The following is a 111,744-nucleotide window of genomic DNA, read 5'->3' on the forward strand; positions in this document are numbered from 1 at the left end:
ATAGAAGATTTTGGCCGTATCGCCCAGCCCTAACAGTGGTAAATCAAATATGTATTAATGCACAAGGAAACTGATCCATGGCTTCATTTATTGAGCTAAGCCTGAAGGGCAGCCTGCACTGCATGTTGCTCACAGTGAGCCCAGCAGCTACAACTGATGAAGTCCTTGAGTTTTCATCGTCTTTTATTATTTTTCTGTAACTCCCCACTTTCGCCCACTTCCTCCGCCAGCCGAGAGCACACAGCGGCCGTGAAAGCCAATAAGGCCCGACCAGCCACCTCCACACTACAGATTTCTCCTGACACCTAATGCCAGTTATGAAATTGGGGGATAAGTTAATGTGTCACAGTGGCATTGATTTTTCATTTGCTTCTCACTGCCCCCAGTCCCAGAGCCAGCCGGGGCCTTTCCCTCATGCTTCAGGATGGATTACCGTGGCCCCCGTTGAAACAGAGCGTCGTGGGGGTGACAAGGGAGCCGATGCGGGTGTTCATGAGAGGTGCCACACCTGATTACAGGTGACACCGTACCAGCGTCATCCACTGTGCCAGGGGAGCTCAAATATCAAGATCAAATCCTTGTTCAGTTTCAGTCTTAATCTATTGTGTCTCCAGGCAATATTAGGATTTTAATATGACTTCTGTTAAATATGCATTTATGTTTTAAACTAAAACTGAATATATTTTTAATTTCTTTATCTGATCTATAAATCGTCAGAAATTTGAATTCAGTTCTGATGATGTATAGAACAATAAGGAGGCCTCTACAGCGGGGATAAAATGAGCGGTACAAGAAATCTGTGGCTGGTCCCTATGAAAGGAAAAATACGCTCGCGTAACAACAACACGCTGCTCAATGAGCTATGTCCTCAGTTCCATATGAGATTGGTTAATACAAAAGCTTGCTGGTGAAAAACATTGTCCTGCTCCCAGTGACAAAGACAAAGTGCCTGTGTTTGGCGTACGCGAGTCAAAGGGACAGGTGACGACAGGGAGGGAGACCAGGGAGGGAATTTGAATTTCACATCTAGGAGGAGGCAGCATGTCATTAAAAACCCTAATTTCAGTGTCAGGTAGACTTACAGGTGATCCATCATCTTGTCAGAAGAATTTTATTTTATTTTCAAAGGAGTTCAAAGCAGGCTTTCCACACTTTTTTTTTTTTTTACTTCAGTTCCAATTAGATTTAAACACAATTAACAGAAAAGTCTAGTCCCACGTGTATGGTCGAGAGATACCTGCCCGCTCAAGCAGATCTGAGGGAGAACGATTTATAATACAACTGAATAACAAACATTCTGCGTAAATGATAAAGGAACTCCTTCTACAGTATGCATTATCCTCCAGCACAATGCAACTATATCATAATTAATAGATACTTTGAAGTTAATATTCCAGTGTTGCACACATAGCAGCTGCACTGCCCTTCATATATACCTCCAGCAAACTGCACATCAGCACCCATGAATGCCATTTATTGGTACATTTCTAAATGTTAACGCCTGTCAACTCCAATCTCTCCAAAGGAGGCGCTCGGGAAATAAAACGCATCGGAGGGGACCTGAGAGGAGGACACACGTTAACCCAGATAGGCTGTGACAAAACACCATTACCTTTTCCTGTTCACACAGCGACGTACAGGACAGCTAGTAGTCCCCTGTCCCTGGGAGGAATCACTCTAAATGAGAGACACACACACACATATGTTCTCACACTGTGGGAACAAGGACTGTGAACTTATAGTTTCCTGTTTCTATAATGAAAAAGTGTGACTTTAAATCTGTAAAGAAAACGTATACTGGTCTATTTAACTACGATTCATTGTTCATTTAGTTGAGCTGCTATTCTTTAGTTTTTACTTGGAACTCCTTCTCCTCTCAGATTAAGTATCAGTAGCAATACCACAATGTAAGAATACTCCATTACAAGTAAGTCCTGCATTTAAAATGTTACCCAAGTAAAAGAACAAGTATTAAAGTATTAATAGTAATTAATGGTATTGATAAAAATACATATTATGCAATAATAAAATGGTTTCTATGAGCTTTATATAATTTCTATTGGATCATTATACTGGTGGATTAATGTATATGTTGTTGAGGGTTATGGTGGAGCTAATATACTGTTGGGTAGTTAAGACGTATTTTAGATAATTTACTTATTATAAGTAAAGTAGGAATACTACACCATAGAAATCCTCCATTACAGGCAAAAGTCCTGCATTCAAAAGTTTACTTAAGTAAAAGTACAGACATATTAACAACAAAATGTACTTAAAGGAGCAGTGTGTAGGATCTGGCGACATCTAGGAAAGATAGATTGACTTTATTTATCCCTTTATAGATAGATTGACTTTATTTAAGGGGAAATTGCGGTGTTACAGAAGCAATTAACAAAGATCACAAAAAATATGCATCACTCACAAAAAGACACGAGGTAGGTACGAAAAACACTGTATTTACAAATCTCTATATAAATGTACATACCAACTACTTTACACTAGATGGAAGACAAAAAATAGAATAAAATAGAAGTAAATATAAGATTTAAGATATCTCTGCTGTGCAAATTGAAAGAAAACTTCTTCCGTGTGCTGAGATTGTAGGAGAACCAACGCGAAAACGTGAATGGTCCTATTGAGAGGGAGTGTTTGGTTTGTCTGTTCTGGGTTACTGTAGAAACATGACAGCGAGCTCCGTGAAGAGAAGACCCGCTCCCTATGTAGATATAAATGGCTCGTTCTAAACTAACGGAAATACAACAATTCTTATTTTCAGGTGATTATAGACTAAAGAAAACATAACTATTAATATTATATTCCATCTCTGCCAGTAGATCCCCCTGAATGCTACACACTGTTCCATAGTGTTTAAAATAAAAGTTTAAGCAGAACGTGCCCTGTGAGTGTTATATTATTATATCATTGGATCATTATCATTGATGCATTAACATTTAAGAGGAACTTTAATGTTTTAGTTGAGTTCATTTTAACTTCATATACTACCGGATCTATAAAAAATGTATCATATTTTATAAATTGATCATGGTTTTTATATGTGAAATTTGAACGTAAAGATTAACTACTCAAATAATGTAGAGGATTAAAAAGTACAATATTTTCCTGTAGTGGAGTTGAAGTATAAAGTACCATAAAATGGAAATGCTCAAGCAAAATAAAAAGTACCTCACAATTGTTCTTTAGTACTTCAGTTATGTACTTAGTTACTTTCCACCGTTGAGATTAGTCTAGCATCATCTTTTATAAATGATATGTTCTCAATAAAAAGTGACTATAGTTGTAAAAAGAACAATATTTCCCTCTGAAATGTGTTGGAGTATGAAAGAAAGAAAAAGTAGAGTAGATGAAGTCTATGAAAATATTTAAAGTAGTATCTCAAAACTACATAATTTCAGTATTTTGTTACTGTCCACCACTGTATGTAGAATATAAATAAAGATCTAACTCTGACCACTTTCTCTGACAAAGGAAAAGGCATACAGTAGAACTCTCGGATCATTTACAGTGTGTAGACACTAAATAGTGGCAGACCTCAGATGGATGTGACACCAGCAGTCCAACCACAGTGAGCTCCTGCCGGTGTCGTAACGTGGATATATAACCACTGTCGTCCCTACATCAGGCTGCCTAAATGGACAAAAATGCCAGGGCAGCAAAAAAAATGGCGAACAAACCCAGGGCTTCATTAGCGGAGCCTTCCCGGCATGCTTTGCGATGACAAATGATTGACTTGGAACAATATCTAAGGCGATCAGGATAAAGTACCAGCCATTTCAAGGCTCAGCAAAATTCAAATTCTAATTAGACCTTGCACCACATTCCAAATAAAAATGGGTCCCTCGGTGGTTTACCCTATCAGGTGTCTCTCCCAGACCACTGAAACAAAACGAATAAAGAAAATGATTAAAGCGATAACAAAGGCATAAAATTCAAATTATAGCAGCATCACATCTGGGATCTGTATGTCACTACACTACCATTCCTGCTCTCCCTCTCTTTTTCTCTGACTCTCACCAACCCGTTCACACAGCATTCCTTTTCTTTCTGCATGAGGGCAATCAAAGAGCAGAAAAAAGACAGAGAGCAGGAGAGAGAAAGAGAGAGAGAGGGTGAAAAAGCAGGGAAATTAAAAGGTAGAGAGCGAGAACGCAAATAGGCTCTCAGCTTTAAGGTTATTAATGACTCCTCAAAAATGTGCGACTTTTCCAATCTCTCCGAGAAGCGCTTGAAGGAGCCTGCAGATGAAGCTGACCTTCACAATGTTCTTTGGTCTTTAGTTAAGAAATTCACTCACCATTATGGCATCATTAGGGAAACAAGGATAAAATTACTCCATGGTTAATGACCTATAAGATCCCCACCAAAATTTGTTTCAGATCTAATAAAACTGAGCTTAACACACTTGAATGAATTATGAGGACTGCTACGCGGGGTATTAAAATGTGGGGGAAATAGATTTTCTGAAGCTAGGAGGACTGGACTTTTCAAATCAGATAGTAGAATGGAATTTTCTGGGCAATAAATTCTACCATGTCTCAATTTCATTTTTTTTTTTTTTTTTTTTAACTCGCAGAATTTTCCAGGCCATGATGGAATCTGTGAGTGGGATGGCCTCTAAAAATTCATTGCCAATTGCCGTCTCCTCCTCTATCCCCTTAAGGTAGATAGATTGATGGATGAATGGCTAAATGGGCAAATAAGTGGAGAAAAGTAGATCCGAACGAAAACTCAATGTATGATGAAAATAAATGATTAGATACACATAGAGAGACTTTAAAAAAAAATCCCAGAAGGCACAGCAAAGAAGACATGATAAGTTAAGAGAGAAAAAAGTGTATCAAAATGTGCATTGATGCTGCTTATTTTATGTGTGCTAGCTGCTAAATTTAGCACATGCCAAGCTGGTCATTAGCATAATGCAGGGGCAGATGAGAGGACAATATAAAGCGGCAGCACATTCATACATCTACGCAACTTTGCATGTTACATGACGAAAATCATGGGGGAGAAAAAAAAGGCTATTTTAAAAGCAGCATTGGTTTAGCATGGTTTGGTTGCAGCCCCAGAGAAGGGGTTTGTGAGCTAATGGCATTTGCTCTCTTTAAACTTTAATCTTTCCTATTAATTCCCTGCAACTGGAGAATGTGCGAGAGTTAATGTTCCATGAACGTGTTTCTCACTCTGCAATCTCTTCAAGCTAATTACCTTCAGGTGCTAAATGGGGGGAAATTGCAATCCATTTGGAAGGGAGAAATTTCGCCTCCCCTTTGCCTATATGTAACACTGTGGGTGCCGTTAAAAGAGAAAGAAAATCAAACATAAGAAGCCAGGTCTGGAGTACGTTTAATCAAAAAAATGGACACTCTGCGCAGAGCGCCGATTGGCTCTCCCATTCCAAGGTAGCTTTGGGAGAGTAAATTGCTTCCTGCGGTTTCCCGCCTCGCTGCTTATTCTGCAGGTCACTTGGAGGTCAGCAGGTGCGGCGGTGGACAAAAACGCCGAACAGATGTTTGATTGACACGGATCGCGCAGATTGGCAATCAAAGTTTTTCTGATGAGAAAGGAGAGGCTCACCGAATGGCCATTTCGGAGGGTGAACACCAAGGAGATACAGAAGAAGTCGAAATGCAAATTAAAAGCAGATTAAGTCAACGTGACAGATTCACGGCCGCTTGTACGGAACATTAAATCCCGGGGAGTGACGCGGTATCCGTCAATGACAGAATCAAGTTGCGAGTGTACAAATGGTTCCCGAGTCAATCACTAATCAGTAACGCAGGGTGAACAGGCTCGTTGCGGACAAATAGCTATGATAAGTTTTACCTTTTAAGGGCTGGCCTGGTGGAGGAGGGTTGTGTGGAGAGGAAGTGGAGAGAGATAGGGTCAGGGCGAGGAAGCGGTGGGGGTTCTTCACTCTCTCCTCAGAGGAGTCTGGAGCGTGGAGGGTCACTTTGTCCCCCGTTTGATCTTTTTCTTCAGATGACACGGCAGGAAATTAAAGTTGAAAGGAGGTTCTGACTACTGTCTAATAAACACGGAGACAGAATGCCCTCATTTGTCGCCACATATCCGGTCTAAACATGTAGGATGTGTGGGTGATCCGTCCGCACACAGACCTGGATTAGCAAAGCCCTTTTGTACACAGTGTCCTCAAAGGAGCATCGCACTGTGTCAACTTTAAGAATGTGCGCTCATCAATACAACTTTGCTTGTTTTCAAATCCATTAAAAGTTACAAATTAAAAGCGGCGCATGTGAACATTTATTGTTTTTCTAACTCATTGCCGATGTCTTTTCATAATAATGCACAGTAAATGGTCTTTTTCATAGTCATTAGGTACAGTGGCTGTGTCTAATTCATCACTATGAGCATACTTAGGAGATAAAATGATTTGAATTAATAAAATATATCTAACTAATTCCAATACTTGAAACTAGGGCTGTCAAAGTTAACGCGATCATAACGCGATAACGGAAATTTGTTTTAACGTCACTAATTTCTTTAACGCATTAACACATCTTGTGATTTTTAGGTTGTAGCGGGCTCAGTTTTAAAGCTAGAGTGAAGATACTGGCATCATATGAAATTAAGAAACCTAAAGAATTCATTGGTACCAACCAATAACACTCTAAACTTATGCTAAATTTTGGCGCAGACAAACTGTCATGGCCATCTTCAAAGGGGTCTTTTGACCTTTGACCTCAAGATATGTGAATGTAAATGGGTTCTATGGGTACCCACGAGTCTCCCCTTTACAGACATGCCCACTTTATGATAATCACATGTAATTTGGGGCAAGTCATAGTCAAGTCAGCACACTGACACACTGACAGCTGTTGTTGCCTGTTGGGCTGCAGTTTGCCATGTTATGATTTGAGCATATTTTTTATGCTAGATGCAGTACCTGTGAGGGTTTCTGGACAATATCTGTCATTTTTTAGTGTTGTTAATTGATTTCCATTAATAAATATATACATAGATTTGCATAAAGCAATGATATTTGCCCACTCCATGTTGATAAGAGTATTGAATACTTGACAAATCTTCCTTTAAGGTACATTTTGAACAGATAAAAACATGTGTGATTAATTTGCGATTAATCAAGAACAATTATTTTAATCGAGCCCTACTTGAAACAAAAGGGAGGCGGTGTCATGATGTACAATGAAATGAAAAAAAAACACATTTTTTTCCCGGCCATATTTCTTGTGTGTAATAATAAATGAATTAGTAGTGGGGAGTACTACAAACAGTCCATATCTTAGACAAACACTCGTAGTGACGGCCCTGAGCTCCCACTGTGTTGAGGAATCTCCTACCAGCAGCACTCCCACCCATTTATCTCAGTGGCTGAGAGCAGGGAAAAGGCTGGGAGGCTGAGGGAACATCAAACGAAGAGCATCCCAGATAGCTCTGTTTTTTTAGCCCTTATGAGAAAACACCTCCACGCTGGTAACTAAAACCCAAGATAGCTTACTCGATTGCACTCTGTGTGGCCTTTTGCTCCATCATTTCATGCAGATTGCCTGGAGGCATAAATAAACCTCGAACGGCCGCTGATGTTTTCTCGTGTTTTTATTTTTTCTGTCTTCATTTTTTCTTTTGCTATCTTCCTAAAATGCCAAAGCTATTTGGTTAAATCATTAGAGGTGTTATGGTCGTAGAATGGCTCAGACGAGCAGCATCCCTGTGTAGTACTGAAAGGTTATTTTCTTCATGAACACTTGAGGGTCCACTGATCCCTTGTAAGTGTCTGTTGGAAAATGCATTGACATTTTGCGTGAATGGAAAAACCCTCCTCAATAGACTCCCTTTCATTGCTCTTCAGGTTTCAGGTCATTATACCCGCAATAGGGGACCACTCAACCTAGTTTGGTATTACCTCTGAGAAAACCCTTCCGCTACTTCACTTACTCCATTCACAAATTTGGTTTTGGAAGTGAGAGATATAAACCTTTCACCTGAGGAAATATTATGGTGTTTGTCCGGTGTAAGCATCATTGATTATTTTTTTTATAGCTTGAGTTTATGAAAGATAATGTCTGATCAATGTCTGACTCACATAAATGCATCAATTACAATACATTCTGCAATACATTCGTCAGTAGCTACAATGATGAAGTTTCCCAAACATTCATATTGAATATTATAAAGCAATCGGTGGTGCAAGAAGTACTCAGATCCTTTACTTATGTAGCAATAACACGATATGAAAATACTAATTTAAATTCATTTTTAAATCGTTTTATATTTTAAAGCTTATTTTATCCACTCTAGGGCTGGAAAACATATTGATATTATTAAATTTTGCATATCGTAATATGGCATAAGTGTTGTCTTTTCCTGGTTTTAAAGGCTGCATTACAGTAAAGTGATGTAATTTTCTGAACTTACCAGACTGTTCTAGCTCTTCTATTATTTGCTGTTACCCACATTGTCATTATGTCCACATTACTCATAATTATTAATCAAAAATTGCATTGTGTAAATATTTAGTAAAAGCATCAATAGTCAACCCTACAATATGGATGTAATATCGGTATTTGATCAAAAATATTGTGATATTTATTTTTTTCCATATCAACCAGTCCTACAGATCCAGTATGTGGTACAGTACAGTAGATACAGTAATGTTTTATTATTTAATCTATGACAATGTATCATATTGTATAATCCAGTTATATGTTTTGTATGTAAAGATAAATGTAGAGTAGTAAAAATCTACAATATTTCTGTCTAAAGGGAATATAAATTGGAAATACTCAAGTAATGTACCTCAAAATCGTACTCAACCTCATAACTGCTTTCTCCTGAGAAAAATAATGCATCTAACACAATGCCATGCAACAAAAGCTACCTTTCTGAATTTTATTAAGTACATTTTTTAAAGACTGTTTTGAAAATTTGTTATTTCCTTGGATATAAATTGTGTTGTTGTGTTGGATTGCATTATATTCCTGATAGTTTTGGAGGAAAATGGTGCAATATCAGCTCCATAATGGTGTTTTGTTTTATACAGCAAGGTTAGTCACATTGCAGTACGTTTTACAGATGTTGTTGTGTCCACATACATTCACCAGAGGCTTAAAAAAAAAAAAAAAAAGTGAAGGCAAGGTTTCTCTAATCACGCAGGATTCAGATGTAGTCGTGGGCACCAATCTCTCCATAGACAAGTCCATTCAATGCAAATGCAGCACCTGCCACGAGTTGTAAAAGCTTTTGCAATTTCAGTGAAAACAGGGTTCACATCATTTGGAAAGGTAGACTTGCCATTTCACGCACCAGTATCCCAGCAATCCGTAAAGACCAGGAGACATTCCTCGACAGGATTAGAATTTTACGATCGCCAGGAAAACGACTTCACCCCCCAAAAGTCATCCTCTCCTTATCTGCTTTTCTTACTTTGTTCCCCAAATTTTGATGTTAACTGCCTATATATCCACCCTTATATATATATATATATATATATATATATGTTTTTTCTATGGATCTTGTACCATACATTTTGAGCATTAAATTCATTTTTTTTCAATGTCTTAGTGGAATCAATAAACATACAATATATCTTACAGCAAATCCTGAATAAATAGCTGCCAATTAAATAAAGTAAAGTGTAATTCAGCCCACCAGCACTGAAGAGAGCTACAATACTGAGATGGCCAGAGACTGTATGGATAGTAGTTGGCCAGGCTTCCTGGTCCAGTCAGGCTGAGTCGGTTCACACTGATAACGTAGGTAATGGTGTTTCTGGAAGAGTGAGGCCAGATGAAATACACCACACGGACAGATACCACAGGCACACTGGCCCCTTCTGTTGGAAAATTTCATTTTTTCCGGAAGGAAGCCATGAATGCTGAGGCTGAATCCAAATCCGGTTTTCCGCACTTTATCAGCGTGCGGCCCACCAAGTGGTGAGATGGCGGGGAAAGTGGAGGGCTGAAGGGGGGGTTGGAGGGGGGTGATCCACTCAGCCGAGACCCTCCACTTTAATCCAATTTACAGCCTCCCCCAGCAAAAGATAATTACAACCCTTAAACCAGCTAGGAGAGGGGTAGAAAGAAAAGGCCTCACTCACCCAAACTGTGCCTCTGGCCCCTGAAGTCTCCACCTAGAGAAAGAGAAGAGGGGGGGCTCTGTTAGCAGGACTCAAGCAAAGGCATTGTGACAAACTAAGAGTGTGTGTAGCTAATGAGGCAAAGTGATTTTTTTTCCGGCAAATGGATGCCCGCTGGGCAGCGGTAGAATGCACCCCAGGACTTCTTTGCCTCGCTGATGTTCGCCACAGATGTAGGGGAGGTGTATTTTAGGTTGGTATTTCAATAAGTGCGTCCATGAATCACTGTACTTCAATAACGTATATTTGTGAAGCTCTCCAACATTTGTGGTCATCACTTTGTGAATATTATAAAGGCATAAAAAGCATTGTCTACGGCCTAAATTATCTGTAAATGTCCCCACTGCGGGACTAATAAAGGAATATCTTCTCTTATCTTATCACAGGTGAGTTGCTGGATATATTTAGGGATCAAAGCCACTAGAGCTGCAACGATTAATTGAATAGTTGTCAACTATTTAATTATCCGGCAACTATTTTGATTATCAATCAACCGGTTTGAATCATTCTGTAAGAAAAAAAGTCAAAATTCTCTGATTCCAGCTTCTTAAATGTGAATATTTTCTGGTTTCTTTTCTTCTCTATGACAGTAAACTGAATATCTTTGAGTTGTGGACAAAACAAGACATTTGAGGATGTCATCTTGGGCTTTAGGAAACACTGATCGACATTTTTCACCATTTTCTGACATTTTATAGACCAAACAACTAATCGATTAATCGAGAAAATAATCCACAGATTAACCCACAATGAAAATAATCATTAGTTGCACCCTTAAAAGCAACAATCGATGGTGCAAGAAGTACTCAGATCCTTTACTTACGTAGCAATAACACAATATGAAAATACTAATTTAATAGTAATTTAAAGTAAAAATAAAGAATTGGTAATACAGTGTATTTAAAGTACCAAAAGGAAAAGTACTCATTATGCAGAAAAGGCCCCAGAAGGTGTGTGGCATTGCAGTATTATTCTATTGTATTATTAATAATGATGCGTCATTTTGTGTTTTAACCCTGTGTCAATAATCCTAGTTGTTAGTTTGTCAGGAATTCAACACCTTATTTGAGAAATGTTTTTACGGGGGATATCCTTGTTGTATTTTGACATACAAGTGGATTATTTTGTTCACAATACTTATATTTGCTTTTAAAGGAAATAGCTTTCGGATGCTCTTGAAATTAAAGCTTACATTTCCACCATTTTTTTTTTTTTTTTTTTTTACAGAGACTGCATCTTTGTCACAGGTCTTTGAAGTGTGAGCGAAGGAATGGGGTTAACTTTTTGCAAAAGAATGTGAAGAAATAATAATGAAGGGCCTCACAGGGGAGCGGAAACGCTGGCCAGTCCTAATTAATAGAAGGAGAGACACTCCCAAAGTCTCCCATTCACAAGCTCACAATGGAGTTCTCCACCAAGCAGAACCTGGAATGGAATATGGGAGGAGTGAATGGAGACGGGGTGAAAAAAAAAAGAGAGACTCGAGCCCTCATTCTCTTTGCAGCCGTCTCTCTTATTGTATTTCTATTTTCTAGCATTAGCCCCAGGCCTACGGTCCTATAGTCCACGTTCCATTCAGTGAAACTGTGTTCAGAGAATCCCACTGGTCAGTTTTGTAAATATGGGTCTGGCAGCGCGTATGAAAGGATGGCACATTTCCAGAACTTATCCAATGCAGGCCTCTCCTCCTGCTCTTTCAAATATTCTTCCATCCCCTCTTCACCCCGATTACTCTCTCCCTCGCACCACCTCTCTCTCTTTCTCCCTCCTTCAGGTGCTCTAACAGTGGCCGGAGTCAAGAGCATTTGGTAGCCTATACGGGGGTGGGGGCTTATTTTGCCACAAGTCAAGTCAAGAGGGGAGGGGTTTGTGAGGGGCAACAGGAGAAGTGTGGACCCACCTGCCACTGATTATCCTCCCAGTTAGAGGGTTTAGTCTTGACCTGTGAACTTCAGAGCTGCCCCACACCACTAATCTGTTAATTAACCGAGAAATACCCTGGAAAAACTTTGCACAGCCATTGTGTGCGCGTGTGCATGTGTGCACGTAAGTGTGTAAAGGGAAGAGACAACAAGAGAAACAGAGAGAGAGGGAGAGAGAGTGTATAGAGGGAGCACACTGTGGCATGTGGTTGCTCCGTATATAGCGGGCACATTCTCCCGCTGCTGTGTTGCTGGATAAGTAGGGCACATGGGCCGTAGTTTTACATGGTCAGCTCTCGTCTTTGTTGCTAGCGTATCCCTCTGATAGAGGAGGCCACCGTCTCTACAGCTTCATGACAAACTTTTGACCCCAAATGCGCTGAGGACCCCAAAGGATGACTGTTGTTTTGTTCTTTATTTTTTTAAATAAACTGTTTTCAACACAACAAAATACATAGTTGGTCCGTGCTCCCCAGGACATCACATTTTGTGATCTGACGCCGCTATCAACAGGACAACATTGTTTTCTGATTTTACAGTGCTATAGTTTAGGTAAGGTTAGGTTTAGGCACTTCGTTACAACTAGGTTAGGTGATGGGACCTTCGTTGTCATGGTTACGACAATAACCACAAGGTCAGGGAACGACCACGGTCACGGTTAAAAGAAACCATTGTTGACTGTCGGTTGGAAACAGGAAACGAGCAGCGGTCTCCTGTGTTAAAGTCCGTCATTTTGTTGACCCATCCATGCATCCCGACCTCCTCTCTACACGTACTTTGTGGCTGTTTTATGATGTCACTCTACTAACCGTCTTTGCTCCCGATGTCATTGCTATAGCCGTTGGGAGGGATTCGTCACTTGAACGTAAACAAATGTCATTTTGGAGCTCTTCTTGAAACTTTTCTTGAAAGTCTCACTAGTGTATGTTGTAGGGATGCACCGATCTGACTTTTTCAGTCCCGATATCGATAACAATACCTGGGCTTTGGGTATCGGCCGATACCGAATACTGATCCGATACCAGTGTTTAATCAGTAAGCTGTATGCCTCACTGTGTGGAAGTGACTGGGATCATTCTTTTATGTGTAAGGCGACATCAGGCTTGACTTAAATATTGCTGTCCTAACTTTGTAAAACAAAATGTAACAAATAAAAATAAAGATATACATTTACTGAATTGTTATTTATTATTAAAATAATAAATCGTACACCAGCAACTTGGTAAAAAAAAAAGGAAAGGAGTTACAAAAAAAGGAATTACAATTGAGTTGTAAACCTTTTTAATGCAGCAACAAATTGGTCAAAACTTAAACAGGAATTAAAATTTCAGTATATAATGTGTATAGTATATATATGATAGAAATTAATTTAAAAGATAGGCCCCATTGTCACCGATATCCAACCCAGCTATTTGAGTCAGTACCGGCACAGGTCTGTTATGCATATCAGCGGCCTGCTGTAAAGAAATAACAGACCGTAGAATGCAGAAATTGACCAATCAGAATTGAGTATTCAACAAAGCTGTGTAATAATATAATACATAATAGTGTAGTAATGTACAAACCATTTATTGACTTTTTTGAATGAATTATTATTCAAACACTGTAAACAAAAAATGCTTTGATGATACTTACTTATTGTCATGCCAGTGAAGCCAATTTGAATCCCATTTGATAAAACAGCAACAAGCAGTGACTTCAGACCAATGGTACCCAACCTGTGGGTCAGGATGCCAATAGGGGTCACAAGATAAATCTGAGGGGTCTGCCATGCAAATTATGTTTGATTCTCTGATTTTTGCTTTTATTTATTTTTTTACATCTTCAGGCATTTCAAATAATTGAAATTATTAAATTATTCATTGTTGATGAGATGCATTAGACGTTTTGTCCTTGTCTGAAAAAGATTTCACAACAGTAAGTCCATGTGGGCTGGGCACTTGTGAATGAGATAATAACTAATAATAACTAATAACTACTTATAAATTGTAAAAAAAAAAAAAAGTATATTAACCATTTACATATTGACATATTTTAGGAATCAATATCCGAACCGTCTTATAATTTCCAGTCAGTTGTCTGCAGTCCTTGTCCTGACGTCGTTGTACTGTATTATTTAAGCTAATTTCTGATACATTGTTCTCCACTATAATGACCCCATAACACTAATATAATAAACTATATTTTTCTTGCTTGATGAGACACACCTGGTAGTCTCGCTGTAAACAAACAAAAAATCTCAGAGGTTGCTTTGACTGGCGAGGCAGCTGATAAGTGGGGCAACAAAGTCAATTAGTTCTGTGTTTATTAGTATGTGACAGGTGCTGGGTCATGCAGATTAACTCACAACCCTTGGAGGGATGGGACAACAATAATGGTGAAACATGTCCGTCCGACCAGAAAGTAAAGGTAGCAAAAGGAACATAGCAAAGCCTGCTCAATTAATTATGTGGATTAATGAAGTTCTGCTTGATTAAATGGTGATGCCATTAAAAACGCCTATTTTTTCTCCCCAATGTGACATAATGGACTCTCTTACATAAATAATGGAATCCTTCATGGTTACGGAAACCAACGCATTATATGTTATAAACCACTCCTCCTCCTGCTGAACCCCGAATCAATTAATTAAGGCTATTGCCCTTGATTATCCAATCAAATGTTTCATCCGGGTTCGCCCTCTAACCTTCAACCTTCTCTGACTGGAAGGATATTGATTGAGGGGAATAGTTTATTTTCAGCTGCTGGAAAGGTTGTTGTTACCTTTAAAAAAAAAAGAGTTGCTGACAAAGTGTCCTTTCATTGACCCCAGAGAGCTGTTGTTGTAGCTATTATTTTTGTGCACTTCAGGTTCAAACATCAAGTTGCACCCATTTAGACAACTATTACATTAAATAATTGTCAAGATGAAGTGAGGGATCAATAACGCTCACTGTTCTCTGAAAGCTACTGATGCACAAAGTTACCCATCCTGTAATTCAGACACAATAACACCCTGTTTTTACCTTCAATACAACAAATGGATCATTTCCACGGTTTTACTGTAAGCGAGTGATTTGATTAATTTGACAGGAATGTTTGTTGCTTTCAAAATAGTGTTTGTTTCACTTTTTGTTTTGTTATGATGGAGGATCTTTCTCCTTTTGTGACAAATTAAGCATGCAATGTTTGCAAATGCAATTACAGCATTTATATAAATACGCAATACATCAGCAAAACGCACCAATTGATGGTTCGCGTCATCCTGACCCGAAACTGCTCAACCAGTCAGCGGAGCGGAGCAACAATGCAGGCGTAATGAGCTGCTATAGTGTGGTCAAACTGTGGTCAGCCTCAGGATGTCCTCTTCGTGGCAACACGTTGATCCGATTAACAATGGTCTGCTCTTTACTGTTCATTCCGCTGAGTTTAACCTCTCGGGGTCGCGATAGCTCCGGATTTATTCACAAATCTGCTGCTCTTTGCTGCCTGTTAGTCGGTGATGTTAAGGTGAAATGGATCAAAATTTAAAAGTAGGGCTGCCAATTGATTTGAATATTTAATCGTGATTAATCGCATGATTGTCCATGATTGATCGTGATCAGTTGCACATTTTTTGATCTGTTCAAAATGCATCTTAAAGGGAGACTTTTCAAGTATTTAATACTCTTATCAACATGGGAGTGGGCAAATATGCTGCTTTATGCAAATGTATGTATATATTTATTATTTTAAATCAATTAACAACATGAAAAATATTGTCCAGAAACCCTCACAGGTACTACATTTCGCATAAAAAATATGCACAAATCATAACATGGCAAACTCAAGCCAAACAGGCAACAATAACTGTCAGTGTGTCAGTGTGCTGACTTGACTATGACTTGCCCCAAACTGCATGTGATTATCATAAAGTGGGCATGTCTGTAAAGGGGAGACTCGTGGGTACCCATAGAACCCATTTCCATTTCCATATCTTGAGGTAAGAGGTCAAGGAACCCCTTTGAAAATGGCCACAACAGTTTTTCCTCACCAATATTTAGCGCAATTTTGGAGCATTATTTAGCCAAGCTAGTACGACATGATTGGAACCAACGGATTCCTTCGATTTTTGTAGTTTCATATGATACCACTAACATCAATCTAGCTTTAAAATTGAGCCCACTACGTCTTAACAGTCGCAAGTTGCGTTAATGCATTAAAGAAAGTTTCGCATTAACGTGTTATTAACTTTGACAGCCCTATTTAAAACACAAAGATAAAACTAGTTCTGTAAGAGGGTGTAATCAAATTTAGGAGGGAATCATATGTGATATGATGAGATGAAACTTATGCAGACAGAATGTGCTTTTCCTTTGTAAAGTATTGCTTATTATTAGGATAAACAGCCACTGCCACGGTGATCCTTTTCCTTTCCACTATCGTTGCCATCACCATGGGGCCCAACTGTAAACAGCATTAAGACTTTGTTAATATTTAAGCAACCAAAGTCATGACACAAACTCAACAAGGTAACTAGCAAATATCAGTTGGGGTAGATGATTAACTAAAAGGTCACATTTGTCTTTGCTTTTTTTTTTTTTTTTTAAATCCAACAGGGTGACTACAAATTTGAGCTCACTCGCACCTTCCCCGAGTGGATTTCATGTGAACAGCTCTGCCCCCTGGCAGAATCGGAAACATCACCGAAGTGTCAACATATCATATAACAGTTGTGAAATGCCGTGGCCGCGTTCGCTCCTTGTTTTGGTGCTTGCTGAACAAGGCGGCGTGGGATTGCTCTCCCTCACCCTGTGGTCTGTCCTCTAGGGTGCGAGGAATCTGAGTCACTCACTGCACATCAGGCCCCCCCCATCCCCACCCCACCATCCCCACCACCACCCCGGGGGCCCTGGCACTGGCAGAGGCAGGTTAACAAACTGTAAAAGGCTTCAACTGAGCAGCACACAAACTGTTTGCTCTCCACAAAGGGATTGGCTCCAACAAATGTCATAAGCCTATAATGAGATAGCTGATCTCTGTAGTAAAGAAGAAAAGAAAAGGAAAATGCTTCCCCTCTCCAGTCAGCGGCTATTAGAGTCAGTGAGAGTAAAAAGGGGGAAGCTTCCCCGTTTTTCTTAGAAGCCCCTCGGAGGCCGGCCAACATGACAATGCTGGTCAATTAATTGGTGAAAAAGTGAAAATCCAATTAATGTGTATCAAGCTGGCAGTTTTGCATGATGATGGCTCATTAGGAGACCAAGCTGAGAGCAGAGGAGTAGATGGGTGGAGGGGCTTAAACCCCACTCATTAAAGCTCTGTCCCTCTCAGTGGGGTTTTAGGGACCGCCTTATTTATGCAACAGGTTCTAAACAAAACCTCAATGTAACGCTCATTTAGTGGATTTGAAACTGATGAATTCCTAAATGGCATGGGTGGGGATTCTTTGGTGCTCAGGCCAAACTTGCTTGTACACAGAACTACTGTATTTATTCAGCATATTGATTTGTTTTGTTGCTGTATTTAAAAGCCTAACCGGGGAAATTAGCTTCAATTACATCTGTTGCATTACCTCTTCTTATGTAGGCCAATAATTAGGGCAGTCAAAGTAATAAGTGTTAATGCAAATTTGTTTTAACGCCATTAATTTCTTTAACACATTAACACAACTTGCGTTTTAAAGCTAGAGTGAAGATACTGGCAACAGATGAAATAAGAAAACATAATGAATCCAATACTAACCATGTCATACTAGCTTGTCATGGAGGATAAATAACGCTCCAAACTTACGCTAAATTTTGGCGACAAACAAAATGGCATGGCCATTGACCTGAAAATGGGTTCTATGGGTACCCACGAGTCTCCCCTTTACAGACATGCCCACTTTTGATAATCACATGCAGTTTGGTGCAAGTCATAGTCAAGTCAGCACACTGACACTCAGATTTGAGCATATTTATTTATGCTAAATGCAGTACCTGTGAGGGTTTCTGGACAATATTTGTCATTGTTTTGTGTTGTTAATTGATTTCCAATAATAAATATATACATACATTTGCATAAAGCAGCATATTTGTCCACTCCCATGTTGATAAGAGAATTAAATACTTGACAAATCTCCCTTTAAGGTACATTTGAACAGATAAAAAAATGTGTGATTAATTTGATTAATCGTGATTAACTATGGACAATCATGCGATTAATCAGGATTAAATATTTTAATAGATTGACAGCCTTAGTAATAATGTTTGTCCGTATTGTCTATGGATGCAACGATACTGATAGCGGATCAGATATCGGGCTGACTATGACTCAAATAGCTGCAACGGGTATCGATGACAAGGGAGCCGATCTATTCAATTCAATTCTATCTTTATATACTATATACATTATAAACTGGAATTTTAATTAATAATTTTAACCAATTTGTTGCTGCATATAGAGGTTTACACTTGAGTTGTAATTCCTGTTAATTTTGAAGATTTTTTTACCAAGTTGCTGGTGTACGATATATTATTATAATAATAAATAACAATTTAGTAAATTTATATTTTTGTATTTATTTGTTACATTTTGTTTTTGCGATGTTTAAATCAGCATGATCATAAAAGAATGATCCCGGTCACTTCCACACAGTGAGGCATACAGCTTATTAATTAAACAAATTGGATCGGTACTCGGTATCGGCCGATACCCAAAACCCAGGTATCACTATCGGTATCTGGACTGAAAAACTTGAATCGGTGCATCTCTAGTATTGTCCCTGCTAAATAAACTACTAAATAAATAGTCCAGCATCAACAACATGCAGGACACACACATGGATTAGCAGTTCATACAACCGGGACCTGAAGCAGGTCAGGATATTTGTTAATGGAGAAAACCAACTCAAGCTAAAGGACTGAATGGAATATATAACATTAGTAAAATGCACATCACAAAATTGCTTCATTATGTAACATTAACACGCACAAGATGCTATCAAAATAGTTTTAAAAAAGGAAGGGACAAAATGAGACGACGTTGCTCTGTAGGCCACTTCTGAACCTCACCATATATATATACTGACAAAATAAAGAATGTGCTCCCGTACTCTTGCAGCCGGCCTGTGTTTGTCTAGCCTCCGCCTCTATGTGTAAGATTAATACTCTTGCCACACTCTCATAGAATAATGTCACTTTAATCTTGTTTGGGGCGAAATTCGAAGTGGAGTGTGTCTACTTGTTTCCTGAGATTACTTCATCTTTCTCTCGGCAGCGGTGTGTGACTCTGCCGCCTGCTGTCCCCTGGCATTGGATGTCCCATTACCCTTCACACGCCGCAACTTTCTGCTGTTTGCACAACACTGGCCACAGGACCCAACAGGAGGCCGGTATACTATTGATGTTTTTTAGTTTTTCTTTACCACTTGCCGAGCACATTCTAGTTGTGTGGCAAGGCTGTTCTACTATAGAGGACTATAGAGGACTATCACCAGTGGCTGAGCCGTTGTGGATATTTTAGATGCTTTGAAATGTTTTCGCCCGGCAAAGAATATCGCTGCATCACGTGTTGCTCCTGTATTCTAGCAGGAAACATGTCATTTCTGCTTTCTCTTTCTGTTGTTTACAGCTGCAAGCCTTAGTTAGACTTAGTATTTAACTGCTATTGTGCCGATAATATATAATAGGCTTCTTTTGCTTCTCAAATTGTACCACAAGTTACTCCACTGCTTTCTCTCTTAAAAAGCACATTTCTGGAAAATCTCTGAACTTCCAGATTAGTTTTTAGAGCTGCAACAATTAATTGATTAGTTGTCAACTATTCAATTAATCGGCAACTATTTTAATAATCGATTAATTGGTTTAAATATTTTTTTTTTTTTTTTTAAGGAAAAAAAAGTCTAAATTCTCTGATTCCAGCTTCTTAAATGTGAATATTTTCTGGTTTCTTTACTCCTCTTTGGCAGTAAACTGAATATCTTTGAGTTTTGGACAAAACAAGACATTTGAGGACGTCATTTTAGGCTTTGAGAAATACTGATCATCATTTTTCACCATTTTCTGACATTATATAGACCAAAAAACAAATCGATTAATCGAGAAAGTAATCGACAGATTAATCCACAATGAAAATAATCGTTAGTTGCAGCCCTAAATCAGGTAGCTGGTCATTGCATATTGTACCACAATATTTCCCTTATCAGATTACGAGCCCATTCGGTATTCAGTAATTTGTATTTTTGCACTCTCCTTCAATTATTTACAATAAGCGTTTCATGCCTTTCCACCGTGTTGACCCCGGCATGTCTGAATGAATGAGCTGCAGTGCGTCAGCTATAAATCCCTAATGAGGCTTGATGTAAACACCACAATACAAAGCACATAAATTCCTCGCACAACATTTGCACCTTTCGCACACACACACAGACACATGTGCATGTACACTCAGAAAACACACAAACACAACCTCTGGTCCAATAGCTTCTATTCAAGATGAGTTCCTTGTTTATTGTCTGTGATCACTGTGTGTTTTCTGTACGCTCTTTAAAAGCTGTAAATAATTAATTTGACTTGACTAATACGCTGCAGGTCTACGTTTATTACGATAACTGTATGTTTAATATTCTTGTTAGTGAAAGTGAACTACAATTAATGTCTGCAAATGGCCAGTGTTGCCATTTTATGTCTGAGGTAGAGAAACACACTTTGTATGGCGAGCTTTGTGCTGTTTGGAGAAGCAGTATGTGTGTGTGTGTGTGTGTGTGTGTGTGTGTTTTTCCCCTCACTTCCTAATAATCTATTCTGTTCAGCCAGCTGCATACATTGACAAATGTTTCCAGCATTAGGTATTTACCCGGTGAAAGGTAATAGATGCAAGGGTTTAAAAATGCCTGCTGCAAGAAACAGCAAGCACACTGGCAAAAAATATACATATATATATATATATATATATATATATATATATATATCACAATAGGAAACATTCGTCTCTTCTTCACAACAGGAAAACTGTCTATTTGCAATAGTTTCTGTATAAAGCAAGGACAAAATGTATGAGATACGCTTTTTTTTTTACATTTTTGTATTACTAATCTCTGAATTTAGAGTATTTTCCCAATTATTTTTCATTATTTATGAGATGATAACAGTGTAAAAATGTGCACTCTTTGACCTGAAAGTATAAATAGACACATTTGTTTTAATATAATTGTGTCTATGAGTGAAAGGTACTGCATAAGGGGAGTTGGAGAGGAGGCAGTTCAGTTTATCTGTGACAAATTCTTCAAAGATTCACTTCAACCTAATTCACTGCCACTCGTGAAGTAAAACACACCCGCATGAAATAATCCAGGGATTCAGTTTAGTCTAATCTGTTGATTGTCTTTTGCTTAGTTTGTTGTAATTTTTTTTTTACATCTCTTTCTGTCTGACTTGTATCGGTGCAGCTTGTTCTCGGAGGCTAATGAAAGCTGTGACGGTGCATTAATGAGGCTGCTTATTTCAACTCAACTCCACTTCCTCCGTTTACCTCCCTCACTTTGTTCTCCCGGTCCACATTTCCTCTCCCCCACTCTCTCTCTCGTGTGCTCTGTATCATGCTGTTAACGTTACTCCCACTCCTTTACTCTCTTATCTCGCACTTCTCTGAAATAGTTTTCTCATTTACTGGTTCTTACGAATGCACAAATTCTTTTAACAATGTTGCCGAGGAAAATCTGATGTGGAGCAAGGCGATGAAATTAGACTTTTGTTCGTCTGTGTGTTCAACAATTTATCTGATGTACAGTAGGTGCAGTAACAATGTATTCCTGACTGAGACTAAAAGGGAATTACCATTTATGCTTCTCTTTTAAAACAAATACATACAAAAAGTTCATATCTATCATATATATTTTTTATCTAGAGTATATAATGTACAACTTACTATAAAAACCTAACTAATCCTAATGGAAATACTGCACATAATGCTTGAATGAAAACTGTTTAAAGGCCCTTTTAATTCCAGAAATAAAACACAGAATAAAAGTCTTATTTGTATCATTTTCATGATAATCAGAAAATAAATAAAGAAAATAATAATTAGATAATCAAAGTAAATGTAAATGTCTGAATAGAAATAATGTCCTGTGCTGACAAAGGGGATTTAAATGAACCAAACAGATTTAAGAACCAGAGAACGTGTTGGTGCTGTACGTCCGTACCTTTGTAGCCTGCTGGGATTAATGGATAACTCCAGTGAGAGACGCCTCTGTTCTTAGGCAAGACAAAATGACCAAAGGCAGCCAAAGAATTTGGCGGTCAGTAACTGTGGCTGTTTCCCATACATATATTATTATAGCAATAGCAGCGGTGGTGATTGAATTTCTGACCTTTTGTTGAAATGGGAAAGGGGGGGAGGGGTGCATTTCAATTTTTGTTGTGTCATTCATGTCTTAAAATAACTACAGGGATGAAAGATCATGGCTTGATTCAATTACAGTGCTGTGTAAAGGCTAAAGATTACTGTATTCAACATGGACCCTCGCTTGTACATATCTGAGGTAAATATAGGCGCTGATTTCACACATTTGAAATGGATTGAAACAGGTTAAGAGAACTGAGGCTTGCTCTCTGTGGAGCCCTGGGAAGCCTATATTGCAGTAAACTCCCATTCCACGGCTACAAAAAATTAAAAATACATGGCTCAATCGACAAATAAATTAAAGAATAATGATGCAAAAGATTTTGGTAAGTAGAGATATAACTCCAGTTTCATTTTCTCAAGATGACAAACCTGATACTGGACTCTTCATACCACACAATCCATCCAACACTCGAGAAAAGTTTGGTGGTAGAACCTGGCCGGCTCTGCCAATCAATAGCAAAGTTTGCATTAAAAGCTGCTGACAGCTGTGGGAGAGAGTTCCCACTTTCATCTGGCGCTGTCTGGCCCTCCAGCTAACCTCAGCGTCACCCTCTCCCTTCTCAGACCTGCTCTCTTTATTAATCTCTGTCGCATCCCACAGCTCGACCCGGAGAACTGCCCCGGCCACGTTTTTCACTTATCACTAAAAAATTTTTTTAGCTCATTTCATTTTTTTTTTTTTTTTTGTTATCAAAGAACACTTCACTTGATAGCCTTGAACCAAGGGCCCTCAGCTCCCGCGGTGGAGCCCACCCAGCAGCTCGGTCTCACCGTATCAACCTGTTTGCTGAAAGAAGGAAAGCGAGCTCGTCGAATGAAGTGTGTGTGTGTGTGTGTGTGTGTGTGTGTGTGTGTGTGTGTGTGTGTGTGTGTGTGTGTGTGTGTGTGTGTGTGTGTGTGCGTGCGTGCGTGTGTGTGTGTGTGTGTGTGTGTGTCAGAGAGAAAGAGGATTTGTTTCTCCCTTAAAACTTACCTTTTTTGCTCATCCTGTAAAACTTAATTTGCTGTAGTGAAAACTATTCAGCTAATCAACAACAACAACAAAAAATATAAAGACAAAAATATGCCTCACCTAAAACAGGTAAAACAGGTAAAACAGGCGTACTTAGATTTTTAGTTGGCGTGTCTGTTGAACTTTGGTCCTTTGTTCCTTACTGCTGTTTTCTTGGTGGTGGAAACGAGAGGGTCCCACTTGACAGTCATTGCTCAAAGATGACCTGCCTCTGGTAAAAGCAGGCCTCTGCTGCCCCTTAGGGGTGGAAATTGAAAAGTCTCTCAACAATATATTATGAATGACATTTATTTTTATGACTATTTACAATTAAAATTGAAATATTTATTCATTTTTATTTTGCAAAATGATACATTTTGAAAAAGTTAAATTAGATTAAAATAAAAAAAAAAAAGGGTTTATTATTTTGCCTTTGAGTGAAAGTGTAGGTCTTGAGCTCCCAGCCTGCCTGGTGTTCGGTGTGTGCGTGGCAGATCTAATCCCATTAGTGCTGCTGATCCCGGGCCTCCGGATCAGTCGTGTCTTTATCAAACCTGCTTTTGTCTGTTGAACTCCAATCTGTTCGCTTTAGCAGTAGAAGTAAACAATCTTGTTTACAGGTTGTACATAAAAAGCAAAAATCTCCTCGGGCTTGTTACACGCCTCCTTTCACAGTTCAATTTGTGCTATAGTCGACACCAAGCTGAACAACTGTTTTTATATGACTCTTGAGGACATATTTAAGCATAATACTCATACAGCTACAAAGGTTAATATGCAATGTTGCAGTTTTAGTTGGATTATGTACAGCCAATACTGCCCCCTGGGCATCAGAAAGAGATTTCATATTTCCCCCTTTGTCACTTTTCTAAATATCGCATCATTGTCATTTGAATTGTGTTCATGCCTACCTGAAATTAAATGTCAATAGCATTGCAATTGTAAAAAAAAAAACTTCCATTAATAAAATAAATCAGGAATGTAATGAACAAAGTAATACAATTTGAGCTAATTGTGAAATAATCTCCTTTTAATATAATGCAATTATAATTAACATGAAATATATTTTAAATTCAACATCTTTCCTGTTAATGTCATCTTTGCATTTATGAGTTTCATTAGAAAGACTGAAAATGTGCTTTTAAAACTTGAATAAATTACCAGAGAAATTTTACAGAGGTACAAAATCTCAGTATGGTGCCACATTAAATAAAATGAGATGAAAGGGGAATTATTAAGGGCCCTTTGGAAGTAGAAGAGGAAATGTTGCAGCATAGATGTGGTGTGTAGAAGCTGCATGGGACCAAGTCAGTGTTGGATGCAAAACCTGTCACCAAAGGTCAGAGCTGGAGCAGACATACTATAGATGCTGTAAACTGGCTCTTGGTATGAGGAATGTAAATCTTTTGTGTGTTTAAGAGGCTGAGCGGATGATCATTTGTAATCAAATTCTCATAACCGTGGACAAACTCATTGATGGGGTGGTCTCTCAGAGTTGTGCTGCAACCGATTCGACTGTTATCAGCTCATTAAATGTGCGTTATCAGTTGTTATAAGCCTCATAGATGTGGGTCAGAAGGGTCACAACTACGTTGTGAAAGTGAAACTTAAAAGCAACATGTTCTAACATGTAAAACTGAATGAAACATTACGTTTGGACACAAACAAAACAGCTTGTTTAGATTTAGACAACAAAACTACAACTTCTTTAAATTTAGGCAACAAAACCACTTAGTTAAGTTAAGGGAAAAAGGTCATGTTTTGGCTTAAAATAAGTACGTTTGAAAAGTGAAATGTAACACTAGTGAACAGAAAGACAACTACACGTTGTTGGTTTGAGAAGGGATGTGAACCCAATACTTTTTTAGTGTCCCATCCAATTGCAGCCGACCTGCACCACATATGGAGTTTCACGTTCTCTATACTACATCGCCTGACTTCCGCTTCTGCTCCTGTCATAATTACTACGGTCGCTAGACGTCGCTGTCGTCTTCTTTTCCTTCTTTCGGTGATCTACCATGTAAATCGACGATAAAACCTACTAGTGGGTATAGCAGGCCCCTTCCGACCCACATCTATGACACTGATCAACACTGATAACCCCATTTAATAACCTGATAACAGTCTAACCGGCTGAGTTGTCTGACATGAGAAGTGCTGCGTTGAAGTGAAATATTCATTATTATCCATCTAGTTGCTGCTATAGCCGTTTGTCTCAGTGGACGACAAGTACAAAATGCCCCCCAAAATTTTGCATACACAAAAAAGACTTTCAGAGACATGGGTGTATACAATAGGTGCTGGAGTTGATTTACCCCATAGTCCTACATGTAGAATTGAGTGCTCATTTTTGGTAACAACTAACCTAGAGGACAATCGAGTTGCCTTCCAGATCTGAACTCAAGCTGTGCATTAACTACATTTTTGCACTGTAATTGTCCATATTAAAACAGAAAGCGTGGTAAACTGATATATATGCTGGTCTGGACCGGCTTACCTGAAGGCCTAACACCAAAGTGAAACAGGCATTTGTTGAATTTCAATTTGAGGAGAAACAATACAAATTCCGTGATGATAATTGTGATTATTAGCTTGTTGCCATCCTTTTAACCATCTCAGATAATCAGGAGAGCATGGTGTTTTTGCTATATTATGATGTGAATCAGGAAAAGGCCCACCACCATGTTGTACATAGTCTTTCAGTTAGGAAGTGTTGAAGGGATTGAGGTGCTGCACGCACATTAAAGCCTTTATTTGTATTCTTGACATTCATTTAAGCCTGTGAGATTATGAAAAGGATGCATCCTACTCCCTTACTGTTTCCAGCACTTGGAGGCTGTTAAAACAACATGTCATACCTTTTTACCCGATCTGATCTAGGATGATCTCTGACATCTATACTGATACAATATACAGCCAACTGAGACACTCCCAAAGGATGAGTCCTATAGAATAAACAAAGAAAAGGTCTGCACTAAACGTTTGCAGGCATACACTTATCTCCTGGGAAAAAGGTGCACTCACCAATTAAAATGAGGGGTGGGCAACTGGAGGAGTGGGAGTTCAGGTATCTGAAGGAATAATTGATGAGAGAGGTTAAAAGACATTAACCTCCACTTAGGTGCTGTGGTTACAGCAATTATGAGTGACATCATGGATACAAAAGAAGCCTCAAATAAGTTTCTCCTCAGGGTGGCTTGCCTTACTAGATAGTTGTTTTTAATTTGATTAATATGTATTACATTAACAAAAGAGATGTGCTACTTTGACATAAATTACACTAAAATGTATAATCTCCACTAGCACTGAAACTATTATTAATCGATTCAACTATTAAATTAATCGGCAACTATTTTGATCATCGATAAATTGGTTTGAATAATCTTTTAAGAAAGACAACTCTAAATTCTCTGATTACAGCTTCTTAAATGTGAATATTTTCTGGTTTCTTTACTCTCTTATGACAGTAAACTGAATATCTTTGAGTTGTGGACAAAACAAAACATTTGAGGACGTCATTTTTCACCATTTTCTGACATTTTATAGACCAAACAACTAATCGATTAATCAGGAAATTAATCAGCAAAGAAAATAATTGTTAGTTTACATTATTCAGTCAAGCAACTTATTTATATTTTCTTATTTCAGAATCTTATCCTCCAATATTGTGTAACAAGATAATGTTGCCGTTTCCCTCTCTTAAGGAAGAGAGGGTAACCAAATGGAAGGCCAAGAGGAAGTGTATGCAATGTCATTATATCCTAAGGTGTTAAGTTCCTTTTTGTGAGTATTAGTACATGCACTTAACCTTCAATCCCCAGCCACAGCCCCTTTGGGCTTGTTACCTAAGAAATATGTCTCCTCTTTTCTCTCCTCGGTGAGGTTCCCCCTGAAACTTGTCAACGAGACAATACGGAAGGAAGTGAGAGATAAAGTTGCCGGGCTCTCTTTCTGTGCAGTGTTTATTTGCTGTGTCAAGGATTGAGAGATTACACTGTTTCTACGTGGTAAGAGAGGAATCTGGTCAAGCATTGCCTCGGGCTAAAAACATCACTTGAAGAGGCAAAGGAGGATTACTGACACCTGCATTTAGAACGAAAATCCTGACTTGGGCCCATTTGCTGTGAGCGGGGAGTCATCATCAATCATTTCTTTTAAGTGTGGAGAGGCTTTATTTTGGGCTGGGGATACGAGAAACTTGGCCTGTACTGTATTAAATGGCTTTTGTCTTTTTCAAGAGAATAGTTGTGGTAGAATCCCACCTGTTATCTAAACACTGAAGTTTAATCCATCTCTGAAATATTTATCTAGCATTAAACATATTAGTTTTATATCAAAGAGCTTAAGACATAAACTTGTGTGTACATTTTAGGGCTGGTAATTGATTAAAATATTTAATCGCTATTAATTGCATGATTGTCCATAGTTGATTGTGATAAATCACACATTTTGTATTTGTTCACAATGTACCTTAAAGGGAGATTTGTCAAGTATTTAATACTTTTATCATCACGGGAGTGGGGAATATGCTGCTTTATGCAAATGTATGTATATATTTATTATTGAAAATCAATTAACAACACAAAAAAATTACAGATATTGTCCAGAAACCCTCACAGGTACTGCATTTAGCATTTAAAATATGCTCAAATCATAACATGGCAAACTGCAGCCGTGGGTACCCATAGAACCCATTTTCATTTACATATCTTGAGGTCAAAGGTCAAGGCACCCATTCGAAAATGGACATGCCAGTTTTTCCATCACCAAAATGTATTGTAAGTTTGGAGCCTTATTTAACCTCCTTCGCAACAAGCTAGTATGACATGGTTGGTATCTTTACTCTAGCTTTAAGACTGAGCTGGTTATAACCTAAAAATCAGAAGTTGTGTTAATGCATTAAAGAAATTAGTGGCGTTAAAACAAATTTGTGTTAACGTGTTATTATCGCGTCAACTTTGACAGCCGTAGTACATTTATATAGATTCATTCATAAAGGCAAACTAATGACAAACTAAAAGAAAAATACACACACATTCTGTCAAAATGTGAAAATAAAGCACATTTTTGTTTAAAGATATAAGCTTTTATAAGCAGAAGTTTTTTTTTCGCACATTCATACCCATACAGCACAATTAAAACCTGATGTACCACATACACGTTGGCATATATTTAATTAATGTATGCATCCTTATTAGTTATCACCTGTCCTTTGTGTTCAATCTACAGACGCCCACTCAGAGGCAGTGGGGATGGTAACACTAACCCGCGGGCTGTCAACGGTGTGATTGATCACCAGCAGATAAACATCAGATCGGCGAGAGAACAGGACAGACATTGATCCCCAGAGGAAGGGAGGACTTGTCACACGCCAGCATACACAAACCTCGGCAAAACATCTGTCAAAATAGCACAACGACAGAGAACTGTACCTCTGTGACTAACATGGGAACCCGCAGACAGCTGTCAGCTGTTTTGGATGCTGGTTGATGACCAGAGAGTACAATTCCTTTCCCATTACTTAACTAAGAGTGAAAAGTTTAAATAGCACACAAACTGACCCTGAAATTCTTACTGATCATGAGATGGTATGAAATTCCCTTTAAAAAGTAAAGAATAAGACAAATAAGTTATTGTTTATTTCCCGTAGGATAGCGGTGGTGAACTCCTGCTGCCCTTAGGCACACCAAACAACAGAAGAGGGTGAAGGATTCCCTGTTGCCATAAAGAATCCCCCGTGGCAGTCTACTGTCACAAACAGACCAGAAAACAAAGAAGAAAATGTGTTTTTTAACAAAACGTTAATCCCAACTGGTCACATGAAGCTCTCTCACCTGGCTGGGCCCTGAATATGTTTTTTCCTGTCATTAGCTTCAGACCTCATGCGACGCCGTACTTAAGAACAGAAGAAAAGAGAGGGAAAGAAAATGAATGAGAAGTGAATGGTCAGTTTGACAAAAGGAGGCCAGCCTTGCGTCGACAGGAAGAAAAGCATTAGCGCCCTTTATGTGCATGGCGGCGGATTTCCGTGTGCTACACTGTCAGTGTATTTTTCCCCTTAATTAAAACAGTCACAAGTTTCATTGAGCGGTGAATCAAAGGGTGGCTACGCCATAAAGCAGACTCAACTCTGTAACCCTGACTGTGTGTGTGTGTGTGTGTGTGTAGAGTTTAGGAATCAGACTCAAGCACACACAGGGACCGGGATGGAGGGGATTTAAGCTGTGCTCATTCCCATGGTCAGTCACTCAGAATTGGTCATTACTGTCCTGCCTGGAGATGAAAACACAGCGATTAGGAATTACTTGGAGGAAAACATGACCACTTCTAAACTGCCTCCCCGTAATAACCCTGTGCCCTCAAAGACGGGAAGTATCTTAGATTCCTTTGTTGGCTTTTATTTGCAGTTTGTTACTCAAATAATATTCATTAAAGGTACAGTGTGTAGGATTTGGCGGCATACAGTGGTGTGGTTGCAGATTGCAACCGAGTACCCTTCTGTTCACTCCTCCCTTTCCAAGACTGCGGTAACGTGAGCCACGGAGTGCAAAACCGTGGTAACGTCGTTCGCCTCACTCAGAGGCCATTCTACCTTAATAGAGTGCTGCAGGGATGACATATTTTTGCCAACCAGGAAGTTAGCATCGCCCTGGGTTCCCTCAACAAAAAGCCAATGGTATTTTTCCATTGGGTTTTGGATTATTGCAGAAAATAAGCTCTGAGGCAAACACACGTTTATGATACTTGCTCGTTTTGTTCAGCAAGATAATCTTCACAAATGAACACCACTTCCATGATTTTTGAAGTGTGAATTCAATCGCCAGAAGTAAAAAGTTAACTTTAGGCTATAAACAAACTACACCACGGTCACATGAGTACGAGTTTACACAGCAAGGCTGTAAAGGCACGTAACAAGTTTAGCCACTTGTTAGCAACCGCCTTTTTTAAGACACATAAAAGCTTCAAAATTCAACAGTGGGATATTTACTGATGTATTTATGTTGTTGAATAAAACGTTCAAATCTCTAAAGCTTGTGTTAACCATAGACCTATTTCAGGCATCTAACTAAAAACCCATTCAAAAAAACCATTAACTTCCAGACGAGGGAACCGGAAGTGCTAAAATGCTAACTCATTTCCAGGTTTTAGGATTCATTCCTGTAGCACTCTATAAAACTACTTTAAGAGCAACGGAAGTCAGACGGTGACTGGTGGTACCACAGTTTTGCACTCTGCGTGTCAGAGAACTACGGTGGCCCTCAGGTAACGTAAAAACGTGAAAGTCTCTCTCTAGAGCCAGTGTTTGGTTTGTCTGTTCTGTGCTATTGTAGAAAAATGGCGGCGCAACATAGCGGGCTATGTGAAGAGTATCTAATCCCTATGTAGATATGAAGGGCTCATTCTAAGATAACTAAAACACAACAATTCTTATTTTCAGGTGATTATACACTAATGAAAACATAATTATGAATATTATAATCCATTTATAATAGATCCCCTGAAATGTTACACTGTTCCTTTAAAGTGGTATGTAAATGCGGCTAATGAAAGTGATGTTTGATGAACAATATTCTAGTCATCCGAAGACCGTAGCTCTTCCAGGTTGGACATTTATTATTTTACCAAATAAGTTGTCATTTTAACCCGTCCATCAGTGAACCAGAGCAGGCTTCTCCTATGACAAACCTCGTCGTCTCTCAGCAGAATAACACAGCCGGACAATAGCAGACTCCACTGAGAGAAGGGAAAATGCTTGCTCCACTTTGGTCAGTGTATGGGATCTCCTCCCTGCCGCTTTGTCATACTCGGTCTCCGGATCAGGAGAGCACCCGATCCCTGACGGCCTAATGACCCAACACTTTCCGCACCATTTCATTTCCTTGACGGCGGAGGGGCAAACCTGCACCTACGATTATCCCCTCATCAATTATAAAGCATCCAATGTTTGGACGGTTAAAAATGCAACGTTATTTTTTTTCACTCCCACCCCAAGACAAGCCCTCTGGGATTTTGTCGGAGCAGGGTGGGATTCCCCTCTCGTGTTCTCTCCAGGGGACAGAGGAAAAGAACGAAAGGCATGAATTATGCAGGGAGGATACATAATGGTAGAAATTGCTAATCATAGCTCATGCAACTCGAGAAGGTTGGACCGGCAGACTGATTGACAGCGGGGTGCAGAGGAGACAACGTAGTATAAGGTAACACTGATAGTCTTCTGTGGGGGCTGACCTCGATGGGGTACACCCATCACTCAGGTACTGAAGAGCACTGGCATTATAAGAGGGAAAAAGTGACGTCATGCTGTTGCTATTTTCTTGTATTTGACCACAGTGCCGATTGATGTTTGGACAGATGAAAGATCAATACCAACTGGACTGCTAAACGTGAAACCTAATAAACATTTCCCAAATCATGTCACCATAAGGCTGCAATAGCTGGATAAAAGCCACAGTTTTGGAGGCAGCATGATAAAATCTTAATGAAGACGACGGCGGCAGCAGCAGCAGCAGCAGTGATGGGATTGTATTGTCTGACAAAGCTGACATTCCCAGAGTGAGCTTTAATCCCCAACTCTGGCACTTCAGATAAACCTTTTCCTGCGGGGCTCGGCGTCTGGAAGACATTCAGCTGTACACTGTTACCTTTTGTTTCATGTCAGCTGAACATAACCTGGCTGCCTGTGTGAAGTTCACTGGGAGATTAAGGGAGTGAATAGGAGGGCTTAGTATTACTTAGTGGATGGCACAATATCATATGATATCAATTTCTGTTAAAGGATGCTGCTGCTATCAGTTTTGCAATATCAGTTACGTGTTGTTTGCGGTCTTTTACATGTTGGAATACAATGGTATACGCTCCAACAAAAAGTACAACATTCAAATACTGTTTGAATTAATATAAATTAAAAAGACTTATAATGTAGGCTTATGCAGCAACTCATGCTAATCAAAATACATCGACACAGAAAACAAACCTGAATTTGGCTGGACTTCTTTATTACATTTGTGTCAGTTCAAGATACTGTATGTGTTCCTACTTAAAGAGGACCTATTATGTTTATTTTCAGGTTCATACTTGTATTTTGGGTTTCTACAAGAACATGTTTACGTGCTTAAATGTTAAAACAATACTTGATTTTTCTCATACCGGCTGTGCCGCAGCACCTCTTTTCACCCTCTGTTTGAAACGCTCTGTTTGAGCTCCCACCCACCCCCCTCCTCTCAAAAAGCCCAGTCTGCTCTGATCGGCCAGCACACCCGAACCAAACTCTTTGGACTCCGCTTTAACTAGCTTTGTTTGAGAGCGTGCCAAACTAGCTGCTAGACACATATTATGCAAATGTGTTACTTGGTGACATCACCACGATACGGAAGAAAAGGCGTGATTTCAAGCATGGTAGTTCAGGAGCAGTGTTTCTGTGGGGGCGAGTAACTCCCTTTGGCGTGGACTTTGGGTTTTGTAACTTTGCCGACCTTTTACATGCACAAAAAATTGTACAACACACTAAAGGAAAGGGAAAAAGCACAAAAGCATAATAGGTCCTCTTTAAAATAAACTATGTGTACCGCTATTATCTTATGATTTGTTTTATTTAATTTCAATTAAAGTCACCTCTACATATGTGTATAAATGTTTATATAGATATTATGTCTTGTTTTATCTTTCTAATCTGCTATATGCACTTTATTTGAACATACTTTTATTTCGCCCGGACATAGCTTTGATTGGTTTGTCTAGTTTGGTCAGGTTTTAAACCCTGGTCTTGTATGGACAATATTTAATTTCAGATGTACTGTATTTCTCATATTTGGACTGACAGCACTTAAACTTAATTGCTCTTTACATTTCAGGTTTGACAAAACAAAACTGTATCGGAGAATTAAGTTATTATATTTATCATTTAATGAGAGAGTGCAACTGCAAGTATAGACATTTGTTATAGTATATCTAAGACAAGGAAAAGGTAAGGAGGGGATGTTTTGTTATAATAATCTGCAATGCCATTAGTACACAGAGGCCGTGCCACATAGTCATGCCAAATAAAGACTAAAATAGCAAATGCAGCATATCAAGGACATCTACTCCGCGAATCGAGGTCCATACATAAATCGCTGTTTAATGGCACCAGCATAAAAGCGGTGAGTAAACACAAAACGGGGCTAGTTGGTAGTGAGCGTTTGTTGTCACTCCGCTCTCTGTCACAATGATGGAGTGTCTGTCTGACAGGTGCTGTGATTTCCCTGACCCCATTGTATTCAAACAACACAGGCTCCTCACACAGGAAGAGCACATGAAACAATGGTACAGGTGAGTCTGGAGGAATTTTCCCTCAAGGGCTGCCCACCTGTCAGTTAAACGGTGTGTGTGTGTGTGTGTGTGTGTGTGTGTGTGTTTGTGTGTGAGTGCGAGTGTCTTGAGTCTAGCTATCGTCTCAAAAATACTAGATTTTCACATTCATGTGCAGCTTTTAATATCGGTGTATAAACAGTTAGTGTTTCCCCACTAGAGGGCGTTCACTTCTCTGGTCAGAATCGGCTTATGGACTGAAGAAAACTCGTCTAGTAATGTTCTCTAATTGTGCTCTACACTCCTCCTTCAAACTCTTCTTCATCAAAATAAAACATAAGATGTTGAACATTAAGATGTCTTCAGTCCCTCTTTCGCTCATTTCATCCGAGCACGGGTGGATTACCGAACAGGGGCTCTTGGGCCCTCTGCGTGAAGTTGCTGTTTTGCATTGCACTTTGCATTTGCGAGTCGTGGTTCATGAATAATGCTGTTATTATCCACCCCTGGTCTGTCTGAATGGGGGCCTGCAGACCAAACTATAACTGCATTGCCATACAGTAGATTTTTTTGCAGGGCGGGGTGGGATATACATTTAATATTAAATAGTGATGCCTGGTGAAGAATGCTCTTTGAAATATTGTGCATGCCAGATAACCTTCATTGATTGATTTTTTGATTTTTAAGTGGTGTATCACTTGACTGTATCCTCCTTTATATGTTTTAGTGTTGGGTCTTAACTGGGCCAAGTGGTTCCTTACATGAACATAAAAATACTATTTTGAATAGTTTATAGGTGCCCACCTCTTGTAAAGATCAAGGGATGCCCTATTTATTGCAGATATAATATTGTTAAGCCTATTATCGTAATTTTTTCAAGAAGGAGAAGCTTGTGTGGTCTACAAATGTCCATTCCCATTAAATTGTCTGAGAAGCGTAATACTCAAACTGGCCGATAGAGGGCGCTGCTATTAAAGTGTGTGCATTTGAGACAGGTCACATGTGAGGTCACAATAAGGTCAATCTGTGTATGATTGACAACTGCACATCATGCAAAATGGAGATCCACTGGACACTAAGTGGAGAGTCTAAACAAAAGCTAAGAATAGAGCAGTAAGGGAAGCAGATATTTTACATCAAGTTTCTCGCATTTCCAGCTTTTTCTAAAACATTCAAATGAAAGATCAGAACAGCAACATTGCGAAGCCCGGCTCGGGAGCCCACCGCTGGGAGGTGGTGATGAGTCCAATGCCTCAGTAATTGAGAAGGCCAAAGTTCTAGCATCTGCATACCCATCTGACCTAGATGACAGTTTAGGCGATGAACTAATTCAGCTCAGATCATTTATTAAGCCTGAAGATAATAAAAGCCCAAAAGGCCTGCTCCAAAAAAATCTGGATCATAGCCTGTAGTCTAAATTTACAACTCTGCCCGTCAGTAATTGTCATTCTCTCTCCTGTCCAGGATTAAAAATGATTTGAGGACTAAGATGATGCAAAAACACCTAAAGGCCCATTCTCTCATGGCAATTGAGGGCGAACTGACCAATACTTTGGACTCTGATGATATCTTGGAGGATTTTGGTAAGCCTATTTTCTGATTAATTCAGGTTTATAAAGTCTTCCTGTGTTTGCTATATGTGACACCATAGCTTGCTTTAGGGCTGTACTAATTTTTTTTTACATTCGGAACTTCTATTGAGGCTTACGAATGAAGCTTTGAATGTCTGTCGTCATATTTTATGATGTCATCACCCTTAAAAAGATGTGAAAAATATGATTTTGTGTTATTGTGGTTATATATAGTAAATATAATTTATGTTGCTAGTAGGTTGCTGTTAGACCATCCAGGGGGACTCCCTTTGTGTATGGCAAAGTCGGAGAGCAAACTGTTTTGACCGCAGTGAAAATAGCGTTTTTTGAAAGGCTTAATGCCAACAAATATGGATTGAAGCAGAATATTTCGTTAGATAAATACATGTGAATTTTGGAAATGATTACATCTGTTTTTATTCAATGCATTTGTCTTTTGGACTGAAGACTGAGACAAGAAGAAGAAGAATGTTTCTGTAAGTTAATAATAATAATTTCAATGTCAACGTCATGAGTTAAGCTTCGAACTATTCGGTACACAGCCCTACTGTCAGTCGTTTTAGGCTTTGTTGGTGGCTTAAATGCATGTCTTATTTGTGGTTGAGAGCGTGTATTTCATTTCATCATAATGTGCTAGCTTTTGGCATGTGTACCTGTAAATCCTGTGTTGTTGAGAAACAGGTGAATTCATTTTTTAGTTTTTGTGCTGTTGGCTTTGAGTGTTCCTGTTCTGTAAATCCTGTTGAGATGCAGGTGAATGTATGCTAATATGCTTTTACGCGTCCGGGCTCAGTTGCCCATTGTCTCGTAATCCGCCTACGCATTCGAGAGTCCCATGACAATTCAAACTCGCCTTTATCTGCCGTGCAGGTGTTATGTTGTACGTTGATCCTCATGAGGGATTGCTCTATACCATCCAAGATTAGTAAGTGAGGGGACATGTGTGTTAAGTCCAGCCCTGCCTGCCTGCCTGCCTGCCTGCCTGCCTGTCATTATTTGCGGATTAGTGCTGGCCTGCACCCCTCTTTGATGTGGACATCTTTCACACTTCCGTCCCCATTGAGCTCTAGGGACACGGTGAGGGGAACAACAACGGATTGAAGAAATACCGGAATAAGCAGGAGTCATTTTCTGCTTTTGTCTTGAGCTGCGGGAAAACTTCCTGTAGGCCTTAATGAGGAAGATAAAACGTCACAACAATTACCGCTTCACATATGAGCGACCACCTGAGAGAGCCCACACACCTGCAAATGCACATATGCTCACATGCACATAAAACATACATATATGCATTTCTGCACGTCTGTGTGCACACATACTGTACACAGTCATATGTGTTCTCTGTACACACATGAAGCACAGACAAGAAACATGTGACTCTTGATGATCCTGTGGGTTCTACTGCCCTCTGCAGGACACACAGGAAATAAACGCAGCCGATCACAGTATGGCAATCGTATCTTAGCTTTTTCTTGAACATTATTCATCCAGAAAATGTCACTGGATGTATCTACAACAACTGTAAGTTTTAATGCATAAAGTTTATGGTTTTTAGTTTTAAACCATGCTTTTTAGAGCTGATTCCTTTTTGTGGGTGTTCAACAGAGCAGCCCGTCTGTGCATGGCCAGCTTGTGGCTGAGTGGAGCCCCTTACAGAGGCAAACACAAGGCCTCTTTCAGGCAGAGCGACTCCAGAGGCATATGAGGGCACTCAGTGTTCCACCCCGACCACAGGATTTATTTACCTTCCAGCGAGGGGCATGCCAGTAAGAGGAGATGGAGTGTGCTTAGCGAAAGGTAGGGGTGCAGAGTGTGTGTGTGTGTTTGCTTGAGGGGTGGAGAGCTGGACTGTAGCATAGTGATTGGGACACTGGATAACTTAAGATAGAAAGTGGATGTCATAGTCCGGAAAAAAGAAGTCAACCACCCAAAATATACACAAAAAACATTCCATTTGGGGTAGACGGCAATCAAGAAACCTTTCCAAAACAATCATTACCTGTCCAAACCACCTACTGTGTGAAGACTGAGGTGGGACAGGGGATGTTTAAGAGAGGACGAACATGGATGAGAGCCAGAAAAGCTCGATAAGGGGGGGTTTCCTGTTTCCTTAGCCCCCTCCCTCCTTTCCCTTCCCTTACACGGAACAAGTAGAGTCATTGAATCTATGTGTGCACACAAGGACACTGTGCATCTGTCGGTGCAGTAGTTGGTAGTTAAATGGCATGACAGTCTAAACCAGTGTCACCCTTGGAGCAAGCGGTGCCAAATTGTACCTTAGACTTAAGTGAGCTAGTCATCTATGTAAAGGGTAGGGAGGTAGGTTACTATGCACTGATTCATCTGTGTACAGTACGTCATACAGCACAAATCTGTTGTCATACTGTAGCCACAAAATGTTTGGTGTGTTTGCAAAGAAGAGAAACTACAAAAAACAAGAAAAGCTAATTGCAGGGTTCCCAAGAATTTTGTGATCAAAAAGCGAATCATGCGAAAAGGCCTAAAAGAACAGTAATAGATTTATTGTGGTGTTCAGCATGGACTAGACCAGATTTATTGAATAAAAAAAAATAATAATTCTTTATCTAGTCATTTCAGCACTTCTGCCTTCTTCAAGAAACTAATACAAAGCATCTGGGTGACATATAGAGTATAAGACAGGTGAGTCAAATCAGTGATCAGTTATTTTCATTGTCAATTAATCAGTCAATTATTTTCTCGATTAATCAATTAGTTGTTTGGTCTATAAAATGTCAGAAAATGATGAAAAATGTCGAACAGTGTTTCCCAAAGCTCAAGATGACGTCCTCAAATGTCTTGTTTTGTCCACAACTCAAAGATATTCAGTTTACTGTCACAGAGGAGTAAAGAAACCAGAAAATATTCCCATTTAGCTGGAATCAGAGAATTTTGACTTTCTTGTATTTTGACTTTCTTAAAAAATTACTCAAACCGATTATCAAAATAGTCGGCAATTCATTTAATAGTTTACAACTAATTGATTAATCGATTAATCCTTGCAGCTCTATTAATATGTCCACATTCTAGTAACCAGAGAATAGAGAGTAAAAAAAAATTAATTGAGCCAAAATTCTACAGAATAATACAAAATGCAGCCAATCACAAAAATATGTAAATATGAATGAATGTGCTCAACCTATGCAGTAATTGCACATTTTACACACAGTGTTCAGTTATTCAAACACTCGATTCGTTTTCTGTCTTGTCAACAAAAGTTTTCCTCATGGACAAGTAATCAAATAAATAATTCATTTTGACAGGACACAAATCTACAAATAGGGATTTTCTGTCCAGAGAGAGGATGTTTGAAGTGATTATACCTGTATGCGTGATTGCATGGAGCAGATCATTACATTTATAATTTCAAACTGGCACTGGAACAGGAAAACATTACGAAGATTCAACCTGAGGTCAGAGTTGACTAGTTCATCTTAAAGTTTAGGATGAGGAGAGAAGACAACTGAGGGAGATTCAGAAAAGAAAATGAATTTATCAGACAGTGTTTAAGACTAACACATACTTCAGTGATTCTCCAAACATTTGGAGTATTTTGTATAAAAATAATATTTTTTTTCTTTGTCTCTTTTGGTTTCAGTCAATTTTAGATTTTCTCTTCACTGTCAGTAATGTGTGAATTTGAGTAAATCGCCAAAAGGTAGCAGGTTATGAAGAGCCCAGTTCCCATGTCTGCTTAATGCTTATTTGTATTTTTCGTCTGAAATGTATTACGTGATGGGACGTGTTGAGTTAGGCTCAGTTCCTGTCATCAGCTCTTGGATCAACAACAGTATTGCCAATGAAAACTTACTAAGTAAATCAGTCATCACCATTTAGAAACTTTCAAACAATGTCCACTTCAGGAAACTTGAGACCCGGCTTCTCGGTGGCTTATATCACCAAGACTTTTCCTCTTTTTTGCAGCACGGCAACATCTGCTATGTTGCTGTGGGAATATTCAGCATCAAGGAAACAATCATGGGTGGAATCAGCTTGACCAACAGCTGTGAACTCTGAAGTGCTTTCTCTCAGCCGAGGCGTGAAACAGACAGAAAGAATGCAACCTTGAATGGGCTCCTTGTCTCTGCCTTCTTTCTCTAATTATTCCAACTCAGCCTTTTGGGGATCCCTGGCAACAAGCATGCATTTAGATGTGGAGCTAGACTGAGAGAATGCCACTGAGCAAACAATCTCACATTAATCCTCATGTCATCAAGCAAAAATATTTGTTGTATAATCTATGTAGGAGGAATGACTGTGTGTGTGTGCTGGTCCGTCTTCACCCAACTATCCGGGAATGGAAAGAGTACTAGAATATAGTAGTTGCAGCTGCTGATTTAGCATCTTTATTTTGTTCCTCTCTCTCTCTCAAACAGTTTATCATGACTTTTTAATGCGACTTTTGTTTTTAATGTATGTTTTCTTGTAACAAAACATGTAAGTTTTACACAAAAAAACAACTTTGTTAGCCTACATTATGAGAGAAATTAAATCTGTTACTTCCACCCCTACCAACATAGCTTAAAGATAAAATATAAACACACATTTAGGTCATAACATAATGAGAATAGGCTACACATAGCCTGTGTTTGTACCATGGATGTATAACGAGAACTGGATACAGTGTTGGCGGCGGGCTTCATTCCTTCTGAGAGATGCTCAGTGGCGCATGAAGCCAAAAAGGCGCGACCGCCGAGTGATAAAGTACCCGGATCATCCAGCGATCTTCCTCATCCGTTTGGCCCATAGAGCAGGCGCAGTAGTGTTTCCTTTAACTCCGCCTCCCAGCCATCTGTCCAGCCACGGTTTGGGTCTCATTCACATGGACGGGGGAAGAGAAATAATTCTGGATTCGGCTATTAGTGCATTTTACAACTTTTAGGACCTAATGATTTAAATAAGGGTTAATCAAGTGTTAATTTACCTCAAAAAATATATCTGCTGAGTTACAGATGTCTCTTTCCCAATGTAAGTTTATGGGAAAAAGTATTTTTGTGCCCAATGGCATCACGTGACGGACAAGGAAATTGTAGTACTGCCGTTTGGCCACTAGGAAAATTTGCTTCAATCTTCCTGGGGGCTTGATTTGTACCAGAAACACTTTTCCTCTAGAAGTGCTCCACTTCCTCTGCTGGATGGTTGTCATAAACAGTTGATTGGATTTTCATACCACTGGAAAAACTTGAGGAATTAACTGCTGGTTTTATTTTGGATCCTGATGCTGAAAGGAAATCATCTCTAGGTTGACAGAAGTAGCATATACACATTAAAGAAAATACCCATGGCTTCATAGCACCATTTTAGAACAATAAAATCATTTTAATTATTTCAATAGAAGAAACTCTAACATTTACATGTGTGTGATACATTTCTAGTTGCTTGAGCGTTTCATCCGTGCTTTGACCCTTGGTTTCTTCTGCGAGAGTAGCAAGAATATGACTAACTTAGTTGTAATACAGCAAGTTATTGAAGAAACTCAGAACTTTGACAACCTATGAAACCACTTCTGTTTACCAGAGCTGTAGACTTACTCAAGTTGGATTTAAGTCACAAAAATTAGGACTTGAGACGTGACTCCCTGAAGACTTGAAAGCAAAATATTAATGTCTCAGGTTTTGACTTGGTAAAATCAACCTTGCATAGCCACACCACATGAAGAGGCTAAGCGTTGATAGGACTTGGTCTCTCAGTCAGCTTTGCAAAAAAATCACCATTAAAAGAGCTTTGGAAGAAAAAGGTTTAAGTACCATGGCATTTTGATTTTTCCATTCAGAGACCTGAAAGACTTGCAACTAACTTGCATTAGCTGATGAAGAGTTGTGAAGAAGAAACTGAGGCTTGAATTAAGACTCGCTTTGACAAACTACTTTAAAACAGCTCTGCTATTGATGTTTTGGACTTTTTTTTCCACCATGAAAACATTTCATTCAAGTTGACCAAAGCATCAGTTCTCTACGAAGGTTGAACCACCAACATTTTATAGGCAAACGCATATCTTTATGTAAGGTATTGCCACTCTGGGTATCTGAATTAGCTGAATGCATGAACTGACTACACCCATTCTTTCAGCTGCACTTGGTATTTCACAGTATTCCCTTTTTTTTGGCTTAAATACTTCAGTAGTGAGTCTGGGCAACGCCAAGCCTGCCAGTCATAATGTAGTCATATTTATGTTTTAAACACTAAGTATAAGCGCCCCTACTATATGTACCTCTAAAGCATATCCCTTTCCATGAACAGCGTGGCAGTCTCAGCTGTGCCTCCGCCAAGCTGAACACAATGCTACCATTGAACTAGAGCCACAGTGGATACCTTTATATACCATCAAGAGTGACAGTTAATGCAACAGCACCTGGGTTTCACTTAAAGTGATAGGCCACATTAATACAGCTACATACGAACATCTTCTATATTAGTTGTCACCAAAAGCATCAACATACACGAATCTCACGACTAATAACTTTTAAAGGGCGAGTATTTAGAATTGTCAGGTTTTAATATTTCTGGTGCTTTTGTACTTTGGAAGCGATTTAAAACAACTTCTTGCACAAGAATGTTGTTTGTGTGCCCATGAACACACAGGTTATCAGTGTATAGAAGCCGCTTATGTAAAATAACACCCAAACTGTCGTTTCATTAGAGGTGAGGAGGCAGCGCATTGGCTACTGGCTATTGGGAAAAGGGAGATGTTGAAGACACATGGAGGTATCTGAAGTAAGATACAATTCTTCTGTAGCTACTCATGTTATGTACAGTAACCTCATGAGTATTGTATATCCATCGTAATAGAGTGATGCAGGAATGAGTCCTAAAACCCAGAAATGAGTTAGCATTTTAGCACTTCCAGTTCCCTTGTCTCAAAGTCAATGTTTTTTTTGAATGGTTTTTGGTTAGATAAATTGAATGAATTGATAAACACTCGTGAATTTTGAAGCTTGTTTGTGTTGTGTTAAAAAAGACGGTTGCTAACAAGTTAATGAGCCTGCAAAACATCATCACACTGACTCGTCCGCTTTTGTGTATACATTTCCTCATGCGACCGTGGTGTAGTTCGTTTATAGCCTAAAGTTAACTTTTTACTTCTGGCAATTGCATTCAAAAATCATAGATTTGTAGAGATTATTTTACAGAACAAAATGTGCAGGTATCATAACTGTTTTTTTTGCCGCAGAGGTTATTTTATGCAATATCCAAAATCCAATGGAAAAATCCCATTGGATTTTTGTCGAGGGCACCCAGGGCGATTCTAGCTTCCGGGTTGGCCTACAAAAATACATCATCCCTGCAGCACTCCATTCTCTTTTTTATGGTATATTGAGAATTGCTTTAAATGACATTTGGTTAAATTCATCAAAGATAATTCTGTATTTTCACAGAGAGTGCTTTTGTGGAGATATGAATACTCCTCATGAAGACATCGCAAAATGCAATGCCACATTCACATCACCTGAGTTGTAAAGCCCTATGAAAAGCACATCAGGTCTAATCTATCATTTGTCAAGTTGAGTACAGATCTATCAAAATACAGGTTGAACTAGGCCGAATTGAGCACTAGCGTCATAAACTCTATGAACAGAAACATCTTCTCTTCCAGAAACACACACACAGACAAACAAAACACACATCACTTTCACTGAAGTTTATCCCTGAATGTCTAAACATGATAAGCTATCAATAAAATCTTACATAATATCTTCTCAAGTCTGGCTTGACATCTATGCTTATTTCATTTGAAATGAAATACAAAGCGCCACATAAAGCTTAAATGCCAGGCTTCTCCGTGAACGCAGTATGCAAATAAATACTTCTCTTTCTCGAGTGGCTCTTCATTTGTCACAATGAGGCACATCATTGGTGAGTATGGATATTATTGTATGGCCCAAATCTTACTGTCACCAGTAAAATATATTTTTTTATCTTTTATGGCACCTTTGCGTACTAGTTTTGGTCTGTGCAATAATGGCTTCTCCTGGCCATTGCGTGCAGCGTTTCGCAGATTCACAGCTACATTTTTGACCTCTCGATTAATAAAATAGTTTCTCTTCAAGCAAACTTATGGACTTATTGATCAGTGTCTTTTCATCGTCCACAAATCTGTACCCAAACAGCTTCATGGTAGGACCGCACACTCTCTGCACTACCTGAGCCAGTGTGAAGGGAATACTAAATCTCCATTTCTCTGCCTGCTCTGAAGAGTTCTTCTGGGTTGAGTAAATCCCGCTTGCTTCCCGCATGGTCTGAGTGTTCCTCAGAATCCACTCCTTGGCCTGTGGACTAAACGGTATCCCTGTGAACCTGTACATCTCCTCCGCCTTCTGCATGGGGTAGCGGGCGATATCCTCGTAACGCACCAACATGTAGCGTCTCCTCAGCCAGCGAGGTTGGCTTAGTCCCACCTCTGCGGACGTCCTAATCTGGTCGCAGTTCCCTTTGAGCCTCTTCACCTCCTCGTCGTCTTCGGGCACCTGGCCGTCCTGTGCCCAGGTCTTCCACGTCTGGTACTTCGAAGAGAAAGCCACCATGCGGGATGCCAAGATGGCCCGTGGATCTCGGACCAGCTGGATCACTCTCACGTCCAGGCGAGGATCCTCCAACATAGGCTGCAACGTGTCCAGCTGACGCACACGGACAGTCTTGATGGCGTGGTGTTGCTTGGAAAGGCAGGATTCGGATGCAAGGGTCAAGTTCAGCGGGCCACAGCGACGGGTCTTACAGTGATACCTAAGACAAAAGTGGTATAGATTATGTATGATACAATATCTTTCATAGAGCTGCAAAGAGGAAAAGTAGTAGTAGGAATAGTAGGAATTATTTCAGGCATCTAGGGTTCCTTGCTTCTCCTTCTTTACAATGGACTTAGACTCAACCAACATTGTAAACTTGATCAATAACAGTGAGTATCTAGAGAATTTACAATACCTTTCAAAAACGTCTTTGATTACAGGACTGCAGACAGATTCTTCACAGAGCGATAAACTAGACTCTCTGCGGAAAAGAGCCGGGGTGACGTGGTCCTGAGGTAGGGGAGAGATGAACTTCTCAAGGGGAGAGAAATCACACACAAAGAGCGCCTGGAGTACATCCCGGTAGATTCCTGCCAACACTGTCCCGTTGTTTGCCTCCGAAGCCATGGTCAGCATGCGCTCGACGTGCCACAAAGGCTCAAACAGGTAGAACATGTTCTCCCCGTGCTGGTTGAAAAATTCCCCCACAAATGAGGAACCTGTTCGCGTGGTAGCCATTAGTAATATGTGTTTACGGCCACCGCTGAAACTGTACGTGCCTAAGTCATCTAGTTCATCCTCTTCTTGCTCCTCAGAGAGACTTGAGTAATTCCCTTTTGTACCGGTGAGTTTAGAGAGCAGCATCTTGAGCATTGCCAAGGAGCCATTTTGAGTTATGTTGCTGTAATCCAGTGGAGTCTGTGGGGTCTGCAGTGGAATCTGCCTCTGGATCAGCTTATCGGAGACCCTGATGAGATAGAGAGGCTTGATTAGCAGTATATTTTACATTTAGCTGACACTTTTACATGGAGCTGTATGTTTGAGTAACAGCAACACACCCAGTAGATCAGTCTTGGTCTAAATACCTTAAAAGGATTAGTTTGATATAATGGGGAATACATTTATTGGAGTTATATGAGAGGATCAACACCACTATCATGTCTGTATGTTGCTACAGCCAGCAGCCAGTAGCATAAAGAATGGAAACAAGGGGAAGCAGTTAGTCTGGCTCTGTCCAAAGGTAACAAAATCCACTGCTCCCGTCTAAGAAATACAGTAAAACCCAGTAAAACCACAGCATGTCATTTTTTTTTACATTTGGGCCTTTGTATGGATTAAACAAGGGACATATATCATGTAAAGGCTTTTACACACTGGGGGGCGGAGTTTTTTTTGTGCATTAATTTGCATGTCAATATAATTTTTTCAAATCGTTGTTTTTATCATGAGTACTTTCACACAGAAGGTGAATATGTGGCGATAAAGCGTTTCCAAACCAAGACGGCAAACTTTATTCAGAACATAGACGGCAAGATACAGGGCTTGGCACAAATGAATTTCCAGAGTGGTAAATCCTAGAAGGTATAACTCTATCCAAAGGAATAAAGTTCTCTTGTGGCTTCCTGCATTTTCTTCAGCAAAACATATGGTGGCAATATTGTATCGATACACGGACGTCAAGTATCAATCTTTTAATATATAAACTATTAACCTCTTAATAATCCGACAGGCGGGCCCGGCCACTATTCTGTCTTTCAGAGGTTGTAGTGGGCTCAGTCATAGAGAGTGAAGATACTGGTATAATCTGAAACTAGAAAAAACCTAAGGAATCCATTAGTACCAACCATGGAAAGTTAGCTTGTCGGAAAGAATGCTAAAAAATGCTCCAAAGTTACGCTACATTTAGGACGAGGAAAAACTGGCATGGCCATTTTCAAATGAGTCCCTTGACCTCTGACCTCAAGATGTGTGAATGACAACTCTGAGATGAACAAAGTGAAAACGGTATCTTACTAGATAAAAATTGACAGACAAACTGCATACTTCGCCGTTGAAAAAAGGTAATGATCACAATATATCGCAAAACTCAGCATATCACAAAATATTAAAAATCGCAGTAAGATTGTATCGTGACTTAAGTATCGTGATAATACGGGGCCTCTGATGTTTCCCAACCCTAAGTTACAGATTGTCCTTTATTCTCTTACCTTGATAGGATGTTGCTTTCCTTTTCGATGATGACCAGGGCCACGATGCAGATGAAGACAATTGCATATTTGGTCTTCATGCTTGAGTCCTGGCTTTGTAACTGGACGTCTAGAGTCTAGTCTGTGTGCTGGTCATAGCTTGTCATGCAGAGGCTAAAGCTTCATTCTGCAATAAGAAAGACACACCAGTAAAGATTGAGTATGCAAAGGGTATGATTTCTGGTTTATGATGACACTAAACATATACAGTATCATAATCCTGCAAATTGTGTTTGGCTCAAGTCTCGTGAATACTTTCATGGGTAAATACAGTATAAAGAAGAAGTAAAAATCTATGCCCAACACTACCATGAAACAGACATAATGGATTACACTGAAGACATAAACCATCATTAAAAAAAAAGTGGGAGAAACAGAAAAGAGAACATGAAATTATCTCACATTTTAGCTCTGAGAGACGAACCCAAACTTGCCAACGTTCTTTTTATACTGTATATAAAACAACATTCGCATTGATCTGAAACCTGAGGAATGTCCAGCAGTTTGTACAACGCACCGCTTTTTAAAACTTGTTTGCCTCATTTCTTAGAACCCCAGAAAAAGACGGCATTTCTTTTCGGTCGGCTGGGGTCAGTGATAAAGATGAAGACTGATGAGAGGGAGGGAGTTTATGTAAACAAGGCTGGTTTTCACTCAGAGCAAACTCTGTGGAACTCTTCCACATGGCGCTGTGTCACGGCACATTTTGGATTCCAGTACTGTGTGATTTCAACACCCCCATCTATTTCACCTGAAGTCCCCTTCATTACTCAAGAAGTGAGTCTGTTACACCATCATACAGGTACTGTGACATGTATAAGCATCATTTCTGGGAATCAAATGTTTGCCAACATTGTGAAGTAATCATTGAGGCACAAGCCTCAACATGTCCCGCAATTTCAACATGTCTGTTGGTTTTATTACGGTTCCAGTTACTTTGGGGCAAGCTTTTGTGTCACCCAACAGGTTTGCCTCGAGGCATAGCACAGTAACCGCCACTCTGAAGGTCATGAGCACATCTCTGGTAAACACAAGATGTAAAGTGGTGCTTTTGTGTGATTCTTTGTGGAGAAACTCAGTTTTACAAATCTGTTGATTAAATCAACTAATGGATAAGTCGACAACCGTGTGTTAGTCTACTAAGTATTTCTTTGGTCGAGGACAGGCCCTACAGATTACCATCTAATTGACATTTATTACATAAATGTAAAGTAATGAACGTACAGCTGCGCTATTTACTGAATTTTATTGACTGTTTCAAAACATATCTGTTTCAAACGCAGCTTCAGCTTTTTCAAACGTGGCTTCAACCACAGGTGCGTATTTGTTTTCTGTCTCCATCACTAGCAGCTATGACTGTACACATGGTAGCCTGAGGAACACCAAGTTTGGCTGCTGCATGTCGTTGACTCATTTTTGGCAGCTTGTCACAAGCTTCGAAGACACTACGTTTTTCATTGAGAAAATGACTTTCTTTTCCCATCATGATTTCAATGTGAACACAGCCCCACCCTCAGGTAATCAGCAGGAAAGAGATGGGTTACTGCAAGGCAAAGCATCATGGGAATAAAGTTAAAAAAAAATGTAATTACTGTAGTTTTAACTAGACTGTCAAAGTTAACGTGGGTTCAGTTTGAAAGAGTGAAGATACTGGCATCATATGAAACTAGAAAACCTAAGGGGTTAATTGGTACCAACCACTAGCTTGTGGTGAAGGAGGTTAAATAACGCTCCAACTTGTGCTAAATATTTGCGAGGACAAACAGGCATGGCCATTTTCAAAGAGGTCCCTTGACCTCTGACCTCAAGATATGTGAATGAAAATGGGTTCTATGGGTACCCACGAGTGTCCGCTTTACAAACATACCCACTTTATGATAATCACATGCAGTTTGGGGCAAGTCATAGTCAAGTCAGCACACTGACACACTGACAGCTGTTGTTACCTGTAGTTGGCTGCAGTTTATTATTATGCAGTTATGATTAGAGTATATTTTTTTATGCTAAATGCAGTACTTGTGAGGGTTTCTGGACAATATTTGTCATTGTTTTGTGTTGTTAATTGATTTCCAGTAATAAATATCTGCCCACTCCCATGTTGATAAGAGTATTAAATACTTGACAAATCTCCCTTTTAAGGTGCATTTTGAACAAATAAAAAAAAATTGCGATTAATCACTGTTAACTATGGACAATCATGCGATTAAACACAATTAAATATTTTTAATCAATTGACAGCCTTAGTTTTACATTTTTTTCCATATGTTATGTATGAAAAGGCCCAAAGTGAACACTGTAAGCAAACTACTTGATTATTTTACACAGCATTTGTATAGGAATGATTGTATCCCAATCGTGATCACTATAAATGGTTTTTACTGTAGTATTCTTCCCATCCATTGGAAGTATTGTGTTACTTTGCCACGTTTAAAGGCTGTCCCGGCAACCTGAGCTCATAAATATAGAGGCAAATCAGTTCGGAAGACAACCCACAGCTATGTAGCCATGCCAACTCACGTCGGTTGCTCCTCTGAAAGACTTTTGAACAAATTAACTTTTTCGACATCATTTGAAATGAATCAGTACAACAGATTTCTTAATTCAGAATAAATTGTCCATCAACTCTTTTTTCATGTTATTGAATAAGAAATGTAGACGATGAACGCCCCCCACCATCCACACCACACACACACACACACACACACCATTTGGACCTGTCAAGACAGTGAATAATTTCTACAAAGCATTATCATTATGGGGAAAAAAAGACACAGTTTTGTAGAGTGATCGCGCTCTGTAAGTAAATATCCCCCAATTATCTGAGCTTAATACGCCATAGCCGTCAAACTGTCAGGCTGAAGCACTTGAGCTGAGCACTTTTACATATTCAAGAGTCACTGGAGCGTTTGGCAAAATCTGCTCGAGCAGAAACACACATCACTCTGTTTATCATCTCACTACAAATTACATTAATGGCTGCCGTCAGAGCCTTGAAGCAGCAGCAGCAGCAGAATCTCATGGAGAGGCTGAAAGCTAAATTCTCAACTGAATGCTTTTTGCTGTTCATCCAGGGGTGTTAGTGTAAACAATTAACTGTTATAGGCAAAATACTGAAAAAAACATTATGATATGTGTAGGACCTGTTTATCCCTTTAATGTGATTGATTGAGTTTAGTTTGGATGTCATTTGGAATAAAGAAAACGATACATATAAATATATACATGTAGATAATTAAGGCATTACTAAGTAGGGGTGTAACGATACATCGATCGGGATCGATAGATCGATTCCATGATCAACAATCCAATATCATCAATGCAAAGTGAAACCATCAATACATATCATCTTTAAGATACGTCTATATTTTGAAATTCTCATTTCACATTTTGTTTTTTTTATTGAAAAGAATATAGGCAAAATACTGAAAAAAGCATGATATGTGTAGGTGCTGTTTATCCCTTCCATGTGATTGATTGAGTTTAGTTTAGATGTCATTTGGAAAAAAGAGAACTACCCCCCTATGTGTGTGAATGAGTGTGTGAGTGTGAGTGTGTGGTGCTCCTATAGCATAGTCATTAGGGGGGAGGGGGCATTCAATTCGGGAGCATTTCCAACACCCCCCACCAAACCCCAGAACCAGAATAAAAACACTATAATATAATACTTCTGATTCATCTCTGATGCTCTGAGATGATGCTTTCAAATGTTCAAAATAAAATCTGGAAAAAAATGGTTATATGAGCAACTCACATCTGTAAATAGAAAAAAATATTGATTATAGTGGACAGCCACGGTCATTATTTTATACCTGCATCATATAAGGAAACACAGCATGGTTTGACAGCAGTGGGAATATAGTGTTACACTTTATCATTATTCATCATGTAGAGCGTTTTTTTCGCAGCATGTTTACAAGCTCTCTACCGTGTATCTGGTAGATCTTGTAGGTTGTTGTTTTTTTTAAAAAAGCTTTGAGTCATTTCCTGCCAGAAACAAAATTAGATGCGGTGATATGATGTTCGGGTGTATCGGATGTAACACAAACCTTTAGCTGGTCTCCCTCTGCAATCGAGCAAAACAGCTTTCCCCTGATCTTGTGAGAACCAGTGTCGTCCCTCTCGTAGCATCTTGCTGCATTGTGTCGGACATGGACACACTGCTTCATTGTATCCTCGGACGCGGACTCCTCTCCTCCTCTGCAGGATGAATGAGAGGCAGCGCGGAGGAACGGACGTCTTGCAGCAACATTAAAGCATTAAAGGAAACGGACGCTTTATTTGGTTACTTCAATGATGTCTTTAAATAAAAATGAACTCTGTGCCTTTAGAGGTAATTTTTAGAATCTCTCCGCAACCCGACAGATTGAAGCACTAATTTGACTAAAAAAAAATACTTTTGTGTTTCCAAACTTCTTCTAAAAACTTTCCCCCGCGTGCTGGTCCTGGATGGCACTGCGCGAGCGAGCTGACTGTGTGGGACATCCTGTATGGGCGAGGTCACGTGGTCCCCAAACACCCCCACCCCCTGCATTTAGGCTATGTATAAAGACCCCCCTTGTGTTTGAGGAAGTGCCCCCAGAAGAACATACAGTCCATGCCACTTTGTACACTGTTTTAATCTTTTAAATCACATTTTATTGCATGTTGTGAATATTGCAACCTAAAATAGGCTGTTAATTTAGGAATTATTGTTTTTTTTCTTATTTTTTATTTTTTATTTAAGGTTAAAGGAATACATACACATACTTGTAAAGGGGCATACAGACAGCAGCAACAACATATATAAACAACAACAAACAAAAACATAAGCAAAAGAAAAGTACTACCCGTTGTTATAGTGCAGTGTCAAAGGATAAGTTCATATACATACAACCAACCTCATATATATATGTATATATATATATATATACAGTATACATACAGTATATACATATGTCTATATCTACACGTGCATTCATGTACATATCCACTTAGACACATTCGCTTAAACAATTATCTATTCTATTATACAGACAAAAGGTAATGTTTACATCTCTTTAGTTGACCTTTATCGACATTATTTATTTACTAATTTTGTTTAACTCCAATCCTCACCCTGACTCAAAGTATCCCACCCACGCTCAAAAATGATATTCTGTTCTTTATTTCTATTAACATCCTTCTCCAGAACCCACTGATGTTTCAAAAACATTTTGAAACGTTCAGTGTTTTTATTATTTTTTTTATTATTTTTTTTAATTAATTTATTAATTATTGTTTTTGTTGTATTGTATAGTAATAAAATAATACAATGTCTATTCATCCCGTGCAGGGAAATGGAAGCACATGAAGTCACATAATCAGATATACTAAAACATCTTGAGAGCAACACAGTTTAGCCTCAAATTATTGTCCATCTTAATCTTAACATATACTTTATAGGTAGTTTTGTTGGTAAAAACATAAATAAACCAGGGCTGTCAATCAATTAAAATGTTTAATCATGATTAATTGCATGATTGTCCATAGTTAATTGCGATTATTCACATATTTTCTATCTGTTCAAAATGTACCTTAAAGGGAGATTTGTCAAGTATTTAATACTCTTATCAACATGGGAATGGGCAAATATTTATTACTGGAAATCAATTAACAACACAAAACAATGACAAATATTGTCCAGAAACCCTCACAGGTACTGCATTTAGCATAAAACAATATACTCTATTCATAACATGGCAAACTGCAGCCCAACAGGCAACAACAGCTGTCAGTGTGTCAGTGTGCTGACTTGACTATGACTTGCCCCAAACTGCATGTGATTATCATAAAGTGGGCATGTCTGTAAAGGGGAGACTCGTGGGTACCCATAGAACCCATTTTCATTCACATATATTGAGGTGGGAGGTCAAGGGACCATGATATTTTTTCCTCACCAAAATTTAGCATAAGTTTGGAATGTTATTTAGCCTCCTTCGCGATAAGTTAGTATTAATAGTAGACACAGTTGGTACCAATGAATTCATTAGGTTTTCCAGTTTCATATGACACCAGTATCTTCACTCTAGCTTTAAAACTGAGCCCATTACAACCTAAAAATCACAAGTTGCGTTAATGCGTTAAAGAAATTAGTGGCGTTAAAACAAATTTTAATATTATAGTGTTAACTTTGACAGCCATAAAATAAACATACAGTATATACATATAAATACATACATGTAGAAAATTAAGGCATTATGGGTTAACGATACATCAATTGGGATCGATATATCGATTCCATGATCAACAATCCAATATCATCGATGCAAAGTGAAACCATCGATAAGTATCATCTTTAAGATACGTTTAGATATGTTGAAATTCTTACTTCACATTTTTTTTTTTATTAAAAAGAATATATTGTTTTTCATTTAAATGTCTGGAAAAGCTCAGTAGTAAAATTGTCAAGTCATAATATTTTTGTGAGTTGATGTAATGTAATGTAATAAACTGATTGTGTTAAATGGGTATATGATATCGTCTCATATCGATCGCAGGCCCCTGAATTGAATCAAATCGAAACCGTATCGTGGCAGACTTTGTGATATCAGCAAATATCGTATCATTGTCCAAAGAATGGAATTCTTGATAAAATCGTATCGTGAGGAAACTTTTGATTTACACCCCTATTAATAAGACAACGAAAAGTAAAGCTTTTCTTTAAGTTGGAAATAAATGCATGTATTGGTCTGGTTTTAATTATCTATTCAGGATAGTCCCATTGCGATTTAATATACATATCTTTTCCGAGGGATCCTGGCTAAGAGGGCAGCATTAAAGTTTTAACACATAAAAGCACAAATAACAGACTTAAAAACAAAAACGGCAAAAAAATTTCAAAACAATATAAAAATGTCACATAAAATCTTGGTCTAGACTCGCCCTCAACATCCTTTGTTCAAGTTTTACTTTCATTCTTCGAAACGTATTACTTAGAAATCTGTCCTGACTACACCCCTGATGCCCTTGTAAAATAAGCCACTTGAATTTGAAGAATTTGAAGGACAGTTATGACATGCTTCAAATTGCAGACAAAGAACTATTCCAAAAATGTGCTGGTCTTTAAGAACCTTGAAGTGCTGTAATTTGGTATGTACATACGATAGTCCTTATGTCCTTCTCACTGAATGCATTTCGACATGTCACAAAAAGGCTTAAATAATAAAACTAAATTCCGTTTAGCTACATCAGTATCACTGCTACACCCTATCCACAACTCCAGATGAATACTTTCATTTCTAAATATTTCTAAACATACTGCACTTACCAGCAGTGTTTCACCACTTGGGGTCAGCAGTGTAAAAGAATGTAGAGTATTGGAGCGGCGTATCAGAGGGGCTGTCAGCCACAGAGCACAGGCTTAGTTTTAACATCAGAAGCCAACATGATGTACGTCAGCATTATGTCACCTACAAAAAATATTTGATGCACCTTATTTTTACAATTGCATTGCCTCTCAACATATTAAACATAAACATATTTCCTGGAGGGGTTTCAGTTTGCACATTTCTGTGAACTACAAAATCACTTCTTAGATTTGATTTCGTACACACATTTTAACATCATTTTTATTACGTTACATTAATCATACTCAGGGATTTTATGTGATTTTACTTGATTTGAGTATATATATTTTAAAGTTGTACACTTTTTTTTGCTTTGAGGCCTCAAGGTTTGGTTGAAATCTTAGCAAGACCCATAATACAGGACGCACATGTTCATAAATGATGTTACCACCTCAGTGGACAGCTACTAGTGGTCTTTTCAATCCAGGAGTAGTGTGTCACATCTTTTAGGATTTTACATGATTCATGACTCTGTATTCACTCTGCTAGCACTCTGTGAGGTTTATGAAATGAATTAACCTACAGTATACTCTACATGGAGAGATTAAAGGAGTGACCTAGTTTTAGAGTGGACCCGGACTAAAAGCGAACCTCTGCCCTTGGCAAACCGCACTAGAGATTATCAATAATAATCCAAAATGGTAGAGCTGAATTGGGTATCTTGACAACAGGTGCTCTGACAGACAGAATGATCCTGTAGTGACACAAGCAACCTAAAAATTATTCAAAGTTTGTCTTTCTATTTTTGACCAATATCATTTTCCCACATTTTTTTAATATTTTTTTAAAAAAGCAGGAAAAACACAAGGATTTACCAAGGCAGTATTTCGTTTTTACCATTCCAAAAACAAATATTTCAACTGATACTTTTACCAATAGTGTACACTATGAAAACTGCTGAAGAAAACTTTGGTTATGTGGAATAGAGAGATATGATTGATAAATGATGCTTTTCATATATATGAAGGGGAGTGTTTTTTGGTATAGTTGGGCATCTTGTAATCCAAAATGTTCTTGATGTCGTAGCAATAAACTGTTATTTGGTAGTTTACACGTTCATTTGACATGTATGGACCCTCACGTTTCAGAGTCACGAACAGGACTGGAGCCAAACTAATTCCAGCTCCCTCCGTCAACATCACTTCTTGATGAATGGCCAAAAATGTGCTCTAAACTTCAACCACATAATGTAATCATACACTGCAAACCCAAATGTTGCAGAGGGAAACATTTTCTCACATAATAATGAGATAAAATATATTTAAATTCTTCAGCTGTTATTTTATTATGATAAAGTGACTGACCATATATGGTACACCATTGTTTTGTGGTTAATTTAAAGGTCTTATTGATAAAAATTTTATTTAAACTGATATTAAAAAAAAATAAAACATCCATAAAGCCTTTAGAAAGGTGCCGAATAATAGTTTGTTTTTTCCTGAAAAAAATTAATATGATTGTGAATTACTATTTTTTTTTGCGGGTCCAAAAGGAATATTTTGTTTATCTCTGTGGAAGATATCTGACATTTGGTTCCCACTTCTAACAAGGCTTGTGAGCCAATAGTAAAACAACGTTGTTATCACGTGGTATCTCTGTGTCGTCAGTCAGTGTGAAAAAAACGGATAAATGGCTGAAGTGTCTGGCAACCATTTGTTGTAAAGTAAATGCAATGAAACGGGGGAAGGAGAATGTGATATCTAGTGGCTGAATGTTATCAAAGTTATCAATAGCACCTTTAAAATCACACTCGTATTTTTATTCTAGTTTTTTTTATAATGTACCAGTCCTATTACTTCTAGCATAAAAGGCAAGGGAAGGCAACTTTATTTATACAGCACATTTCCTACACAGGATAATGCAAAGTGCTTTATGTAAGTCACTGAGATAAACAATAAAAAAAAGGGTTGGGATAGTAAAAAAGCAAACTAAAAGGAAAATACAATGAAAAAGGATTAAAAAAAATTAGTGGACGAATAAAATTTACAGTGCAGATAGCACAGTGTGTAATTAAAAGCGATGGCAGACTTTTGGCAGACAGCTTGCATTTGAAAATAGTCCATGTTTGAGAAAGTCTGAGATCTCCTAGAAGTGTGTCCCAGGTATTTACATCGCAGTAGCTAAAAGCAGGTTAACTATGTTTGGATTTAATTCTAGGAACAATCAGCAGACCGGTGCCGCTGCCCTTTTCTTATAATTGTCTCATGATGCAGCAAAGAAGGAACCGTATTAGTATCTACTATGTTTCATCCTCTGCTGCTCTTGATTCCTTGAATTTGGTTTGTTTTCATGTGGATGCTAAACCCTTTATGGGTGATTTGGGGTCAAGGGAACAACATGTTTTGAGACATTGTGCATTTGTGTCAGTGGCTGATTTATACTGATATATTTCAGGATACACTGAGCCTATTTAGATGCAGTTTTTTCTATTGATGACAATAATCCAGATGAAATGATGCACATGCAGCGGCAAGCTGAAGTGATGAGCATCTCCCTGAAATTTCCCTATGGGCAGCCTCGTGGCTCCGACACCGACAGGAACAAAGAGGTCAGCATGTGCCGCTGTGATTGAAGGCACAGGGATTAGAAACTAAGAAGATGACTACAGATGAGCAGTGAGCTTTTATCCGTATGATTTTTTTTGCAGTGATCCTTCCAAAGACACTTGCACATTTAAGCTTCAGTGGCAGGTTTTTATTGCAGGAAGTGTACATTGGTGAGGGTTTAAACAAGGTCACTGTGACAGATGATAAAAAAGATCACGTATTTGTGAACTCGCATAATGTTGCACACTATATACACAGCATGTCCACCAGTCGATTCCGCTTGTGGCAACATTGTGTGTGCTAATTGTGCTTCACATTTATGTCTGATGGAGCCTATGTGACCACAGACAGGCTCTGTGCATTACAAGATGAGGAGAGATTAGAGCACAGTGGGTTAATCTTTAGGCCTGCCATCTGCCAGGACTATGAGAATTAAACCAGGAGCCACGGACTCGACCCCCAACATTCAGAAGTAACCTGACAGGTGATCTTTTCTAGTGAAAGTAATGCATATTCTGCTTCAAAGGGCATACATATTATTGATGTGCCTTTAAATAATTTGCCATCTGGACACATTATGTTTCTGATATGTCTCACTGTACATGCAGGACAGTTGTCTGCTGCCAAAGATCACTGATCTTAACTCAAACACCGATGTTCTGAAACAACATTGGTGGTTTTTATTCTGTATGTGTGTGTCGCTCATTTCCTCCCAGTGACTCTGTGCCAACTTCCAGTTTTCTGAAAGCACAATTCGTGCAGCAAGCAACCCCTGAGCTCATGCTACATACTGTACATTTCTACCAGCACCACTCAGATTATAAAGTAGATTTAATTTCAGCATGAGAATGGACTGTAAAAGGTTTATTCATGTGTGTAAATCCTCTTGCATGCAACATTTTAATGGTGTTCACAGGCACCATACAGTTGTTCTGTTGACTTATTATTGTTTTCAGTAGGAATGGCAAAATATTCTGAAATGTAATAATAACTGTAATTATTTTAATTTTACAGCATCTGTAGAAATGTAAGAATGCCTATAATTTATTTTCTTTTGTTGATTGTTCATAGTAAGGGACATTTTCAAACATTGAAGGTAGTAAAAAACAATAATTTTAACGTATCAGAATCGTAACACCCACTCTCTGGTTCCTCCTCTAGTAAATACTGTTATCTCTGTCAGCACTTTCGACATGTTTTGCACTGTTAGCGCTCAGCCGTCGCCATGTTGAGAGCCGTGTGGAGGCAATGGAAATGCTCCCAATCCTATATTTAAAGCAATACTTTGTAAATAAAAACACTATCTTCTGATGTGGTAAAAATGTCATTCTGCCTTGTTTGTCATTTATTTTGATTTCTCAGTTTATGTCATAAACTAACTACCACACATTCACTTCATGATTTCAAACAGACAGTACAGTAAGCAGACAGGAATTACAATCTCATCAGATCGCTCACCGCTGTCATCTATATCATCCTCTGTTTTGTAATCATTCTATTAATTGAGTAAATCGTGGCGTTTTTTTCTTCTTCTCCCCGATGCAACAGATGGCTGTAGAGTGCATAGCAGATGGTACTGTATACAGTAGGGGTAAAACACTGACCATTATAACGCTATAGATTCTGCATAATTTATAATCCCTCTATTTTGTCCATGACAGAGGTTACACACAGCACTAAAATAGTTCAAGCGCAGATCACAGAAGTTACGTTTAATACAGAATTCTCATTCATAAAGGACTAACACACTTTTTATTAGTTACTATTCAGTATAGACTTTGTGGCTGTTAATACAATAACATTGTCCGAATGTTATCACAAGCAAATTGTTACAATAGCTGAGAAAACAGTTGATAAGTCAAAGTTTTAGAAATTTATCAAAGTTTACATCCTGATAGCAAGGTTTTCAATGTAATGACAGTATTGTATTTATTGCAAATACAATCTTTGTATCAGACTGAAGTATAGTATTGATTTTAACATTTGCATGTTAGTGATAATATTTTGACAGTTTAGCTTTCTTACCTTCAGACACAAGCCTCTCTTCCATGATATTTTTTTTATATATTTTTCCAAGATATTTAGACATGATCAGAAAATTGCATGTTTATTTATTATTTGTGGTAAATTCAAACTTTTGATCTTCACCAAAACCCCCCAAAAAGTGAAAAATACACCTGTCCATCATCTGCAAAGTTGTCGGTGGTATATCCTTGTTTTGACAAAGCCATCTTGTTGTTGGTGGTTGAAGAAGCCCAGTTGGACTGAGGCGGCCCAGGAGTAACTCTTAAGATGTGTCATTGGATTAGCATGTGAGCATCTGCCTTTAGCCTCCTCCAGTCGAACACAAACACCTTTGAGAGCTGCGTCTCATGTACAGGACTCTCGACGGAGCCGTCTTCATGGTGCGGTTTCATGACTTCATTCTTTAGGATGAAGAATGTGAAGATTTTACATTTGACACTGCTTTTTGTGTTTGTGCACCCCTGCTTTGGTGAGTTTCACTCCTTAATTCTCTACTTAGACTATAGTTAGCACATTGCTGTGATCAGATTATGAATGCTCTTCTGATATATTTGACAGCCGTCAGGTTGATGATTGTAAATTTATAATTTAATTCTATTCTGTTTCCAATTCATTCTTATTCTTTCCTAACCTGGTTATATGCTCTTATATATGTGCATGTGTGTTTTATACTGTTTATACTACTATCATACTGATTGATTTGTTTGTTTTAGGATTTGAATTTAGTTTCAATATTCAGATGGCTGTGATATTGCATCAAATAAAAAACAGCAATATATCTGCCACCATAGATCCCAGGTCTATGTATAGAAAAGGCCTCTTAGGAGGTTGACGTAACTCACCTGTAATCCCAGTCAAAGCGACTGAGAAACTAGCGGTATAGTCAGCTTGATTTATGTCACTCTAGTTTCAAGACTATACGTAACTTTGATATCCAGTGACCACTGTGACCACCAGTGACAACGGACAAAGGAGAAATATCTAGCTTAAGTCTGCTTACGTTAGCAAACATTAGCCACCATAAGCTACTGGTCATACCAGACCAAACAAGACTGTTGCAGCAAAAAACAAGTGTGTACTAAAAGTGTACTAAATTGATTTTTATTAAGGATATGTTTTTAAAGTTATGAATTCAACTTTCATTTTGTAGGAAGAAGATTGTGTTATTCCTCCTTCTCTAGTCTCACTTTAAGGTGAATTACATAACACCTTCAAGCTTTTAATGGTGCTTTTATTTCACTGTCCTCAGCACAAGCAGACTTTGCCCCCTATTTCTACGACAATGGACCCTACATCTACAATGGGAACCTGGCGCTGTTCAGCCTCTCAGAGGATACGACTATCGGTGAGATCAACCTCTGATATACAGTACAGGATGTTTAGCGTGAACAGCTCCAGTAATAGGCTGTTGGAACCACCAATCATCAAAATGGCATGTTTTGGTTGCCAATATGTGGGAGTCCAGGATGTTAAATAGTCTTTGATAGATGAACAGGTGTTGTTTGGCATGTACATACTCACAGTAACATGCTCATCTGCTGGAGTCACCTGTTGATGTGAGGGACAGTTTGCTGGCTGTGAATGTGGTGCAGCTGTCCCTCTACACCTTCCATCAGTCTTATTATTACACTGCTGGCTACTGTGTCTTAGCCTGGTTTGTTCAGACAGCAGTTTGGCCCAAACAATGGGTTCATTACGCTGCTTGATTGCTCGTTAGAGGATGGTTTATTTCGCATTTGGAGACAGTTTTATCAAATGATCTTTTATTCTTAAATTTATACATTTTAGTCTAAAGGATAGGCTTTCACTCCTCCAAATACGTCTGAATCAGTCAACAGCTGAAGCTAATTTGACTAAGTTATGACGTTTTTTTTTAGGTACACAGATCTATTGTCTCAATGGCACGGACCCCGAGGGCCAGGAGGTGAGGTACGGCCTTTCCTTTGATCCAGGGTGCAAAGAATACTTTAGGGTCGACCCCATATCCGGAAACATCACATTGGTGGAACTGCTGGACAGAGAGGTACATTTAACATAGGCCTCAAATGATCAATTTAACTTTTAATGTAAACATCTTTAAAAAACAAAGACGATATTTTTCTCCATCATGTATGTCTTCATATCAATTTGTTTTCCATCTCTGCTCAGAAAGAAGATTCTATTGACGTTCTTGTCAGCATCACAGATGGGCTAAGCAAGGTATCAACATCTAGTTCAATGTGATTATGCCTGTTTAGTGCCATCGCTTATAATGAATCATACTAAAATAAACTTGAGCATGTTTTGTGTTTTTTTTTCTACTTCTTCTTCTTGTTAGGTTGTGGAAAGAGTCACGGTATTTGTAATGGATGCGAATGATGAAAAACCTGAATTCCAAAACATGCCGGCAATCATTGATGTCCTGGAAGTAAGTTACACCAAAAGTGTATGATTTATGAACCTGAAATGTCGGCCTTCACATATGAAATTAAAAGGACAGTTTATTATTGTATTGCATCGTTTCTTTTTAAGCCCTATATATTGTGACCTTAATTATTTTCTGTGTTTTAGACAACTGAGTCTGGCAGCAGCATCTACAAAGTCGAGGCAGTGGACAAAGACACAGGCTCAGGGGGCTCGGTCACCTACTTCCTCCAGGTATCACTCGGCCCACTCACACCCCACCCACTCTGGCTTCTGCAATAAATTAATACAGAATATAAAAAGGATTAAGCACAGACAATTTTTTTTTTTTTTTTAAATCCTCCCAATATGAAACGCTAGTTGAAACTGGCCAGTTCTAATGTTAATCTGCTTGTCACGGAAATAATGTATAGATGCACCAATAACGAGGTTAACATCAGTTGGATTTTGCTTGTGTGTGTGTATGTGTGCATGTGCCTGAATATGTTGGTGTAGTTATGAGGATGGGGATTAAATCACAATTACATTTGTGTCAGGTATTGGAGGCTTAGAGGGCTGCTTTGGCAGGGGGTGGCAGAGACTGTTAGTTTGCACTTTGGACTATTAGGACCAAAAGGACAGCTGGCCTGCAGTGACTAGTGAGGCCCAGCACATCTGGACACAGCAGCTTTCACCTGCCTGCCCTGTCCTTGAGCATATGGGCTCTTTACATCCAGATATACAAAGAGGTTTTATACATGATGTGGCCTAATTCAAGTGGCTACTGAGTGTTTTTAATGCAGCCATCTGACCACTTTTCATGATATCTCACGTGAGTGGTTGTAAATGGGGTTGAGGGGGTTTCAGTGTGTGTGTGTGTGTGTGTGCTTTTAAAATCCTGCTTTTGTCCTGTTCTCTGTTACAGAATCCTCAGTCCTCTTTGTTTTCCATGGACAGACATAGTGGTGTCCTTCGTATCAAATCTGAACAAATGTTGGACTATGAGAAAACAAAGACACACTTTGTCACTGTCATTGCAAAGGTAATAGAAACGCATTAAAATGTGCAATAGTGTACTTTCATTTTCAATTCAAAAACAAGTAGAGGAGTTTTTGACTTTTTTAGTAGCGCTAGCGGTTATATTGTACCAAGACATGACTAGTGTACATGGATGTAAACAATGCAGGTTTCAAAAATACTTTAAAGGTCCAGTGTGTAGGATTTAGGGGGATCTATTAGCATAAATGGAATGTAACATTCATAACTATGTTTTCATTAGCGTATAATCACCTGAAAATAAGAATCATTGTGTTTTCATTAGCTTAGAATGAGCCCTTCATATCTACATAGGGAGCAGGTCCTCTTCACGGAGTCCACCATGTTGCCCCACCCTGTTTCCACAGTAGCCCAGAACGGACAAACCAAACACTGGCTCTAGAGAGAGCCTTTCAAGTTTTTACGTTATGTGAAGGCCACCGTAGTTCTCCGACATGCGTGGAAAGGGAGGAGTGACCGGAGGGTTATTCAGTTGGTTTCAATCTGCAACCTCACTGCTAGATGCCACTAAATCCTACACACTGCTCCTTTAAAAGTCAGCGTTGCAAACTTTTTTTTTTATAAGAAAGGAAATATGTTCGACACATTTTGTAGGCCTCAAGCACACACAAAACACTTTCGGTTAAGAAACACTGAATGTAAACATAAACTTGTTTGTTTACAAGCAAACTTCACTGGGCACCTTTTAAAGGAGCAGTGTTTAGGATCTGGTGGCATCTAGCAGTGTGGTTGCAGATTGCAACCAATTGAAACTTCCCGTGTGTCAAGCGTGTAGGAGAACTACGATGGCAGACGCGAAAATGTGAAAACATGAACGGCCCTATCTAGAGCCACTGCTTGGTTTGTCTGTTCTGGGCTACTGTAGAAACATGGCAGCTGGCTCCGTGAAGAGGACCCGCTCCGTATGTAGATATAAACAGCTCATTCTAAGGTTACGAAAACACAATGATTCTAATTTTAAGGTGATTATATAGTAATGAAAACATAACTATTAATACATATATTCCATTTCTGCCAATAGATCCCCCTAATTGTTACACACTGTACCTTTAAGTTCTTTCTCAAAAGAGATGGAAATCTGTGTATGATTTTTGTACCGTGCCTGGACATTATGTCTTTCTTAAAATGAAGATTTAAACTGCACATTTCTTTTGTTCCAGGATGGTGGTGGTAATTTATATGGCAAGGAGCAGTTTATGTCGTCCTCTGCTACCCTGACGATCAATGTGATCGATGCACAGGACACTCCGCCAATGTTTATTGGGACGCCATATTTTGGCTACGTTTATGAAATCTCAGAGCCAGTGAGTATGAAAACAACCTTCAGTGACGGTCTGCTTTGGAAAAACATTTGAATTTATATAACAACTATTCGTAGTCTTTAAACATTTTATAAAGTTTTTATAATATTTGCTTTATTAGAATTTATTCCTATATTCACAGTTTAAATAAGAAGCAACAGAAGAGCCCACACCACAAGACAGACAGCATTATCTCATATCACACAGCTTTAATTGCTGACATTTCCAGTAATGTCCATGCTGCCTTCTTCATAGCTTTTCTCACAGCAGGTGAAAGCCACCTTATCTCCTCAGTCACAAAATGCCACTGCAGTCATAGGGGAGAGATTACATGTTCTGACTTTCATCCTGAAGGGAATAATTAGGGTCATGACATTTTAATGTACATCTAAAGACTCAGGTGCAGAATAGATTATCGCGGTATGCTTTGAATAGCTCTGCCCCAGCTACAAGGTGACTCAATTAAATGTAATGCTTCATTAGGGTGTTTTGGAAAATCTAAACCAGTATAGACAATGTGATGCAACCAAATACTGAGTTACATCATGTTAAGAGTGATAGAGTAGAGTAGTTTAATGGCAGAAAAAACAAGGTCTTTGAATATATCAGTCAGTTATTGGATAAACTTGAGTAATATTTTACAGTAAGCCAGCTTTATAGCAGATCATTCATGTATCCTGGTTATCTTAAACCACTAATTATCAGTCTTGTTTCAATATTAATTTAACAGCAAAACCTTTCTGATGATCTTTTCCCCATGTAGGGATCTGAAATATTCACTGTTCTAGCCAAAGATGGCGATGTGGGAAACCCAAATCCAGTCCGTTATTCCTTTGACTCTGGTAAGCGTTTCACTCAAAGACGATTAGAATGATTTTTAAAATGAAGCAAAAGTGCTCATACAGTTGGTTTGTCTGTTGTTTGTCTCTCCAGGCGACGATGGGGTTTTTAGCATAAACAAAACAAGCGGTTGTATCACCCTGCTGGTTTTCCCCATCCATCTGAAGAGAGAAATCTTTAACATTAAAGTCAAGGTAAGTTGTGGTTCACACAGCACAACTGATCTGGTGAAACTGGTTAAACATATATGACTAGATTAAATATCCCACAGGCTCAGTGATAAATGTGGGCTGACCTGCATGACCTTTACCCTCTGTGTCCAGGCATCAGAAGTAAGTCCTGAAGGCAGACTCCTGGACTATGGAATGACCACGGTGGTGATCCGCGTGGTGGACCTGAACAATAATCCACCTACTTTCTACGGAGAGAACGGCACACAGAACATGTTTGAGTTGACCATGTATGAGCATCCACCAGAGGGAGAGATCCTCCGGGGGCTGAAAATTACAGTCAACGACTCTGATCAGGTAGGGAGACCATTTTTGCCTTCTAAAATCATAATTTGCTATTTTTTAGTGATGTTTTACTGGGCAGGTATCATCTTTTTAGCCATGACACAGGCTATTATTGCTTTTGAAAGCTGCCTCAGTTAACCAGGAGAGAGGAGTAGTGATTGCTATAGCGATTAGGTAATAACACTCATTTCCCCATCAAATTACATTGTTATCTAATAAGAAACTGATGTAATCAACATTCCTCGTGCCTGTCCTGCTATGAAATGACTTTAAGCCTGCCATTATCACAGACAATCCCTTTAAAATTGCACAAATTTGAGAGTAAGCCAACACAAATTAAAAGGTGCCTCCTGTAGTAGCTGTGCCATTTGTCAGCTTATGCAAGTCTCTCTGTGTTTCCAGCTCCCTGTGTGAGCCTCGTCCAAATGGCCCGTGTTCACCACATGTGTTCTCTGATAATACTGTTACCACATCAGGGCCGGCGATATTATGTTTCACCAAGAATATTACCGCTGCCACTGATATCCTATTGATCTCTCATACATTACTGTAATAATGAAAAGCTTTTATATTGATTGAGTGGACTGTATACTATATGGATTAAATGTTTGTGTGCGATATAGCTTTGTAACAAATGAAGATTACTATAAATAGAGTCATGCTTGTATAACATAACTTTCATTTTCTCTAATGAGACATTCTGACTTAATGTGATGATGCATGTTGTGCTCTCGCAGGGTGCGAATGCTAAATTCAATCTTCGACTGATCGGGCCGGGGAGGATGCTACGAGTCGTCCCTCAGACTGTACTCAATGAGGCCCAGGTCACAATCTTAGTAGAAGACTCTGCCGCCATGGACTACGAGAAACACCACTTTCTCACATACAAGGTTGCACCACAGTAGATTGACATTCCTCAACAAATGTCAGTGTTATTTCACCTGCATCTGTTTTCCGTTTATTTATTTCCCAGTCTTTCTCCTCTTTTTAGCTACTTGCAGTTGAGATCGATACGCCCGAGAGATTCAGCGCCACAGCAGACATCATCATTCACCTCTTGGACACAAACGACAACGCTCCCAAATTCTCCTCCGATTACTACATCGCCAGAATTCCAGAAAACTCACCCGGTGGCTCCAATGTGGTGTCGGTCACGGTGAGAGAGAGTCTTCATCCTAGCTGTCTAAAAATACATGCCAACGCCAACGTACGTCACCATTGAGCTAAAGAGGAATGCTGATTTTAACAAAATGCCTCAGAGGGCCGTTAATTCCCTAAATGTAGACTTTTTGAGCGGTGAGGGGTTGGGATAACATGTGAAAACATGTAGATAAAAGCTAGGCGAGGTAAGCTGCCAGATGGCTATCACTTTCATTTTGTTGTGTAACACCAAATTCCCAGATTTCCCCCCCCTAATGCTTAGTAGCACATGCAGCTGCAGCACAAAAATGTGTGCAGAGATAACATGAACACTTTTAGCAACATGTTGCAGGGCCATTTAGTTTAAAAATGATAGATGGATGGATGATGTTTTTTTTTTTTTAACTATCTCATCCTTCGCCCTTGTCAGTTCATATCAGCACTGCAGAGGCTCAAAGCAACAGGGAGGCTCGCTGATAAATCCCGCCCTTGCGTGAACACCACAGAGGCTCATTTCCTTGATCCCGGGCAATTTCAATCAGATAAAAGAACAGCCAACAAGTGACCTTGGACACAGGGAGACAGCGAACAGGCATCCCTGTGGTGACAGGCAGACAGATTAGCCGATGCCCATGATGATGATGATGTTCCTATGACATCAAAAACCAGTCTTTTTATAGCTGACCTCTGCAGCATCATCTTTCAATCCAGCACAGATTCATTCAGTTTAGTCCATGGCGGCAGACAGTTTTTCTCGTTTCTGCTTTAGCAAAGAGGTACAAACCAATCTAACATGAATGATTTGAGGTTTATCAGAGTTGTGACGTAGGAAGTAAGTGGGATATGCCTTAGCTTACTGAGCCACATATTGCAATAAAACTCACTAAAGAGGAATGGCAGATTACCCCGACTGCTGTGAAAGTTACGTTGAACTGACCTAATTTATACAAGTGCTACAGCCAAACTCTTAACATATTTTTTCTCTGCTCTATAATCTGTGTTTTCTGTTTATCCACAGGCAGCAGACCCAGACTCGGGACCTTGGGGCGAAGTGAAGTACTCCATCTACGGATCAGGCGCCGACTTGTGAGTATAAGAATGTAACTGAAACTGAAAGAAATGAGCTTCTTTCACAGGAGGTGACTCAGCACTGTCTCAAATTCCTCTCATAACACTATTATCCTGTCTAGATATCTAGCTCTAATATCTCAACAACAATGTCCACACACGCAATGACTGACATTTGCTTATCAACACTTGAACAGGATTATGTTGCTTTTTTTGTTATTCCGAACAAGAAAAATACATCTATTATATTACAACCACACCATGTTTTCAAAGTGCCAGACTACCTTTTTGTTGCCTCCCTTAAGTCTATTCATTGGTCCATTATGTCAGTGTAAACTCGTGTTTGTGAAGAAAATCAGGTGGTGACAGCGAATGAGAATTAAAACATACAAAAAAAGAGTCACAAACGCTTATACGCTAACACGCCAACATTATGAGCAGTCAGTACGCTGAATATTGTAGAAAGACAGACCACACTGTTCTTATGGTGCCTTCAAATGGGGTCGTGTTTACCGTGTTCACGAGAAGAGTCCATATCAACGCCCCCCTCTTGTGGTATTCACAACCTTGGAAGTGGAAAGTTTCTGAAAGCTCCGAGTTCACGAGTTGTGACGTGTTTGTTGACGTTGCCAGAAATAGTGCAGGACATGGAAGTTAATTTTCCGGTGCATAATAAGTGAATATATTGTAATTTTAGTCGTATATTGTTTTTTTTTGTAATTTTATAATATGTCTGAGGAAAATGTTGATATTCCCAACGGCCTCATCTTTTTCCTCTGTCATTATGCCTTTTGCATTTACTGCATTATATTACCTGCTTGCTAGCTTGCTAAATTGTTAGCCTCTGTGGCTTCTAGACGCCGACAGTAATGTTAATATTGCCTTTGCTTAGCAGCGGAGATCTCACGACTTAACCACTGGAACGCCAAGCATTCCCATGTTGTAAACACGAGCTCACGAGTTTCATTTGAAGGCACCATTAAAACAAGCCTCTAAGGCACACTTATCTCAGGAGATTAATTGAATTAAATGGCAGATGTGTCATTTTTAATTGTAGACCACTGTACTACATTGTGTATATGAAGACCATCTCCAGTAAAAACACATCTACCTGAAAGACGTACAGAAATATCACAGCAGACTTGTTTTCATATTAGAACTTGGTTCTGTTTATTGCACCTATATTCTGTAGTCCCTCAGAGGATTTGCTGGTATTTTCTCTGAACTCGATTTCAGTTAGAAGTCTGACCTCCTGAGAAAAGGGCTCTCTGTTTTCTCTTAATAACACACACTATACCCACAGCTTGCCTTCCTTTCACATCACTACAGATCCAACCCTAAAGGTCACCTGCACTTTTTACAAAGTTAGTTTTAATCACATTTCTATCTCCATGACTTAGAGGACCAAAGGAGCTGGATTTGGAAACAGTAAAGCAACATAAACAGATAGGTGTATGTTAGTAGGGACATGTTTAATCTCTCAAGGCTGTTCCCAATAAATCACTTGCTGTGTACGATGAAATGTAGGTAGTATTTGTGGATCTCTCAGTACAGATTTTGAGCTCTGTAGCGACGAATTAGAGGAGATATGTGATGTGGCATCCAGGAAAAGGATTTCCAAAATAAGCAGAGGAGAGAGATTTGGAACACTTTTATCTTAGCGCATGCTTGTTTGGTCATTTTGAAACTGTGTCACTTCAGATTACTCCAAAATACCTCATTGACATTTGTCATGAAGCAATAAATGGCTACGTCTGCAAAATGATGCATTTTAAATTTCTGACTTTACACTTTTTTACAGTATCTTGTAGAATACCTCAGTATACACAGGACCATGTAGTCATGATCTTTGGCCAGCTTGCCCTCCGTCTTTGTTAATCCTGTAATGGGATTGGAAGAGAAAATAGACTGTTCTTTGCTTCTGACTGTGACAAAGTCACCGCATAGTAACTAAACAAGTCAGTCAGGGAAACAATCTAATTCCGCTCTTGCTCTATATGTTAACAGTTCAATCTGTCATGACTAATGTTAATAGGCAGTGGTATCGTCATGAACTATGTGTTAAAGGTGTTAACTTCGATATTCAAAGCATTAAAGGAACAGTGTGTAACAATTAGGGGGATCTATTGTCAGAAAATGGAATATAATATAAATACTGTAAGTATGTTTTCTTTAGTGTATAATCACCTGATAATAAGAATCGTGTTTTCGTTACGTTAGAAAAAGACGTTTATATCTGCATAAGGAGCGGGTCCCTCTCCGGGGTGTCTGCATTGTTGCACTGCCATGTTTCTACAGTAGCCCAGAATGGACAAACCAAACACTGTTAACTTATCCTGCTTGGGCTGGAGTCGATAATGTTACTCGCTCCCGTCGCCATCGCTCTCTCTCTCGCCTCACCACTCACTTCCCACGTACACACACACCCTAGACACTGACTCTTCTCCAAATGGCTCTAGAGAGGGCCATTCGCGTTTCGCATCAGCCACTGTAGCTCTCCAACACGCTTGGCACACGGGAGAGGCTTCAGTTGGTTGCGATCTCCTCAACTCACCACCAGATACCGCCAGATCCTACACACTGGACCTTTTAATACAGCAGCAAACAACTATTTGCCATGTGAAGATATAGAGGAGTAATGTCTACCTGAGCAGAGAATGAAGTCACTCTCTCTTTGTGTGTTGTAATCAGAGCTTCTCTGTGCTTTGTTGACATAGCCGGGCCGGCAGCGCATACTTTTAGAGCATATTTGTGCATGTGAGTGTGCCCCGCTGGCTAGCTCACAGCCGCTAGTCTGCACCACTCTCATACGGCGGTTACAGCTGATAACGCCGTCCCAACCGACAGCATTGTCGCGGAACTGTAGCACCCACCCTTCGGTTGCCCCCTCAGGTAACCAGCACCGTTAGCTGTGAACCGCTGGTTTTTGCCATCGCAATGTTGAGAGCCGTTGAGAGACAATAGAAATGCTACCAATCTCATATTTAGCACCTTTAAAGTTTCAATGCAGCGTATACAGTATATCTGGTTTGAAAAGAACCGGCCATGAACTTTCAAAAAAATGATGACATCCAGGATGTGTATAATCTATTTTCTGTTTCCACAGCTAGAAATAGGTAACTTTGTACACCCCTAATTGTCTTTCTTAAAGTGTCTCTTAAAGTTTTGACCCATTGTATTTAAGTTAGGGCACGGAAAACATGGCCTATCAATTACATGCATATGGTAAATCTGAATTCAATTTAAAAATCCTGTCACATTTCCAGGTTCCTGATCCAGCCTACATCTGGGATCATCTACACCCAGCCATGGGCGAGCCTGGACGCGGAGGTGAGGTCCAAGTATAACTTCTATGTGAAGGCAGAGGACGCAGAGGGGAAGTACAGCCTGGCAGAGGTCTTTGTGACTGTGTTGGACCTGAACGACCACCCACCTGCATTCAATGACAACTTCCTCGAGACAACTATGGTGATTGGAGCACCAGTGAAAATAGAGGTATACACTCTTTCATGATTTACTGTGTCAGATAAAGTGAAACACAAGGATAAAGTCCACACCATTACGCATTTAATAAAATCCATCTGCATCTACACAGGCTGTAGACGATGATGCAGAAGTACCCAACAATGTCATCGAGTATGCCATCATGAAAGCCGAGCCGAACAACAACATCTTTGACATTGACGCCGACACGGGGGAGATCATGCTCAAGTCCTACATCAAGTCAATGGCCATCATTCAGAACATCACCAAGCAGAGAGACTGCACCTGGTCGCTGGTGGTGCAGGCCCGGGACCGGGGCCAGCCGTCCTTCAGCACCACCGCGGTCATCAAGATCGACATCACTGAAGCTGTAAGTAGCAATATGTCAGTCAAACCCATATTAGGGGTCATTTCTATCTATGATGCATTATGATGAATTATAAAGATATACACTTCAAATACATGAAAAATAGAGTGTGTAAGTAGTGTGACTGCTCATTCCCTCTACATTCTCAGTGAGAAATGACCTTTTCCTATCTACAATTTGTAATGTAAGCAAATGATCAAGTGTTCAAACATCTGATTCATTTGTATGTGGAGGTGCAGCTTTTCTGCAGAATAACCCATTTTCATCACAGCCCAGTATATCAGGTTCACCAGTTGTTTGCTTAAAGGAACAGTGTGTAACATTTCGGGGGATTTATTAGCAGAAATGGATTATAATATTCACAACTATGTTTTCATTAGTGTATAATCACCTGAAACTAAGAATCGTCGTGTTTTCGTTAGCTCAGAATGAGCCCTTCATATCTACATAGGGAGCGAGTCCGTCATTGTGCACCACCATGTTTCTACAGTAGCCCAGAATGGACAAACCAAACACTGGCTCTAGAGAGAGCATTTTGCATTTTATGTTACCTGAAGGCCGCCGTAGTTCTCCGACACGCTTGTGAAACTGCTGTAACGTGAGCCACAGAGTGCAAAACCGTGGTACCGCCAGCCGCCGTCTGACTTCCATTGTTCCTAAAGTTGTGCTATTATGGCAAGGATGGCCTCTGAGCGAGGTTAACCACCACGGTTTTGCACTCGGCGCTCACGTTACCGCAGACTTGGAAAGGGAGGAGAGAGCGGATGGGTTCTCAGTTGGTTGCAATCTGCAACCACACCACTAGATGCCGCCAAATCCTACACACTGTACCTTTAAGTAGCAATTAAAAATTTGTAGTCCGAAAAAAATCTGAATCTCACACAAATGCAATTGTCATGTTTTCAGGTCAAATCCAGATTTGTCTCATACTTCTTGGGCCTAAGGAAACGTCCGGGGGCTGTGTTTGGGATTTGTTTGACCGCTGTCGCCTCCGCAATTTCATTGACAATCTTCATTTCCACTCTTATATACTGGAACTCTGTGAAAAAGTCCCGCGTACAAGCTCAGGGCAAGATCAGAAAGATTGTAAGGAGGCCTGTGCCGTAAAATGAAGCTTGCCTTGAGATCATCAGCACAGCAGTACTGCTGCATTTACTCCGCGGTACCAAGAATTTGTAGTGATTAATTTTCAAAGGATTTTGTAGTAGAACAAGGCTGTGTCTGTAAAAGAGTACAGGAGCACAATTTTCTCATTTCTCATTTTGTCATGGCAGTATATTTGCAGTAATTTTACAGAGTTCTTTATTTTGCACCTCACATGATCATTTTAGCCAAATGATGAATACATGCAGTACTACAGTACATACACGGGACAATATTTAGAAGTTAATCTTTGTGTGACAGACTGTAACTTCAGTCCCATGGATGTGAACTCTCCCTGTGCTCTTTTACAGACCCAACTCAGTGGGGGGCCTTTGGAATCATTTTTGATGCAGAGTAGAAACAACCCTTTGCAAATCCTAGGCATGCTCGCTGGTGTCATTTGTCTCATGGTCATAGTCACAGTCATCATCTCCACTGCCACATTCATACGCAACAAAAAATCCAACCGGATCCTGCCTAACCGCCGCGTGAGGAGGAGGAAACAGAACCCCTGGAACTTCGGAAACCCCTTCAAGAGGCCAGAAAACCCCGGAGAGAAATTCAGAGTAGAAGATGAAGAGCCGGAGCCGGAGCCGGAGCCGGAGCCGGAGGTCATCGTGGAGAATGTCAACTACAACAACAACGTGACCAATGTTGTGAGACAGTGGCCTCTGCCGCCTTGCGCCCCATGTCTTCCCCCTCCAGCACCCGCTTACATCCCAGGGCAGAGGCAGTGGACGGTACCCACCGTCTCGGCGACAGTGGCAGCCAAACCTAGAAAGAAGCCAGGGATGAACAGACAGGACACTGTGAACTTAGCGTTGGTCTCAGAGCTGAAGATGAGGCTGGAGCAGAAGAGGATGCTGAAACATTAATAGTGCTGGACAAAACAATCTCACCTCGAGGTCCATTTAGTAGCCGTCCTGGAGTTTTCAGGATCTTTATCAGCAGATCCAGTCTGCCCAGTTGTCATGGAAATGTAGACGTATAAGGTCTCGTCATCCATGTTTACCGTAAAGCCAAATGGAAAAATTGAAGTGGAATTTTAATCATCCACATATCTGACAAGTGGGCAGACTTCATTTGAAGATGATGAAGATCATGTGATCTGATCAAAAGCTCCAGAATAGCTGCTAAATAGACCTTGAGGTGTGTGTGTGTGTGTGTGTGTGTGTGTGTGTGTGTGTGTGTGTGTGTGTGTGTGTGTGTGTGTGTGTGTGTGTGTGTGTGTGCGTGCGTGCGTGCGTGCGTGCGTGCGTGCGTGCGTGCGTGCGTGCGTGCGTGCGTGCGTGCGTGCGTGCGTGCGTGCGTGCGTGCGTGCGTGCGTGTGCGCGCATGTGCGTGTGTGTGTTTGCGTGTGCGTATGTTTTCAGAAAGATTTAATACACTGAAACAGCTTATTTTCTTGTGTATCAATGATGTAAATTTCATGTGATGGGAAAAAAATACCATCCCTTCATTCAGATCATGTTTTCAATTCATCAGATTCATTGTTTGTGTCAAGTTCTTGTTTCATTCTGTAAGAGATAAATTCCCCCTTTCGAACCATTTGTTGACACACTAGTGGCTTAAAGCTCCTGACCCCAGATCCCTTGTCGGGAATGAAGTCATTCAGATTCCAACAAGCGAGACTGTTTATTTGGGATCCAACCAAGCTCCTTACAAGAGATTTCATGACACTTGAACTGACTAAAGAGATCAGCCCAAGGGAAGGAAACCAAAGTGATCACGTTAGGAATAATCCGTCTGCGCAGGTGTAAAGCACTGTTTAGACCCCTGTTTTGCAGCAGTCACAATATGTTTATTTTCTGATTTAAAGGACTGCGTCTCATTTGTTTACTGTGTGGTGGTGTATTTGTTTCAATTGGTGTCTTTTTTTTTTGCTGTCAAAACACCTGACAGGATTTTACTACCAATAAAAGAACTTCATTTGTAATTTCAACTGGGGTAAAAAAAGTATTTAGATCTTTGTACTCAAGAAAAAGTAGCCATACCACATCGTGAAAATACTCAATTACAAGCACTTTTACATTGGTAAAAGCACGAAGTGTCAGCAGCAAGCACCAAAAGAGAAGTACTAATTACTGCATGTAGAGTGGCCCCAGTCAGTGTTATTTTATTACATTGTAAGTTATATAATTACTGGTGTAATTGCTGAAGCAGTCCTTTAATGTTGTAGTTGGAGGTGAATCTCATTTATCTGCCTCATATACTTTTGTTTAGTTTAATCATTGATAACATGCTTTGCACATAAAATATTAATCTGGAAAGTAACTAGTATCTGTAGCTGTTAAAGTAATATATTGCAGTAAAAAAAATATTTTTTTCTGACGTGTAGTGGAGAAAAAACTCCAAAAACAAAGTACATACTTGACTAATGTACTTGGTTATTTTCCACAACTGAATTCCAATTTTGGATGAAAATGCAGTCGGATTATTTACAGTAGATCAATCAAAACATATTTTAGATTTTTAACCTGCTCAGTTTTTACTGCAAATATTTTGTCTGCCAGTGGGACAGTGTGGCTGATCTGGTCACAACCAGTTACAACCGTCCAGGATTAAAACATACTGATTCCAGTATGCTCGGATCATTAGACTGTAGCCTTGAAGGCTCTGTGAAACGCACACAGAGAGAGACAGCTTTGTTGCTATTACTGTAGTTTAAGACCACCGCCTCCTTAATGAGCCTGCAAATATACTCTACTGCCCCCTTCTGGAGACAGAGGAGAAGCTGCTTAGCCACAGCCGATGGATGAAAGATAAAGAGGGTGTGAGAAAAACATTTGAGATGACTGTTCTCTAAAACTGAGGCTCTGAAGGTCTTGAGGGAGGTTTTACTGAATCATATTGTTCCTCCCCACTTATTGGTGCAGCATGTGTTAGGTTCATCGACTGTAGTGGACGTAGTCACGGTGACGTCACCCATTGGTTTGTGGACTGCCGTTTTGAAGTCTCGAGTTCGGCATATCGGCCATCACCATCTTGGTTTTTGTCCGTCGCCGTCTTGGTTTTTGGCAACCAGAAGTGACACGAGGGTGGAGCTAAGTACAACCGAACGCTGAATAAGACATTTTTAGGCGACCAAAAAGGTTATAATTACCTTTCAGGAACTGAAAACACACTGTGAAAGGATTAAAGTTGTTAGACGAAAACACGGACAACACCGTGGTAGCAACCTGTCAATCACAAGGTAGCCACGCCCTAAAGCATCCCCTGCTTTATGGTCTGTTTGACTCTAAATGGGACCATAATTTACTAAATGAACATCATGTTGTATAGAAGAAGACTTGAAACTAGCGATTGGGTCTATAAACTCATGTTTACAATGTTTACTGAGGTAATAAATGAAGTGAGAAGTAGGTTCATTTTCTCATAGACTTCGATTAAATCAGACTTCTTTTTGCAACCAGAGGAGTCGCCCCCTGCTGGCTGTTAGAAAGAATGCAAGTTTAAGGCACTTCAGCACTGGCTTCACTTTTCAGACCCCGAAGTTTCCCACTGCTTAAGTTATTGTAAAAAAAAAAAGAAGAGCAATATGAACAAAGCAGTATGTCCAAACACTGAATAATAGTCATGTAGAACAACATGAATATGCATATGATGGGAATTAGAATAAGATGTATGATGAAGGCATTGCACAACAATATTACATTCGCTGTTTTTAGTAAAAACCTCACCAGATGTTCTGAAAATATGTAATATATTATCCCGATACAAGCCCTTATGCTCCCCTTAGCTCTGATATCAATGTGAGCACTACCAATTATGAAGTTACACTGAACCACTCGCTGGGTATTTGTGTAGACATCATGAGCAAACATGCACAATATTTCAAAGTTACATAAAACATGGAATTTGCAGATTACCCTCTCTAATCCAAGGACCAACTTGTTCATCTTTCTACAATATTGCATGGTTGGCGAAAAACCAAAAGTCCATCTGCCCTGATTTAGTTTGGACAGACAAGATGTGTGTGACTGGCTTTGGACGTTCTGCAGCCTCGCATGGTTATGATGACGCAGAGCGGGCTCTGGATTTTTTTATTTGACAAAGTAAAAGCTGCCTCCTAAACTCAGATTATACATACACATGTGGGCTGCTGTTTCAGGGCAGCACGGTTCCAAAGATTCTTGAGGAACCAAACCCAAATTTTAGGTCAAAATTGTCACACACACATAAACACAAAAAAGTTTTCAGTGTTGCAAGCTGTTAATGCTCTGAAATGAAATGAGGGAATATGAGGAGCAGCCCAAATGATCATGCATTATGCCATGTAAGAGGCAGCCAGGATTACTGGGCTATTTGATAGAGGATTACAGAGTTAGAAGTTGCAAAGAGCATTGATGCTTTAGAATGAAAGAAAGCTATGCACGGGGTTCAAAAACCCTGCTATGTCTTTGAAGCAACAGAGGTTTTACTATAAAAGGTCAATTAAATATTTGCTTTTCTGGATAAGAAAACTAAGCAAGACGTCATGTGTATAGCATTACAGTAACGTCTGATCTTTGAACATTACTACCCATGGGATCAGAAGCTTTCATAGTATTTAAATAATGCGCTGCTTTATGTTACATCAGGGGATGTAAACAGAAAAATAAAATAAATTAAACATGTCATTCATGTGTGTGCTGAAATTGAGTGTCTACAGAATTCACATTGTCTTGTGTCAGTGTATAAGGATTACAACAAAAAGCATCATCAATCCCCCACCCGCAAATCATATAAACACGCCTGAACAGGCAAGAAAGCAGATGTGTCTGTGCTCCGGAAAATGAGAGCTGCCAATCTCAGCCAGTGGTTTAAAACCCTGCAGTAGCGGGCCCCAGCAGGGATGAACTGCATGCATCACAGCAAACAGCACATGGAGGATGGAAGAGGGGGCTCCTGTGATCTGATCCTAAAGTGACGGCAGGAGGGGATTTTGGAGAGGATGCCAGTGTTTGGGTATTATTGTCAAATGAACAATGCCATTGGCCGAGGCATATCCGACATGCCATCTGTCTGGGTCGGGTCGACACAGATCATGTGTGACGCATGGCTGCCGTTTGTCGTGTTCGCAGAAGCGGGGGACGGGGAACTGTGACGTCCACGTAGAGTGACGCAGAGAGGATTTAACATATGTTAATGAAACTTTACAGTAGGAAGGCAACAGCTTGGGTCCCATGTTGTAATGGCGTTCACATACGCTGCAACAGGAAATAAACTGGGACACATTTGGAATGTTTACAACGTTTACAACTGTTGAAATGGTCTTTAGAAATATGACTTCAGTCATTTCAGTGGTAACGGACTGTGAGGATCCAATTCAGTAAACTTCCCAGTGTTGACAATTTTCAGTCCTTACAAGTTTCTGTTTGTAAATTTGTGCTATGGATGAGTTTAATACAGAGCTTTGCCCTGTGAACTTGTAGTGATCAAACAGACATACAGTTAAGGGATTTAAGGATGTTTTAAGCCATTAAAAAAGATTCACATAAAACAGTTAATTGAACAAATCATCATTTTATTGTTACAATGAACTTTTTTTTTTTACATTTTGTGACTCATAATGCTGCTTTCAAAGAACTAGTGATTTCACAATACTGGAATTTCTAACTTTGATACAATACCTTGAAAAATATCAGTATTATATTGATTAAGAATATCTACACCATTTTCGATTCCACAGGTAAAATTGACATTGAGGGCACAAAATTTTAGATTTTTATTAAAAGATAAATAGAGAGAGCAGAAAGCCCAGCTGGTACTCATGTATCGATACAGGTTCTACTCAGCAAAATCTTTCCTTTAGAGAAATAAACTAAACAAATTTTTGACAAATTTTTAAAGTTCAGATGAAAATGTTTCATATTTCTTTTGGAATTCTTCTCGTACGAACAAACGCTGATCACACGTTCTGGAGTTCATCCGAACATTTTTCACTGCAGATTTTCCTTTTTGTTTTAAGGATATTTTCTTTGGTGTGCTTGATTTTAATATGCAAAATGAAGGAACATTTTATATAATGAATCTTTTATTTTTACTCGCTAAATACCACATCCACAAATGCAAATTCATTGGTTTTAAACCTTTCTTTCCTATTTTGTCTTGCCTTGTTGTCCTTGGTTAAAAATCAAACCTACAAGTGTAAGTATTTGTTTGACCCTATTTTGACGCTTCCTCCTAAATAGCCAATGGGGATGCTCAGATTAATATATCATTTTAATATCCAATCACGGAGCCAGGGGGTCTGTGGCTGCAACTGCACCCAAACATAATTGCTGTCCGTCATACCAGTTTCCGGTTTGTTGCTGTATGCCATCAACAATGTCATATTTCTCTATTTTTCACGATACCTGTAAGATTTACCATAGATAAAATACATCACCAACATCTGCCCGCAGGTGAATAGAGACAGTGGCAAAAGTCTAATCAGTAAGTTCACAAAACAGTGACCAGAATGCAAACACTCCCCACTAATGTGTTTTTCTTTTCTGTGTGAGTAAAGATGCTGCAAAAAGAGAGGAAAGAAGACATCAAAAAGAATACTTACTAAGAGTTGGTTCACCCAAAATTACAAAAACATATTTTCTCTCCTCACCTGCACCAACAGCAAAAAAATGGTGCATATCAAGTCATGTCCACAATTACAAGGTAAGTTTATGGATATGACAATTACTGTAACCTAGGTTTGGTTTTATACTGTTTGTCAGACAAAACAAGACATTTAAAAGATATTCCTTTGGCATTTAGCAACTTGTGATGGATGTTTTCAGTTCTGTCATCTTCTTTAATAGGCCAAAAATAATCAGATTTATTTATATTGAAAACAATCAATAGTGTCAGCCTTAACCACACCTTAACATGTTGTTCACCATCCTTTATATTAGTTAATATCATAACCCTGTTCACCAACTCACCTGTACCTGTGTCATCTGTTTGCCAATATGAAAGTTCCTGCTAAATCCTACACAGGCAACGCATACTGATGAACTATGTGCTATTTATGTTTTTGTGTTAAATATTGTGCAGTTTGTTATGAATTAATACTCATTTGTTTTGACAAGGTAAAAGAAAAACCTTGGAATAAAGGTTATTTTAGCATAACCTGCACGTGTCACCTTTGGTAAATTGAATTGTACTGAATGTGGTTAAAAGGTTACCAAACATGAAAAACTATTTGTCTGAACATTGTTTTATTAATCTGTATCTCATCACTCTGAACAACTACAGTGATTTAAGAAACACCAGACATACTTCTCAACATTCATTGTTTATTGACATTAATTGTGATATGTCAACAGACATTACAGGCACCTAGAGGGAAAAAAGGTCCGTTCTCTCTTTTATTTATCAGCCATTCTACAAAGCTAGATATTGGAGATTATATGTTAATATTTCTGAGTGAGCAGAGTCGTGGTGCAGCTGCACAATGTAGTTTGAAAGTGACTTTTTTAAATAGCCTGCGTATAATCTGAATGTGTGTTAACAGCATGTCAGTGACCGTTTAAAGTTACTACATTTCCTGAAGTAGCTGAAATAAAGTCACTGAATGCTGTTGAGCCAAGATCCAAAGAGATGTCTAAGATCTACTGTATTTTAACCTTGACGCCTTTTCAAGTGCAAATCACCTGAAAAGTTTTTTTGTAACTAAAAAATATTTGTGCAAATCTTCTTTATGCTCTCACACATTTGTGCAAATCTTTTTCATTCGTTCACAAAATGTCATGCACAGCTAAAGATCTCCTTTCGGATTCAGAAATGTAATCTATTAGGTCAGATGGTTTTTTTTTACACATTCACAGATTTGAATGTATTCATACAAAATGTTTTCGCACATTCAGATACTGTGATTCCCGGCTACAGTAATTTTGACCCTATTTTGACGCCATAGATGAATAGCACTTTAATATTGTTTTATGTTTTTTATCAAACACAGTATTACATAAAGATAAAGTATACACCTACTACTAAGACTTTTCAAAAATGTACTCATCAGAAGTAAAAACAATCACAAAGGCTTCATATAAAGCAGCAATTCAAACTGTGTGATAATTGACATTTAAACATATGATAACAAGACAAACATGTCATATTTCAGACAGAAAAAAACAGTGGTGCAAATCCTTGAATTACTGTACACTCTTGACATAACGGTCATCATTCACATATTTGCAACAACCTCCCCGGCCTAGAACAGAGGGAGAGATGAGATTAAAAACAAGGCAAACAACATGGTCATTCTTTGAATATTGTACTTATACGAGTATTAAAATCAGTGTCATTCAGATGATCTATTTGTTCTATTCTATTTTACAAAAAGAACAGATACAGAATGGGACTTTGGTCTATATTACAAGGTCAGTTTCTTTTGTTGGTTTAACAAATTTAATATAGTTCAGCTGGGAGTCTGCTTTGGTCGGCTTTGCCGTTATACAGTCTGTCATCTGACCTCCTCCTCACCTTCCTGTCTTCACTGGAATCTTTATTAACCAGGCCCTCGTCGCTAGCGGCCTGCAGGCTGTCGAAGTTGCCCTGCCTTTCCCGCTCCATCGCAGACGGGCCTCTTTCTCTCTGCCGGTTCTTCCAGCACACTATGATACCCTCCAGGCAGGCAAACTTATTGTCAGTGGTGCAGGCATACATACCTATAGGCACAGCCAACACCATGGCTAAAACTATAAACACTATATGAATCAGCTTCTCCCTCTGTTCCATCTCATTAATGTCACTTCCTGTTACAAACACAATGCACTGGCCAGGACGCAGTGCCTGGTTCTTGAGGGATACACAGATTTCATATTTGGTAGCAGGCGTCAGATCAGAGACGGAGTAAGAGTGAATCCCAGGGCCGATGTAGATATTTTCTTTCTTATCAGTGCCTGCGCGGCCAAAGTGGATGGTAAACCAGGTTTCAGTGGGGCGGTCCAAGACGGCGTACCACTCAATGGCAATACCACGAACTGTCTGTTTGGCAATGCGGATGTCAATGTAGACGTTTTCATCAGCAGGTGGAGCCGGGTTGCCAGGGAAGAGCGATGACTGGGAGCTGTCAGGAGATGGGACGTCCAGGAGGACGCTGGCAGACGAGTTTCCAATGAAGTTGACGGCAGTGCAGGTGTAGACGCCACGGTCACCTGCGTGGAGGGAGGGGATCACCAGGATGGATCTGATGGTGTCTTCATCCACTCTTTCCTGAGACTCTAGGAGGAAAACATGTATAGCCAATGTTATTTTATAGGACATGCAAGCTTAGACAGTATAACTCAATATAGAAAAGCTCATTTTGTTGATTATCTTAAGATATTTTTTCACATATCAAGTTATTATTTCACCAAATTCAGGTAACTTTTTCCTCCGTAAATTAACCCGTGGTGGAAAAAGAAGCCAATGAATTAAGCCACTTGTGCCCATTAAAGGGAAAGTCTGAACAATAATATGACACAAAACACAAAAAATAGTGGCATATACAAGACATCAGCCGCTTTAAGACAGATACAAATTACAGGGCTGCAACTAACAATTATTTTCATTATTAACCTGCCAATTATTTTCAATCATTTGAATAATTGTTTGATCCCTAAAATGTCAGAAATCAGTGAATAATGACCATCACAATTTGTGTAAATTTGAGGGGATGTGAACAAATTGCTTGTCTTGTCTGAGCAACAGTCCAGAACCTAAAGATATTTTCAATTTACGATAAAATAAGACCAAGAAAAGAAGCAAATCCTCAGAAATGAGAAGTTGAAAGGAGAAAATGTTTTTGCTTTCTTGCTTGAAAAAATTATTTAAATGGTGAATTGATCGAATTATTTAAGATCTAATGAATATGGACTTTACTTTTTGGGATAATAGTTACATGGTCCATACATATAATATTATGCACATAACAAGCAAAGAATGGCATAAAATGTGTTTACTTACTGATGTAGTTAATTTAATACTGTTGTAATATTTACATGGAACATTTGTGATCACACTTAATGAAGGCTGGAAATGTCCTCGTAAAACAAGCGGGAATGAGATGGCAGTGTGCTTTCCTCATGAACTACGGGCTTTATTAATAATTAAAAAATATTTTTTTTTCTAACTTGAAGACCTAAATAAAGATCAATTAATTGCAATACTTTATAGATCAGTTTTAAGATAAGATTACAATTCTGGGTTACATGAAGCTCAATGGCTCATTTGACCTCTGACCTTCTGGAAAACAGCGGAGTATCCAGACCAAATGCATTTATTAACAACTTTATTTAAAAGTAGGGCTGCAAGTAACAATTATTTTCATTGTCCATTAATCTGTCGATTATTTTCTTGATTGATCGATTAGTTGTTCGGTCTATAAAATGTCTTGTTCTTACCGACAACTCAAAGATATTCAGTTTACTGTCATAGAGGAGCAAAGAAACCAGAAAATATTCACGTTTAAGAAGCTGGATTCAGAGAATTTAGACTTTTTTATTTTTTTAATTACTCAAACTGATTAATCGCTTATCAAACTATAGTTGGCGATTAATTTAATAGTTGACAACTAATCGATTAGTCGTTGCTGCTCTATTTAAAAGTGCCTTTATTAATGACATAACATTTACAATTACAAATGACGGACTAGCTTTTGCTGTTGTCTTATTAGATCCTTTATTAATTACTTACTAACACTTACAAATGCAGACTTGGTGGCTAATTACAAAGTTAGACACTTTATTTATGATTTGTATTAATTATGTGACACGTGATGACTCACCAGCAAGGGAGATTTTTGACGTTTTTTGTTGATTTTAGTCTTAATAATTATTTTTGATGACTACTTTTACTTCTACGTGAGTATTTAAATGTGCGTAAAAGTACTTTTACTTGAGTTACATCAACTGTTTTTTATTTGATGACCGTTAGCAACCGAAGTGGTGATAATGGCAGCAGCAGTGACACTAGTGACAGCAGCAGTGACACTAGTGGCAGCAGCAGCCTGGTTGCTGTTTGTTTATGATGGACTGGTTAGTTGCAGTCATGATCTGCAGTAAGCGCTCCACTCCGAAGGTTTAGTCTAATGACGCAGACTTTGACTTCATTGCACTGTAGGCTATAGCCCTGCAGCGGCTGACATTAGGTAGGCTGCAGCACATAATCTCCAACGCTCTTAATCAACACTGATGGTGTTGTGCAGATTGAGAGAATCAGTGGTGATTACACCGCAGGGGGGCCAATATCCAGATTTAGCTCTCCTCATCTTAAGGAGGGGGGTTATAAGGGCTGCGATTAATATGTGTTTTAAGTATCTAATTTAACATAAGATATATCACTCTGGGGCGTGTGGGGATGATACGGTATGTGGACATTACACACACACACACACTCTTACCATGAAATCCTCTGATTATCTTCAGCCCATATGTCCACCACACCGCGGGCTCCGGCCTGGCCTTGGCGAGGCAGCGCAGGGTGAGGTTTGCGCCCTGCGGCAGGCTGATGTTGGAGGATGGGGTGATGGTGACGGCGGGCTTTACGCACGCCTGCAGCTCGACCTCGTGGAAGAACTTGCCCGCCTTATAGTCCGTGCCTGAGCAGCTCAAGTAGGAGTTCATCAGAATAATCGGGGGGCTCAGGGACCTGATGAACTCCACAAAGCCCTTCAGGCGGCAGTCGCAGAGCCACGGGTTGTCGTGGAGCGCCAGCACCACGTTGGGCCCCAAATGGGTCCCCTCGCGCTCCTCAGCGCTCCGCACTTTCTGGTAGAGAGGCCAGTTTTGGAAGACCTCCTTCGATATGACCGTAAGCCGATTAAAGGATAAGTCTAAGTAGGTGAGGTTTGGCAAAAATTTTAACGCATGCTCCGGCAGGACGTCCAGCTGGTTGTGCTTCAGGTCCAGGATCTTCAGGGCCGGCGTGTCCTCGAACGCGGTCCACGGTACCGACCGAAGCTTGTTGCCTTGCAGACGGAGCTCGGTCAAGTTCCCCAAACCCTCCAGACCTTTGGAGTTGATCAGTGTGATATCATTGAAGTTCAACCACAAGTTCTCCAAGGCAGGCGTTTGTGAGAATGCCCCTCTGGGTATTTCAGTGAAGCGAGATTTTTCTATGCGTATTTTGGTCATATCGTCTGGAAGGTTCTCTGGTATGGCCCCAAACGCACTCTCCTCCATACATATGAGCGACCTATATGATTAAAGGGGAAGAGTTTACATGAACATTTTGGTTATTGTGTGGCCCTGTTGAGACTATCAACGATATGTATGTAACCATCATGTTTATTTTTTTTTTCAATAATACAACATTGGTACATTGGTAAAAATTTAATTTTTTTATTCTTATTTTATTCTAATGTTTTTATCTATTGTTTTGTTATTATACTGTTTAACTTGCACCAACAAAACCAAAGCAAATTCCTAGTGTATACCTCTCACACCTGGCAATAAACACCATTCTGATTCTGATTCTGATGTCCTTGATTCATCTACCGACACCCACTGGCACATGCTGTTAGGTTTAAAAATACCTCGTGGACTATACAGGAATCAGGTCTTACCTTCCATGGCGGTCTTCTACACAGCTGCACCCGCGTAAACATTGAGAATAAGTTCCATGCACCTGGGTGTTAAACAAAGCTATAACTAGCAGGTAAAAAATTATGTCCATAGTCCGCGAAAATTCATAAAATTGAGGACTACATTCGTGCACAAGACATGTCGAGTGCGGCAGACGAGTGAAGCCTATTAAGCTTTAATCCCTGACGCACCGCGCACTGAACTGAAGTGGCTTCTAATTCTTGGGAGACACACGCATGATTAACACTGGACAGTCACGTCAGGCCTGACATGCTATAAAGTCGGTTCTGATAAGTCCATTTTTATGAGCCTAAATAATGTAACTAATCATTTATTTATGTGTCATTAATAAGAACAAGTTTTTGAGTTGCCAGTTTGGGAAAAAAATTCTTCCTATTTGGTAATAATGCAATTTTAAAGTTGGCAGTCCATTGATAAATACTTGCGAGTTCCACTCTTTAATCAGCCATCAAGTCTGCAGTTAATAAGTTGTAAATAAATTCATTTTAGTCAACATTCTCTGTATGTTTTCCCTAACAACAACTGGTCCATTAGAGCTCCATTATAGAGCTACAAAGAGAAATGTCCTGCTGGAACATCTGGAGGAATTTTTCACAAGCTGACAACCCAAACGTTGTTTTTATGAGTGGCTTATAATTGATAAATCATTAGTAAATTATTTATTAACATTGAGGAAGCTATTACAACTCGCAAACCCTTTAGAGGGACTTATAACAACCTTTAAGTCTGAGACCAGCAGGTTCTCAACCAGGGGTCCTTGAGGGAGTTCCAGGGGGTCCCCAGAAACATGGAGAATAGTTTATTTTCACTATTCAATTCACTATAGAAGTGAGCCCATTGTGAGTAAGTGTCATAAGCGTGACTATTCTGATCACAGGTTTTATTTCCTCCACGGTTATTTCCTCAACCGTAGTTGACAACTATAGAATTCTGGTCTTAATCACATCTAACAACCAAAATCTTTTCAGATGGAGGTCCCTGAGGCAAAATCTGTGACCTGTGACTTAATGTGTATCAATTTAGGGGTCCCTGACATGAAAAAAGGTTGAGAACCACTGTCTTAGACCACCTGAGACACTGATAGTCAAGAGTTTGCAAATCCTGAAGTCATTCCTGGAAATATATTTAATCAAATAAAATAACCTAAAAGAGTATAATCTGTATCTGTATGGAAACCCACTTTGAAAAAATGCTCAACATGGTGAGGTGAAGCGATGTAAGAACACACAGTACCGCTAACTGGATGTATATATATAAAAGTTTATTCAACTATGTTCAAATAATATCATCGGAATGAGTAGCTCTACATTTAACGGGGTAATGATGCCTCTAGGTGGCACAAAACAGGTACATAAAGATATTTCAGTATGTGTCTCTTTGCTGGGAATAGAAATCATTTAACATTTCATTTAGCATCATTTCCCACCCTATTTACATTGCGTCATAGTTCAGTCCTTCCTGTACTTCTCTCCAGCTCCAGCTCTTCTCCGCACATCAGAGTGTTGAACCATGCCTGTGTGTATATCTTCTCTGAGAACGTATGACAGATATATACAGAGGCACAGACTTAACTGTATATGTAAGTGTACATCATCCAGTAAAGTATATACAAATCATACACATGCATATATGATATAAACAATGGAGTGTCTACCGTTGAGTTCCCTTTAAGTCAGATCAGGCTGCAGAGGTTTCTTCGCTGGGCCATGCAAGTGAGATGAAGTTTACAATGATTGTTGTGATCTTTCAGCTTTTGACATGTCTTCTCTTTCAGGCTTAGTGATCAAAACATTCTTTTTAGACATAAAAGCATGAGTGTGTTTGAATGTGGTCTTCCTATTAATTCATGGATACATGTATGACAGTGAAGTCTGTAAGAAACATGAAATATTCTACAAATATCTGGGAAAAAAAACAAGTTGATTCAAATATTAAAGATCCCTCTAAACTGATATTTCCATTATAGTGCAGCGTGCAAAAGTCCTTTGATAGAAGTTGGTTCTCTGTTGCGGTGGAGTTGGTGGCGTGATCCAGCGAGGAGGGATAGGTGGGGGGGAATCCCATGGCGTGGGCGTATGGGAGCGCGTGGGAGGGGTACTGACGTCACGATGTTGCTGATGGTGAGGGTGCGGCCAGTGATGGAGATACGGATGCTGATGGAGATGGGGGTGTTGATGGGGATGGGGATGGGGATGGGGATGGGGATGTGAATGGGTATTAGGGGCCTGACATGGATGTGTGTGAGTGCGAGGAAGATGGCGCGGAGCCGGAGCTGGAGCATGACGTCAGCAGAAGTACTCGTTAGGCTGTCCCTCTATCTTAGCCGTGGCCTCAGAGTCCAGGCTGGAGCGTGCTGACAGCAGCCTGTTGGACTCCTCCGGGTTCACTCTGTTCAAATACTCCCCCTCGAGCCCTTTGGCCTTCGTGCCAGGCGACAGTGTCTCAAAGGTCACGTATGAATCTTGGATGTCCTTGGATTTCTTTCCCCAGTACTTCTGGATTCGTCTCTTCAGAGCCCCACAGCACACGATGACGGTGAGCGGGACCGCGATGATACAGGCCACTGTGATGACAATCACATTAATCAGCCTCTGGGTCCCGGTGGCACTGGCTGCTTCGTCAGTGGAAAATATGACACACTGCTCCTTCTTGGGGATCAGGCCCCTCACACACACACAGGCAATGTACTTGGTCCTGGGCACCAGCCCATTGATGGTGACACGGTTCTGCCCCGCCCCGACGTTGATCTTCCTCATGTCCCTCTCTCCGAACACAGCATACAGCACACTAAACGCTGTTGTGTTCTTGGCCTTCGGGGCCCTCCAGTTCAAAGCAATAGTATTGTCTGTGTCCCCCACCACCTTTACTGAGCGGACCACCCTGTCCGGGTCCTGCTGTAGCGATGAAGTGTTGGCCGCCAGGTTGCTCAGATTAGTCTTCTCCAGATCCAGCAGTGCATCTGGGTTGGATGAGGTGGCAGGCCCCGGGGTGGCTCTGTCAGCCAGGCTGTAACTGGCTAGTTCAGGATCAGGACCAAGACCAGGCGGAATGCCTCGATCCAGGGCGGGGAGAGATGAAGGGGTGGAGGTTGGAACAACATATCTGGCCACCAGTTTCTCCTGGTAGGCAGCTTTGCCCATCTGGTTGGGTTTCTTGACTTTGGCCTTTTTGTCGTTGCTGGTTTGGTTCCCCTCTGGTTTCGGTGAGTTAGAGACAACGAGAGAAATGACAGCTTCAGCAATGCCCGCATAGTTAGAGGCCTTGCAGATGTATTTCCCTGAATCCCGAAAGGACACAGCTGAGACGCCGAGGATGGACCAGGTGATTCCCTCCTTTGAGGTTTCCTGCTGGACTGTGGTGGCAGAGAGGGGAGAATCAGGTCGTTACACAATGGTAACAAAAACGTATGAAAAAGAAAATGAATGTGGCATCTGTGAGATATCCCTTTTATTGATGCGCAAAGAGACGCCAAGCAGGTGATTACACAATGTTGCAATGATCATTAGCAGCATTGCGTAACTCACTGTTGTAGCCACAGCTGTCAGTCAGACTTACAACCTTACTATCTCCACTGGTAGCTTTCTGTTTAATTAACAGCAGCACTACAGTGCAGACCAAAGCATCTTATCTCAGACACAACACAGAGAGAGAGACCCTGGTGTGCAAAGATCCGCTGACTCACCTGTTCCATTAAGGAGCCGCCCATCCGCCTTGCGCCATGTCAGGTCTGGGATGGGGACTCCGATGGTCCCACAGCGGAGCAGCACATTGTTCCCAACAGCGCTCCGGACTCGTGCCACAGCTGTGTGGATGCGTGGGAGCTGACAGCGCCGCAGCTCTGCGTCACTGAACAAGACCCCCGATACGCTCTCTGGAGCCGAACACCGGAGCCTCGTGTCAATGAATGCCACTGAAAGGGTCGGAGACTTCTGGAACTGGACAAGGTCGTAGAGCCGACAGTCACACACCCATGGGTTGTCATGGAGACCTGAGGGTGAGGATACAAAGTGAGGCTACAGGGGGTGGACGAGCATCCAGCTGTGTGCAAAGTGATAGACCAGCCTGCAGATGGCCGGTGTGGATGTTGGGATGTTAATCCTGTAAGAGGATTAACATTTAGTTCATAAACTACATCATGACCATGACTACGGCAATGATGATGATGATGGTGATGATGACGATGGTAGTGATGATGATGATGGTGATGGTCTAGTGATCAAGGTCAGGTCTTGCTGTCATTTCACCCTCCTGTCCTTGACCAAAGCATCAGCCTGTAAAGCTGACCCTGGAACAGCTGTCCACTGTTCGGAGTACGAGAACGTGTTAAACACAGAAGATGAGCAAGTGTAAATGAACAAATGAACAGATAGATAGATAGATAGATAGATAGATAGATAGATAGATAGGTGGTTGATAGATGGGTTGATGCTTCATAATTTTATCTTTTTATTTTTATCTTATTAACATGGATAGCACTTTGGTATAGAACAAAACGCAAAGACTGAGTCAAGGCAATACTCATAGAATTACAGAAATAAAATAACCAAGATTGAATTCAGAGACACTTGTGTGATTCTTCTTCATACTGTACTTAAAAGTTGTCTCTATATCGAGAGCTGAGGCTTATTTCATAATCATCTTTCAAGTAACACCGTGGGAGGTTGAAACAATGCTAATAAATTAACTCGCTTTATCTTTACACACACTGTAAACAATTGCTGTTAATTTACAGCAGGATTTCAACAGTATTAAGCTGTTATTGCTAAAAACAGTGCTTTACTGTTAATACAAAAGAAAACCTGTTAAATTACGCTCATAGGCCGTTTTTTAACTGAACTATAACGCATTCTTAAAAAACAGCACTTTACTGCTGATCAGCTGTCTAAAGTATCATCAGTAACAGTTTCATGCAGTATTTTTTTAATTCTGGGACCTGATCTGCACATGTGAGGTTTGTACATTGTACATGATTGTAAAATCAGTGAATTAGCTTTATTGTTCTTCACTCACATGTTGTTCTGGTTTGCATTCTGTGCTTGTAGCCAGCTATAGACAGACATTTTGGGAAAAGTGTCAACAAGTCTATTATAGCCTTTTTCCTAAAAAGTGCCTTTAATTGCATTTAGTGTGACTATTCCTATGTCTGTAACCTGCTAAGTCTATTCATCTAGGCAAAAAATAATGTTTATTAAAAAGTATGTAAAAAATACAACCTAAATAGTGCATTAAAACAAATCAGTAAGATAATGTAAAAGAAAGGTGAAAAACAGCTATATAATGTATCTTTAAACAGTAAATTAACTGTAAAATACTGTGAAATTAATAAAAAAACAGTATTTTTCATTAACAGTACAAAGCTGTAAATTTCAGCGACAGTATAATAATGTTAATTTTACAGTAACATAAAGGCAACCCTTGTGCTGCCAGCTCTTTACTGTTATTTTACTGGGAAATTCTTCACAGTGTAGGTGAAATCCTTACCCAGGATCATCTTGGAGCTCTCTGGCCCTTGCACTGGTTTCACCTCCAGCCAGGTGGACAGCACCTCTGATGGGAGCGTCAGCAGGCTGTTGCTGGACAGATCCAGGTAGGTGAGGTTCTTGATGTAGGTGGTGGCCTCAGCTGGCAGCGAGGTCAGCTGGTTGTTGTGCAAATCGAGAAGTCTGAGACTAGACATATCCATGAGAGACTCCCAGGGAAAGGCTGTGAGGGCGTTTCCGTCCAGACGAAGCTCCTCCAGGTTGAGCAGTCCTTGGAAACTGTCCGGGCTCAAGTTGGACAGCGTGTTGAAAGACATCCACAGGAACTCCAGACTGGAGAGGTAGTTGAAGGCTTCGCTTGGTATCCGCTGGATGGCCGTCTTCTCAATGCGCAGCTTGGATGTGTCGACAGGAAACCCCACAGGCACAAGAGATATCTCGGGATCATTGCATATCACGCTCCTAAAAAAAAGAGGAGACATCATTTGTGTTCACCTCCAAAATCATCTTTCACAAATTATGCATTTATAAAGACATTTCAACAAAGTCATTTTTTTTAATTTATTTTTTTACATTAGTGTAAGATTAGATTTATTTGTGTAAAGATTTATTTTATACAGTATACATATGGTATTCTGCTCCTTAAGTTAGATCTGGAACTATATAATCATCACTCACCTTACTTGCTTGTAAAGTGAGTGATGATTAAGATTGGCGGAGTGATATGAAGTAAGAAGTGATGTGTTCCACCTTTTTGGTTATGGGTGTTCAATTGTCCTATAGGCTGGAGTTGAGACATTAAAGTGGATCCTGTTGCACAGACGAAGCTCTTGCTTTACCCACAGCAGCCCTACAGTAGTTTAATTCAGTAACAAGTACGTTTAAAGTTAATGCAGCGAGAAGCCTGCCTTACATTAGCATTAAAGTCTAAGATTAAATCATGTTTTTGAAGTCTAGATGATGTAAAAAAAAAAAAAAAAAAGATGTGGTAAGTTCACAAGCAGCACAAATGCTGTGTGCAAATAATTCTGAAAAAATAACAGATTTCCCAATCCATCCAAACTCGCATAAAACGCATAGATGGGGATGTTGAAAGTGCCTTTGAGAGATAATCCTGCATTAAATAAAATTGGACCCGACATGCACTCCCTGAATTATCTTTTGCACACGTGTTCACGTCTGTGCAAACATCTGTCCTCATATGTCCGTCTAAAAAAGATGCGTCTTTGCGCACAAAGACACTTTATAGTGTGTTTTTGAAATCATTTGCATTTGGACATCTTCCCTTACCTGGCCTTTGATCCATCACTCAGGTTGTGGTAGAAACAGCTGCACTGTGACGGACAGGAGCTCACTGGATTGAGAAGTTCACCTGTGGCCAGGTAGAGCCCCAGGAGCAGCACGAGGAACATTTTGGCCCACTTTTACGCAGCTCGCCTACATGCGCCCAGTTTGCGCCCAACTGGAGTCAAACAGACTTGCCTTTTTCTCTCATTTACAGGAATATCATCCGCATGGCTTTTGTCCCACCGCTTCGCTGTCCCATAGTGATCCGACTGCTATGAGTCCAGAGATAAAAAGGATAGACAAGGATTAGCGAAAGGACTGGCGTTCTTTTCATTTGGATGCGTATTTTGCATCCCGGAATCCGATAGGCTGCGCAGAGACGTCCCTATTTATTATCACAGAAAAACACTTCCGAAATGGTCATAATCCACTGTGATGTTTGGATTTTTTTTTTCTTTCCCTTCAAATGTAGTTTGTTCATTTGAGCCCTGCCGTGACTGTTAATCTGTAAGTGGACAGCACTATGTTTTACCACAAGGTGGCCCCTAGATCACAGCCTTTGGCTCCTGCCTTTGTACTCAACAGATGCTCACTTAACATGTTCTTAATCTGACATCCTTTTTTTAATTTGGAGAAGTTTTAATGTTTTTTTTATTACCATAAAACAACTAATATCACTGTAGTTAGAAAGCAGAAAGAGACTTTGATTTAAACTAAAAAAGTAATATGCAAATACTTTTTTCATGCAAAATAAGGGAAAAGAAAATGACCCTGCTGGTGAGGCCTGAACCACTGACCAGAAATTTACAACAGTGAATGAAATAATTTCACTGCACTGAGCAGAAAATACAGTTTTCCCCCTTTTGGCACCCCAACCCACTTCATCCCATTGATGTACCTGTACACATGTAGACTATTCATCAACAGGAAACAAAGTAGTATTTACTTAACCACTCAGCAGATGCTCACTTAACATTTTCTTAATCGGACATCCTTTTTTTATTTGGAGAAGTTTGAATGTTTTTGTTTTTTTATCACAAAATAACTAATAATAATAATAAATTTATTTACATAGCACTTCTCAAAGCAGATGTTACAAAGTGCTTCACAAGACAATAAAAGCAGATAAATAAAGTAAAAGATATGGTAACTGTTAAAACAGAACATCACAAAACATATCAATAATAATAGAAGTGGTAAAATGGTAGGTAAAGTTGATAAAACAAATATACAGTATATATATACATAAATGTGTATAAATGTACACATGCGTCCAGAAACGGATGTATACATACATATATTTATACCCAGTCTTCTACTTATAGGAATGCTATCCTAAAAAAATGTGTTTTCAAAAGTTTTTTAAAAGTGGATACAGAGTTAGATGATCGTATCTCTATAGGAAGTTGCATTGCAGAGTTTGGGAGCCCTGACAGCAAAAGCCTGATCGCCTCTTGTCACAAAATTGGAACTGGGAACAGCAAGAAGTAGCTGATCAGATGATCTCAGACCACGTACAGGCGTATAGGGTGTTAAGAGATCCATTATGTATTCTGGGGTCAGACCAAGTTGTGCTTTAAAAGTGAGTAATACAATTTTAAAATGTATTCTAAATTGTAGGGAAACCAGTGCAATGATGCCAGGACTGGTGTAATGTGCTCCCTTTTATTAATGCCCATTAGAAGCCCATTAGATGCCCATTAATATCATTGTAGTTAGAAAACAGATGGAGGCTTTGATTTAAACCTCCAATTGTAAAGCTTTTGTTTTGCAGTGGAGGTAAATCCATGTGTTATTTGGCACCTGTTCATTGTGTTTCCCCTTTGTATTTCATCACGCTGGAAGTTCAGTGTTACACTTGGCTGGCACTGCAAAGTGTGCCGACTCTGGGCCTGAAGAGATGGTGAAACACGGGCCTTTAATGTGTTTGAACAACTTGGCAGCAAGAAGCCACTTTACATCTGTGGCTCACATTTAACCACAGTGTCAGGTCAAAGGTTAACAAGAAGTTTCATAGAGATTAATACGTCCTATAAATGAATAATGACAGATTAATAGAGACAATAATAGTTACTGAGTTGTGTGACACATACTTCGCTCTTCCATCCTTAATATTTGCCCTTTATTTTAGATGTATGCACTCTTTAACCTTTCGTATTAAAATCCCTTTGTGTCAAAGGTCGTTCAGCATCAATGGTTTTACAACCGTACAGGTCTGTACTGAGGCTCTCAACATGTTGAGCAATCATGTTCCCTTAAACTTAAACATTCCTTATTGCAGTGCAAGTAGTTAATCTCATTTACTGAAGGCAATAAATCCGCCCTTTTAGATTGTATGAACTAGAAGACGACTTTATTTGAGATGCAACGTCATTCTTAGTGTGCAAAAAGTCTCATAAGAACAGATCTACTGAAGTAACATTAGAATAAATTGGGTCATGGAGTGTTTGCTGTCTTTCTGAAGTCTCTCCCAGTACAAAATTGCCCTTGATGCGCGTTATACCTCTTTCATTATCAGATTAAACTTTAAAAGTTTGCATTAGTGCACATTTGCACAACAACTTTCAGCAGAAAAAGTCATCAAAAAACATCCAAATACTATATACTAATTTGTTAAAGCATTAGAGTGTTTGAAATGTTTAGTGTGACCAATTTTAAGATGGCAAATTTGGAATGAAAAGAGAAAGAAGCAAAAATGTGACAACTGCATACTTGAACTCATGTTGGGGTCAACCACGGGTACAGGGATTTGTGAGTTTTTGTTGGAAGCCATTCGTTTTTAGTAGGATGTAAAGTGTCCTAAAATTAAAACCTATACATTGGATCTTTATCATTTGCATTCGTGTATGATTTACCACTTTTCACACATTATCACCAATATTTCCCAAGATTTCTGATCTTATAATAATATAATCCTGAGACTGAGAAAGACTTAAGCCACACAATGTCAGGCTTGTGTGTCCCCTCTATCCCTATGGCATGAAAAGCTGCAAATGATGTCGCAACCGAAACATGACGAATCCCATTGAAGGCTGGAGATGATGGCTAGATTTCATGTTATTTACATACATTGATAAACCGCTGAAGCGAAATTGGAACACAGGCTTTTTTATTGTAAGCAAAATGTTCCCCTTATCACACAGGAAACTCCAGACTGGATCAATCCTCTGTTGACACATGTTGTGTCTGCAGATCCAAAAGTGCAATTTTGTCTTCTATTATTCCAGGCAGATGCCATATTGGTTTAATCTCTTGAGGTCAGTGTGTCTATTAAAAGTTTTATTCCCTGATCAAAAGAAAAGAAAAAAATGTCCACAAAACAAATGCTGACGTGTCTGGTTTCACAACCACTAGTCACAACAGACAGTCCTGCCATATGGGACAGAGGATTAATAAAGATCCAGATCAACAGTACTCACATGGATCCTCTGTAGTGTCTCAATAATCACTTTGTGCCATTAATCAGTGAAAGGGCAGGGTTACTATAATGAATTGAAATACATCACATTTTAATATAAACTATAAGCTGCAAAGCATTGATATGCTGGAAATGATCAATCCTTTACTCCTATGTTGGATAATACATCACATGTCTTTACATGTATATTTTTAACCAACATGTATGCACAGCCTTTGGCAAGAACATGGAAGAATAAGGAGGTTATTGTTGCTGTTAATTGAGGGAATCTTTTTTTTTTTTTTTTTTTTTTTTTGCGCATATATAAAACTGCACAAAATCCAGTCAATGAAAAAAACAAACAAGGAATGTGTCAGGAGAGGTCAAGAAGCCTTACAGGCTTATACAAAGGACCTCCCCCCCAACCCCAGGAGTAAAAAAACTATAACAAAAAGGAAGAAAGATCTAAACTAACATAATTTTAAAAATACAACAAAAGTTAAACAACAACAAGTACACAAAATTTGCAAAAAAAAAACTAACCAAACAGTGGAAAACAATGAAATACATACAAAAGAAACAGTACAGAAAAAAAAGAAATTTATCTAAACATATCAAAAGATAATTAGACATCATGAATTAAATGTGATGACAATTTCCTTTTAAAATGTTCTCAGGATAACGAGCTCTTGATAACATGCATTGATAACATGTATTTTGGTGTTCCATATAATCTTCTGATGTTGTGGCTGGAGGGTTTTTGTTTTTCTTCTTTAATCACATGTCTTTACATGTATATTTTTAACCAACACTTATGCACAGCTTTTTTTAGTCATTTTGAATTTTGTACTATCCGTTGGACAACCCAATTACTGTGAAGATGTCACTTTGGTCTCTGAGAACTTGTGAAGGCATTTCTCACTATTTTCAGAAGTTTCACAAATCAAACAATCAATCGATTTATGGAGAAAATAATCAGCAACTTAATCCATAGTGAAAATAATCATTAGTTGTAGTCCTATACAAAATGGTTAAAATGATCTTAATCTTAATCTTAATTCTGCTTTTACGTGAATTCACGAGTAATAATAATAATGTAACGATATAATATATAATAGTATAACACTCACAGGGGGCATTTTTCTACATTGAGTACTTTTATTTTTAATACTTTAAGTACATTTTCCTGATTATACTTACATACTTTTACTTAAGTAACAATGCAGGACTTTGACTTACAGTGTGATATTAAGACTTTTACTTAAAGGTCCCATATTGTAAAAAAGTGAGATTTTCATGTTTTTTTATTATAAAGCAGGCTTAAATCCTATATAAAATACTGTGAAAGTATCGAAACACTCAATCCACAGGGAAATTCACACAGCCCGTATTCAGAAACTCTGCATTTGAAATAAGCCGTTAGGATTTCTGCCCATTCGTGATGTTACAAATATACAATATTTAGATCCTTGACACAATTTTAAACGTAAAACATTCTAAATGTGTCTCAGTTTATTCCTGGTTGCAGTGTATGTGAATGTCATCAGCTGACAAGAAGTACACATGGACCCAAGCTGTTGGCTAGCAATGTTAATGCAATTCTGTTTCAATTCCGTCAAAATGCGCTAAAACGGAGCGTTTCAGACAGAGGGTGAATACAGGCATTTTCAGGTCGACAGTATGAGGGAAAATAAAGGGTTTTTTAAACATTAAAGCATGTAAACATGTTCTAGTAGAAACACAAAATACAAGTATGAACCTGAAAATGAGCACGATATGGGACCTTTAAATAAAGAATCTGAATGCTCCATCCACCACTGACCATTGGAAGAAATCATAGGAGTTTTTTTAACCAACGCTTATGCACAGCCTTTGGCAAGAACATGGAATTCTAAGAATAATGAGGATATTGTTAATTGAGGGAATCTCCTGATGTTGTGGCTGGAGGGTTTTTGTTTTTCTTCTTTAAAGGTCCCATATCGTGCTCATTTTCAGGTTCATACTTGTATTTTGTGTTTCTAATAGAACATGTTTACATGCTGTAATGTTAAAAAAAACCTTTATTTTCCTCGTACTGTCTGCCTGAATATACCTGTATTCACCCTCTGTCTGAAACGCTCCGTTTTAGTGCATTTCAACGTAATTGCAACAGAATTGCGTTGCCTGGCAACAGTTTGGGTCCATGTCTACTTCCTGTCAGCTGATGTCATTAACATACACTGCAACAGGAAATAAACTGTGACATATTCAGAATGTTTACGTTTAAAACCGTGTAATGGTCTAAATATTGTATATTTGTGACATCACAAATGGACAGAAATCCTAACGGCTTGTTTCAAAAGCACAATTTCTGAATACGGGCTGTGTGTATTTCTCCTTATATTGAGTGTTTTGATAGTTTAACAGTATTTATAAAGCACTTAAACCTGCTTTATAATGTAAAAGACATGAAAATCTTACTTTTTAAAATATGGGACCTTTAATGTGAGTGTAGTTCTAATTGGCTGGAGCTCTGCAGACACCTGTTGTGTCTCCTTGAAGCGACACAGAGCAGTGAGCTGCCATCTAAACGCGTCTGGACCTCTGACATCAGCAGCAGCAGCAGCAGCATCCTCACCCATGAGACACACACAAAGGCTTGTTGTGTAACTAATTGAGGGGCTTTACTGTTGCGGCTACGGGTAAATACGCATTAAGGGTTCTCGGTTTGTGTGGTTATGTTCATTAAGACATTCCTGCACGGATTGGGGGCGACGGAGAGCGGAGGGGGCTTTACATAATAATAAAGTGCATGCTTTTCACGTGAAATGCCCCTTTAAAAGCGCTCTCCCCACGGCCACACTGAGGCACATCATCGTAAACGAGCGGATTGGGAGGAGTGAAAAAAAAAAAGTCTGTGACAGCTTGCACTTTGTTGTGTTTCCATTCGACTTCAGGATGGTCTCGTCTTACCCGTTACCGGAGGGCTTCTCCGACTTCGATGTGTTCTCCCTGGGATCGTGTCTGCTGGTGGAGGGTGAGTGTTTTTTTTATGCTGGATTTCAGCCAAAAATGCTGCAAGGCTGAACCCGATGTGTAACAGTAACCTATGACAGGACCTGACACCACCCGGGCGCTCACACACAGATAGTATATGCTGTGGGAGGCAGTCTCTAGCTTTCTATTTATTATTCTATATTGATTCTATTTCTATTCTCTGTTTGCTTATAGATCTGTCTGTAAACAAAGACTGCAGATGTTTGATCTGCATGTGTATGGAATGTTATGGTGCTGTGCTTCATGCGCATAAAGCATCACTGTTGCGCGCTGCTTTCCATTCATCGACGCATATATAAGCCTTCATTCATGATTTTTTTTTTTTTTTATCATTTCTGTTTCCACCCCTCAAAAGGTCTGCTGGGCTTCTTTTTAAACGCGGTGACAATCGTCGCTTTCCTCAAAGTGAGAGAGCTGAGGACCCCCAGCAATTTCCTCGTGTTCAGCTTAGCGATGGCTGATATCGGCATCTGTATGAACGCCACCGTCGCTGCTTTCTCCAGCTTCCTGAGGTGAGTGATGTAACCACCAGCAGCCAGCCCTTTGTTTTTTTTCAGGTATATGATGATCAAAATGTGTGCTGAATGAAAATGTAATGAGCTATTAATACCTGGTTATACCTGCCCCCTGGAGATGATCAGTCTATACACATGGAGCTGTGTGATCGATACAAGGAGGAACAATCAAGAGTGGAGGGCAATAGGCTGCACTGCTAAAGCCTATGTCATAATGTGAAGGGGGATTTTCAAGCTGTAATTACGAGATGAGAGATGCTGCTGAGTGTTCATGAGTCTGGGGATTATATACTGCCTACTATTATTGTTATTATTTTTTATATATATATATATATATAGACCCAAAGTCTGAGATATGTAAATTGATTGCTTTGCATAAATCAGTGTTTCCATCAGTTTTATAGTGTGTTTGGTCAAGAACCTGTTTCAGCATATCCTTCTATAGTGAGCTTTACTAATTATTTCTAGATGAATAAATGAATACATTTACACCCCTCTGTCTCCAGGTATTGGCCTTATGGCTCTGACGGATGCCAGACTCACGGTTTCCAGGGCTTCATGACAGCTCTCGCCAGCATCCACTTCATAGCCGCCATCGCCTGGGACAGATACCACCAGTACTGCACCAGTAAGTCAACACCTCACTTCGTCTATATGCACAATTACAACCGTTCTACTTTCCCTCCCCCGTATAGAGCACATACTCTGACACACACACGACATCTAAGCATACACTGAGCAGTTTTGTGTTCCTGGTCTCCAGCTGATCTTAAGACCTCCTGCTATTCTTAAGAGGCTGCCCCGTTGTCTTTAAATTTGCCACCAGCCGTGGGCCATGGCTAAATAATGACCCAATATCCTGTGAAGATAACAAACACTGTTAAGCAGATGAGCATATGGTGTTAAAACAGCGACCTGGGGAGGCTCGAGTGTTGAGTAGAAACGCTTTTCTTTTTATGGGGAGAAATAAAATCAGCTCTACTGCTATCTATAGCCATCGTTAATAACAGAATACAAGGGGGAGAGGAAGTGACTCAACACCTGACATGCATTTCACACTATTTTCTGTGCTTATCGGACAGCTAGTTTAACGCCTTGGGTGCTTCTGCAGTAGTGTGACCTTTGTTGGAGGTGTTAGAAACAGCAAAGATGGATGTTTTGATCCTGTTCTCATCAGGGACAAAGCTGCAGTGGAGCAGCGCCATCACTCTGGCTGTATTTGTCTGGCTCTTCTCTGCCTTCTGGTCTGCCATGCCCCTCATTGGCTGGGGAGAGTACGACTACGAGCCCCTCAGGACCTGCTGCACTCTGGACTACACCAAGGGAGACAGGTAATATACACACATACACTCTTCTCAATGCTATCAAGATAGATATAGATGCCTTTGCATTCTCTATCCCACACTGGGACTTGTTTATGCTGATGCCTTTTTGGTGCATTTTTCTCTCCACAGAAACTATGTGTCCTACTTGATCCCCATGTCCATCTTCAACATGGCCATCCAGGTGTTTGTTGTCATGTCCTCTTACCAGTCCATTGCACAGAAATTCAAGAAGACTGGCAACCCCAGGGTAAGTAAACAAAGTCAAACTAAATCCAACAACTCCAACAACAAAGGAGTATAAAGTGATACACACACTGATTTCAAATTCAAGTTGGCATAGCAACTTTACCAACACAGAGACAGAGTGGCTCTGTTTCGCTTCAGTTGCCCCAAACCCAAATCATATGCTTGATGCAGAGGATTTAGGAATGACTGAAATCCAAGACACTGGCAGTTCTAAGTAACAGAGCACTTATAACTAATGCACAAATCCTTACAAATATGCAATCCAGATAAAGTAGTCTTCTGCTTTGAAGTCACTCATTGGCAGTGGTGGAATGTAACTTAATACATTTACTCAACTACTGGACTTAAGTACAGATTTTAGGTACCTTACTTGAGTCTTTTTTTTTCATGCCATTTTCTACTTCTACTCCACTACATTTATCTGACAGCTTTAGTTTCTAGTTACTTTACAAGTGAAGATTTTTGCATCCAAACCATTCAAAGAGCTTATAGAATGTTCTTATAAATTAAACTACCCAACAGTATATACAAGTACAGCTGAAACAATTAGAAGACAGAAAAACTATTTTCATAATTTAAGTAATTTTTCATGCAAAACTATTTCCTGGTTGCAGCTTCACAAATATGAGGATTTGCTGCTTTTCTTTTTAATTATTATAATTTATTTTTAGTCATTTTGAATTTTGTACTATCCGTTGGACAACCCCATAATTGTGAAGATGTCACTTTGGGCTCTGAGAACTTGTGAAGGCATTTCTCACTATTTTCAGAATTTGTACAAACCAAACTATCTATCGATTAATGGAGAAACTAATCAGCAAATTAATCCATTGTGAAAATAATCATTAGTTGTTGTCCTATACAAAATGGTTAAAAAAAAAATCTTAATCCTGCTTTTACATGAATTCATGAATAATAATAATAATGTAATGATATAATATATAATAGTATAACACTCACAGGGGCCATTTTTCTACATTTAGTACTTTTATTTTTAATACTTTAAGTACATTTTCCTGATTATACTTACTTTTACTTAAGTAACAATGCAGGACTTTGATTTACAGTGTGATATTAGTACTTTTACTTAAATAAAGAATCTGAATGCTTCATCCACCACTGACCATTGGAAGAAATCATAGGAGTTTTCCTTATATTGACATCTATTTCATCTCTTCCTAGTTTAAGCACAACTTCCTCTTATGGTCCTTATACAGAGTGACGAAACAGAGGGGAGCATGCAGGCTGTGACATATATAGGTCATTGCCACAGGGGGGAAGACCGGATGCTTCGGTTGGGAATGCGGACAGTAGTTGGTGTGCGGTGAAATGAACAATGTATCTGTGAATGGCGAATTCAGCGTAGTGGAGTTCCTCAGGGGCTGAATCAGGTTGCCTCACTATATGTTGCATAAGCCCATTACTCACAGTCATCTGAGTTGGCTCGAGACACTTTCATAGATGCACAAAGAATGTCGAGTAGAATCACCAAGCTCTCTACCAGAGCAGTGTTATTATGTCACGTAATGTATAATCACACAATGTATGCCCTAAAAACCTGGAGGGATACAATTGTCCAGGCGTGTCCCTTGGCCAAGAAGTGGTGTCTGGTGTTGCTTTATAAATATCATCAAATGTCTGTAACTGGCTTTTCAGGTTTAAGACTCCTTCAGTCAGTACAAACCCATGCTGTGCAGCCAAACTTGATCAAACCTTCTTCATTTTAAGTTCAAGCAGATATGCCAAAGTGTGTAAAATGATACACAAGATGTCTAGAGTATTTCCATTTCATGGAAAGTACATCCAAAAAAACAGAAAGTTGTGGGTTTGAATATTTCACATAGTGTAAACATCATAGCTTCAATGCACAGTTGAAACAAATTAACTTAAAAGGGGAACCTGTATGTTAAGGGGTTAAATTTCACTCTGAATGTGTGAACTCAGACTCCGAATAATGCCTACTTTGACCCCTGGATTACAGGAAACTGCCCCTTTACTCCCTAGCTGTTTCTGCTGAGCGTGAATGAACACAGACACTGTTATTCTCCAAGACATTATCCCAGGCGTGTGACTGGAACACATGACACAAGGCATTTTTGTCTTGTTCACTTCGGTAAATAATCATTCATGTTTATCCCCCCTTGCTCTGCCTCTCTCTCTCTCTCTCTCTCTCTCTCTCTCTCTCTCTCTCTCTCTCTCTCTCTCCCTCTCTCTCTCTATCTCTCTGTTCTTTACCCTCTGTAGTTTAACCCCAACACTCCTCTTAAGACGATGCTGCTCTGCTGGGGCCCCTACGGCCTCCTGGCTTTCTACGCCGCCGTGGAGAACGCCACCCTGGTCTCCCCCAAGCTCAGGATGGTAAGGACAGCCAGCACATACATGCACACAAAAACCCTCCACTATAATTCAAACATATTAATGTATATATTTTGAAATGCAGATCATATGATCTGCACATTGTTGCATGTTGGACATACATACAGTATATTGTAAAATATCTTAATTGTTAAAGTCCCTGTGTGTAGAATATGAGGATTTCTGACTTTGGCGCCCCCTGTGGTAGCATCAATAAAGACACAAACAACACATAGAGTGCACCAGTTTTCACCAGGGATGTCTCATTTTTCTACAGACATTTTTTTTTATTTTGATTTAAAGATTCTACACAAAGTGGCTTTAATTAATCAACTGAACAATCAGTTATTTTTAATAACTGTATTTTAGTGCATTTTCATAATAATGTGCTCATTGAGGTCTTTTAAGCACTAACAATCTCCTCGTGCTCGCACCTGTCTCTGCAGATGGCTCCCATATTGGCTAAGACCTCTCCCACCTTCAATGTATTCCTGTACGCTTTGGGAAATGAGAACTACAGAGGAGGCATCTGGCAGTTCCTCACCGGGGAAAAGATTGAAGTGCCTCAAATTGAGAACAAGTCCAAATAAATTAAGCATGCAATAATTACACACACTAACTGTCATGGTGGTTTCTCACTTACCTTGGTGTTTCTGTCTGTGAGCGTATGTGCATGTGTTGTGTCTTGAACAGTGGTAGCCATTGTCCCTTGTAAATATCTGTCCTGGATTTGTTGTCCTTTGTTTCTGCAGTTGTGTTTCATAAAGGACTTTGTCAACCACAAATAAGAATTGGCATATTGTAAAAAAAAAAAAAAAAAAAAACTTTCACGCTGCTGAAAAATTTCGTAATACCACACAATTGCAACTAAAAAAACATAGGACTTGGCTACTTCTGTAACAAACACAGGTTTTCTTTGGTTTTCTCTGGTTTTCTCTGGTTTTCTCTGGTTTTCTCCGGTTTTCTCGGGTCAATGTGGAATTGAATGTAATTTCTTTCATTAGATAGGGGATGTTTTTGATTTTAAGTTAATTTTTAGAAACACTTTATGTAAGTGGACGTCATTCATGATTTAAAATACAAACAGTCCTACAAAGAAAATGATGTCAGGGGCTTCAAACCAAATAGACAAATATTAGCTAACAGAGGATTTATGTCACAGATTTTTGACATTTGACCTCTCTGGGCCTTGGGACAGTAAGGCGTCCTTCATGGTTTATTGCACCTGTCAATGAAATGTGAAAGTGTGTGCACGCCACTCTCGTCATGCTCTGCATGGTCGTGACGTGAGTGACCTCTGTATCCAGAGCAGGACTGCACTAATCCTCTAAACAAGAGGACCATTCTTCAATACACAGCCCCCACGACAAGTTAGAGATTAGTCGGCGGCTGTAGATTAACTGGACACGACATGCAGATTTACATATGAAATAAAAAACGAAGTCTGTGTGACATTTAAGTAGAGAAATAAATCAGAATGAATTATTGGTATTTACTTAAAATTGGATTTAAAATATATATTCATGGTTTAGATTAGGCTTTATAATTGAATTAGCTTTGGCTGTTCTTTAATGTTATTGAAATCCCTTCTATCACTGAGACTTAGACTATTTCATTTATCTATTTAACTTGTGCAAATAATAATAATATATGATACAAATATTATGTTTAAAAACAGCATTATTTTGACATTTCTTTGAAATGTATTGTCTAACCACAGTGTTAGACAATACACAATAACATACTGGTTATCATATAATCAATATTCTTACAGTAGGTTTCAAAAACCAAGTAGTCCACTCTCGTGGTCTTGTTTTATCGTAGCATATGATTTTAGTTTCTAACAGAATAATAAGGAATGTTATCACCATATGACACACTTGACCAGACTTGGGGTCAGAGTGGAATGTGTTTCTTTTAGTTCATCTAAAAAGGAAGGTGGACACCTTTTAAACATATGGGATACTTTAGCAGATCCACTTTCTATTTCATGATACATTCACGTGATTCATGAGTGACATCATAATGTAAATCCTCAAAAGCACAAACAGGCCCATTCACACCTTAATTCTACCATGAAGTTCTTTGAAATCCTTAAAGATTAGTTAGTGGTGAACAACAGATGTTAGGAGCCCAGATGACCAATTATTATAAACGTTACAATGTAGTTGTATATAGATTTTGTAGTTATTGGTCCCTATGAATCCTTAAAACTTCATTTTGCTGATCTTTTTTTTTCTTAATTGAGATTTTTTTGTCAGTCCAAAGTTGCTGTTTATATTTACATAAAGTGATCCTCCACAGAATGATTAACCTACAATAATAATGGGCAAATACCCACCAATTCTTGGATGATTAATAAAGGATGAAAACTGTCTAGACTCTTTGTCTTTTTTGTACTATTCATTGTCCAAAAAGCAGCGGGATCCATCTAATGCATGTTGCCCACCATTACTAAGTAAGATAATACTCCTAGTGACAGTAGTTGTAGTTAAAAGTAGTTCAAATTAACCCATATCGCAATTAATTGCATGATTGTCCATGATTAATCGCAAATTAATCACACATTTTTTGTCGGTTCAAAATGGACCTTAAAGGGAGATTTGTCAAGTATTTAATACTCTTATCAACATGGGAGTGGGCAAATTTGCTTGCTTTATACAATTGTATGTATATATTTATTATTGGAAATCAATTAACAACACAAAATAATGACAAATATTGTCCAGAAGCCCTCACAGGTACTGCATTTAGCATAACAAATATGCTCAAATCATAACATGGCAAACTGAAGCCCAATAGGCAACAACAGCTGTCAGTGTCAGTGTGTTGACTTGACTATGACTTGCCCCAAACTGCATGTGATTATCATAAAGTGGGCATGTCTGTAAAGGGGAGACTCGTGGGTACCCATAGAACCCATTTTCATTCACATATCTTGAGGTCAGAGGTCAAGGGACCCCTTTGAAAATGGCCATGACAGTTTTTCCTTGCCAAAATTTAGCGCATCATTTTTATTTATTTTTTTAATGCATGGCTTTTACACATAACAGTGTTTCTACACTGTGCTATTGTATTGCTACTTCTACTTAAGTAAAGAGTTTTTCCACCACTGGATATGAGTCAGTGCAGTTACAGGAAAGTAGACGTTCAACCAGCACGATGACGATGACACCCAGAGGTTACAACATACAGTAGAAGCACCCAGTTGGTTTTCTAAGCAGATTAATTGACGACAGCCTTCCAGTGAAGCGGGTTGTTGCATAATTATGCAGCAATGACACATGTGCAGTAGATAAATCCAGCCCCGGTTGTCATCAGCATCCTTCTCTATTATTCCAGCTAATTCAGTCATCTGCAGGAAAACACTAAACAGATATAGAGCATGTGTTCCCCTCCTTCCCTACGATTCCTTCTACCTTCATCTATACTTTTCTAAATCATTCAATAAGTACATAAACATTATGTTTATGTGTCTCCTATCTGTGTGACACTGTCTAGGTCACATGTAGGAGAGGAGGTCATGTTGCTTAGGCTCCATCTGTTTGGGGCCAACTGGAAGCTGCTTGACATCTTCCTGGATCCATCTTTTCATATACGTATGTTCACATTATATATATCAATTTTATCATATGGATTGTCTATGTTGTAATTTCATTATGTTGTTACTCTACACACATGACATCTATTGGCATATGGCATCTATTCCTCATCAACTGTGAGGGTCACAAAGGACAGAGGGTGTCAAATGCTTTGCCGATTGTAAAGCCCCCTGAGGCAAATTTATGATATTTGGTTATATAAAAAAATTTACTTGACTTTCTCCATATGCCCTTCTGATGAGAGACATATGATTAATACAATATAAGATTATATGACAGCAGATATGGTTTTATGCACTACTGTCGGGATATAGTGACCGTTTTATAAAAATAACTTTTTTTAATCATATTTGCTCCAATTCTACGTACTGCAGCTTTAATATAGGGAGGCCCGCCGGCAAGTATTAATATTTCCTATCATGGGTCATAGTGTAACAAAGACAACCAAATGTATTTTTAAAAGAAGACACGGGGACAAGTATTGATACTAAACATTTCCATTTATTTTTGAATTGTTTGTTAAGGAAAACAAATTGTTTTTCACTCGTTTAAGCTGCGCTCCTCTGTTTCGACCAAGAACTGCCGAAACCGAGCTGAAGTGTTCCATTCATGGTTCCATTGGCTTATGTAGTTCGCAGGGGAAGATACCAAGTACAGTAGAGTTGGAGGGGTGATTTTGTCTGTCATAAGCAATGCTATTTTAATTATTTTCTGCATAAGGACCTGCCTAAAACTGTGTTGTAGAATGCTTTCAGAATGCCTCAGTTCTTCTAGGCGGAGGGGGCTAGTTAGTTCTGGGGGTTTACTGTATGTTTAAGAAGCCTAACAGCAGAGGGGATGAAGCTAGCCCTGCCCTGTTGGTTTTAGAAGTCAGGGGCAGCATATCTCAGGGGCAGCTGAACAGCAAAATGCTCTGCGGTGCCTACGGGGGGTTTCTGTAGGGATCTGTTGGCCTCTTTGATGTTACCATAACGCAAGCCCATATCTCTCTCCGCTTACGTTACATGAAACTTACTGCTCTGTTTGTTGACAACACAGAGTCCAGTTTGCAGCTGTTAAAATTCCCCAGGATGATCTTGGTTCTTGGTCTGTGAAGCCTTGGTTGTATTAGCTGATGGTAGAATATAAACAGCTGTCGCAATCACCTACCCAAATTGCCTGGGTAGGTAGAACAGACAACAGATCCAGCTTTTCCGTGCAAATTCTGTCTTTAACATGCACAGAAGAGCACCAGAAATACATTTAACTGAAGAATGAATTGAAATCCTCAGATAGCCGTAAAACAAAAGATACACAAATCCCTGTATTCTTTCAGGAGTCGGATGCTTGTGTTTAGTTCATCGATCCTGTTAGATGATGGCATGCATGCATCCATCCTGAGCAGATTATTTTCATTATAATCACTATAAAGCTTCCATCAGGCCCTTCATGGCATGAACATCAAAGTCCCCAGACACTGACGGACATATGGGTCTGTCATCTGGTGGGAAGAGTTACTTTGACCCCACTTCCTAAACTGCTGCAGGGCAAACATGATTATCTGCCAGCACACATGGATTTTTAGAGATTCAAGGAACATTATGCAATACATACTACACTACACAATACACACGTTTCCCCTCTTCATAGGCCACCAGCCTCTAAAGGATATGTCGTCATAGATGATGTCCACAGATTAATTATTTAAACCACACTGGCCAGAGATTTACATCATATAACTGCTGGATTATGATATTGTTTGTATCCAAATGTCTGGCCGCAGACCACAGTTAGCTTTTTTTTTTCTTCTTCTCCCTCTCTTACAATCAACCCTATTCAGGTATTTAGAGTCCACAGAGGATTACAGTATGTCTGGTCAACCAATGAAATTTTCATATGGGCTTTTTGAGAGGATTACACAGCAACATGGCCACGAGTGCAGGAGAAAGATCAATTCAAAGTGAGTGAAGACTGTTCCAGAAAGAAAGACCTTTTTTTTGTTTTTTTGAATCAGCATTCTCCTGAGCAATGAGGGGGAAAAAAATAAAAATAATATGGGGGCTGATAAAGATGGTTAGGCAGATCATGTTATTTTTGCATAAAAGCTCCTTGCACTCAACCACAACCCTCACCAACCTTACAGTAAGTAAAACAAGTGAATTATCAATCGTAGATTAGGAGAACCAGCTCACTAACTCTGGGAGTAACCTAAATAACATGCAGTTAAAAAATGTAAAAGTCATAGTATAGTATGTTGAAAAAAAAGGGATAGTAAAGTATTCTGAAAAAACGTCATAGTATAGAAGTTCAAAGAAATAAAGGAAGTCGTAGTATAATATGTTGAAAAAAAGTTAAAAAAAAAGTTAAAAAAAGTTATAGTATTTTGAAAAAAAAGTCATGGTATAGTATGTCATGTTAAAAAATGTAATTGGATTAGATTTTTGGATTAAATTTTATTGTCATTGCACACAGTACTGTATAACCTAACTGTTGAACAAATGAAAATAAGAATCGGAGGATAGTAACAGCACATCTAATTTACACACTGCGGGAATAAAGCTAATATTTAACTCAAGAAAACAAACAAACAATAACTGAGCTTGAATAATTGTCTTTTTTTTTATTTTATTTTTTAAGAAATCTGGTTGGTTACTGTAACAAAACATAATGCTAAACACAAACAATCCCGGATAATAAGTGCTTGCAATGCTACAGATCAAGATGGAATTTTGACTAAACAAACACACATGGTTTGAGATTTGAAAAGGTGTAAATGCAGACAAATGTTTGCATGAGTTTTGACCCAAAGATTGAATTCATTATTTTGTTGGAAGCTACCAAGAAATCATTTTTCTCTTTGAAACAAAACTAAGAGTCTATACAAGCCATACAAGTGTCTCATGCTGAGGCTGTACTTAAGCTAACATCAGCATGCTAACAACAATAATGGTAGCCTGCTGATGCTTAGTGTAATGTTTACAATCTTAGTTTAGCATGCTCAATGCTAACATTGACTGAGGCGGATGGGAATGTCAAATGTCAAAAATAACTCAATTTCTCTCTCTTATGTTACAGAATTATATCTATTATGAAATTACAACTTGCTACATTTTAAGAGATACTCAAAACTCAAGTAACTCAAGAAAAAAAATGTTGCAGCTTGTTGAGCAGCCACAGGACAATCAATGGTATTTGCTGACCACAGATGCTCCTCTAATCAATTCAATGAATTTGAGAAATCACACCATTTTACACATTGTGATTTACATAAAACACATGGACATGCAGCAATATTGTATACATATCCAACCTTAAGACAACAATCCAAAAACACACCTAAGATATTACATATTAGAATAAAACCTATTTGTTTTGAAGAAACAGTATTTTTGACAGGATTAGTGTTTCCGTGTAATCTGGATTAAAGTGGAGCTGTGCGTCACTGACCTTTTCGAAATAGCTGTTTTAATTTATTAAACCGCTCACTTTGACCAGTAAAGGGTGGACAATATTGTCACAATGTTGTGACCACTTCACACTATTCATACCCTAATTTATACACACATGTACAATGTGATTAAATCTAAGTCACTTTAATTCGTTGTCCTCATTACACAGGACACATTGTGATTACAATGTTTTGTGTTGTACAAGGTTTTGATCTATCTTCCATTCCTGATGCAAAAGGTCTGTTTAAAAAGTGGTGAACCAGGTTCTGTTATTGGAGCAGGAGAGACTTTATATGTTTTGTAATTGATGAAGATAATGAGTAAATGTTTTCTGTCCAGACTGCTGAATGAACAAAGGGACTTGAGGGGCCTGGAGGGGACAAGAACTGGAGCACATGGAACAAAAATTTGGTAAATATCAAATCAACTTCTAGTAGTTGTTGTATTAGTAATAGTTAATAGTAGTAGTAGTTGTTGTTGTTGTAGTAGTCTCAAAAAGTCATAAAAATGTCATAATATAGTACGTCAAAAAAAGTCATAAAAATGTCATAGTATAGTATGTCAAACATCATAAAAAGTCTTAGTATATAATGTCAAAAAAAGTCATAGTATAGTATGACGAAAAAAAGTCATTGTATAGTATGTCAAAAAAAAGTCATAAAAAGCCGTAGTACAGTATGTCGAAAAGTCATAGTATGTTGAAAATAAAAAAAGAAGTCATAGTATAGTATGTTGAAAAAAATAAAAAATCATGAAAAAAGTCATAGTATAATATGTAAAAAAAATAAGTCATAGTATAGTATGTCGAAAAAATCATAGTATAGTATGTCGAAAAAATAAGTCATAGTATAGTATGTTTAAAAAAATAAGTCATAGTATAGTAGTAAAAAAAAACAAGTCATACTATAGTATGTCGAAAAATAAAAAAATCATAGTATAGTTTGTAAAAAATAAATAAAAAAGTCATAGTGTACTATGTTAAAAAAAAGTGATAGTATACTATGTCGATAAAATAAAAGTCATTGTATAGTATGTCGAAAACAAATCATTGTACAGTATGTCAAAAAAAATTAAAAAATCATAGTATATTTTGTCGAAAGAATAAAAAAAAAGTCATAGTATAGTATGTCGGAAAAATGAAAAAGTCATAGTATAGTATGTCGAAAAAAAGTCATTGTATAATAGGTCGAAAAAATAAAAAAAATGTCAAAGTATAGTATGTCGGAAAAAAAATAAATAAATAAATAAGTCATAGTATAGTACGTCGAAAAAATTAAAAAATGTCATAGTATAGTATGTCGAACAAAGTCATCACTTGTACAAGCCACTGAAGAACAAATCTATTCTTAAGTGAGTGGTTCCTGCATGAGGCCCAATATATTTTTTTTACTGGTGTTCCCTTACTCTTTGTTTGTCCAGCATCCTCAGCTCGTCTTAGATCTCATCTCAGTGGTAGCTTAGCTGCTTCTGATGAGCCTCCCTGTGATTCTCCAGCTGCTCCTCCAGCGTTTTCTGGAATAACACATTACAGACACACAATCACTCAAAAATAAAAAAAAAACATATCATATCAGGTCGTTGCAGTCTCCAGCTATGTACAGATGTTGTTGTTTTTCGGGTAGACCTCTCTTCACCTTGATGTCCTCATCTCCAACCAGTCTGCTGCTCCTCCCCCAACACATTGTGTCTTTTGTCTGGGAACCAATAAAGAAGACATATGAGCACCTTAAATGGGCGCAATTTAAAGTCAGCTTCAGGTATTCTGCAGTTCTGGCCATCAGAGAAAATTATATTCTCGGGAAGTGTAAATCACACTGAATGATGTCTGAATGTCAATGTCTACAAATCATATCCTATACATTCATGAATTTTGAAGAAGTTCATAACGAACCTAAAGAGGCCACTGAATTTTAAATATTTTTTACGCTTTCAATATTCAACAACATTAAACAACACAGCTAGTAATGAGAAAAAACGATCCTACCTCAGAGCTTCAGCACAGAGAAGATGTACTCTCAGTTGGTTTGTATAACGTTCCTCTTCTTCCCAGATGTCATCCATTGAGGCCACATATCTAAACGTGTGTGACAAACAAAAGCACCTGTCTTCACATGCAACACAACTGACAGATAAATTAAAAACCAGACAACAATAACACACTTTATGCAATTTATAGTTATATAATTAGCATTAACACTGGAAAGTGGAGAATTGCATAATGTTAATTAATAAAATGACAAAGATATATTAGGATTTGGAAAAACCTGAAAACTCTTCCATAGTTCCCACGGACCTTGTAAACACCAGTCCACCTGCAGCCGTCGATACGATGAAATACAAAATAAATAAAGTCATCAGAATTTTTTTGTTGCATAAATTTCAAGTTGAACCATGTTGCACACATTCAAACCAACATTGGTGTATTAAATAAAAAGTGTATATTTGCACTGATAAATTATCTTTCATTTCATTTAATTACCACTTTTTTTGTCATTAATTCATTAAAAATTTGAACACAATTAAGCTTGCATGGTTTGTTTTTTTTAGGAAACACTAAATAACCTAAATGCATAACATTAAACAAGTGAGAATTTAAAAAAAAAAAATAACAGATGCCTCAAGACGAAAGACACACACACACCACATTTCCACCTATGTTCCTGCCAAATACAGTGGTGGACTAATTCAATCAATCAGCCATTAATCTATGAATAATGTCAAGAAATATGTTGTCCTACCAGTGGTAGAAGATCGTGGATGTGACTTTGTTTTGATAGTTTTTGTTTGTATGTTTTCCAGTCTTTGGCATTGGAACACATTCAGAACTCTCCAATATATGTATGTTTATGTCTACCAACATGGCATGTTGTCACGTCCAGAATTATTCCAGTATTCACAACTCTATAATGAAATGGGTTACAGACCTAATGGGGATTAAGTCACCACTGTAGAAACGATCAATATATATCCACACATCTTTAAATCACTGAGTAAACTGATATGCCATTACTATCATATTTGTGCTCAACAAGAGCAACGTTACAGTATTTAAGCAGTTGGTAATGTGAAGCAATTACAGAAATAGGAGCATCATGTTCTATAAATTACAACTACTCCACAAATAATAAAGCTGCTGCTGAACATGTTACACATGCAGATATGAATAATCTTAAAAAAACATATTCAAGCAAGACAATTAACAGAATCATATGTGAAATCTGTACAGTGCATTACTGCACACTAAGGGAAACAAGGGACA

The 111,744-nt window shown here is 39.1% G+C and overlaps 5 protein-coding genes across 6 annotated transcripts; 2 read left to right on the plus strand and 3 right to left on the minus strand.

Moving 5' to 3' along the window:
• Window positions 1-40,580: 40,580 nt before the first annotated feature.
• chst3a (carbohydrate (chondroitin 6) sulfotransferase 3a) lies at window positions 40,581-51,466 on the minus strand. The gene is made up of 4 exons (XM_037783291.1): window positions 50,083-51,466; window positions 45,998-46,163; window positions 44,206-44,757; window positions 40,581-44,007 (listed from the first exon to the last, which is right to left on the minus strand). Exons 2-4 carry the CDS (start codon window positions 46,075-46,077, stop codon window positions 43,311-43,313), a joined length of 1,329 nt encoding a protein of 442 aa, XP_037639219.1. The 5' UTR covers window positions 46,078-46,163; window positions 50,083-51,466; the 3' UTR covers window positions 40,581-43,310.
• A 5,760-nt stretch (window positions 51,467-57,226) lies between these two features.
• On the plus strand, window positions 57,227-72,451 carry cdhr1a (cadherin-related family member 1a). The gene is made up of 17 exons (XM_037781518.1): window positions 57,227-58,440; window positions 59,221-59,316; window positions 59,849-59,994; window positions 60,120-60,170; window positions 60,289-60,378; window positions 60,522-60,608; window positions 61,279-61,395; window positions 62,570-62,713; window positions 63,474-63,552; window positions 63,644-63,744; window positions 63,874-64,077; window positions 64,803-64,955; window positions 65,057-65,221; window positions 66,224-66,291; window positions 69,540-69,768; window positions 69,869-70,126; window positions 71,578-72,451. Exons 1-17 carry the CDS (start codon window positions 58,362-58,364, stop codon window positions 72,139-72,141), a joined length of 2,631 nt encoding a protein of 876 aa, XP_037637446.1. The 5' UTR covers window positions 57,227-58,361; the 3' UTR covers window positions 72,142-72,451.
• A 6,508-nt stretch (window positions 72,452-78,959) lies between these two features.
• Window positions 78,960-83,938, minus strand: lrit2 (leucine-rich repeat, immunoglobulin-like and transmembrane domains 2). Its single transcript, XM_037783415.1, has 3 exons — window positions 83,775-83,938; window positions 82,611-83,404; window positions 78,960-80,451 (listed from the first exon to the last, which is right to left on the minus strand). The coding sequence occupies exons 1-3, from the start codon at window positions 83,882-83,884 to the stop codon at window positions 79,637-79,639; spliced, it is 1,719 nt and encodes a 572-aa protein (XP_037639343.1). The 5' UTR covers window positions 83,885-83,938; the 3' UTR covers window positions 78,960-79,636.
• On the plus strand, window positions 80,334-102,359 carry rgra (retinal G protein coupled receptor a). 2 transcript variants are annotated; one of them, XM_037783417.1, is made up of 8 exons: window positions 80,334-80,466; window positions 96,915-96,994; window positions 97,370-97,526; window positions 98,036-98,157; window positions 98,707-98,860; window positions 98,984-99,101; window positions 101,345-101,458; window positions 101,902-102,359. In XM_037783417.1, coding segments are annotated over exons 1-8 (891 nt in total). In that variant the 5' UTR covers window positions 80,334-80,464; the 3' UTR covers window positions 102,046-102,359. The 2 variants fall into 2 exon arrangements, with proteins under 2 accessions (XP_037639345.1, XP_037639346.1); XM_037783418.1 differs by lacking the exon at window positions 80,334-80,466 and adding an exon at window positions 96,505-96,659.
• lrit1a (leucine-rich repeat, immunoglobulin-like and transmembrane domains 1a) lies at window positions 85,083-90,883 on the minus strand. The gene is made up of 4 exons (XM_037783414.1): window positions 90,585-90,883; window positions 89,296-89,756; window positions 87,497-87,802; window positions 85,083-87,166 (listed from the first exon to the last, which is right to left on the minus strand). The coding sequence occupies exons 1-4, from the start codon at window positions 90,704-90,706 to the stop codon at window positions 86,100-86,102; spliced, it is 1,956 nt and encodes a 651-aa protein (XP_037639342.1). The 5' UTR covers window positions 90,707-90,883; the 3' UTR covers window positions 85,083-86,099.
• Window positions 102,360-111,744: the final 9,385 nt, after the last annotated feature.

Source organism: Sebastes umbrosus, chromosome 10 (genome assembly GCF_015220745.1).
Source record: "Sebastes umbrosus isolate fSebUmb1 chromosome 10, fSebUmb1.pri, whole genome shotgun sequence".
NCBI lineage: Eukaryota > Metazoa > Chordata > Actinopteri > Perciformes > Sebastidae > Sebastes > Sebastes umbrosus.

Bases quoted from the DNA above. Each gene is read 5' to 3' on its own strand.
- lrit1a (XM_037783414.1), bottom strand. From the start codon at position 90,706: ATGTTCCTCGTGCTGCTCCTGGGGCTCTACCTGGCCACAGGTGAACTT. The intron at 89,757-90,584 runs GTAAGGGAAGAT...TCTTTTTTTTAG, and splicing joins AGTGATGGATCAAAGGCCAG to GAGCGTGATATGCAATGATC. The intron at 87,167-87,496 runs GTGAGTCAGCGG...CTGCCACCACAG, and splicing joins GCGGCTCCTTAATGGAACAG to TCCAGCAGGAAACCTCAAAG.
- rgra (XM_037783417.1), top strand. The intron at 98,158-98,706 runs GTAAGTCAACAC...TGTTCTCATCAG, and splicing joins ATACCACCAGTACTGCACCA to GGACAAAGCTGCAGTGGAGC. The intron at 98,861-98,983 runs GTAATATACACA...TTCTCTCCACAG, and splicing joins GACTACACCAAGGGAGACAG to AAACTATGTGTCCTACTTGA.
- chst3a (XM_037783291.1), bottom strand. From the start codon at position 46,077: ATGAAGACCAAATATGCAATTGTCTTCATCTGCATCGTGGCCCTGGTC. The intron at 44,758-45,997 runs GTAAGAGAATAA...CTATCTCATCAG, and splicing joins GAAAGCAACATCCTATCAAG to GGTCTCCGATAAGCTGATCC. The intron at 44,008-44,205 runs GTATTGTAAATT...CTTTTGTCTTAG, and splicing joins ATCAAAGACGTTTTTGAAAG to GTATCACTGTAAGACCCGTC.
- lrit2 (XM_037783415.1), bottom strand. From the start codon at position 83,884: ATGGACATAATTTTTTACCTGCTAGTTATAGCTTTGTTTAACACCCAG. The intron at 83,405-83,774 runs GTAAGACCTGAT...TTAATCATATAG, and splicing joins GTAGAAGACCGCCATGGAAG to GTCGCTCATATGTATGGAGG. The intron at 80,452-82,610 runs GTAAGAGTGTGT...TTTTCCTCCTAG, and splicing joins GATAATCAGAGGATTTCATG to AGTCTCAGGAAAGAGTGGAT.
- cdhr1a (XM_037781518.1), top strand. From the start codon at position 58,362: ATGACTTCATTCTTTAGGATGAAGAATGTGAAGATTTTACATTTGACA. The intron at 63,553-63,643 runs GTAAGCGTTTCA...TTGTCTCTCCAG, and splicing joins CCGTTATTCCTTTGACTCTG to GCGACGATGGGGTTTTTAGC. The intron at 63,745-63,873 runs GTAAGTTGTGGT...CTCTGTGTCCAG, and splicing joins TCTTTAACATTAAAGTCAAG to GCATCAGAAGTAAGTCCTGA.